This window comes from Cyclospora cayetanensis, unplaced genomic scaffold (assembly GCF_002999335.1).
Source record: "Cyclospora cayetanensis isolate NF1_C8 unplaced genomic scaffold, CcayRef3 CcayRef3_contig_4, whole genome shotgun sequence".
Classification (NCBI taxonomy): domain Eukaryota; phylum Apicomplexa; class Conoidasida; order Eucoccidiorida; family Eimeriidae; genus Cyclospora; species Cyclospora cayetanensis.
Window position 1 is genome coordinate 1 of NW_020312369.1, and position 130266 is coordinate 130266.

At 52.9% G+C, this 130266-nt stretch overlaps 21 protein-coding genes and 2 non-coding genes across 23 annotated transcripts in view; 13 read left to right on the forward strand and 10 right to left on the reverse strand.

Annotated features, from left to right (window-relative positions):
- Positions 1-698: 698 nt before the first annotated feature.
- Positions 699-5194, forward strand: LOC34622106 (the record flags this gene model as incomplete). The annotated part of the gene is made up of 7 exons (XM_026334349.1): positions 699-766; positions 1140-1195; positions 1874-1973; positions 2187-2324; positions 2723-3026; positions 3240-4131; positions 4438-5194. Coding segments are annotated over 7 exons (2315 nt in total), but the record flags the coding sequence as incomplete, so codon positions are not given.
- Positions 5195-8331: 3137 nt separating this feature from the next.
- Positions 8332-9499, forward strand: LOC34622107 (splicing factor U2af small subunit B). The gene is made up of 4 exons (XM_022735287.1): positions 8332-8530; positions 8705-8914; positions 9046-9289; positions 9394-9499. Exons 1-4 carry the CDS (start codon positions 8332-8334, stop codon positions 9497-9499), a joined length of 759 nt encoding a protein of 252 aa, XP_022588756.1.
- An 813-nt stretch (positions 9500-10312) lies between these two features.
- LOC34622108 lies at positions 10313-11525 on the forward strand. The gene is made up of 8 exons (XM_026334268.1): positions 10313-10477; positions 10531-10594; positions 10654-10719; positions 10772-10862; positions 10918-10949; positions 11013-11094; positions 11151-11262; positions 11322-11525. The coding sequence occupies exons 1-8, from the start codon at positions 10313-10315 to the stop codon at positions 11523-11525; spliced, it is 816 nt and encodes a 271-aa protein (XP_026190053.1).
- A 12258-nt stretch (positions 11526-23783) lies between these two features.
- LOC34618379 lies at positions 23784-26117 on the reverse strand. The gene is made up of 4 exons (XM_026334270.1): positions 25915-26117; positions 25674-25764; positions 24198-25517; positions 23784-24128 (listed from the first exon to the last, which is right to left on the reverse strand). The coding sequence occupies exons 1-4, from the start codon at positions 26115-26117 to the stop codon at positions 23784-23786; spliced, it is 1959 nt and encodes a 652-aa protein (XP_026190055.1).
- A 2251-nt stretch (positions 26118-28368) lies between these two features.
- Positions 28369-29720, forward strand: LOC34618378. Its single transcript, XM_026334271.1, has 4 exons — positions 28369-28516; positions 28742-28898; positions 29224-29343; positions 29447-29720. Exons 1-4 carry the CDS (start codon positions 28369-28371, stop codon positions 29718-29720), a joined length of 699 nt encoding a protein of 232 aa, XP_026190056.1.
- Positions 29721-30076: 356 nt separating this feature from the next.
- On the forward strand, positions 30077-30149 carry Trnar-ccu. The gene has a single exon. It is a non-coding gene; the product is annotated as a tRNA-Arg (tRNA).
- A 150-nt stretch (positions 30150-30299) lies between these two features.
- On the forward strand, positions 30300-30372 carry Trnar-ccu. Its single transcript has one exon. It is a non-coding gene; the product is annotated as a tRNA-Arg (tRNA).
- Positions 30373-31048: 676 nt separating this feature from the next.
- LOC34618377 lies at positions 31049-32272 on the forward strand. Its single transcript, XM_026334272.1, has 3 exons — positions 31049-31218; positions 31374-31550; positions 32020-32272. Exons 1-3 carry the CDS (start codon positions 31049-31051, stop codon positions 32270-32272), a joined length of 600 nt encoding a protein of 199 aa, XP_026190057.1.
- A 477-nt stretch (positions 32273-32749) lies between these two features.
- On the reverse strand, positions 32750-36515 carry LOC34618376 (bifunctional arginine demethylase and lysyl-hydroxylase PSR). Its single transcript, XM_022731710.2, has 9 exons — positions 36241-36515; positions 35778-35899; positions 35242-35411; positions 35035-35123; positions 34646-34726; positions 34343-34444; positions 34011-34158; positions 33389-33621; positions 32750-33173 (listed from the first exon to the last, which is right to left on the reverse strand). The coding sequence occupies exons 1-9, from the start codon at positions 36513-36515 to the stop codon at positions 32750-32752; spliced, it is 1644 nt and encodes a 547-aa protein (XP_022587109.2).
- A 1763-nt stretch (positions 36516-38278) lies between these two features.
- On the forward strand, positions 38279-42531 carry LOC113146556. Its single transcript, XM_026334274.1, has 12 exons — positions 38279-38398; positions 38464-39440; positions 39512-39548; positions 39604-39640; positions 39697-39881; positions 39937-40023; positions 40096-40150; positions 40757-40818; positions 40882-40913; positions 40979-41111; positions 41705-41911; positions 42157-42531. The coding sequence occupies exons 1-12, from the start codon at positions 38279-38281 to the stop codon at positions 42529-42531; spliced, it is 2307 nt and encodes a 768-aa protein (XP_026190059.1).
- A 350-nt stretch (positions 42532-42881) lies between these two features.
- On the forward strand, positions 42882-53735 carry LOC34618375. Its single transcript, XM_026334275.1, has 20 exons — positions 42882-43057; positions 43294-43561; positions 44083-44328; positions 44913-45551; positions 46432-46608; positions 47176-47487; positions 47626-47725; positions 48222-48346; positions 48723-48833; positions 49050-49179; positions 49303-49334; positions 49743-49821; positions 50151-50464; positions 51711-51925; positions 52283-52387; positions 52558-52607; positions 52810-52877; positions 53098-53198; positions 53354-53394; positions 53557-53735. Exons 1-20 carry the CDS (start codon positions 42882-42884, stop codon positions 53733-53735), a joined length of 3468 nt encoding a protein of 1155 aa, XP_026190060.1.
- Positions 53736-54044: 309 nt separating this feature from the next.
- Positions 54045-59670, reverse strand: LOC34618374. The gene is made up of 28 exons (XM_026334276.1): positions 59477-59670; positions 59333-59422; positions 59113-59272; positions 58979-59042; positions 58802-58924; positions 58507-58738; positions 58294-58442; positions 58150-58224; positions 58017-58085; positions 57904-57945; positions 57780-57846; positions 57665-57726; positions 57514-57606; positions 57188-57373; positions 57051-57133; positions 56890-56989; positions 56535-56799; positions 56421-56472; positions 56195-56357; positions 55903-56043; positions 55733-55840; positions 55524-55667; positions 55343-55452; positions 54744-55263; positions 54477-54539; positions 54369-54407; positions 54258-54313; positions 54045-54200 (listed from the first exon to the last, which is right to left on the reverse strand). The coding sequence occupies exons 1-28, from the start codon at positions 59668-59670 to the stop codon at positions 54045-54047; spliced, it is 3606 nt and encodes a 1201-aa protein (XP_026190061.1).
- A 421-nt stretch (positions 59671-60091) lies between these two features.
- LOC113146557 lies at positions 60092-62853 on the reverse strand. Its single transcript, XM_026334277.1, has 5 exons — positions 62218-62853; positions 61825-61967; positions 61318-61497; positions 61041-61131; positions 60092-60913 (listed from the first exon to the last, which is right to left on the reverse strand). The coding sequence occupies exons 1-5, from the start codon at positions 62851-62853 to the stop codon at positions 60092-60094; spliced, it is 1872 nt and encodes a 623-aa protein (XP_026190062.1).
- Positions 62854-68834: 5981 nt separating this feature from the next.
- LOC34618372 lies at positions 68835-78052 on the reverse strand. Its single transcript, XM_026334278.1, has 11 exons — positions 77922-78052; positions 76940-77388; positions 76676-76803; positions 76229-76310; positions 75497-75584; positions 74911-74995; positions 74491-74584; positions 73714-73841; positions 73303-73385; positions 69276-69393; positions 68835-69125 (listed from the first exon to the last, which is right to left on the reverse strand). The coding sequence occupies exons 1-11, from the start codon at positions 78050-78052 to the stop codon at positions 68835-68837; spliced, it is 1677 nt and encodes a 558-aa protein (XP_026190063.1).
- A 1171-nt stretch (positions 78053-79223) lies between these two features.
- On the forward strand, positions 79224-83048 carry LOC34619511 (WW domain-containing protein ZK1098.1). Its single transcript, XM_026334348.1, has 12 exons — positions 79224-79267; positions 79457-79556; positions 79663-79839; positions 80051-80119; positions 80327-80515; positions 80813-80877; positions 81005-81152; positions 81374-81423; positions 81584-81655; positions 81835-81962; positions 82209-82431; positions 82622-83048. Exons 2-12 carry the CDS (start codon positions 79458-79460, stop codon positions 83046-83048), a joined length of 1647 nt encoding a protein of 548 aa, XP_026190133.1. The 5' UTR covers positions 79224-79267; position 79457.
- A 2721-nt stretch (positions 83049-85769) lies between these two features.
- LOC113146558 (microfibrillar-associated protein 1-like) lies at positions 85770-89726 on the forward strand. The gene is made up of 9 exons (XM_026334279.1): positions 85770-85883; positions 86308-86506; positions 87361-87641; positions 87897-88169; positions 88353-88427; positions 88629-88760; positions 89052-89125; positions 89285-89466; positions 89665-89726. The coding sequence occupies exons 1-9, from the start codon at positions 85770-85772 to the stop codon at positions 89724-89726; spliced, it is 1392 nt and encodes a 463-aa protein (XP_026190064.1).
- Positions 89727-91391: 1665 nt separating this feature from the next.
- On the forward strand, positions 91392-95029 carry LOC113146559. Its single transcript, XM_026334280.1, has 7 exons — positions 91392-92177; positions 92351-92578; positions 92711-92765; positions 93972-94067; positions 94297-94361; positions 94683-94781; positions 94835-95029. Exons 1-7 carry the CDS (start codon positions 91392-91394, stop codon positions 95027-95029), a joined length of 1524 nt encoding a protein of 507 aa, XP_026190065.1.
- A 7176-nt stretch (positions 95030-102205) lies between these two features.
- LOC34619859 lies at positions 102206-106289 on the reverse strand. Its single transcript, XM_026334281.1, has 7 exons — positions 106211-106289; positions 106037-106145; positions 105819-105894; positions 104719-104898; positions 103847-104168; positions 103031-103320; positions 102206-102679 (listed from the first exon to the last, which is right to left on the reverse strand). The coding sequence occupies exons 1-7, from the start codon at positions 106287-106289 to the stop codon at positions 102206-102208; spliced, it is 1530 nt and encodes a 509-aa protein (XP_026190066.1).
- A 787-nt stretch (positions 106290-107076) lies between these two features.
- On the reverse strand, positions 107077-110278 carry LOC113146560. The gene is made up of 4 exons (XM_026334282.1): positions 110149-110278; positions 109763-110076; positions 108630-109468; positions 107077-107287 (listed from the first exon to the last, which is right to left on the reverse strand). Exons 1-4 carry the CDS (start codon positions 110276-110278, stop codon positions 107077-107079), a joined length of 1494 nt encoding a protein of 497 aa, XP_026190067.1.
- A 1621-nt stretch (positions 110279-111899) lies between these two features.
- LOC34619861 lies at positions 111900-112667 on the reverse strand. The gene has a single exon (XM_022733135.1). It carries the CDS (start codon positions 112665-112667, stop codon positions 111900-111902), a length of 768 nt encoding a protein of 255 aa, XP_022591509.1.
- Positions 112668-115613: 2946 nt separating this feature from the next.
- LOC34619862 lies at positions 115614-117803 on the reverse strand. The gene is made up of 5 exons (XM_026334284.1): positions 117656-117803; positions 116979-117192; positions 116751-116804; positions 116386-116533; positions 115614-116180 (listed from the first exon to the last, which is right to left on the reverse strand). The coding sequence occupies exons 1-5, from the start codon at positions 117801-117803 to the stop codon at positions 115614-115616; spliced, it is 1131 nt and encodes a 376-aa protein (XP_026190069.1).
- A 1134-nt stretch (positions 117804-118937) lies between these two features.
- Positions 118938-124725, reverse strand: LOC34619863 (ATP-binding cassette sub-family G member 8). Its single transcript, XM_026334285.1, has 14 exons — positions 124525-124725; positions 124098-124421; positions 123636-123779; positions 123341-123455; positions 122572-122772; positions 122176-122236; positions 121057-121404; positions 120778-120860; positions 120679-120713; positions 120378-120500; positions 119929-120159; positions 119612-119733; positions 119309-119414; positions 118938-119141 (listed from the first exon to the last, which is right to left on the reverse strand). The coding sequence occupies exons 1-14, from the start codon at positions 124723-124725 to the stop codon at positions 118938-118940; spliced, it is 2298 nt and encodes a 765-aa protein (XP_026190070.1).
- A 287-nt stretch (positions 124726-125012) lies between these two features.
- Positions 125013-130266, forward strand: part of LOC34623238 (putative elongation factor TypA-like SVR3, chloroplastic) — a 7198-nt gene continuing 1944 nt past the window's right edge. Inside the window, exons 1-10 of the mRNA XM_026334287.1 lie at positions 125013-125423; positions 125961-126281; positions 126553-126777; positions 127367-127470; positions 127711-127780; positions 128111-128417; positions 128787-129061; positions 129320-129468; positions 129825-129965; positions 130103-130198. Of these exons, the coding sequence (XP_026190072.1) occupies positions 125013-125423; positions 125961-126281; positions 126553-126777; positions 127367-127470; positions 127711-127780; positions 128111-128417; positions 128787-129061; positions 129320-129468; positions 129825-129965; positions 130103-130198 (2099 nt within the window). The remainder of the gene's footprint in view (positions 125424-125960; positions 126282-126552; positions 126778-127366; positions 127471-127710; positions 127781-128110; positions 128418-128786; positions 129062-129319; positions 129469-129824; positions 129966-130102; positions 130199-130266) is intronic.

Below are 130266 nucleotides of genomic sequence, written 5' to 3' on the forward strand. Positions count from 1 at the left end.
ACAGAGTGTATGGGTTTGTTGATACGGGTTAGGGTCAATTAGTGTTTTTGAAGTGTGTTTTTTTTCGAGGTGTGGACGGCATACGTGCTCCTCTTGTGGCTGGAGTTCTGATGTGTGCTTTTCCGATCTGTGTGTGTGTTTGTGTGTGTGTGTGTATCTGTGTGTCTGTCTGTGTATTTGTGTGTCTGTGTGTGTGTGTCTGTCGGTGTGTGTCTGTCGGTGTGTGTCTGTCTGTGTGTATGTGTATGTGTCTGTGTGTGTCTGTATGTGTCTGTGTGTCTGTATGTGTCTGTGTGTCTGTATGTCTGTGTGTCTGTGTATCTGTGTGTCTGTGTATCTGTGTTTATGTGTATCTGTGTGTCTGTGTGTGTTTCTGTGTCTGTGTGTTTCTGTGTCTGTGTGTATGTGTGTGTGTGTCTGTGTGTTTCTATGTATGTGTGTGTGTGTCTGTCTGTGTGTATGTGTATGTGTCTGTGTGTGTCTGTATGTGTCTGTGTGTCTGTCTGTGTCTGTGTGTCTGTGTATCTGTGTGTCTGTGTATCTGTGTGTCTGTGTGTGTTTTTGTGTCTGTGTGTTTCTGTGTGTGTCTGTCTGCCTGTGTATGTGTCTGTCTGTGTCGGTGTCTGTCTGTCTGTGTATGTGGATGTGTGTGTGTGTGTGTGCGTATGTATATGCTGCGAACTCTGCTGCTTCAGAAGTCAGCATAGAAGATACGGTGAAGGCTATTCAGGAGGCAGACCGATTTCCAGTAACTCAAATGCTGGAAGTGAGCGACTCAAAGGCTGTGCAGCGCACTGCAAGACTGAAGCGCACGACGGACGGCGCTCTCTCTGCTGCTTGCTCGCTGCTGCACTCCCTGCCTTCCCTGCGGCATTCCTGTGATGGATGGACACCTTTTTCGATCGCTGAAGTCTCTGAACTTGTGGCTGCTTATGCTCTCATAGGCTCTAGCGCTGCCTCTGAAAGCATGAGCAGCTACAAGTCCAGAGAATTACTCCTCACTTTTCTGCCCCTACGCGTTCCTCTCACAGCCGCCAACACGGGAAGAAACGCTCGTCTCTAGAGGCCTCTTGCTTGCCGCGCTAACTGCTCGTTGACTGCTCTTCTGTCGCTTTTCCGGTGTCTCTTTGCGGCTGCAGGTGAGGCCTCCCTGCGTCTACAGGAGGCAGTGCCACTTCCTCTATCAGCGCCTCAGGCAAGCATCGATCTCTGCTGCAGCTCCTCCCTATCGTCTCCCCAGCTTGGTCTCTCACACTGCGACCAGGCTGGCCCCTTTATACGCGCCGCAGCACACTTAGAAGGCACTGCCTCCTCCCGCAATGGCATTGTACACCTCTTCATGCCACACAGCTTCTGATTCTGCCGGTTTGTGTGGCTGTGTGTGTGTGTCTCTGTGTATGTCTGTCTGTATCTTTCTGTGTGTCTGTCTGTATCTTTCTGTGTGTCTGTCTGTATCTTTCTGTGTGTCTGTCTGTGTATCTATGTCTGTGTTTGTTTGTCTCTATTTTTTTGTATGTCTGGCTGTATCTTTCTGTGTGTCTATCTGTATCTTTCTGTGTGTCTGTCTGTATCTTTCTGTGTGTCTGTCTGTATCTTTCTGTGTGTCTGTCTGTATCTTTCTGTGTGTCTGTCTGTATCTTTCTGTGTGTCTGTCTGTGTATCTATGTCTGTGTTTGTTTGTCTGTATTTTTTTGTATGTCTGGCTGTGTATGCATGCATGGATGTGGGTGTATGCACCGAGTCGCACAGATGCATGAGGTTTAACCACCGCTTTCCACGTTGTCTACTCACACACAGCTGTGGATAAGCTCTGCAGAGACACAAAAGCCTTCTTCCACCACGGGAATGTCTGCGCGTGTGCTTCTCTCGACAGGGTTCGACTCTTTAAATCCTTGCTCGCACAGCTGCCAAAAAGCAGACATCGCCTCATGGAAGAGGCTTCCCAGGATGTTCCTCCCCTGCTCCGGCCTGAGGTTTGTCTGCTTTTCTGCCTCCACGCCTCTGTTCAGTAACCCCTTCCAAAGCGCTCGCCTTCCTGCCCCTTAGTGGATTGCCTACGCAGCAGCAGCCACATGGCGTGGAGGCCAGCTGTGTCTGCTGCTGCCTCTCCGTCAGCAATCAGGCATGCCTGCAAGAGCTGGCTCTGCCTCTGCTGCGTGTGTCGCTCTTCTTCAACTCGCAAACAGGTGTGGGCAGCCCTCATGGGCATCAACCTCGTCGGTGTGCTGCACACAACCAACGTGGCCTTTCAAGAAGCCGCTGCCTCGCTGGAATTCCTTGCTCTCGAAGCTCTGCAGTCCAGCGAATTCTCACAGTACCACGAAGTGAGCAGCACGCCGAGCGACACATCTGCTACTGCCACAGAGGCAACGCTGCTGCAGAGCCAACAGCTTCCGCTTTTGTATGTGTAGTGATCGCGGTAAAATCGGTATATGTATATATATATGTTTTCATACATGCGTTTATATGGCTGTGCATGCGTGTACCTGTGTGTGTATGTATTGTTACGTATTTGTATCTATATATCTATATATGTATATGGGTGTTGTGTATGTACATGTATACGGGTGTTGTGTATGTACATGTATGTGGGTGTTGTGTATGTATATGTATATGGGTGTTGTGTATGTATATGTATATGGGTGTTGGGTATGTATGTGTATGTATATGTAGGTGTGTGTTTGCATGCGCTGGTGTGTGGGTTTGCTTTTTATTTTTGCAGTACAACGATTTGCTGGGGAGCACTGAGGGCCGACGGCGTTTAGTTACGTTGGTTGGGGTTGCCTTGCAACGGAATCCTTTGTATGTTTCTGTGCGGGGGATGGACGCCTTGGCAGCTCCTCTGTTGTTGCTGTTTTATGAGCGGGAGAATGTGGCTCTGGCCTGCCTTGAGAAGCTGCTACAGGATTTCCAGCAGCACCTCTTCGCTGCTGACAGCGCCTCCTTCCTTCGCCGGCAGCTTGCCGCTTCCAACCGTTTGCTTGCCTTTGTAGATCCTACCCTGGCCCTCCATTTGTACAGACTAGGCGAGCGAAACACCCGCACTCCAGCACAGAAAAGGGGGAGAAAAATCGACTAGAAGGGGTCAAGCGGGTGTAAAAATCCTCCGCCCCAAGCGAGAAAAGAGGCCTCTAACGAGCGACTGCGTTAGAGAAACGCGTTGCAGCGGAAGGGGGGACGGCGTCTTGGTGAGGCATACTTTACGGACTGACTGCGTGCGGCTTCCGTGTGCCTTTCAGGGCTTCACTCCGACATGTATGCGTTGTCTTGGCACCTGACGCTGTTCTCTCACGTGTTGCCGCTGCAGCAGCTGCTGCTGCTGTGGGATACCTTGCTGTTGCAGCCTCCTACGTTCGTGCACTTCTTGACGCTCTGCATTCTGCATTTCTTGAGAGTGCCCCTCATGAGCTTCTCGCCGGGGGAGGAGTCGACGGCCATTCGCCTGTTGCAGACGTGTTTCGCGTTCATCAATATTCCTGCTCTCTGCGCTGCCGCTGTGGCACTGCAAAACGCAGTCCCCTGGTCCCTTGCCCTCCTGCCTTCGCCTCAAGAGGTTCGTGCAGACGCAGAAGCGGCGGAAAAGCCGTCATGCGGGGGCATTATTACTACCGACGCTCCAGCAGAAGGCGCGCAGACCGCACCCACCGCAGCAACAGACCGCGCTTCAAAGCCTCCAGCAGACTCGGGGAAGGCCGTTAAGAGGCTCGTCGTCGAGACAAGCAGCGGCGAGAAGCGGCTGGAAGCAGTGTCTACCGATGGTGCTCTCCACCCCCAACATGCACATGCGACGACGCTCGTTCGCGAAAAGGCTTCCGAAGCGCAGCAGTTCTTCATCGGTGACAAGGAACTCACCCGCACTCACACCTCCATCCAACAACAAGGCCAAACGCAAGACAACGAAGGCTTTCCCCACTGCAATGCGGAGAAACCCAGCGCAGTCCACGGGAGGGCATCCACCCCGTCGAGCTGCGAGGGAGACGCTCAAGGCGCTTCCCATAGGAAACATGCAAGCTGGAAAAGCAGAGCACTTATGCGCGTTGTCAAAGGGCCGGCGCTGATGCTTTTGGGGGCACCCCGGAAGACGACTGCTGCCAGAAATCTCCAGCGAGGCGGTCTAAACGAGGGCAAACGGTGAGCGAAAGCGGCTACGCGGGAGAGCCAGAAAGCTTCCCGTGCAGCCTTCTCAAATTAAGCCATTTAGAGCCCTCTCAGACCACCACTAGACACTGCGCTGCTGCCCAGTCCTGCACGCGCTCGAGGAAAGCGATTTTTCCTATGGCGCGTCCAGATGGCGCATGGCGCATGGCGCATGGCTGCTCCGTCGATGGGAGGCACGGCAAGGCAAGGATCAACTAGAAGACCTTCAAGCCATCGCTGCATTCTCCGTGAGTGGTGTGCTATGTCTCTCTGTGAGGCTGCGCTGCGTGTTCGCTGCAGATGTTGCGCTGATCCCATGGAAGCCCTGTACTCGAGCGAACCGCTTGTGTCTCGGTGGTGGGAAAAAATGACTGAAGCGGCATTCCTAGAGACGACTTCGCAGTCTTGGAATGCTGGCGGGACAGGCAGCACTCCTTCTCTCGCCAGTGAAGCCGGTGATTTCGAGGAAAAGGCGCTGCAGCCTCCCTGCATTGGAGTTGACGTCTTGCTGCAGTTCAGTGAGGAAAGCGTTGTCTTGGACATGCGCCCTCGAGCTCTCTTCGAGGTCTTGCACTTCAACAAGTCCATCCACATCACGCCAAAAGACGTGGGAGAGCTTATCTGCTTGCTGAAAGAAGGCCAAATGTCGCTACCAGACCCTAAGGGCGTGCATGTGCAAGTGCAGAAGCTCGGTAGTAGCAAGCCACTCATCGGGAAGATGACTCTTGCAGGGAACGCGTCACCCCTCGAACCGCTTCAGGCAGCCTCCGAAGCGAGTGCCGCTGTTGGTCTGCCCCATTCTGAGCCTTCAGAGGGTGCGCAATGGAAGTCTGGACTCTCGCCAGCCGCAAGCGGCGTCTTACAACCCTGGATTTCCCCCGTCATGCACCGCTTGCCGCTAATCGTCGTTGTTGGCGACAAGGAGGATTGCGGATCGGGACTTGCAAGGCGGCTGCTCATGGCTGGAATTGCCTGTGTCTGCGTGCTGCTTGGAGGCATCGACGCGCTACAGCTCGATGCTCCAAACGACTTCCTAGCACGGAAGTACCAAAACTGAGGCCCCCCGGGGAGCCCCTCTCCGGCTCATCGGCGATCCAACTTGTATATGCCGACGCACGCAACGTAGTTTTTTAGCGCTGCCATACTTTCTAAGTACTAGTCGTGCAGCCCTCTAGCGCAGACGGGTTGAAACACCCATGCTTCGATGGATGGGGAAAAGGACGGGGGGAAGGGTGTATGGGTAACCCGAGATCAACCGAAGGCAGCCCTAACATCTGGCACACACTGTGGCACTTGAAACCAGAATTTACGCCTCGCGACTACAAAGCATAAGCAATGATTAGTTGCAGCAAGAAGGCGCAGTTGCGAAATGGCAAGCAGGCACAGCAAGCCTCAATGCACGGGCCAGCAGGGGTACAGAGGAGGAGAAAGCAGGCATATTGACTTTGGTTGCCATTCAGAACGATACGATGATTTGCCATGGACGTCTTGCAAATGTGCGCATGCAATCGCACCTGCTCTTTCTTGCTTGCCCTTCTCTGACTTACGTGCAGCATTGAACCACGTAGGGGTAAGGATTTCAAACTTGGTGCTTGTGCAGACACGGATGCATCCATCTATGAAGCTGCAGCACCGCGCTATTCAGTAAACATTGCAGTGTGTGTGTGGGATAGGGTGCCCCGGAATACCTAAGAGCTGAACAAATCAAAGTGCCTCTTAATTCTTGAAGGCTTTGTTCGATGCAGTGAGCAACCTGTAACCGCGTTTGACGCCTGCAGTGGTCGAAGGCTCTCATGTGTCTGCTCTACACGAGCCATGGTAGGGGAAGAGGTGCATTAGGCTACCATGGCATGCGTTGCCGCGAATGGGTATTCCTACTGCCTTTTGAGATGGCTAAAGTCGACACAGTACAATGTAAAGGGTAATACTTGGTCGTAAAGTTGAATTGAGAGGCGTACTTTTATCATTCATGGCAGCAGCCTCCTCCATTCAAGCCTGATTTTGAGCGGCTCTGTGTAGCGGTCCGTATTTGTAGATCAATATGTGATGCCTAACGGGAATTCGTGAGTGCTGTCCGTACCCCTCCAGACAGCCTTCGTTGGATGAATTCGAAATACCCAGACCGCTACTGCTGTACTGCACACACGATCCCCTGAAAGCAGTAAACCAGCTGTGAAGCTGCAGTAGGGATCAGATCTCAATCTGAGGAGCCGCAAATAAACCGAATGTGATACTTCTCAGGTGCGCAATAGAGCCATACCACAATGCTTATAGAGTCTCGACATTATTAAACATTGTCTCGTGAAGGCAAAAATTGAGTGACACGAATCTTAAAAACGCTTTTTAGTCATGGAAACACCTCGTAGAAGCCATTGCCAGTTTAGAGTTCAAAAACCTCTATTGTACGCTTTGTCCTCTAACAACTCGACATTTTGGGAGCGCTTATATATATTTCCATATCTCCGTTAGTGCAGCCTGGTGCTGTAAGGCTGCAGTAACTTTTTTCTGGCTCTGCCGCAGATCGAAGGCGCCCATAGGCCACTTTCTAAAGGGCGGCGAGGACCAGGAACTCTTCCATAGCAGATGCTATGCGATAATCAGTTGCATTATCGCAGTTCCTTTTACAACAGTTACTCATGCTATAGGATGAGCTAAGCGCTGATTGCATGGTTAGATCCGTCTTGTTGAGCATGGATCGGGCGACGCTCCAATTAAGCATCGTCTGCCACATTTCTAAAATTCAACTAAAATCAGCAAGGAATTAACTAATCGGTTTACTTTCTCGTATATCTTGTACATTGTACAGTAGTGTTCCCTCACTGTAGGCAGACGCCAGTTATTCTGGTCTGCCCTAGATGATGATACACGCGATTAGCTGTGAATCTTCCAAGTGCTTCAAGGGTGCACCTGCGCACACCCTAGCTGTCCTCCCCTAACGTGGAAGCTCCGAGGGCCCCGGGTTGGGGAAGAAAGCAGCTTGTTTGAAGAACACACAACTCTTAACCGAGTTTGTATTCAGCCTGGACTGAAGCGTCTCTCTGCAGAAACATAACAAGGTACGTTACAGCTTTTCAGTTGCACAGCGGGCTGGCACTACAAAACACAAGTGCGCGTTGTATTCCTGTGTCACCATTTTCTGCGTGCACAACTGTGGGCAAATGCTCAAGGTAGGGCGCGGCTCCTTGCGCTTCGACTGCCCTCCCGTCCCTCATGTAGAAACCGTGTGGGCATACTCCAGAGAGCTCTTCAGAGACAGCACATAGTGACATCCCTTGTGCTTTAATAGGTGGAATTTGGAGCTGGGGCCTTCTTCATGCAGACACCAGGAGGATCGCATTAAAAGGTAAAAGTATCTACAACAGTTGAGCCCAACAGGCGTACGCATTCAAATAATCACGTTCGAGAAGGTACACGGATGCAGCACTACACAGTTCGCTCCTGCTCTAAAGTGTACCTTTATCCTAACAAAACGAGCGGGCAATGGTGAAGGTTTGTCGATTGACATGTCTCATATTGTAAGCGCAGTCCAGCCCTGCAGTGGTGGCAGTGCAAATCTCCACACCGAGGTGCAGATAGAAATAGTTCTTGTTATTTTTCCGATCCTTTTGAAATTAAATGCTAAACACGAAGCTTGCTAAGCAAAAGCAGTTTAAATGCAAATATATAAGGACTCACGCTCTATGTGGGGAGTAGCATGCACGTACGCAGCCACCAGGCATCCGTGCGCAATTAGATGGTGCGTGCTCGACCCTGGAAAATCAAGGCGAATCCTCGGTGCTGGATCACTCGTATTGGCTGTATTTTACCAGCTGTTCATGACCAGGGATTCAGAACATACTTTTGACCTCGTTTGGGCCTACGCCTCGTGGGTACGCAGCATAGCAGAGGCGCGGAATACACCGCCCTGTTGCCGTGGCATTCCTGGTAAAGCAGTTGCATTTTCGTCACGTTCGAGGAATATCACTGCTTATTCCCGTGCGACGTGCGTTCTGGAGCATATTTAATGGACGAAGCGACTTGTCGCGCCCTTGAACTCCTTGAAGACGGCCCCCCCCTGCAGTACTGTATTATATCTTCCCTACGTGGCCCAGCCAACTGCATTGTATACCGTTTCCTTCCTTACAGGCCGATCTGGTCATTGATCTGGGTTTCAGCTCGCTGTAGGCAGTCTTTGCGCGGCCGCCGCCAGTGACGATGGCGGAGCATTTGGCGCGGATTATTGGAACAGAGGAGGACAGAGTAAACTGTCCATTTTACTGGAAGATTGGGGCATGCCGTCACGGTGACCAGTGTTCAAGGTCTCATTATAAGCCCTCGTCGTCTCCAACTATTGTCCTTCGTCATATGTACCCCAACCCCCCCGTGGCGATTGCCATTGCAGAGGGTCAAAATGGTGAGCGCATACGAGAAGATAGCTTGTGCGCTGGTGAATAGACCCATGAACCAAGCACTGGAATAAGACTTGCTAGTGCTATTGAAATAGGGCAGGCTTTGTGGGGCAGCACAATCATTATTAACGACTTCGGGGCGTGTCAGTGGGCTGCCAGTACGTGGCATGTTTGTTCAGTCTCTGATGAACTCCTAGATGAAGCTGCTGATCACTTTGAGGCCTTTTTTTCGGAGGTTTTCGAAGAATTGTACAAGTACGGAGAGGTCGAGGATATGGTAGTGTGTGACAACATTGGAGATCATATTATCGGAAATGTGTATGTGAAGTACTCGGACGATGATGCTGCAAAGAAGGCTCTTTCTGCACTTCAGGGACGGTATTATGCTGGTGAGCGTTTTGCTTGTACCATCGGCTTCCTGTATCACGATTGTGGATCGCTTCATGAATGTATGGACCTTCAGATGTGTCTCCTCGACTTTTCCGGTACCCTTTTGAAGCTATGATCTGTTTTTTCGTAGGGAAGCCTATTCAAGCAGAATTCACGCCTGTAACTGACTTCCGAGAAGCCCGCTGTCGCCAGTTTGTTGATGGGCAGTGCCGCCGTGGAGGATACTGCAACTTCATGCATCTTAAGCACGTTCCACGATCGTTGAAGCGTAAGCTGTTCAATAAGATGTACGAAGAACATCCGGAGTATAGGGATAAGGTTCGGGGAGGACGGCGATCAAGGTCGCGTTCTGCTTCACCGCGCAAGAACAGACGGTAAGCTTGATTAGGCAGGCGATATGAATGAGGGTGGCCCCCTTCACAGTCGCCGTATGGCTCATAGTTCTGGGTTGGGCATGATTTTTACATGCGTTTCGCAGCTCGCCGAGCCCCCATAGGTCTGAAAGGCCGGAAAGGCGGACGAGTGAAGAGCGACGCGCCATGATTGCCCAGTGGAACCAGGAGCGCGATGCTGCCCAGAGCTGAAAAAGTCTAGACACTTACATACACCTTCGAACATGCATTGGTCCCTGCGAGAAAACCCTTGATCTCATCGTTGGATTCAGTGCAAGCTGCATGACGCGTTTACATGCGGCCATTGATGAATTTGCCGAGATACTTGCTGCTTCATAGGTGCTAGCTCATAGGAAGCAGCTAGCTGCAACAACGTTCCGGTGTTCATAGGCCGGATTACATACAGCTCGGTACATTAAGCGTGTCAAGGCGTACAATGTTGCACGGCCTCTACTTGCTTCTAGATACTTTTTTGTGTCACAGGGGCTTCTCGTTTGCCTTGCATGGACGACAATAGGCTGTGCCTTGTGGCAGAGCTGTGCCACATACTAGGGCAGGTCGATTCCGTTAAGGGAATAATGGTTGTTTCTTAGCTTTGCAATTTATATGGCAATAGCGTTCGAGCGCTGCTGTCGAGTCGCGTGGTGTTGGGCAGCTGCATTCCCATACTGTCTACGGAACATGGAAGCTAATCTAGGCATTATGCAACAGTATTATTATTTACGCTCTACATATAGGATCAACACTTTTTAATTAGCGAAAACCCATGAAATGTCGAAAGCAATGAGTAGTGACGCGCAGTGCCTTGCGGGAGGGCAGCTTCGTCGGCTGTACGTGCACGTGAGGGTCGAGGCTTCTCGCAATGCGCGAAGTGTCATGAAAGATTTATTCGGTTTGTCATGACACTGCTAGCGCCGTGGTGTGGAAGTTTTTTTGGCTCGGTGCCAACTGCTGGCCGTGGCGTGAGGTTGGGAGAATCCTTTTCCGGCTACAACAGCCGCAAGGATGTTGCACAGCATCTTACGATCGCTGCGCGGATCCCTTGTGGAGCTGACAAAATGCGAACCCGTATCAAACCAATCGGAAATTGCCCTGCGCAGTGGGCTTGAGAAGTCGGTGCTTTTCCTTCTGTGCTCATCGGCGATCATGGGCACTTCAGCACTCATCCTTGTAAGCATACATTTTTCTGCCGACCACGAAAGCGCATTAAAGTACATCAACAGGGCATGAGTCAGCAGCCTGTATACTGCGACAAGGGCCTGGCATTTTGGAATGGCCTCTTAGGAGGTATAGTTGCTTGAATTACATATGCAACTTTTGCACCAATACAGTTCGGCACTACTTAGCGATCTTGGTGATCACGGCTGTCGCGTGCTCCACCGCTTTATTTTTTGATACAGAAGCAATCAACCGTAAGACGGTCCAACTTTCGCATACCAACACCCTCTTATAGGCTCTGTGCAGTAATGGCCAAGCTGATATGGACGAACGGCGAATCAAGCTTCTTCGAATTCGGAACCACTGCCTTTAACATTTCAGCTTGCCTCGCAGGAGGGTATGCCTATCACTGTTCATGTGATTGTTGAATATTTAATGCACATTTTACGTAGTCCTCTACTGGCGCTCATATGGATCATGCGCGGTACGTGCACATTGGCTCCCTCTGTTCGAGACTTTTCTTCACGCCTGCGCCTATTCAACTTAGGGGCTATTGAACTTACGTCTTCCCCTACATGCCGCACCACCGCTCCCCTACTTTACGGTGGAAGTATTGCAAATATTACTTTGTCAGTCAATATTGCTACCGTCCTGATCCCAGCCGATTCACCTTGATGCCTATTAGGACGATTAGCGCGTTGACTTTCGCGTCATTGATGATCAGTTACTACATTGCATCTTCAAAACGATTCTATGACATTGCTATTCTCTCATGCGTTTGCGACCCGATCTCAGTTGTAAGCAGCCAGCTCTCACCTAACTTATCCCTAAGGGCCCATATGCAACTTTCTTCCAGATGGTCGAAGGGGTTGCTGAACACCTCCCAGAACCACCAAGAATCCGCCATCCTGAATTCGTACCTTCTTTCAACGGACGCGTGGCGAAGCTGCTTTCTTACGAGAGAATAGGGGCTTTTGTAAGGCGCATTTTGGATGCGTTAACCCCGGATTCTTCCCTCCCACAGAGATTCAATTCTTTAGTGGAGACACGGGTGTACTAATTACACCTGCATCAACAGGCCATAGGTGCTCAACTAATCTTTGCACTCTATGGCCAGTAAGGCTTTGCTTTTGTAATGTCTTTTCCCTGTATCAATCTACAAAGAACCTTATTGTGGGAGAAATTTGTAGCGGTAGTCTGCGACGCTGAAGAAAAGTTGGTTCACTACTTGGATCCCTGTGAGTGTCTTATTCTGACAGACACTTGAAGGTCCAATTTTCAAATCCGGTTTACAAATTGTTTATTATACAGCGAGAAGCCATCGATAGCTGATGTCGCATTGCAGTCGATGCCCTGTGAACAGACACCAAAAGATGCTCCAATTGTATCATTTTTGCAAGAGGCACCTATCAGCGCAAGAGAGTAGCGCCACCCATCAAAATAATCAAAATTCATGTTGTTGAATGCACACAACGAAGTCTTACAGCAACTTTAAACACAGTCCTTCCTGTCATTCTTAATTTGGACAAAGTTTTTTAGTGGGGCTGTGTAGCTCTAGAGAGATGTGAGACGACGCAGTATGAATAGCGCTGCACTTGCTTGCAGCACCTCCACTCTCTGTGGGTTGCGCTCAACACCATACAAGCGGCTTCTTGTGTCTAAAGGGATGCAACTTACCCTAATGTGAACTCTTCCACTGTTTCGATGTACGCGTCTGGGTGGCGTGAAGCTACCATGAGTTTTGCAACCTGCTGTTGAAGGGACGGCGAGTAAGAGGCAGGAGCGACACTTAGGCAGAGTACGTAGTCTGACAAGTAGCCTTCCAAGCTTGGGCATCGGCTGCCTGACATCTCTGGGCTGTCGCCCAAAGCGATTTCAGATGAACTGTCTGTGTTGGTTTGTTGAAAAGCAGCTTGTATTTCGGGACTTGGCTGGTACTGTGCTGGGCAGAGGGCAATGCTGGACACGTATTGGGAGATTTCCATAAACCTTGGCACAGCCATCGGCAGGATCTGATCACACACATTTGCATGCAGAAAAAGAAGCGATCATCTGCATGCAAACCGAGTGGTATGCGTGATCGCTGGGCAAGCTGACTAGTAGTATACTGCAGTTGTATGCTGCAATTCCGATCAAGATGCACGCGTGTTGCACAGAGAAGCCACTGTGAGTGTGTACTCACAGTGTTCTCGGATATCCTAAAAATCTTGACCGCGGAGTTCAAGTTGCCTTGCAGGCACAGTTGCAAGAAGAGGCCTCTCTGCAGCGTTACCCGTGTAGTCACTAAAAAGGGTACAAGGAAGGCTACCACCTGGAGCATGCAGATTTCGTTTGGTGTAAGGGCCTCCTCGAGAGCCCTGTTGGTTCGCATGGGCGCTTCAGGCGCTGCACCCGAACCTCGGATCCACCATTTGTGTAGGAAGGAGTGCGTGCGCGTGAGCCAGCAGTACGATTTGTTTTCTTGCCGGAGTGTGCCATCGAGGGCCTCCTTCGCCGCATACAAGTCTCTATAAGGACTGTCCTCCCATAGATCTTCACCCAAAAGCTCCATAATAAATGGAAAAAGGGGGGTCCCGACAAATGTCGAAGCATGCCCCGTCAAAAGCAGGAGGCTTGCAGCTGTAAATGCGTGGGCCAGCACGAGCAGCTCTGGGGGTGCTGGTGTGCCGACGCCGCCTCTGGCGAGGTGAAGCATCTGCCAGTGCACGTCTAGCACGTTTAGACTCTTAGTTGAATCTGAGCTGGTGCCTGTGCGTACGGCCGCAGCAGCTGCTGACAAAAGAAGCTCCTTGACAGCTTTCTCATGAAGTGTTGCATCGTGCGTCATCAGCAGAATACACGGTGACGGCCGCCCTTTGCAGACATGGTGGGCCTGCAAGAAATTTCACACACGCACAGCCCCCCCCCCGGAAACAGTACATTAGGCCTGAAACTCCGTGCGTCTAGCACGCAGCGCACCAAGCTGATAACCTTTTCCCGCTCACGTTGTCTGCAGCATGCCGTCCAGCAAGCAGTCGAACGATCATTAGCTCCTCGACGCTGTCGGCAGCATCAAGGAGCGCATGCCACGCCGCATGCTGCTTTGAACCCGACGCTTCCGGCTCTCCAAGGGGGCAGCAGTCTGGCAGGATTCCTGGAGGCAGTTTGACAAGCCTATCGCTCCAAAGAGGATGCCAGCTTAGGGTGTTGCAAGAGGCACTCCCCAAATCGTCCCTGTGTGGCAGTCTGTAACCCCGCCAAAGAAGAAGACGCGCGCAGCGCAGCCTTGTTGCGCTGGCAGCCGCGAAGAACTCCTGGCCCCTGATCGAGGTTTCTACGGCATTCAACACAAATTCTGCCACGCTGAACGCTTCAGGCTCCCCCGCAGCCTCCCCACCGACTGTACAGACACCCCGGCTGCAGCGCAGCAGCAGGCGATCTGCCTCCTGCGGGAAGAGCACGTAGATCGCCATGAGGTCGAGGTGCCTCTCTTGCGTGTCCAACAGTTCTTGGAGGCCCTCTGAGCAATGAGGCGCAATTTCTTCCAAATCACTACGCTGGGCTTCGTCGAAGACGGAGAGTTTCGCGCGTAGGGCTTTCGTGTGCCGCACAAGAACCTGGCAAAGCGCAGTTTCCGTCAAGAGCGCTCTCACGGGGATGCTCCCCCGCGGTGCACGCAGCGTTTCCTCAGAAGCCTTCAAGGTCTGTGTGAGTTGGCGCAAAGCGAAAAACGCGAAAGCGAGAGTCTCGGGGGGAGTTTTGAGTGCCACGCCCTCTGCGCGTGCAAGCAGCCGTTGGAGGGCACTCCCGAGAGCTCTGGGTATTTCGTCTGCTTCTGCTGCCTGCTGGCCAAGCGCAGGCTGCTTGCCAGAGCGCCAGTGTTCAATCCTCGCGGCTGCCCCCCTCGAAATGAAAGCGGCGAGGTCTAGGAGCACTGCCCCTCTTGGAGTGGCGAGCGGCGTGGGGGTGAAGGCGGCTTGCTGGGGGCGCGACAGCACGTGTCTGCATGCAAGCTGCCAAAACGTTCCGCTGAAAGCCTGGTACGAAGCCTCTTCTGCCGTCATGAGCAGCTCCGCACAGGCCGCATCGAGAGAAGAGTCGAGCGAAAAGAGAGCAGCCGAAACAGAGCACCCCTGCCCCGTTCGCTGCTCCCACGCGGCAGCGAACGGCAGAATTTCTGCGTGTCGTTCTAGCAGCGTCGAGAGCGCAGCTTCGGTGTCAGTGTCGGTGTCAGCACTGCCCCGCATGTCTGCAGTGCTTCGCAAGCTTGCGCCTTCGCGCGGCTTCCCCCTCTGCCGCTCACGCTGCCTGAGCTCCCCTTGCATGCGGAGAGCGACCAGGAGTTGAGCGGCAGCCCCCAGAGGTTGGAGGCTCTCTAGGAGAGCCTCCCACTGGCAAACAGGGAGGTTGAGGAGCACCAGCGATACGAGATCGCTTGCTTCGCCTGGAGGAGGTGTTTCGCCTGCGCCTCCTCCTGCACTCTCTGGGGGAGATGGCGAGGTCACTTGAGCGGCGTGACAGAATGCCTCCTGTTTGCTGCCGCTGGCGATCTGCGTTTGCCAGTCCTCGAAAACATCCCACGCGCCGCAGTCAAGGAGAACCCTTGCACCGTGCAGCATGTGCATTTTCAGTGCGGCAACGCAGAGGGGAAAAGCGTCCGTCCTACGCTGCAGGAGGGCGGAGCGCTGCCTCACCGCGAAAATCAGGCAGATGGTGCTGTCAGCTGCAGCGGCGACGAGACTTGTCGCGAAGCGGTCTGTCTTCGCCTCTTTTTCCCCTGGAGCGGCGTCCTCCTCGCTTTCTCCGTGCGGCTTTGAAGAGGCCCTTGCTGCACGCAGAGTCTCGCCGAGATCGTCTTCTTTTGCCGAGAGACAAGGAGGGAAAGGGGGCAGAAGGAGGGCTGCCACATCCAGAGATGGCGCAGCCAGCTGCAAGGCGTCTAGCGCGTCTTCTTCTGCCAGACTGCCTAGACCTGTCCACTCAACAACGCATCGAGCGGCCTGCAGTAGCGTCTCCTCCGTCGCATCGTGACGAAGGACTGCAGAGGAGGCGGCAGCTCCTGCTGTTGCTGTTGTTGGCATTGGTGCTGCTGTTGCTGTTGCATGTCGAAGAGCCGGCAAGAGCAGCCATGCCGCTTCGCACTTGCAGGAAGAGACGCAGCAGGCGAACAGCCTGCGAACCAACAAAACGCGTCGCTGCAGCTCCTCAAAAGGAAGGCGGCAGCATGCTGGTGCACCCAAAAGGGAGATTCGATGCCTTGCTGCTTCTGCTGCTGCTGATAGCGTTGCTGGTGTTGGGGAAGACAGCGATGCTTCTTGAGGCTCTTGAGGCTGCAGACGCATCTGCTGGCAGAGCTGGAACAAAGTTGAAGGGCTTAGGAGAGAGGGGGTGTTGGCGAAGTTGGAGCTCATGAGTGCCTCTAAGGATTCGATAAGAACGCCACCGAAAGCCACAGGCGCAGTTTTTAGCAGCAGACACACGGCAGAAGACGCGTCGGAGATGATGGCCTCTTGCGTTAAGGGCGACGCATTGAGCAGAAGCACCTTCCGCAGATGCTCGAGCCGAAGATTTAAGCCTTCCCCTTCCAGACTCTCATCTGGAAGCAGAAAAAGAGGCGTGCTGCCCGTGGTTCCTCGAGGCAGCGCACTAACCCCTGCTGGCGCACTAAAGGGGCCCCCCTTGGGGGCCCCTCCGCAACGCGTAGGATCCACCAGCGACTCGCTGTCTCGCTGCTGCTGCTGCTCGTGCTGCTGCTGCATCTGTGGCGGTCCAAAAGGAGCGGCACCGGTGTCTAGCAGCGCAGCTGGAGGGAGCGGAGATGCCGCGTGAGTTATATCGGAATCCTCGCGATCTTTTCCAACTTTTGGAGATGCCTTCGCAGCGTCTTGAGCTCCTGCGAAGGTGGGCGCTGCAGCACAAGACAGCAGTGCCTGCTGTGCTCCTGCAGCGCTACGTTGGACGCCGCAAAAAGCCTCGGAAGGTGACAGACTGGTGGTCGTAGAGTAAGTTTCGAGAGGGGCATGCAGCACACGCTTCGGCTGCAGCGGGGGCAGCTCTTTCAGCGGCTTGCTGAGTGGCATTGCAGCGCTGACAGCTGCTGCTGCAGCGTCAATCAGCGAGGCATCTTCTGCACCGATCTGCAACAACACCTCCCGCCTATATACACTGTCCGCAATGAGTCGAGCTCCCGGAAGCAGCAGGGGGGAGAGGCTGCTACTACTGCAGCTGCTGGTGCTGTTGCTGGTGCTGTTGCTGCTGCTGTTGCTGCTGCTGTTGCTGCTGTTGCTGCTGCTGCTGCTGCTGCTGCTGCTGCTGCTTCTCTTGCTCCTAGGGTATCGCTGGGGAACTTTGTGGAGGAAGCGCAGCAGCAGCAGCAGCGCATGCGCGAGGCGCTGGAGCCGCCCATCACGTGGGGATGGCTTCGAGAGCAGCAGCAGCGGCAGTGCATTCAGCAGCAGCAGCTGCTGAACGACTAAGGCTACGTCTGCTGCCGTAAGGCCCTTCGTTTGCAGCAGAGAATGCGCGAAAGCCGAGCAAACGTCGGCAGGGGGCAGGAGGCTACTCCCCGCTGCAGAAGAACGCTGTTCATTTGCAGAGCCTGCGGCGCATGCTGCCTCCTCTGTGGCTGGCAGCATCAACACTGCAACAGAACTGTCTCGCCATAGGAGAGCCTTACAGTCTGCGAAGCTGCGCGGCACAGGAGCAAGCCCCCAGCTCTCCGCATGCTGCAGCTGCAGCATCAGCTGCTCCTGCGACGTTCCCCAAGTGGGCGAAAAAAGAGCGGCAATCAACGCCGCCTCGTTGCTTCCTTCCATCACTTCGCGCAAGAGCAGCAGCTCCCTTGTGACGTGGCGAGCGAAGGCTTTCACTCGGGCAGAGGCCCCTGTTTCTTTTCTCGATGTTTCGGCAGCGGCGCGTGAGCGGTGCGGCAACGAGAGAGGCATGCCTTTCTGCTGTGGCTGCTGCTGTTGGTGCTGCTGTTGCTGTTGCTGCTGCTGCTGCTGTTGAATAGAATGCGAGTCTCCCGCATCTACGTCTTTTGCCGCTCTTGCGACAGAGTACAGTTGCTTCGCGCTAGCCGCGGCAGAAGCCACGGCTTCACCTGCGGCTTCGAAGGCAGAAACAAACAAAAACGAGGGATGCCCTTCTTGATCTCTGCCTGCACCTGCCGCTGCTGAGCCTTCTTTGCTGCCCAGCAGCTGCAAGACAGAGCGACCTAGCGCGAAGTAAGGGGAACTGCCGTTGCTGCTGCTGCAGCTGCCGCTGGAGTTCAACAGCGGGAGCTGGCGAGGCGCTGACAGCCAGACGGCAGATGCAGCAGAGGCGCGCAGCGCAGCGTCTGCCGCCTCTGCGCTGCGAGTCTCTCCTGCATCTGCCGTCTCTGGCGCAGATTTGAAGGGCCGCACTAAATCTGCTGCCGTCTCTGGAACCCAGTTGACACATGCTCTTCGAGGCGCACTCGCGACACTAGCAGCTGCAGTAGCAGTAGCTGCAGCAGCAGCAGCGCGTCGAGCAGCGGATTCTTCATGCACAAGTCGAGGGAGTTGACTGACGGCTGCCACGCAGGCTGCAGCCGCTAGGAGGCGGCATGCGAAATGAGGGGCTTCCTGCTGCATGCAATCTGCAGCAACAGACTCTCCTAGACACACCAAAAGAGGCTGTTCAGCAGCCTGCTGCTCCTCGACAAGCAGCGAATGCGCTGCCTCAACAGATCGGGAGGCCTCTCCTGCCGGCACAGCAGCAGCAGCTACTGCATCTGCTGTTGTTGCTGTTGCTGTTGCAGCAGCTACTGCATCTGCTGTTGTTGCTGTTGCTGTTGCAGCAGCTACTGCATCTGCTGTTGGTGCTGTTGCTGTTGCTGCTGCCGTAAAAGTACCGCCGAAAGTCTCCTCCTCTACGCCTCTATGGCGTTTATTTCGTGTAGGTTCGATGAAGCCTTGCTGCGACGTGTCTTTCCGCTTTGCGCTCTCCTCGCCTAACGCTCCAGCAGCAGCAGCAGCAGCTGCAGCGGCTGCTGCTGCTGCTGCTCGCTTGCGCTGCAGCTCAACAGCAAGGAGGGTTGCCGCTACGGTGACTGCCTCGCGTCTCCGATGCAAGGCGCTATATGCGCGGCCTCTTGCAGTGTCGAGCAGCAGCTGTGCCTCGCGTGCAGGAAGCGACAGCAATTGCACAAGGCTCTTCAGCAGGCTGCCGTGCTGCAGAGTCATGGACGGCTCTACTTCCAGCAGATCTCGGAGCAGCTTTTGCCTGCCCGAGAGAGTCTGCAGCTGGCGACGAAGCCGCGTAGGCTCCACCAGCCGCTCAAGGATGTTTGCTGCGACAGCAGCATCACCTGCAGTCGCTGCTGAAGCTGCTGCTACAGACTCATCGAAGTTTGGAGCTGGGGGCGAAACTTCTGCCTCTTGAGCAGCTCCTGCAGCAGCAGCGCCGAGGGCAGCAGCTGACAGCCGAGCCTCGTTCCCTCCAGACACGTCAGCAGCTGTCTCAGCTGTCTCAGCCTCAGATGACAGCAGCGCGTTGATAGCAGCGCCTCTTGCGCGGCTCAGTGCTGCGGCTACTGCGGCTGCCGATGCGGCACTTATAGCAGAAGGCAGGAAGGAGGAACGGTCCTGCTTCTCCTGCTGCTGCCGCTGCAGCAAGTCACTCAGCAAACATACAACTGCATGCAGCGTCTGCTCAGCGCCGACATCGGCTTTGAGACGCTGCAGCCGTCGCTCCAGCTGCCGGTGCTCTCGTGGATGCTGCTGCGCTGTCAGCGCAGCAGCATCCACAAGAACCGCTGCCTGCTGCAGCGCAGCATCCGCGAAAGCACTGGAAAAAGATGACAGACACGGAGATCCTTCATTCAACAGCCGACGGGCTGTTTGCAGCAGCACACGGCCGCTGCACTCTGCAAATTCCGCTGGAGCTGCAGCGCCAGAGAGGATCGCTGCCTCCCTCCAAATGGGGAGCAACAGCAGCAAAGGGTGCTGCTGCTGCTGCTGCTGCTTTGCCGTCTGCAGAGGCGGGAGTGAGGCTAGCAGCAGCGCAAGACGCTGGAAAAAATCCTGAGGCTGCAGAGCCATCGCCAACTTGCGGTGTAAACGAACCGCCAAAGAGAGCAGCGCCGTCCACTGGGCAGCATCCGCATCGCCTGCTGTATCGCCAGCTGCATCGCTGCTGCGGCTCCTGCTGCTGCTGCCGCTGCGCCACTGCTGCTGCTGCTTCCAGTTCTGCCAGATTGCCCGCTTCAACAGAGGGAGGAGCAGCATCTCTGCGGCTGCAGCGCTGAACGCAGCTGCGCGCAAGTCTAGCAGCGTTGCTCTCAAAGGCAAGCTGCTCAAAGACTCCTCTCCCCCAGCGCTGGATATCAGCTGCTGAGTCATCCCCACTGCATCCATGTGATGCAACAAAAGCGAGACATCCTCCTGCAGTTCCCCTTCAGATGCCAGAGACACGCCTGCTGCTGCTGCTGCTGCTGCTGCTGCTGCTTCTGTGGGATGGGTTGCCCAACAGTCTTTCGCCTTAGACTGCTGCGGAAACGCCTGCTGCTGCTCTTGTTGCTCTTGTTGCTGCTGCAATTTTCGCTGCTGGAGGAGAACTTCTAGCAGGACGGCTTTTGCGTAGGGAGCTACGAAGGCAGCAGGCAGAAGAGAGTCGCCTTTTCTGTATGCCGTGATACGCGCAAGCTGGAGCAGCAGCGAAGGCTGTGGGAAGAGGCGCTGTGCAGGAGGTATCGAGAAAGAGCTGCTTGCGGCAGCCAACATCAGCAGCGTCCAAGGCAGCAGCCGCAGAGCTGCATGCTCGGGGAGGGAGGCAGCGGCAGGGATGTTCGAGGCGGAGATTGCATCTGCTGCGGCTTGAAGGGCAGCGCGCGCAGAGCAGCGGGAGATGCGAAGCATCGCAGCGGCAAGAAGAGGATCTGCTGCATCCGTGGCAATGCAGAGGGAGAGCTCCTGAAGCAGATCCCCCCCGGAGAGACACGCATCCAAGGCAGTTAGCACCGCTTCCTCGTCGCACGCATCGTCGTGAGGCTGCTGCCTCGCTGCTGCTTCTTCTTCTGCAGAGGCGGCGACAGCAGCCTTGCTAGCCTTGCTAGTTGTCGTCGAAGCATGCGCTTCAGGATGGAGCTGGTGAACACGCTGCGGAAAGCATGCGCGCAAAGCCCTAAAAGGCTCTACAAGCAGAGGCACAACTGCAGCAGCAGCCCTATTGACACGCCGCTGCTGCATGCAATAGTTTTCTGGAATCCTGCTCGGAAGGCGAGCTGCTGCTGCTGCTGCCGCTGCTGCTGCTGCCGCTGCTGCTGCTGCTGCTGCTGTTGCCGGTTCCAGCTGTTGCTGCGCTCGGTGAGCGGCGAGGAGGTGCAGCAGCAGCAGCAGCATGCGAGTAGCATCTGGCAGTCTCGCGAAGCGGCAAAAATCCTCGACAGCTCCTTCTGCCAGCACGCGCTTTTGCTGCTGCCGCTGCAACTGCTGCCGGCATGGATGGCGTCTTGCAGCAGCTGCCACTCCCGTCCTCCTGAGCTGCTGCAAATGCGGCCAGCTCGCTACAGTGCTGCTGCTGCTGCACGGCAACTGCGGCTGTTGCTGCGGCTGCTTCGAAGGCTGCATGGCGTCTCGAAGGAACTGCCGCAACAGACAGAACTGCCGCATCAAGCCGTGCAAAGCGAAGAGCCGTCGCACGGGTGGCTGCGAATTCTCCTTGAGGGAAGTTGGAGAAAGCGTCTTTAGCAAGTCACTGTCTAGTCCCCACGGAGCTGTCTTCTGCTTCACGCATCCTGGAGAGACTGACTGCGTGGCAGGATTCACGGCTGCTGAGGGGGGTAAGCGTCTCGGGGATGTAGGTGAGGATGCTGCTGCCTCTCCTCCTGCTGCTGCTGCCTCTCCTCCTGCTGCTGCTCGTGAAGGCTTCGATCCAGCTGCAACGACAGCCGCGGCAAGCGAGGCTCCTGCAGCGACGGCAGCAGCCTTTTCCCGCTGCCGTTGCTGCTCTCGCAGCTCGCTCAGCTGGCGCTGCTGTGCCTGCTGCTGCAGCAGCGGAGACAGCCGCGCGAAGGCGAGGGCTTCCCTCGAGCGCTGCCGCTGCGCTGCTGCAGCGGCTGCAGAGGCAGCAACTGCAGCGGGCAGAGGCTCTTCGAGGATCAGGTGCAAGCAGGCAGTTGCAAGAGGCAGAGCGCAAGTCTGCAGCAGTCCAGTGCCGCGTATGATGGCGAGGCAGCGCCTTACTGCCCACACCGCAAGCTCCGCAGCTGAAGGCTTCTGCGCAGCACTGCCTCGCTCGCTGCAGGCGGGAGAACGCCTCAGCAAATGCAGCCAGTGGAAAGGCGGCAACGACTCGGGGAAGGCACTGAGGACTGCCTGCCAGGAGGCACGCAGCTCTTCAGGATGCTGCTGCAGCGTCACTTCGACTGCGAATGTCTGTGCGTGAGCGGCGAAGAGACAAGCGACTTCCAGCGCGAAAGAGGACTGCTTCTCTGCCCCGTCCAAGGAGGTGGCGCCTTCTGCGCGCTGCAGGAGATGCCACAAAGCCCTCTGCAAGTGCTGCAGCAGCAGATATTCGACTGGACGTGAAGCAGCAGCAGCAGCAGCGGCAGAGGCAGCCGCATCAGCACTTGCGAGCAAGCGAGAGTTGGGCTCCTCTTCCTTCTCCTGCTGCTGCTGCGAGAGCAGTCCATTCCCAGCAGCAAGCGGAGCAGCAGCCTCTGTTTCCTTTAGGCCGTCTGTGACACCAGGCACGCTGGCTGCCGCCTCCGAGAGACGCAGCAACATTTCGCAGCGTCGAAGCCTCGTAGTCGCAGCGGCAATCTGCAGCGCAGATTCTCACAAACGCAACGCAAGACTGAAGCTGCTCGCCAGACGAAACTCCCCACCTCCCACATACCAACAGCAGCCCCCTTTCTTTATTCCCTTCTAGCGAAAGTGCGTCTCAAAGGCAGGCCGACTTAAAGAAAGAAAACGAGCTCTCTCGGAACTGTAGCCTGCGACTGCCAGAGAGGTTGCGATGCACAGATGCATGCATGCATCCCTCAGCATGCCATGCCGCTTGCCTGAAGAGGAGCCGCTCCGTCAGCCTCCGCGACTTTTCGCTGCTCCTGCAGCTTCAGCGCATGCCGCAGAAGCAGCGCGAGACGTCGCAGAGGCAAAGGGTCAGAGCACCAGGCCCCCTCTGCAACAGCAGCAACAGCGGCAGCCGTGAGTTGCATGCGATTCTCGCTTTCGCCGTCCGTCGTAGCGAAGGGGTTGTAAGCGAGCGCCTCCGACAGCAGCCAGCAGTCCAGCGCGTCACCAGCAGCGGCATTCGTGGCGCGATGAATTTTGAAGACTGCCTGCAGCATCCAGCGCAGAACGAGCCACAAGGCGCGAAGCACAAGGCGCAGGCAGGCCTTAAAAGTGCACTCCTTCCAGCCTCCCCTGCATGCGGGGGAGGCAAGATGCAATAGTAGGCAGTACAACAAAACAGCTGCAGCCATTCTCCCCCCTAGCAGGAAGGAGAACTGCTGGGAGTCTCTCGTACGCTGGCTCTGTCTCTCAGCGACGGAATTTTCGAGGTGCCCCTCAGCGAGGGCACACGGCGCCTCGCTGCCAGGGAGAGGACATAAAACAACCGCAGTCGCAAAAGCTCGCATCCTTCCCACCCGCAAAGAACGAACGAACATCCCACCCAAGCAGGCAGAGCTCAAATTGCAGGAAAAATAGAGAGACGCAGACGGCAAGGCACACGTCAGAAAAGCAGAGCGGCAACGGCGCTTCTAAACAGCAACTAAAATGAGAAAAGGAGGCCAAAATGCGCACGCATGGGAAGATTTCGCGAAAGGCGTCGAAGGAAGAAAAAAACCAAGAAAGAATACAGACAGACACCGTGTGGATATATATATATATATGTATATGTATGTAGAGCCGCCAGGGACGGCAGCACATACGAAGGAAATCCAGGAAAAAGAATACTTGAGAGAAAAAAGGGCACACAGATGTATACATACACGCAGCAGGAACGGCTTCTATACGAGACAGACAACACAAGTGCAAGGCGCAGTGCCTGCAATCATGCAAGCAATCCATCAAGCAATCAAGCAGTCCATTATTCAATCGATCAGGCAGTCAAGCAGTCAGTCTGTCAATCAATCAATTGAATAGTAAGCCAATTAAACAATCAATCAAACAATCAATCCATAATTCAATCAATCAATTAACCAAGGAGTCCATGAATCCATCCAATAATCCATCAATTAATCCATCAATTAATCAAACGATCAATCAAAGCAGACATCAATCCATCAAACGATTGAACAAACGATCAATCAATCCATCCATCACGCAATTGATCAGTCGATCCATGAATCGATCGAGCAGTCAAGCAGTTACTCAATCACCTGAAAGTCTTCCTCCGAGGCGTGTGGGTGCCTGCCCTTCATGATCCAGCGTTCCTTTTGCAGCTGCGACAGAGCGACTTGCAGCCTTTCTTCTTCTTCTTCGATACGTCGAAGCAACTCCGCCTTCTCCCCACCGCTTGCTGCCGTTGCCGTTCCTGCGGCTGCTTCTCGACGCGTGCAACGAACTAGCGAGAGAGCTCCCTCCAGCAAACTTTCCGCCTCTTTCCAGCGACCCCCTGCTGCAGCGGCATCCGCAAACCATCCTACATCTGCACATCGAACAGAAGAGAGACAGAGCTCAAACCCAGCAGACGGCGGCTGTTGTTGCTCTTGCTGCTTTTGCTCTTGTTGCTGTTGCTCTTGCTGCTTTTGCTCTTGCTGCTTTTGCTCTTGTTGCTGCGCTTTCTTCGAGTATCTAGAGGGGGAGCTTTCGCGCTGGTGCCCAGAGGGTTCTAGGGAAAGCAGCAGGAATGTCTCCTCTGCATGCTTCTCCGATCCACTCACGCCTACACCAAACGGCTCTCTACCCCCCAGGGGAGGCAGCAAGGCGAGGGGGTATGCTGGAGAGTCTCTCGAGCTGTTGAATGCTGCTGCCCATCGCAAGAGAGAAGTCTTGCTGCTTCCACCCTCTCCGCGGCAGACGCTGGTTCCCTCGCGGGAAAAACGCTGCGGCGAAACCACCAAATTGTTTCTATCCAAGTCAAAGGGCAGAAGAAGGAAGCCATTCGCCTGAACTGGTGCGGCAGCACTAGTTCCAGCACATGCAACAGCTGCTGCTGCTGCTGTTGCAGCAGCAGTTTCAGTTTCAGCAGCTGCCTTTCTAGCATAGTGGCGGTGCTGGCGCTGCTCCTGGGAAGGCTGTCGTTCATCTTCGAGCTCGAGAGAACTCCATCTGTCATGAAACAGCAGCAGCAGCAGTTCGTCGGATTCTCCAGCGAAAGCAGACGCTGCGAGATGCATAGGGGGTGCCTTCCCGCGAACTTGCAGCAGCGCAACTTGCTGTGTCAGTGTGTCTGCCGCAGGCAGCTCCTCGCTGCTCCTCCTGCGCAGAGGCTGCATGCGCTGCTCGGGAGGAGCAGCTGCCCCCAAGAAGGCGAGAGGCTGCAAAGCTACTTGTTCTTTGCGCGGAAGACTACCGTGCAGCCGGAAGTGTTCAGCTCCCCGCGAGCGAAGGAGCCACAAGAAGGGGGCAGGCAAAAAGGCAAATGGCTCATAATACGCAGCCTCAACAGTGCCCCTATCACCACCCCTAGCGTCGAGGCTGGCAGCGCTGTTGGAAGCGCTGCTGTCTGTACACCCCGTCACCCCCTCGGAGGTAAGACGCAGCAGCAGCAGCTCGTCTGAGGAGAAAGACATGGCGAGAAGGCTGCCGCAGCTGCTGAGAGCAACGTGCTCAAGCTGGAGGGGGGAGTTTTCTAGCTGCTTCGCCGACTGCTGCCCCTCAAAGCGCACAGAAAGACGCCTCTGCAGCTCTGCAACAAGCAACTCCTCCTGATGAGCAACCTGCTGCGCTTGCGAGGCTTCTTCGTGTAAAGGCAACCCTTCCCCTTGCCGATTCTCACTCCGCTCAATCCACCGCTGCGTTTCCAATTGGAGATCTCTTGGCTTCAAAAACAATGGACCGTAAAACGATGCAGGGCAGTTTAATTGCCGCCAAGAAAGCAAAACACCTTCGCCTTGTGTGTGGTGTTGCTGCTGTTTTTGCTGCTCTTGCTGCTGCTGCTCTTCGCCTTTTTGCTGCTCTTGCTGCTGCTGCTCTTCGCCTTTTTGCTGCTCTTGCTGCTGCTGCTCTTCGCCTTTTTGCTGCTCTTGCTGCTGCTGCTCTCCACCCTTTTGCTGCTCGTGCTGCTGCTCTCCACCCTTTTGCTGCTGCCGTACATGTGCCTCCAGAGCGCGCAGTGCCTGCTGTGCGGAGAGGGAGCGGAGAAGATTTAGAGAAGGGAGGATGGCTAGAACCGGGGTAGGCGAGCTGAACCCCCTTTTTGTGCTTATTTTCTGTGGAGAAAAACTCGAAAGAGGCCATAGCGACCCTTTCTCCCCAGCCTCGCCTTCTGCGCGAATTTGCTCCTGCTGCTTCTGCTTATTTTGCTGCCTCCGCTTATTTTGCTGCTGCTTCTGCTTCTGCGCGCCTCTAGTTTCTAGGTTCTCTTCGTCCTCCGACGAACTCAGAGCACCCTCTTCGGCTTCGCTCTCCGTCAGCATAGCCTGGAGAGGAATACAGCAAGTCCAACCGCACTCACCTTCCTCCTCCGCCGAAAATCCAGAAACAACAACAACTGGCAAAGTGGAGTGCACCGTGACAGCCGAGGGGGGGCAAGGCATCGGTGGGAACCATGCCGAGAAAAACTCCCTAGCCGAGAGCCGTGACGAGGTGACATCACGCCTTCCCTTGACGGCTGCATTATTTTTCGAGTCGTCACAAGTGGCTGCCTCCTGCGAAGCCTCCCTCTTCGCCTCCTCCACTTTGCACTGCTGCTGCTGGCAGCGGATCGCCTCCGCATGCAGCAACATGAGAGCGCCCTCCTTGGTTTGTACGCAGTAGCAGAGGAAAAGAACACCCCACGGGCAGCTTCCTACCCACTGCAACACGACGTCATCGCGAGGAAGAAGAAGCCTCCGCAGCGGCACTAGCGGCTGCGGCGCAGTAGAGTTCTTCCCCTCTCTGCCACTGCTGCTGCTGCTTGTGCTTGGGCTGCTGCTATCGGCATGGCTGCTGCTGGTGCGGCGGCAATCCTCAGTCTTAGGATCGCTGCAATTCGTATTCTCAGGATTGCTGCAACCGCTGCTTTCGCTCCTCTCGAAGGAGGGCAGCAGCAGCAGCTCAGTTCGTGCCGGCGTCGTGGCGAAAGTAACAGCCAAAAGCGAAAAGTCTGCTACCAAGGCACACGACAAGACGCTTTGGTCAAAATCATAGAAATACGTTGCAGCAGCAGCATTCCCTTCGACTTTTTGCCCCTCCGAGGCTGCCGTTGATGCTGGAGTGCGCGAAGAGGAACACACAGGCCAGAGAATCCAGAAGAAGATGCGGCTGCCTTCCCAGGAGACAACAGACACGAAAGTTTTTCCGGAGTCGATGTGCAGTCTCCCCGCAGTGCCCCAGGCTTTGCAGATTCGCTTGGCTTGGGGAGTGCCGCAGATCGGCAGCTCGAAGCCAAGGCGGCAACTAGCGGTACGCTCGCCGTGTTGCTGCTCCTGAGCATGCGGCAAAAGAAGACGGAGCAGCCCGCTAAGCATCGAGCTGCCGCGCTCCTGCGACGTTTGGATAGCGGTTGGTGCGCCTTTGGAGGGGTGGTCGCTGTCATCGGCAGCTGAAGCGGTGCCATCTTGACTGCCCCCGCCGCTCGATGGCTTCTGCAAGGAGAGCAGCTGTTGCGGAGCACTCCCCGCATCAGACGCATGCCCTCGTGGGGGCAAGGAGAAGGGGGTAGAGAGGCAGCGCTTGACTTCGAGACAGCCGAATGAGGGGAAAGCGAGGGGCGGTACGTCCTCCGGGGGCAGAGCAAAAGACGCTCCCGTCTCGACTGGCCACATCGTTGGATTCTGCAGCAACTAATTGAGGTGGCTGCGCCTCTCCGCGTGCGTGGCTTCGGGGGAGGCGGCTGAGCGGAGTCGCCACTCGGCGTAGGCGGCTTTAGTGCCACAGCCCGTGCAGCTGCCGAGCCGCCTCCAAAGCATCGACTCTCCCCCCTCCCGAACACTTACTTCTGCTGTTAGAAGTTGAACAGATACACCCGCAGAGTGCGCGGAGAAGGAAGAATGCCGCGCTTGATGCGCTGCTTTTGCACTCAGCAGCCCTCTCGGGAGTTGAGGCGGCTGCTCTGCTCAGAGCTAGGCAGCAGCCTCTTGAAACCAGAAGGCCCAACTCATGATGTTTCCAGCCGAAATCGCTTACTTCGCTGAGAATTGGCGCTGAAGGCACATGCGCACCTTTATCCGCAGATGGTGGCCGAACTCGCTCTCTCGGGGGGGAGGGAGGGAGGGGCCCCCTGCAGTAGGAAGTGTGTCGGCAGCGGTGGAGGGTTCAGGCAGCTCTTGCCTTCGGGTAAAGAAGAGTATTTCTGCACTATTCATCTTTTCTGGAGCTCTTGAGCTGGTGCGGCGCAGCAAACAGACGCAGACCGCATCGCCCTGAGCCAGCTGGTGCCTACCGACAACGCCGTCTCGTTCGGGGATCCTACGGCTAAGCTCGAGCTTTGAGGCGCACAATGACCAACTACGCATGAAAATTAGAAATCGGCTCAGAAAACAGCAGATTACATGCATCTGGCCAGGAGGGGGCATGCTTTCCTCCCCCTGATATCGGTTTCACATTGTGCATCTCCCGAATGTTTACACCAAGCCATGCTGGGTGCTTGTCACCACGTTTCTTTTTGACTCTATTTCAAAGATCACGCTTCATTCTTAAAAGGTAACTGCCACTCCCGTCCTTAATCGCGTCACATTTCAATATATACGTCATTCCTAGGCAGATTGTCGCCACCCTAGCTGCCCTGTTTTTGAGTACTATTGTGCTAGTTCCTCCATCCGCTTGTTCGACCATAGACTAAGACCATCGTCGAAGAGTACAGCGAAAATGAAGCTCGTGAAATCCTTGGCGGGCGCCCTGCTGGTTTCCATGTGGCTCATTGTCCATGCAACTTTCATGGTGCATACAAATCCTTTGTCACAACACGACAAATATGGTACAAAGGGCATCCATCCGTCCATCCCCATCCGCCTTCGTGAGTAAATAAATGGAATGCCCATTGAACTAACCCTTAGGACTTGAGTTTGCTGAAGTTTGACTTACTGCCGTATCAATCCCTGGGAAATCGTACAGTGGGAAATCATTGAACAATGGATATTTTTTGCTTCATAATGAAGGCGAAGGCATAACACCAAGCCTTTTTACTCATGGGGGATGGAGTACGGTTTTCGATATGGCTGCATTGTGTGTCTGGCTGCAGCCTCGGTGTTTCAGCTATCTTGGTTTCACAAACTTGTCAAGCAGATCTTCACAGTTGACCAGCTGGCGATGCCCCGTGAAGTATGCGGAGATAGCTGCGTTGCATACTTGGCTTGGATTGTCTCTGTTCTCACTCTCGCGGAGTGGTTAGCCTTTACGTATGTCGTCACCGATGGTGCCTCGTCGCTAGACACGGTAGCTGAATGTAGGAGCGCGTTATTATGCATGGACATGGCGTGCAAGGCCCGAAACTATTTCATGAGCGATGCATAGGGCTGTGCTTCTGTGTCGCTTAAGAAGTGCGCTGTGAAGCTGCTCATCTGGATCAAGCTCGCACAGTGTTGCTACAGTAATGTGGCGTCGAGATCTATCAAAAGGGCAATGCCTGTAAAGGGAATACAGCAGTACTTTTGGAGTTGCAAGTCGGGGTCTGGCTGGGCATGCTGCTAAGAGCTGTTTGCCTGCTGAGCGTGTGCTCTTCAGAGTCTTGCTGTTGAAGGCTGTGTGGAACAAGCTGATTCGCCCGATTTTTTCAATTATTGGACTTGTTCTCTTGACCACCACGTTGTATGGCTGCCTCCGCTGCTCTGCCTTTATGCTTGTGTAAGGTTTCCCTCAACTTGCCTCAAAAGGTTCATCCTATCTGCTACCCTAAGAAGGGAAGGATGCACAAGGTGCCTCACTCTTTTCCTCTCTTTTCATGCAGGCCCCACCTGCCAGAAGATTCCGCCGAAGGGGTACTTCGCATGCTGGTTGCCGTAGATGGCGCGTTTCTCCATGTCTGGAATTCTGTTGTGAATGCCACATCATGGGCTTTGTGGCTCGTCGACGGTCTCCTGAGCTCCCTAACATGGCCATCGTTGGAAGCCATGAGGGATGATACGGCCCACGCTAGCCACTGGTCGCTGCTGAACAACCTGATTATCAAGGTGAAGGAAGTCACTAGCCATCTGCCCGACGCCGTGCATCCTGAGCTCTAACAACACAGCAGCTCCTTGTCTATCCCCTCTTGTTGTGATGCTCATTTTTTACAAAGGGTGCAGCGGGAAAATCCTCATTGTCTTGCAGCTGGTTGCCAATAAGGTAGCCCGGCATGAGAGCATCAGCTGTGATCAAATGAAAGCGGTGTGCTGCTCTTTGGCCCTCTCATTGAGTAACATCGAATCGAGCGCGGGCGACAAGTGCTCCGCCATGTACTATTTAAAGGTATTTTCCAGTTTCTCAAGGTGACCATAGCGTGAGGGCTCCATATTTTTCCCGTTTAACCAAGCATAATGCATCTTTCAGGGAGCATGCCTTCCAGATGCGGGAGCTCGGAGGGAATCTTCCGGGATAAGCACCAGTGGCGCAATGGATAGCGCGTAGCCCTCCTAAGGCTAAGGTTGTGGGTTCGAGTCCCATCTGGTGTGCTTTTCTTCTTTTTTCATGCATAAACAACGTTTATGGCTTACGGTTTGTCGTTAAAACGGATTGAATTTGCAACATTTCTTCTACACTGCTCGGCTGATGTTTTCTTTGCTGGGGAAGATGTGTATTACCAGAGAACGAGGGGGCCTCGAGCACCAGTGGCGCAATGGATAGCGCGTAGCCCTCCTAAGGCTAAGGTTGTGGGTTCGAGTCCCATCTGGTGTGCTTTTATGAACGTTTTCCATGTGGCACTTGAAGATGCTGGTTGTTTTTCATGATTATTTATTGTATGTCGACTACGAGATTCAGCAGTGTTATGGGCAGACATTCGCATGCGCCATTTCACAGCCACCACGTACTGGAGACACTAACGCCCTAGTTTTGCCCTGCGCAAAGCACACAGGTACACACTACAAACGAAGGAAACTTGGAGCAAACATTATACTTATTAATATGCTCTGTGGCGTGTCTCGCTGTAATAATCTGCATAGCCTCTGCCCTTCGAACTAGGGGCCCCGCAGTGACTTCACGTAGTTGCAAGTCCCCACCGCATGAGGGATCGTCCGTCATTTTCTTGAGTTTTCATTCATTAGTTTATTCGTTCCCACGAACCAACACCAGCTAAGCTCGGCTGCCGCTCTGGGAGTCCCCCGCCTCCCAAGGCCCTCGTGATTCAAAAGAAGCCACGGCTCGCATTACTCCCACTCTTGGCTCTCTCTTGATTATAAAGCCTGCGTATTACGCCTCTCTCCGGCTCCCGCCGCTCATTTATCTACTTAGAGCCTCTGCTGCCTCTGCTGCGGCCGAAACAGGCTGCCCTTGCTTGCCGGGCAGTCCCCCCCTCAGTTCAGATGACTGACCGAACTCTGAAGTCGGCATCGTCTAATACGAAACTTTAAAGATGCCACCAGTACGCTTCAAGCCGCCTCAACAGGTGCGAATCAAGTGTCCTAAGGGGCGCATTGTGCCGCTAAATGAGCCCGAGGTAAAACTTGGTAAAACGATTGTCGCCGCAGCTCCTCACAGGATAACTGCTGAGCAACTAGAACAAGCCAGAAGGACCCTCAGACGGTAAACACGACGCGTTTTCAAGCAGCAAGCAGACAACCGCACGGTTTCCGTGGTCGTTGCATCGCTCTCGCACCCCTAACGGCTGGTGGCGTGGATGTGGGCAACCGTGCCGTTACTTCGATTACTGTCCTGCTTCATGCCTCTCCTGCTTGAAGTATACAGCCTGACCCATTGAGCTGTATCCCAATCCTCCCTTCAGTCGTAGCTCTGTTATTGGCGTGTGCTGTATTGCTGAATAGGTATTTGGGCAGATCAAAAGAAATGCTGGCGAATGTTCATGCGACGTATCCTGTAACTCGGAAGGCGGAAGGCGTGAAGATGGGACAGGGTAAAGGAGCGATCGACCACTTTGTAGCCAGAGTTCCGGCTGGTAAGACACAATTTGCGAAGTGACTAACAAGATGGTTCTTTTCATCCGGGCATTGCAGGCGAACACAAGCGATACCTGTAGAGAATCCGGGCGCGCTCCCCTTTTCTTGTGACCATCGAAGTACCAGGGAGTCTTATTGGGTGCTTACTTTCATTTCTGTGCTGTTTCAACTTGGTACGTTTAATGCGTCATAGTCGCATATGCCAAGGCCCATGATGAAACGTTGCTTACGACGCTCCTCGGCAGAAGTGCTATACGTTTCAATTTTTCGCTAGCCTTCATGCCTCTTCCTTCCCCTTGTCTTGCTTCGTTTGCACTTGCCATGGGCTCTATGGGTATATGCAGCAGGGGTGTTGTTGCTTTCTCCGTTGGCGGAAGGATCTACAATTCGTTCGCTCTCTGTGCGTCTTTTGCGTGCCCCTGCTTCTCACAGGTCGGGTATTGTTTCACATCCCTCAAATAAATCCTTTCCATGCACTGCTCCCGCAGTCCCCCAACTACAGGGCTTTTAAAGCTGTGGCGGGTAAGCTGCCTTTCCCAGTGGTGTTCCGCGAGCAGAACAACTATTTCCCAATGGACAGCGTGCAGCGCCTCATAGATGCCAAGAAACGAATCGACGCCGAGGCACATACCCTAAAAGTCAGGAGTAAGCTTCTGGAGGCACTGCAGCAGAATCAGAAGTAAATTCGTGAAGCCCGCGAAAAAACTGCCGGGCAGTGGCCGTTCAAATATCAAAAAAACGGCCCCAGGTTTGAGAGACGCAGGGGAGCGCCTGATGCCAATGGGTTTTATTTTAAGCATCCCGAATTGATCATTAATTTTCGTACAAAATATTAATAAAATGGGGATCAGGTTAATGGCTACAGGGGCCTGTCAAATGCACCGGGGGCACACATACCCGAAATGCCCGCACTGACCCACGCACACCACCAGTGGTGCCTTAAGATCCATCAAACCGTAGTATCAATCAAGCGCGGCACGTTTACCAAAACAAAACAAATCTTACCCCTTTCAGAAATCCAGGCGGCGGATTGCAGGCGCAGTGCTGGGTACTCCCAAAGAGAGGTGGAGAAGACAGCTGCCATGGTGCGCACATTGATCCCACACCCAGCTCGCCACTCAGGATAGCCTCTCATTCGGATAGGGGTAAGGATCCTATATCTAGGACTGCGTCTTTTGTCTCTTGCCATCGGCACCTGAAACGTTTCCCTGATGTTCTGCAGAGGATGGCTCAGTAGTTACGCTCGAGGCAGGGCAACCCGAAAGCAGCAAAGTTCGTTTTTCCGTGAAATATCCTCTGTGTGGTTCCGTGAGTCGAGCAAGAGGTGTGGTGTCTTGGGGAAGCGTCCGGGGTGCGGCGGAGGGCTGCTCCTTAGCCGTCTGGAAGTAGGCCTGCCACGCCTCTCTGGAAATGCCAGCTCGCATACGCCGTACGTGTTCATCAATCTCAGACAGCTCGTCCTCGTCATCCGAAGAGGCGCTGCTGCTGCTGCTGCTGCTGCTATCGCTACTAACATCGGTTGCGAAACCACTTGATGCCCGCACGCGGCAGAACTTCCCCGAGCGAATCTCCCAGCCGTCCACTCTGCAGCAATCAGGCACACGCAAATAAACGAGCAATGCACATGGAAGAGGCTGTGGTGCTCACGAGCCCAGCCACCTAATCGCTCCATGTGTCCTCGTCATTTCAGATCCGGTGCCGTCACGGGCAAGCGTCGTACGAGCACTGCTAATTCTGCTAGGACCATCTAGCAAACAAGCTGTAGTATTGCATCCACGCGGTCCTAAGTAGCAGCTCACTTGTTCATAAGGTCAAGACGTCCGTAGACCTCCTTTTCAGGAAAATAACGTTTCAGTCGGGTGAACCAATGAGCCGCTAAACGGCGCCTGCCCTTGCGAAATTTGCGCCATCCAGCTTCCAAGAAGCCGAAAGAGAAATGATTTTGTGTGCAGGCTACACAATCCGACAGATTCAGCACCGCATGCCACCAATTCGGTGGCACGTATATCACCTCCCCAGGCCCTTGGATGCACTGCAAACAACAGATAGCAAAGTTGCAGGGGTCTTTTGGAAGAGTGCCATTTGCATGCTATGTGTGCAATCTACCTAAACGTCTATTCTGCATCCTACGTTCAATATAGACGTTTGCTTGTTTGATAGATCGCAGACACCTTGCTCTGTCTGCCATGGTGGCTGTGCCCACTAGTGACTCACGAGACAGCAGATAGCTAACAGGAAAGATCGCTGTTTCATTACCGGGTAGCTACCCATACTTTCGGTTGAAAGTCCAAGTTTGACAGGACCTCAAGCTGGATGATGCTTCTATTTTAACGCCTATGAGGGTTTCGTCTCGTGACAATACTGGTCTGTGTTATCTGCATTTCCGTGCAAAACCTTTTGTTTCGTTGCACGCTTGCTTACCTCGTATACCGGAATATCCGGATACTTCTCCTTTATGCGTGGCAAAATGTTCTGGAACCACATTATCGGCTCGTCGTCTTCGCCAGACTTCATGAGGTGCTTCCCCTTGACAATCTGCTTTGATACGTTTGGAGGGAACAGCGCCCAGCTGACAGAATAGCCCATGCACATAAAATATCTGTGGAAACGCCACGATCCGGTTAATAGCGAAAAGCAAGAGGTGAAAAAAGAGAATGCCAATAAACATCCTATGAAACAGCTTTGAAAGCCAACGGCAACCGTCTGCTGCATGCGCAGTGAAGACGAAGGAAAGTCGCGCCAACGTGGCTTACCGTTTATATCCCGAAGTAACCGCATTCCACGCAGCGGTGCCCAGAGGATCAATGTGGACAGTCGTTCCGCTTCGTTTAGGCCCGACACAGAACCACCGGTGTCTGCACCCAGCAGAAGGCAAGCCGACTGAATATTGGCGTCAGACAGAGAGGTAGCAAAGGTATATGCTACAAGAGAAGATCTGTTTCGATGATGGCCACGCGTTTTGTGCAGACCGCATTCGGAGTATGAGTCAAGTAATGTTACAAGATTGAAGCACATTCGTGCTATGAGTGAGAAAAGAACAGAAGAAGACTGCGTACGGGGGTCGTCGTTCATCCCCAACGATAGCATGCAGGTCCACGGGAAACAAATCGGGCACCTGCCAATCGTTGAGGAGGCCACTGCAGGAACAACACAAGGGCAGCAAAAATGTAAAGGTCGGAGCATGAGCTCCTTTCCCACGCCATGCGAAATAATAGAAAACAAATAAATACCGACCAGAATTACAGAGCACACAAGAGGGTGGTGGCCTCTTATGAGATGGTGATGGTGGCTTTTCCCACCTGAGGTTACACCACCTTGTCTTTCTATCGCTGTCATCATTAATACTTGTAGCTTCACGCGCACCGAACTGGCTCCTCTACCATAGGCCTTGCTACGCTGTTTTAGGTCTAAATTGTGCAAAACACTGGCAGTGGGTGCAACTTACCAAGTGTTTGCCTTGTCCTCGACCGCTGATTCAAACAAATAGAGCGGCGAATCATCTGTCTGATGCTTCAAATAATCCATAAAATATTTCTGAGCAGGCAGTCAAATACAAAGATGGCGGCATCTGCCTGTAGAACACAAAGTGCCCAAAAAACCCCAATCTGTTGAACCAGCCTGAACGCAACACAATGGAGAAGAACGCCCTCACCATGGAGAGCTTGATCTTGTCACCATTATCCTTTTCCCCAACTTTAAATTTGGCCAATCGGTAGTCGTGGAGGAGCGTCTCGAGGTCCCATTTCTTCATGGCAGGCCATTCGTCCATCCAGCCGCACAGTAGAACAGGGCGACCAGGAACCTCAAAGTTTCTTATAAAATCTGCAAAAAAACACAGGATGCTATCAAAAAGCAATTTACACAAGCAAAAGCACGAATGCCGATGCGGTGTGCATCACCCAAAATAAGAGCAGAAAGCGCGCAACTAGTAGGGAACGACGAAAATGAGGAGGAAAAGGCCTCGAGATCAAATGTTTTACACCGCCCCACTTATGACTTGTCCGCCCACAAGCAAAGCTGGGCTTCATGTGCAACAGAAAAAACAGAGGCAAAGTGTGCGGACGTTAAAGGCTCCGTAATTGAGTATTAACGCGTTCACAGCATGGAGAAACGTACGTCTGCGTAAAGCACAGAAGAGCGCATGCGCCTTGATAAAATTACAACACTTTGAAAAGTAGCAATACTAACCAGCATGAACCGTATCCTTCTTGTAGATCCGAGGAAGGTTCTCCTTTACTTGCAGGGAAACTTCGCAAAAGTCCGAGTTTGCGTATCCAAATTTGTCCCATTCGCTCCAATGCAAGTCGCCCCTAATATGCAAGAAAGAGTAAACAATTACTGGTTGCTTATGTTCTCGCGCTCTTACTATTCCTGCTGCATGCGGGTTCACATTCCTGCGGCAACTTGCCGAAATAAGGATGCAGCCAAATGGTAATTCTCCTGAGTGTTACGTCTAGCTGGAAAACGGGACAAGTGAAATTTGAGAGCAAGAAACATTTTGCCCGAGGCAAAGTGCTTTGAGACGATCGCTACTGTGATCCTTTGTGTAGAACTATACGCGCCATATATATGCAATTAAAAGCTCTGGAGCAGCTCCATTCAGCTATCGTGGCATTGTGGTAAAGTGGGCTAGGCCCGCAGCAAGGTTTACCTATGCTGCTTCTTTGCCCTGCGGACTTTGTCGCGCGTCTTGTGATGCAGAAAGGTTGATTCGGGAAAGAACACTGTTCGCTGTTCCTCAGAGAAAGTCGATGCACTCCCGTTAGCGCTGGTGTTCACCACCTTTCCATCTCCCCCTTTGGTTGCGGCACCAGCAGCTGCGGACGCTGCCTGTACATCAGAACGTGCTGTCGTGCCTCCTCCAAAAAAGTGCTGCCCAGAAGAGGGCGTGGAAACGCTTGACTCACGCTCGCCTTCGCAAGGCATTGTCGCCATGAGAAGGACTCAGAGACTGAAAAAAGAGTACCCGTTCAACAAAGGATACATTGCTTGACGACCGCCTCCGAGCAAGCTGGCCTCGAGCCGTGTCTCTCTACGAGGGGATGCAGGGCTCTAGTGAGATTAAAATAGAGGCTGGCGAACCGTGAACCACGCACGCATCCACGTGATGTGGCATAGTTATGTTAGAGTGCTTGGGCAGGCGGCTGAAGTCTCGTGGCTTCGGCGAAATGAGGGACACTGCTGTGGGAGTGAGGTGCATCTGAAAACGCAGGGATATCGAGATGCTCTGCGTAGAACTGCGGCCCCTGATGTGTTTTCGCCAAAGAAGGCCATGCAAATATGAGCCGAGGAACAACTTGAACTGCGCCGCGGAGCCACTGCCAGCGCTGCTGCGGGGGTGGCACTGCGAAACAAGATCCAGAGAAGCCAGAAATCCACCTCCCGTCGAGTTAACACGATAAATTCGGTCGGAATGCCCCGATAAATGCTCTAGCCGCGCGTAGAACCGCACTGTTCAAATCTTGTAAACCCGCAACAGGAGCTCAGACTGGTGCCCGAGCCAACGCAAGCCTCTACATACCTGAAGGTCTAGTAAGAAGGCTCCGTTAAAGCTTCCGCCACTGGAGCCAGGCCTCTTTAGGACACAAACGCACTAACGCACTCGCCGCATATGCGGAAAAGAAGGGCCTCGAAGCCATGGCTTCGCTCCGATCAAAGGCACACAGACCCGCGGGGCTTTCTATCCAACCTCGAAAGTTCCTTACTTAGACAGATGCGTCAAGCTATGTAATTTAAGGCATAAATTTCTACGAAATGCATTGCTTTACCCTCACATGAGTCGACTAATTCGCAGGCTACTTTTACGCCAAGGATTTAGTAGGGACAGCCAATGTATATTCTCTGCGCAATCACCCACGCTTAAACTGTGCTACACCGCTTCCCATGGTGGTATCCCTATGTAGGGCTAAAAGTATCTACAGTACTGCACCATTTCTGGGACAAGCGTCACGTGATAAACCTATTGAGCAAGCAACGCTTCAGATACATGGAAACGAAGGACATCCCTTTCTTGGTGTAACGGTTCACAGCGTACTCGAAGTATTGTATTTAGTGGGTAATGTGCGCTCAGAAGTGATGAACAGCACTAAATAGGAAATTGGCTGACTGCTTGCACCACACGCCTGCAGCATTCTGTCTTTGCCTCTACGACTCCCGGCGAAACAAAGGACAACATGCACGCTCAGGCTTCCGCATTCTGCTTAGATAAGAGGGGAGGGCACGTGCATGGCTTCCTCGACAAAGTATATAGTTTTAGAAAATGCGGGTGCTGTCATTCTAGAAAATATGAAGATTCATCCTACTGGATGCAAGTCCATGACTCTGCATCGAGTGAAGAGGAGCCAGCGTACCCTACAATCTACAACTGAAAATATGGCATTATCTAGCTTAGTGACTTTCTAGCGATTTCACCTGCCACTTTATTCCTGCATATTTTTGATTAACAGGGCAAAAACTTTGTCGAGGACACACTTGTGGCCAGCCATAACTGTGGAATTCAAGGAAGCTGAAGGCTTAACATGACGGAAACGCCATCGCAACCTGTCTCTACACTCAAAAACTGAAAATTCAAGTCACTGCGTGTGACTTTCTATAAGCGTTCCGTGCATGAGAGGGTGACCAGAGCGCCGCAAAAATTCGTGTTTCGTACTTTTGTGCATGCTTTCCTTATTTCTTCATGATCAACAGAAATGGGATGGCGATGCGACAGAGTCATTGCACTCGCGTGCGTGCAGCTGGCCTTTTGTCTTGGTGTCCACGCACACATGCAAGAGTCTGGATCAATTCGTTCACAGGGCCCGTTTCGTTTCGTCGGTGGAGGGGTACGTTCTATTTGACAAAGTGCGCCGCAAATCGCTGCATATGGGTCCATTAGGTGTTTGCTCAGCTCGAAGAAGCATCAAAGAAGGAAAGCCATGAAGAGTTCATCGAGAATTGGCTCCTCACTGGGCTTTTCATCGTCATTATCATCTCTTCTATCATATTCGAGGTGCTGGTTGAGTTGTTGCAGGAGTGCTTGCGGCATCGAGGGTTACACAAGCTTCAAGATATGCTGACTTGCGCATTCAAGGAGCTTACAATCCTAGGTTTTATCAGTTTGTTCCTCTATTGCGCCACTCGCCTAGGTGCTGTGCGAAAGTTGAACGACAAGTACTTGGGTGTTTCGAAAACGGAAGAGGTAGCGATACAGGAAGCAGAAGCACATGGCGAAGTCCCATATCCTCCAACCCATCTAACAGAGACCTTCGAGACCATTCATGTTTTAATTTTCATGATCATGGTGGCCTTTATCGTGCAAGTGGCTGTTCTCACCGCGGTTGGATACCGCACGATGAAGGAACTTGAATACCTGGATGCAAAAACCTCAGATGATTTAAGAAAGGACGTCACTTCTCTTCTTGAAGGCGGCTATGGTTACAAAGGCAGCGTCCGAAAAGCCTTGGAGCACTGGGGCATTAAACGTCGATTTATTTCGGCCACGAATCCTCTCATGCCAAAGCCTCGGCGCCCCGAACCTGGATTTCCAAAGTTCTCGTTCGCCGCCTACCTGATCCACTGCTTCGGGGAGAGTCTCTCTGTCATGATTGAACTTCCTCCCAGCATTCTCGTCCTTACGTTGCTCATAGTGGTACTTTTGAGGCCTGCTTTGTCACTCCCAGGGCGCGAAATTATAATCTTCATGGTCATCGCCGCATTTGGCCTGCTCTTGCTCACATGTCTTGCATATGCATTTCTCAAATTCGCGGATGCGAAAGTTAGACCGGATTCAGGAGCGCTGGTTCCTCTCTTCAGCTCACAGGCCGTTGATCCCGAAGCGTCGGACAAGGCATTCCATTGCCCAATAGATGACAGGTGAGGTCCATAGTATTCCAACACATAACATAAGACACATTTGCATGGTATCCACTTTTACGCCGCCCTAGACCACTGGCAACTATGAAGGATTGGCCCCGGAAACACGTAGGTGTTCTCGAAAACCCGTAAAATTTTGCCTGAGCTCATGAATTGATTGCAGGTCGTCAATCGTGCGGCAGCCCTGTTTCCTTTCGGCAGTAAGCACTTCTTTGGTGTCTTGAGTGGACAACCAGACTCATTAATAAGGGTTCAGATCCCCGCTACTACAGGCGGCTTTTGCAGCTTCTCCTTTTCTTCCACGCAGCGTACACCGCCATCTTGCTGATGTGTTTCTTCGCTCAGGAGCACGGTTCCCGATACATTTGGTGGAAGAATGCTTATTGGGCGTATCCGCTGACTCTTGTCCCCTTGTGTGTATCTTTCATTTTCTGGGCACGGGTAAGACTGTGGCAATTCGGTGGTTTGGTCATGGGTGCCACAAGTGCTTCTGTAGCTCCTAAAAACCTTCACAACCGTGTTTCACGTGGATTTCCTTGCAAATCCCACTACCATAAGAGAGGTAGAAGCTGAGCAAGACAAGGTAAGTGCACAAACTCGGCTAATCACGTACCGTCCAGAAGGGTGTTCACACTGTCTCTCATCGAACATGCAGGCTGTTGTGCAGCGTGATGCTCAGATCCTTGAATTTTTAATGCATCAAGTACATCTGTTTCCCTCTTTTCTGACTAAACACGGTGTATATTTGGCAAACCTGTTGCATTAGGGCGGGAAAATCGAGAACGCAACGACAGTGCAGATTCAGAGCCTCATGTCGTCGTACGCCCGACTACCGCGTATGGCTCAGCTTCACATCGAGAGCCTATTTAGATGCCTGGCGGATCATGCAGACCGCTTTCCGCATCCTGGTGAGACCGTGATGCGTTCCTAGATAAGGAGCTGCTTTCATGGATCCTTCAGAGGTACCGGGAGTGGTGTCAAGGCACGTAATTGCAGATATAATCCGGTGTACGAGAACGGAAACAGTAAGCGCACAGCGAACAAAAAAAGACCGGTCACCTTATAAAATGATACCGTACGCGTGGCCCTTCAGACAAGCGAACAAGATGCAAGGACCTTTGCGGAGGACTGGTTCCGCATCATTGACACTACCAGGAGGTTTGTTCATGATCCGACTTCCTTCTGCATCTGCCCATGATACAATGCTATACATGGCGTGTGGCCTGCTTATAGCGGATACTTGCAGTTTGACGATTTTAAGGCCTTTGTTGTGCTGCTGGGCTCTTTGGGAGTTGATCCGAAACAGTACCCCCAGTACCAAAAAATGCTCCTCGGCAAGCTGTTTGAATCACTTGACACTGATGGAAACCAGCGGATCGTAAGCTGCATGCCCCCTTTTGTTCTGGAAGACGGAAACTCATTGCCGATTTCCTTGTTGCAGTCTTTAGATGAATTGGAAAAAGCTCTCAGCGGGTAAGGCGAGCTGGCCATGCGTGTGCATCCATAAGTACCGTTAAATCATCTGCCCTTGTTTGAAGGATGAGACCGCCTATCAGTCAAAGCGAGATCTTGTCCTTGCAACAAAGAATATCGGCAGATGGGGTTAATATCACAGAGGATAGTTTATGTGCGTGGGCCAGAAGAACACGGATGAAATCACGCTCTTCCATCGTGGTCCAGCAGTAACTGCTAAATTCCTTGAAACTAACGCATTTCGCGTCACTTGTGCCAATCACTACCAGCCAGGGCATAAATAGGGCCCCATTTGGTAGGCTCAGGTCAGTCACCGTGTGCTTCTAGATCAAAGACAATCCAAGCAGCGGCCCCTCGTGTACTGTTGCTAAGCACAAGCGGCCGTATTTGCTTCGATTAGAGCATACTTCTATGTAGGGTGATGCCGTCGCTACTGGCACCGAATAATATACAGAGCTCGTTGTGCGCCATTACCGGGGCTTTGCAAAGGGCGCGCTCATTCTATGGAATTTGCTCTGTATTACCACTTTAGAAGCTTTTAGTTCACAGATATCTGGAGGCTGTACTCCTTCGCGTCACAGCACTTCTGTTCACTGTAGAGAACGGCGGGGAGCCAAAGAGTGTTGAGGGGCCTATTCTTACTATAAAAGCGCTGCGGCCTGCGACGGAGGCACTAAGCGACTCTACGTGATTCATGCTGGGGGCGTACGCCCTGGTAATTGTACCTAGCCCATTCTTAAAGGACGGCTTACAGTCCGCCTTTCATGCACTGAAAACGTCGTGTTTGCTAGTTCGGCGAAGAACGCCAAAACCACAGAAGGAGTTCCGCCTATACGCAGGCTTCCGTACAGTGTCGTCGGGGGAAATACTCTTTTAATTCACTGATTTCCACGTCCTGGATTACCTTGCAGGACGCGTTGGGTGCCTTGATGACCGACTTGCGTGCTTGCGCCGGCTCAACTGCATGTATGAAGGCTCTGAGAACTCTACATATGCAGGCTTACTACTGGCTCATCTTTGCGTTCAAAGATATCCCTGGCACTACTACTACCGTGTTGCTATCGAAATTCGATGGGAGTCAGAGTCGGTGGCACTCGCATCCTTTGCCATCATTTCACGTCCGGTTGCACCACACCGGCATGCACTTCTCAGTTATGGCAGTACTTCCATGGGGTAGGCACAACCAGCCTCAACGGGATTCACTTTCCCACCAATCTCCGGCGAAACGAGCCACAATTAATAGGTCTTCAGACTCAGCCCACCGCCCACCGGCCAGCCAGCTTCCCTAGAAGCTTGGAAGCACATTGACCACAAAGATTCTATGAAACAGTGCAACACCGATTCTTGCAACAAAAGACAGAGGGCCCTCCAGCCCCGTAGCGAGGCAGAAGACTGCCCCTGCTGCAGCCCCAAGCACGGTGGAATATCTGGAGCTTTGTTATCCGAGATCCTACATTTTATTCACTGGAAAGGAACATACAGACATGCATTGTGTCCTCCGCTCGCCTCCTCTCCATGCAATTCTTGCAAGTGCTTGCAGCCCCGTTCAGCTTTAGCAGCAGCAGCCCGTACTCCTCCCGCCGGGCCTGTATATAAATTGTTCTTGTCGAGGGAATAACCTTAATAAATTTGTGTTGCAATATCTTTAACAGAAGCAAGGCCAGCCACAGATTCCGGAAACGGACTCCATCGTTTCATGTACTCTTGCATCAGAGCAGCTTTTCAAGGAGCTCCGGTGGGGGCCAGTTGCGTCTGCGGGGTCTTTATGGGCCCCTCGGGCTTGACGAACCGCTTGCGGCAGCCGTAGACGACGGCTCTGCACAACCCGAAAGGGAGATACGCACAGCTTGGCTCGGCTGCCTTAGTAGTTGCGGCCGCTGTATCTCTATTCGTAGGATTACTGTGGAGCGGTTCGTAAGCTTTTGACAATTTGGGATACCTCCGACCTCCATCGAAATCTCCGCCGTCATGACAAGGCAGCCAGGAAGCGGCGATGGCGCCGCAGACTCGATTGTTTCGCAGTGCTCTGACCAGCTGCAGCAGCAGCGGCTGCTGGAGAATGGGGGACCGGATTTTCCCTTTCTGCATTTGTGGGAGATCTGGCAGAGAGGCAGCATGACGCCGCTCAGTCGGGGCGAAACTTGGTGCGTTTTCTGGGGTTTTAAGGGGCGCAGCGGTCCGTCTGAAGCACCGAGAAGGATTTACGGCAGCCTTTCTTCTGTGTAGGGGCAGAAAGGGGGAGAAGGAGGGAGCCTTTTCCCTCCTTTATTTAGCTTTTCCCATTGGGTGCTGCTACTGTGGATGTCGTGCTGGTTGCCTCTGCCCGTGCATCGGAGATGTTTTCGCTTCTGGGGTGTCTGCTGCTGCGGTGCGCTGCCAGGTACATTGTGAATGAGGGATTTCTTCAGAATCTACAGCAAGAAGCAAACAGACTGAAGAGCAGACTCTCCCCCGAGGCCGTCGCTCAGGCGCTGAGTGGGCTGGACAAGTTTGTGGAGCTGTCGAAACAACGGCTGGAGCAGCAGCGAAATAATCCTCCACAATCGCACCTGCGCATTGTGAACGCGCAACTGCTCTCCCCAGAAAGCGTCAGAAAGGGCTTTGCCACCAAACGAACGCGACTCGCCGCTGGTGTCGAGAAACAAATGGTAACTTACAGTCCCATCCCGCATTAACACGTTGCTCGTGTCTGTGCTCTTTCTGCGACAGCATTCATTCTGTAGTTCTCTCCCCGAAAGCCTTGCCTCAGGAGATTCTCGGTGTTTTGCACGTAGGCCTTGCGCTTTGCGTCTGTGCTCTCTCGCCCCTTTTCTCTGTGCACCACTTTTAAAAAGCACTCATGCAACCTTTCTGACAACAGCATGATCTAGTGGTGGCTGCAGTCCCCTGTGCATCTTCCGCCCCGCCTCCCTCTCTTAATAGACATGCACGCCTGCATGCACTTGCCGCCATTTCCCCATGATTGTCTTTCTTTCTTTGTCTTTCTCCCGACCATGCCGCCCTTAGACCTGTCTTCTGTTTGCTTGTCGAGTATATGTACATATGTATATACATATGTATAAATGTATATATACATATGTATATATGTATATGTATATATGTATTTGCGTGCGTGAGTGTATGATGAGGCGCTGCCTCCCCACTAGCCTGTCTACCTGCATGTGCGCAGGGCATAGCCTTTCAAGTCTGCGAGGCGTCTACGTGGACTGTTCTCTGCGCATGGGTGCCTCATGACATCGAAATTCCTCGTGGGGTGTACAAACAGTCCGGGCACTTTCATGTGGAGGTGCAGCCACTTTTGCTGCATGCGTTCAAAGCTCTCGGCAACTGCAGCAGCTGCAAGGAGACAGTTGCCGAACCAGTCAGTCAATTTGCTGCTGCCCGCGCAGATTCTCTGGATTTCACAATTCACAAGGTGCTTGCCTCCCCTACTCTACACGCTACACACTTCGTAGCCTCATTCCTTGAGTTTCCGTCGTGCCCTCCTGGCCTCTCGATTGCAGTGCTTCTAGCAAAGCCGAACGGGCAGTATCGCCCTGCGCGCATGCATTTTTTTCCCGGATTTATCTGCGTCGCCATATGTTCGGGGGGAAGAGGGAGTCCTCTTCTCTTTGTGCTCCTTGAGACAGCCAGGCGAAAAAGCTGCACCTGCTGCTGCTCTTTCGCCCTCTTTCTTAAGTGTTGCGGGCAGCTTCAGTTTGCATTTCTGGCTGGCCTTTTTTGGCGTATGCGTCTGTGCGCGCATTTCTCTCGGTAGCTCTATCCACATGTACCTCTATGTCCATATATGTATATCTATTCACATATCTACATATCTATCTCTGTATATAGATCTCAATGCTTAGTATGTACGTATGTATATGTATGTATGTATATGTATGTATACATATGTATGTATAAATATATATGTATATTCATGTGTAGGTGCGCGTGAATATGTATGTGTGTCTATGTGGGGTGGCGTGGTGTTTCTCTGGTTGTGTGTGTGTCTGTGTACAGCTGAAAGAGCTCGTGGCAGTGGAGGCGTATGACGCGAGTTTGCATTTTTCGCTGGAGCTGCGAGAGGTTCCTGGGGGGTCACTTGCAGCGCCTGCGAGCAGTTGGAATTGTGTGTGGGAGGCTTCGGAGACATTTTTGGAAGACACGGATGTGGAGGACGGTGCTGGGCTCGTGTTGTTACACCGGTCTGCATGTCGTTGCTCGCGGAAGGAAGCGGCCAGTGCAGAAGAAGACGAGTTCGATGATGCGATGTGGGAAGCAGAGAGGGGAGCTCCTTCCATGGGGGAGTCTTCTGCAGTGCAGCGGGGGGGGGGAGCAGTCATGGGTGTCGCGAGAGGCAGCCGTCCTCTCTGCGGTATACGCAGACCGACGCTCGTCGCTTCTGCCCCCTCAAGCTCTGAGAGCTCTGGAATATGTCATGCTCAGTCCTTGGTGGACGTGTGGCTAGCCACGGGTGGCTTAGTGGGGCTTGTGAATCTGGCAAACACGTGCTTCATGAATGCCGCAGTGCAGTGCTTGTCAGTGGTCCTTCCTTTCACGCGGTACTTCTTGAGCGGCGCTTACAAGGCGCATATCAACGAGCAAAACTGCATGGGAACGCAGGGGAGGCTCGCAAATGCGTATGCGAAGACGCTTAAGGTGAGGCAGGGGCGTGGAGATTCATACTATTACCACCACTAGTGTTTTTACTGGGGGAAGATGGCAGTGTCGGGAGAGATGCGCATGCAGACAGCGGAAGGCGAGGCGCAACGCTGGTGGTCTTATAGAGACAGACTTCTTCATGACGGGGTGCTGTCTGCACGGGGGCACACACAGAAAGAAAACGATAACGCCTCTCAAGAGGGAAAGGAGCTTTATTGCAAGCTTCTTCTTTCATCCGCCGCAAGGGTGTATAATCCCTAAAACTGCGCCGTCAGCCTCTCTCGGCTTACGTATTTCGCTTGAGCGCCTTCTGTCCCTGCTGCCTCCCACGTGCCTTTTTTGGCCTTTTTTTGACACTTAGCCGGAGAGGGAGGAGGGGGGGAGAGGGGGCAGGCGCTTCTCTCTTTGCTGAGGCTGGTGAAGCTACCACTTCTCGCTTCGTGGCGTGCATGCGCATGCAGTTTTATCAGCCTCTCTGAGCTGTGTGCTCTTAGCGTTGAATTTCCAGGCAGGGCCTCCGTGTTATAGGCCGCTGCTTGTCTCTAGAGACGATTTGTGTGCTTGCATGCATGCATATCTGTCTGTATGTCTGTCAATCTGTCACTCTGTCTGCCTCTATTGCCTGCCTGCCTGCATGTCCGTCTGTCTGTTTGTCTGTCAATCTGTCACTCTGTCTGCCTCTATTGCCTGCCTGCTTGCATGTTTGTATGTCAATCTGTCACTCTGTCTGCCCTTATTGGCTGCCTGCCTGCATATCTGTCTGTCTGTATGCATATCTGTCTGTACGTATGTCTGTATGTCAGTGTGTCTCTCTGCCTGTCTGCCGCTCTCATGTGCTTCTCGGCTCCTCACACCTCCTTCTGTCTGCTCGCTGCAGGCCCTGTGGGCGTCAGGAGACTCCGCGTTTGCCCCTCGAGAGTTGAAATGGGCTGTTGGCGAAGTGCGAGAGGAGTTTCTAGGATTTGCACAGCAAGATTCTCAGGAGCTCCTCGCCTTTCTGTTGGATGGCATTCATGAAGATCTCAACAGAGTACGAAAGAAGCCATATTATGAGGTGTGTCTCTCTTTCTCCCCAAAATTTCTCGTTCTAACGCCCCGCTTCATCATGGGGGAAGATGCAATGCCGATATTGCCTTGCGTTTGGGTTGCCTTGCACCTCGTTTTGTATTCATCCCACTTCCCTTGCGCTGTGTGCGACGGTCTGTCCATCTATGTCTACTACATATACTTAAGTCGTGTATCTCAACATATATATGTCTACATACGTAAATGTATATTCATGTGTATACCTTTATTTTATGCTATTGCATGACCTCTTCCGCTGCCTGCCTCAGCCTTTTTTTCCTTGTGCTTTCTGGCGCTTCTTGCATTTCGCGTCTGGGGCATGAGAGCAGATTTATATATATATATGTCTTCGTCTGTTTGTTTGTGTGTGTGTCTTTGTGTGTGTATGTATGTGTTTGTGTGTGTGCCTTTGTTTGTGTGTGTATGTATGTATTTGTTTGTGTGTCTTTGTTTGTTTGTATATGTATGTATTTGTTTGTATGTTTGCGTATGTATGCATGTGTTTGTGTGTATGGTTTTGATTGCCAAAAGCGTATTGATTGCGGGTGTGCCACAGGACAAGATAGAGGGTGCAGAGGGCGCGAGCGACAGCGTTACTGCGCTTCGCAGTTGGCAACGCCATAAGGAGATTCACGATTCGATGGTTGTTGATCTCTTTCAAGGGCAATACCGATCACAGCTCGTCTGTCCACAATGCCGTCGCTTGTCTGTTACGTTTGACCCTTTTCTGAATTTGTCACTCCCCCTTCCTAACGCAGCGCCACTGCGCTTCAACATTGCCGGGTGCTTCGAGACGTCTAAAGCGTTTGCGGCGGAAATGCAAGCGAAGCTGCCGCTTTCACAGGCGCAAACAAAGGAACTTGCGCTCGTACGGACTTCCTTTTCTTTTTTTAAAAGAAATGCTGCATCATGTCTCAGCCCCCAAACCCTCCTGACTTGAATTTCGCGCTGCATGCGGCAATTTTTTAAATTTAGACCCCCTCTGTGTCTCTCCTATGCGTTTCAGCAACTGCTCAACGCGGCTATGAAGGGCGATATGCCGCACGCGAATTTGATGGAGGAGGAAAAGGAGGAGCTCAGGCTTCAAATCTGCCACTGTCCGTCTGGTATCCGATCATGCAGATGCGGATTTGAACGAACATACGTGTGACTTGGCTCCATTTCGCACATGTCTCCTGCGACCCTTTTCGCGCTATTGACTCTTCGTCCTCTCTTCTGCGCCTTCCCCTTTCTGCTGTTGCTCACGTTTCGCGTCTCTGCGGTAGTGGGGTCGATTGAGGAAGCATCTTTGCATCGGCCTTCATCTCTGCATGCAACGACTCTGCTCGTCCGTGTATGGGAAGTAGAGTATTTTTTTCGAAGCTTCAAAGGGGCTTCCCTCCATGCGCCTTGCAGGCGTTGTTGGCTCTACCTATAGTACTGGGCGCAAGCGCCTTTTTGCCAGCTTGTCTTCTCGCGTTGGCAAGTCGTGTGCTTTCTGTGAGAGCTGTCTTTGCCGCATATAGCGGATGGCCTTCATCTCTTTGGAGTAAACGGCTGCTTGGCGCTTTGTGCTGTGCTGCCTTCTCCCGTGTGCTACTACGCTTCGAAACGCAGCGACAGGAGTCAAATCGCTGAACGGCTTGCGAGAGGATAACGTGCTCCTCATCTGCCGGCGCATCGGAGAAATGACTCCAGGCTCCCCCCTCCTCGCAAACGGTTTAAAACCTTTCTGTCCAGGAGAAGAGGTACCTCCTTTTCCCTTTTTGTTTCCTCCCCCTTGCTTCTCTTATTTCTTTTTTTTTCTCGCTGTCTATCTTTGAAAAAGCGGACTAGAGAGGCACAGCAGGAAAGGCTTGCTTTACACCATCGCGCGTGTGGCGGAACCGATCTATGAGGTATTTTTGCGTCATGTGTATATTTTAAGAAACGTTTTTTGCGGTGCTCGCTCCTCTTCGCGGTGGTTATGCCCGCATCATACGGCCTGTTGCGCATTTTTTGGAGGCGTGAGAGGTCATTGGGGGGAGAACTGCGGGAGGAAGGAAGGTGTTTCTAAGCGGTTTGCGAGGCAACCCCTGCGCTTACTTGGACGCCGCGCGTCAGATGTGTATGAATGCGCTTCAGCTGCGATCCAAGACGGAAAAGCGGCTAACCTCCATCTTCGTATGGTTCCTCCCTTCTCGCACCGTCCGAGTGCGTTCAAAGCCCCTTGAGCACGATGCCTCTAACGTCTTAGTTGGAAATTTTACGTCTTCCCGACTTGCGCATGCGGAGAGTGGCTGTCTCTTTTGCCGCTAAAAGGGTCTGCCTCGCCAGTTCGCACGCGGTGTGCGACCTCTTCTAAAGCGGGGGCACGAGCCCAGCGTGCGGGGGGAGGGGGGCGAAGAGAAAGACGAGAGAAAGCATTCAGGATGCTTATTAATCCCTAATCTGCCTTGCTACTGACTGCAGGAGCTGGAAGGTCAGGTTCCCCTTGACACCCCGACGGGTGCAACCAGCGGCTGCGTTTTGCCCTCCGAGAATTTGACGGCTGGCGGTCCGACTGCAGGCGCAGGAGATAGCGATGCCGATGAATTGACACGTTGCAACAGCAATAGCAACATCAACAACAGCAGTATTAGTGGGAATAATTGCAGCAATAGCAATAATAGCGGCGAGAGGAGCGCCCTATCCAACGGCACGCAAACACCCCGGAGCGAAACAGACGCACTGCAAGCCATGGCGAAGAAGCGCCGAGTAAGGGGGCAACGGCAGAAAGCTGCTGGTGTATTATCCTGAAGAAGGGAAAAAGCCGTTCAAATTCGGCTTTTAGCTGTCGCCTTCTTCCCTCCCATACCACGGAGGTAGCGATTGGCTTGTGGCAGGCAGACACGCATCGCTAGGGAGCAAAGCGCCTCGCAAGCTCGCGCGAAACGTTTTCCAACTTTTGATGGATCATCATTTTTTCATGACCTGCTCATGCTGGCATGTGATGAACGCGTCGCATTGCATGTTTCGCGCGAGTTTATATGTTTATTCCTGTGTTTGTTTATTTGTGTATATGTGTATGTTTGTGTACATGTATGTGAGTGTGTGTTTGTGTGTTTATTCCTTTTACATATATATGTGTGTGTGTGTCTGTGTGTTGGTGTTGCTTGCATGCAGTCTGTGGGGCTGCCCGTGAGTTTGGAGGCTTCGGATTCTTTTTTCGTGATGATCGTGCCGCTGGTGAAGTATCAAGCGGGTACGTTGCTGCTGGTTTGTGGGCAGCGAGCACAAGCACGACTTTTGAGGCGTAGATTTTTGTATGTGTTTCTTTGATGGGAAAGGAGTGAAGAAAGGGAAGGCGCAGGAGTAGGAAGGAGGCCTCACGGTGACTGCACGCCATGTGTTTTTAGCGAAAGAAAGAATATCTCGCTCGAGGTTGCATCTTTCGTATTGCCTCGTGCATGTGCTTCTCTTGCGTGTAAGGGATGCTCTGCGAGAACGAAGGCTCCTTGTAACCTGCTGAGAGTCTGTGGATGTGTTTTTTGTGCTTTTTCTTTTTTTCTCTGCGACTGGGTGCGTTCATAGATCCACGCGTCATTGGATCCTGGATGCCCGTGTTGCGGCTCGTGACAGCGTCCACGACTTGCAGCGATCTGTATGCAGCAGCGGAGAATGCTTTTTTTCTGCCGGGAGCTTCTCGGGCGGAAGAAGGCACCGAGGCTTCCAGTGGCGCTCTCGCCATTAGTCCTCGAACGAGCTTTTCGCCAGAGGAGGGATGCGTGCAGCAACAAAAATCCAAGATTAGCGGTGTGTTCACCCAAGCAGTAGAGGCCATCAACAAAACCTTCGGACCAGCAGCTCACGCAGAGGCGACGTCAAGGAAGTGGCGGCTGCAGGCGGTACGTCCCTTTCGCCGAGGATTAAGGGGGGTGACAACGTTGCTGATTATTACTACATGTAGCTGTGAATCTTTTTCTGTAGCGAGGCTTAGCTGTATCGAACGGAGGGGTGAAAGAAGGGTGTCAACATATGTGCGCTCGATGCTTTTCGTCAACAACCCCTGAGCCAGGAACAGACGACAGCGACTCTGTCTCAGGCTTACTTAGGGCCCTAAGCCTCTCTTTCCCTTTTGTGCATGCACGTCCTACACCTCTCTGAATTGATATAGGACGCGTGACTGCTGTGTTGTTTTGCCCCCACACTATGCGCCACGCGTGGCATCGAGAAAAAGAACAAAAAACTGTTCCCCCCTCCTCCCCCTCTACCTGCCCTTTCCTTCTGTCCTGCCGTGTTGTATGCCGGCATTTGTGTATGATGCATGCACTTGTGTATGATGCACGCATTTGTCTATGATGCCTGCATTTGTGTATGATGCGTGCACTTGTGTATGATGCCTGCATTTGTGTATGATGCATGCATTTTGTCTATGATGCATGCATTTGCCTATGATGCATGCACTTGTTTATGATGCATGCACTTGTGTATGATGCCTGCATATGTGTATGATGGGTGCATTTGTCTATGATGCATGCACTTGTGTATGATGCCTGCATTTGTCTATGATGCGTGCATTTGCCTATGATGCCTGCATTTGTGTATGATGCCTGCATTTGTGTATGATGCGTGCATTTTGTCTATGATGCCTGCATTTGTCTATGATGTATGCATTTGTCTATGATGCATGTGCAGGCGTACCCGTTTGCTGCGGATGACGTGGAGCGGAGTGTGCTTGGCCAAGGAGTTGCGTATATTCGAGACAAGTTGGGGGGCCAGCTGCGTGTAATCCCCAATGAGGGGAAGCCTTTGCTGCAGCACGTTAGACCCCTCAAGGGGCAGCTGGTGAGGCTTTCTGCTGACAGTCTCGCCCAGCAGGCGTGTGGCTGTGCATCTACGCTTGGTGGAGCTGGGGAAGCCTCAGCGAATCGGGGACTGAGGCTTTACGTGTGTCAGACGGCTACGCACAGGCAGCAGGGCAGGGGGAGGGGAAGGGAGGGAACGTCGTTTCAACTGCTTCCAGCCCCCTATTGCGGGCTGCTTTGCCCGAGCATTCTCCAGGCACAGCGCGATTCGACGCGAAAAGATGTGTTTTTTGAGCCACAGGGGGCATCTACTGCTGCCGGTGCATGGTCGTGTGCGATTGTGCAGATGGCGCTCGTGTATCTCGACGTATCGGCTGTAGATAATCTCACCAGCATCAGCAGCAGCAACAGCAGCAGCAACAGCAGTAGTGTGGAAACACAGGGCACCATGGTCAGCGGCATCCTCTCACTGGGAGTCGTTCGACAGTCGCACAAAATTCATCTCGCTGACTGCTTGCAGCTCTTTGCAGAGCGAGAAGTTCTCGATGAAGACAACATGTGGTACGCGTAGCGCCAGAGAAAGCAAAGCGCACGAGCAGAAATAGAAGCACCCAGAGTAGTCTTGCATGCGGGGTAGGCCTTTCTAGCAGCAGTCTCCGCGATGTGCAGCTGCATCCATCCATGGGGGAGGGGAACGAGTTACCACCCTCGAAGGGGTGGTGGTGTAGTGGTGGGCTCTGCAGCGTGTAAATAGCCTGCATGCACTTTTTCACCTCGTCTTACGACTGGAGGGGGGATTCTCTTGCAGCAAAGGTTTTCTTCGTGTGCTGCTATGTGTGTGTGTGTGTATTGATGTGTGTGTATATGTGTGTATATATGTGTGTGTATGTGTGTTTTTCGCCTGGGGGGACGCTGCAGGTACTGCGGAACCTGCCGGAAACATGTGCAAGCGCAGAAAAAGCTTGACCTCTGGCGCATGCCAAAAGTGCTGATTCTTCACCTCAAGCGATTTCACAACGTGAAGTAGGTCATCGCCGCTCACGCATGTTCTTTTTGCCACGTGGCGGCCCCGTGTATTGCGTGTTTCCTTGCGAGACGGTGCTGCGCATCGTCTTGGACGGGTTCCCGCAACTCTTTGAGCGGCGGTGTATGCGGCATGCACACTAGGAAGCTTTTTCTGTGTGCTTCTGCAGTCGATGGAGCCGATCAAAGATCACCACTCGCGTTTGCTTCCCCTACAAAAGTGCGTTGCGAGGCTGACTAAAAACTGCCCTTTTCGTTTTACGATTATTCCTCTCGCGTTTTGCCGCCTTGCCACCCGCGGAGGACCGGCACCTAAATTCCCCCCCTCTTGGCCCTTGCTTATGGTAGGGCTGTATGAGCACGCCAACGCATTTCTCACGCGAATGCTTTCCTCTGCGCATTATGAATTTGGACATGTTCAGATGGGGAGTACCTCGATATGAGCCAGTTCATTTTGCCTGGCGGTTTGCAGCAACTCCAGGAAGAAGATGTGCGCGGCACACAGCTCTCGCCCCCTCTTTACACGTGTCTCTCTCTAGAACCACAGTCTACCGCATGTTTTGCATGCGCGGCACTGTCCAGCGAAACACTGCGCATGGCCGCTTGTTTGCCTCGTGTCGGCGCAACGCCTCTGCATGACGGCGGTGGCTGGTCGTCTTCGAATTTCGGTCGACGTTTTCTGCGTTGTTTTGCTGCGTGTCTTTGTGCAGCCCTCTTTTTCACCGGAGTACGAACTCATCGGCGTTAATGTCCATTCGGGAGAACTGGGCGGAGGGCACTACTACGCATATACGAAGATTAGGGGGCAGTGGTAAGTTCGCAGTGCATGCGCCTGAACACTACGACGGCCTAGACAGGAAAACTGCTGATGCGGGCCCCCCGTAATGCTCCCCGCCGCCGTCTCTTTTTATAGCTATTGGTGACTCGCTACACTGCGACACAGGTGTTGTGAGGAGTTGCATGCAGGTATGAGTTCAATGACTCGTGTGTCACACCTGTACACGAGGGTAAGTGCAAAGGGCAGCCAGGAGGGGATTTTCTAATATATACCCATAGCCGAGGCATTTGGGCGCTGCTGCTTGAAAGCACGCTGATCAGGGCCCTTTACCTCTTGTGCTGCATTACGCGTCCCCGTGTTTGCAATGTGCCTCGTTTTCTGTTGCGTTCAGACAAGTGCCACTCCGCCGATGCATACATGCTAACATACGAGCTTCGATCTAGTCGGGAGAATTCAAAAAGCAGACTAGCAATAGTTGAAACGGCTAATCGACTGCAGCCAGTCGATCACCAGGTTAGGCAGCCGCTACCGCAGCACCACCAGCCGACTGTTAGCCCTTGGGTCATGTGATACAGCGGGAGGGAAACAGGTGTCCATTCTTGCTGGTTGCAAGAGGATAGCAGTGAAAACGTCTGTTTAGTTCCAATGGGAATGAATTGCTAAGGAGGGAGAATTGTCCCTCAATTTTTAAGTGCTTTGCCTCAGCAAGAGGCAGAGACCTAAGCACGAGCTGTTAACTGTTTTCTATGACTTTAAGCAGAGATGATAATAGTTTCTTTGGGGGGGAGGGGGTTTGCACTTAAGACAGGTACACGTTGAGTCAACAGCGTCAACGATGAAGAGTAGAGCAGGGTATCTATGAAGATAAATTTACAAGAACTAGTGATTTGAATGCCCAGCGTGTTTTGGCATTCTGAACTCGAAGGATCGGAGGTAACTGTCGCCTTTCAAGGAGACAACTCCGTTTTGTTCGCTTCCACTGAAAGTGTCATGTTTCGGCATAGCCCTAATCTCCACTTGCCCTCCATCCGCTCCCTTCAGTAGTTGTAATGAAATACACAAAAAAAAGACTCCTGCTGAAGAGCTGCTTACCAGTGCTCCGGCATGAATTGCTGCTCGGCAGACGGAAGATAGGGGACTGTATATTTCTATAGGCAGTTTGCATTTTGTGCCAAACGTTTGATGCGGCTAAGATGTTCTTACTTGTGCCGTATACGCGGGCATCCGAAGCCGCCAGGCATCCTGGAGATATCGAAAGGAGTAATTGTTTCCATGTAGCAGATGAACAATGGAGTAAAGAGCTAGACATACCAGGGGGACAGGATACCAGGATCAGCTCGTCGATCTTCATGTGCATTACCAGGGATCCATCATCTAAAACAGGATATCTTCGTGTAAGTACAAGTTGAACGAGAGTTCGCATTTGTTTACTGTAGCAGCCGAGCTTTCTGAACGGGGGTGCGTGGATAATGGAGAAAGATCGCATTTGGGGCTCATGTTCCGCATCGCTCATTATTCCTGTAAAGGTATGTGGATGTCGATTATTGAGCATTGCTCGTTCCGAGATGGTGTTCATACCGTGTTTCCCTTGGGCAGAAGCGTAGTTGTTGATGCCATTGTGCACCACAAGAACGGCCTCCCCGCCATGCAGATCCAAGACCCCAACGTGGATTGCAGCTTTGCAGACTGAAGAATCCGGGGTGTAAACTTTATTCCCCTTGAGAGGAGCTTTCGCCTTGTGGCAGTCCTCAGGACACGTGATGAGAAAGCGTGAATCAGTAAAACCGTTAAAAGCAGGCAGCCATCCGTTGTCTGTGCAGGATAACAGAACTGCCGGATTTGTAGGGTGAGGCCACTGATGCTCTCCTTCCAAAAAAGGCTCCTCCGGGGAGCACGGAGAGAGACACACACGGCCGTCTACAGTTCTTCTTTCACCCCCCGACAAAATGTCTGTCGTGGGAACAGCTTCGGGGACTTGCGTAGCAAGGAATTTGACTTGGTCAGGTGAAAGCACGTTGTTGAACACCTGCAGGCTAGAGATGGTGCCCACGAAATAGTCTGTGTCTGTGGACGCCGCACGGCCGATGATGATATTTTTCTGTGAAAGACAAGTGCGTCAACATACAACTTTGGCGTAGTAGATGCAGCACCAGATACATATACATGCATCCACTTGCCTTGATATTGAAGTCGAAGTCTGTCAGTTCAGAAACCACTTTCTCTCCATTGTAGTAGATCGAAACCCTCTTCTCTGGAGAGAAGAACGTCACTACCAGGTGAAATCTTTCTGCAACGGGCATCATGGTTTGCTCTTTCTCCCTCTCTCTCTTGTATTTTTTATAACGTGTTGTGTCCCACCGTCTACTGCTGGCACAATGCCGGTGCTAATGATGTGAGGATCGCAGTTGTGCTCCAAAACTATTTCTCCCGCTTCGTTTACCGCAAGCAGTAACCCGCCACATCCGCTGTGCGAAACCATTGTTCGCCAGTGGCCTTTCCCGCCTATCAGGAGGCAACGCGTTGAAATTTGTCCGCTTTGGAGCAGTAGTGATGCTTAGTTTGGGTACCTTTAATGCATGCGTGTACAGCAATAGTAAAATCGCTGAACCCGGCTATTTCAGTGGACCCCGGAAGTTCACTCAGGTCAACGAAATCGCCTCTTTTTCCTCTAAACCCTAAACAACCGCGCATAACCACGGAAGGCCTCGTACATAGGAGAATGTCTTGGGAAGCTTGCCTGCAAAGTCTTGTGGTGCACCCCACTCAAATTTGGGGGGTATCTCTATTGGCGTGCCCTGCTGCTCCATTTGTTGCAACCGGAAAGCTGTCCCTGAAGTCATTAGATGAGCCCCAACTCTATGCCTCCCCAAATGTTGCGCTCACGGGTTTACCTTTTAGCGCTGAATCCCCCGCATATTTCACCGTCGATTTCGGTTTTTCCTCCTTGTCAGTCCTGGCTTTTACGTCATTAACGAGGCGCGTTACCAAAACTGTAGGGTCCACGCATTAACGGAACGATGATTGCTAACGTCCACGCAACACCTTACATGATTTGGTTTGTGCTTCGCTGGTTTCGCTTGTTACTCCATTGCGTGTGGATCCCCAATAGGATTGCTGTCCATAGCCCAAAACTATTGCAATCTCGCCACCGTTGTGCCCAATAGCCCCTGCGTGGATAGCTGCTTTGCAAATCTGCATCGAAAAGTGCTTTAGTAAGGACAGGGCAAGGTTGTGCCAGCGTATTTGTCCTCTTACCGATGAATCATCAGTGTAAACAAAGGTGCCACGAATTTCTGCCGGCTCCTCGCTTTTGCAGTGCATGAGCATACGTATGTATGTGTGCGATAAAAGAGATTGGCGGAGGCATACCCGCATCCACTTGGACAGAATCCAAGAAACACAGCGCCAGGCTCTCCAATCATGCCCTTCTTGGAGACAGCTCTATCAGAGCAAGCCAGCTGCATGATAGGCCTGTACTTCCGTTTGACGACGTCAGGTAGATCCTCCTTCTTTCCAGCTCCGGTTCCAGTTGGGTCTCCATCACCGCGGCAAGACACCACAACATCTTCACTATGTGCGCAGTAAATATCAGACTTCGTTTCATGAGAGCAGCTTCGTAATACAGCTTCGTCGCCTGAGTTGTTCAATTCCATACGAGATTCATAGCAAGAGCCCATGCAACATATTATTCCGATTGAGAGTCAAAAATTGATGCGTTTCATACCCTCGCAAGCAACGTTAACCATATGTATCGGCTCTTCTTGTAAGCCGCAAAAGTTGAGTCCATTGATATCTTCGCAGCTTTTCCCAGAGAGACCGCCATTCTGTAAACGCATTCAACAGATGTTCCCTGATGGTGCTTCAACGAGCATGTTTCTCCCTTACTTTCATGCCAGTGTAACCCATTTGCATGCAGGCTACTCGCTCCGATTCTTTCGTCCATCCATCATCGCAAATGCTGCCCCACCCTGCAGGAATGCCTCCATAAGAGAAATGAGGAACTTGGTGTAATGAGCCCATACCGTTCTTATAAACCTGAAGGCGTCCTGTCCCATCAAGAGCAGGGGACCCGTCTTCATTTACAATCCTAAGCGCCCCATAAATGGGCTCGGCTGGCGGATTATTTGAGCATACTATTGCGACATCTTGTTTATGATTTGTGCACTCTTGCGTCGGCTCTTCAAACGTGCAATCGTAAAATGATTTTTCTGTCCCCAAACACTGGCGCGAAGTTTCCCCAGTGTCCATCGCAGCAAGTTTTATGCCAATCTCACCATTACTCCTGCGCAGATGTGAAAAAAGATTGAAATGATGATCTGTGCACTCACAGGAGAAACTGATGTCTCACCTGCTGCAGCGACTGGATATCGAGAACCAGCACAAACGTTGTGACCATACAGATTTAGGCAGCCATCTTCGTGGTACATTCCGTGTAAATATCCTGTAAAAGGTCACTCCCATGCTGGAATGCAATAGGCTGGAGGATTGAAGTGTGTTACCCATTTGATGGCACGCTTTACGTGCTGAGTCTTCAGTGAAGACCATAAAGGCGCCCTGCTTGCTAAGAAGCAATAGATGGCTCTATTTCGACAGGAGACGTCAATCTTCCCTTACCATACGGTTCCCCACACTCCATTTCGACGCAATTCGAGTCGTCCACTTGCGGAGAGCTTTCCGTGCGCTGAGCTCATGGGAATGCTGTTGCCAGGCTAATAGAAAGGTATAATGAATTGCCCACCGTCTACCACTCTGATGTCGCTGACGATGTCATCAATTGAGTCTGGTATACATCAAATGCCAATATGTTTCAAAGAGAAAATGACTGTAAAGAAGGGTCGCATGTGTGCTCACCGCTTCTGTAAAGGAAAAAGCTGAATGTATCACCCCTTGCCCCGGGAGAGAGCTCGAACGCGTGCTGCTCTGGTAAATCATAATAAATATAGTTGTTCAATCGATTTGAAACGTATGCTTTGTATGGACTCACCTTCTCCAGGCTTCAGGGGCTTAATGCCCGAATACTGGGGGAGTGGACCAACCACAGTAACGACGAGGACTCCGCCTGTGTATTCAACGCAGCACAGTATTAGATGGGTGGCCAGTGGTAGTCAATATTAATGACTCCTCCAACCTGATGCAGAAGTGACACCGTCGGATTCAGCAGCCGCACAGACCGAAGAGGATCCCGGATGGATCGATGCTCCCTCAGCGAGTCCAAATCCAGCCGCTGAGCAGTTCATTGGACACCGGACTTTGAAGGTTTCCAGGTGACTTGGGGCCCTGAATGCAGTGCATATATATTAGGCATAGAACATATGCATGCCACATTCAGAACCCTGCTTACATGCTGACGAGATCGGTGCCCCTTGTGTGGCACTGCACGTCTTGAGGCGACATGTCTGTGTCCAAAGACGGCCGAAGGGTCACCACAACGGACGACTGGAACGGACTGCCAATCCACCGTTTCACTGAAAACGAGGTGACGCTGCCACCATCTATTACTATCCTCAAGCTTTCGCAAAACCAGGGGTCATCAGCGGCTGAATTGTAGAGCAAAATAGACTGAATGTCGCCAACTGCAGCGCATTCGACTGGTACATGGAAACGCACGCAGTGACTATGTTAAGCAAAATTGTTACCATCAGAAGCCCGAAAAGCAACTTTCTGTTCTTCCCCAGGTTTTACTCCTTCCAATACAATTTTTGGACTGGCTTGGCGGAGTGTGCCCGTCATTGTTAGCTCAATGGATCCGATGGTTCCCGCTGTGTGCAGCAACTGAAATTCTGATCTTTAGAAACAAAAGTTGTAATGAATACCTTGTTCATCGTTTCCGGTCTGAATTATGGCTTCGTACATCTTATTACCCGACATTGTGAATGTCTGTGCGAACAGAATTATGAAGTCAAATTCATCGGGACTGTTTCATGGTGAGCAGCAGGTCCAAACTCACTGATTCGCGATGCTTGCTTGTTAGCGTGCCGATACAATCAAACATCCAGTATCTGAAGTCCTTCCACACAATCATCCTTTGGCATTTCCACGGCCGACTCCCTGTCAGCACAGCACGAATTTCCTCGGGGTCCCCAATGTCAAGGGACTCGGTAAATATGCTGCGGCAAGGTAACCGTAGAAACACGCTCTCTCTGCTTACTAATTTAAGTACTAATTACCGCTTGTGTGTCCCGGATTTCGTAGAGGCGATGGATATTAGAGGCGTCATTCTTCCCGTGCTTCCCACAATTTGAATGCTCACATCGTTTCTGCAACTCCAATGAGAATCTCATGAGTGTTCTGTACTGTTTCTTTCTACTTACGCAAGATCCACCCCTGAGCCGAATGAAGGGACGATCTCAATCATATAATTTGCTGTCCCAGCTCCATGAGGTGCACAAACCGCAAACTCCGGCTTGCCGTGTTCTGGTGCAGCTTGACACCATTCTGTATATTCTGCACTTGCGCTGGACAACACCCATGCCAAACCGGCACTAATTTTTGTTATTGTGTTCATTCTTGCAAAAACACAACCCTTGGCTCCCCAATGGACCTGTTTTGCATCCACTCCGCGCAAACCCACGTATCCGAAAGGTGTCGGCAAATCGAAGTGTACAGACAGTGGTCCACTATCGATGCGAGAACTCTTAACGTTGTTCCGTTACATTCTAAGCTGCTCAGTCTTAAGCAATAATGGTAGTCAACTAGATCTTGTACCAATTTGTGTCGGCAGTGACTAGGAAACACGCAAGTTTCTTCGTGAGTCAGTTGTTATAACTCCGAGATTGTTGGGGTAACCAAATTCAGCAATATGGCCTTACATCATTTTATGGGAGATCAGAAACGGTGCCAAGGAACCGCAAAATGTTTGGACGGATAACTACCGCCTTACTCAAAAAATGCACGTCAAAGCATGGCTGCGTCAAGTTTAGCATGATTCATCTCTCATAGCTAGCTACCTGAGGGGAAAAAGGCGGCGTAGAGCAAATCCCAAGTCGAGAAGCTGCTACTTGAAGCTGCTGAAGAACAGCTTTCGGTGGATTCGGCAATAGGCCCCTTTGGACAAGTGAAAGCAGTTCCTGCACAATTTCCGCTGCAACCGCCTTTGCGTTTGGAGCAGCTGGATTTGCAAGGGACACGAGCTGGCCGATCCGGTGCAAGGGCCCAGATGAAGAACAAGCAGTTCCTGACAAGTCTTTTTGGGTAGTGGGCTTCGCAGGTGCCTCCTGCGGGGCTTCACATGCGGGCAGTACACTCACTGGCTCCGCTACTCCATCAGCAGGTCCCTGGTTGTCGGTTACGCTTGCCACCGTTCCGACATCGTCTATATCTTTAGGTCTGTCATTCGTTTCCTTAAAACTACTTCCTTTGCAACCATTGACGGGAGCCAACGCTTGCAAACTAGCCGCCTCCCGAACTTTTCCAGCATGTGGATCACAGCGCACAGCGCTGACATCACACCTGAAAATACCGTTTAGTTGAGCATCCGCCGCTGTTTCAGGGCTTTCCAGATATTCCTGAGTGCGTCCCTTCTTCCCTGGGTGACCTTGTGAGGCATCCAGGCGCTCCCCGGTGCGACGCGTGCCTCGATGTCTCATAGTTTTCTGTGACGTCAGGCTGCGTTTGCGGTCTTCGTTATCCTGTTTTATCTCGACGACAAACTGCCACAAACCCAAAACCCATGCAATCGCCAACAGCTCCGCCACTGTCGCAAAACGCAGGCAGATGTTCTGTAGGCCGTGCTCGACCAGCAAAGCCATCTGAGGGCGCACATACCGCAGCGGATCAACCCGGGAAAATTCAATGAAATATGTGCGCGACAGTAGACACGGAGAGCCACTGGCCAAATACGTCAAGTCGACAAGAGCAAGTGTGACTACAGCTTACTGCCGTCTCAGGATTTGAGTCCATGCGCTTCGTAATAAGAAGTTTCAGTCTTGATCGTCCCTCCAACCCTATGTGCAAAGTTTTATGTGGGCTGCATCCAGGAGTCACAGGGAAAGCACGACCACCAAAGTACAGCAGCTGCAGTATCCCTCTGGCCCTTATGCCCGATGGGGGTCTCGTGCGATAACTCCACGTCTTTTAAAATTTATCAAGAACAATATCTCTATCACCTTCAACGGTAATATTAATCTCATGAATAAAGTCCTCGGCAGCTTACTCATAGATGATATTCAGGATCTTGCCCTCCCCGTTCCTGATAGCGTGCATAGAGACAGTGCAAGTGCGCCTCCGTCTGCGGCTTTGGGCCGCCTTAAAATTACAGAAAGCAAGATGCAAGCCCGTCAGTTTCCCTGCGAGTCGTTCAGCTCTGATGCGCTGAACTAGAGGCCACAGCTCTCTGCAAACAAACAGAGAGCGAAACGTCATTCAATGAGATGGGGGCAGACAACGATCTTGCTTCGGGGAGGCATATTGAACAGCCCCCAGAGAAGGCTCCCAGTCATCTGCGAGACGCAAATGCAAGTTCCTAGGCCGCCTCTAGGACCCAGACCACAACCATTAGTACTGAAGTGCTAAAGCACCAAATGCATTGGGGTGCCGTGTCAGAGTGCACGCCAGGTGTACGTCCAGCTGCTGCTGCACAGGGGCTCTGCACTTGGTCACATAGCCAATATAGCACATGCATCTTTCAATGTTCTCCCGAAAGGCTTGAAATCAGGCTTACGCAGCATGTGCAAGCTTCAAGAGCTGCGGCACACTGGCCCCTTGCAATGCGCGTCCATCAGTATGATGCAGGAGTGCGGCGCGCAGAAGCTCTCGCCCTCCCTCTCCAATGCAAAATGCAACGCCTTCAGCATAAGGCTCAGCCTGAGGCCACAGTGCCCAGCAAGAATCTTTTAGTTTACATATGCAAGAAAGATCCAGAAAAGCAGTGTCGAGATGCAGGGGTCTCCAACTGCCATCTCTGGAAAAGTGCGACGTTGTAAGGAATCTCACACCCACTTAACATGAATCCTGGCGATATTTTGTGCAACACTGTTTAAAATCAAGAGGCGAACACCAGAAAATAGGTTCAAGGTAGTCCTACCCCGAATATCCCTCCCCCCTCCTTGCTTACTGTTAGATTGTGCTGCTCCAAGTACAGCGCGAGGTCTCGCTCATTCATGTACTCGAGGATGTCGGAACTGGATGCATCGGGTCGCGTTACTTTATCTTCAGACTCGTCTACGCTCCCCTCTGCGACTGCAGCTGCAGCCTCATCAGCCCCAGCACGTGTGAGGTGCACGGACACCTGGGAATGGGCCTTAGTTACGGCGGCGCTCGCTTGTGACGCAGACTCGCAGACGGAAGAAGCATCTGAGTGCAAGGAGCTAACGAACGAATTAGCTGTAGTGGGGTAAAGAGGAGTGCCCTCGTCCGACACAGGAAACAACTCCCCTGTACACGTCAAGTCGAGCGCTTGTACACTTTGCTGGCGTGTGTTTTTCTGCGTCGAGCTCAAGCGATAATCAAGGGAAGCAGAGCAGGCTTGGTCTAGAACTGCCTCGGGGAGAGGATGGCTGCAGGGTCTGGTGAGGAGCAACACGGTGTCTGCCCTCTGTTTCTCGGGGGTAGTCGCCCCCAGCGTGCTGCTGCATGGGGTGCCTGAGGGCACCGCAGGTAAGGGCACCCTTGCTGCTGTTGCTGCTAAGTTGTCGATTTGAGTCCATAAAGTTGCATTGACACTTCCCTCATCAGTGCTCTCCTTGCCCATCTCCGCGGTGCAGAGCCTCTGGCTTGGGGCAAGCGAATATGCAAAGAAGCGGTTTTGGAGATGTTTACCTCAGTGACTCGCGGCAGCTGATGCGCATTATACTGGAGAATGAACGCTAATGCGTAAAAACGAAGGTAGCTAGGGCTGCCACTGGTGGAAACAAGAAGTGTAAACGTAGGAAAACCGAAAAGAGCAGAAAGCAGCTCTACATTACGGTCCCCGCTGGGAGGACTTCAGGCACGGCAGCGGCAGCTTTCGGGAAAAGGTGACTTCAAACACAATTTCCAAAGAAAATGGAGTGCTAGGAAAACGCGAAGGTGGAAGGAACAAGCAACAAAAGCATGCAGTACCCGGCAACTCTACTGCAGCAGGGAGGCCACGTCCTCCCCCTGGGAAATTTGGTACAAAGATGCCTCTTAACAACCTGTTTTAGTTTATTCATGCCAATTTAATCCGCAAGAATGCAGCGGGCACATGTATAGCAGCAAGATGAATGATAAAGAGAGGCCTTCTTCCATCTGCTACCTCTGGCTCCAAGCACTGGTCGCCGCGAGCAGTGGCGTTCCACAGGGGAATGGGCTGTAGTATGTAGTGGAATTCTGACCTGCCGACTCTCATTTTATTCCCATATAGACCGCTTTAACGCCATTGCATTGTATTAATTGCGGTTAACCTTATATTTTAAAGGGGACCGACAGACACGCCCTCCTAAGACTGCCGCGGTCGGCACACAAGGGCCCCCCCCGCTTCCCGGAGAGAACCTGTACGGTTTTTACGGAGCGTTGTTAGCTGCTCTTTGGCCAGCTAGACTTAGTAACCTCCCGCGCTTCAAGCGCATTTGTTCATAAGTGCGCAGCAAAATAGGGCTTTTATAAGCACTATTCACTTGCATGTTCGTCTAGCGTCGATATGGGGCACATCCGAGAGCACCCACCCTCCGTCGTGGGATACCCCTGTTTTTGCAGCTCGAGCGCAGCTTCTTCCTAACCGTTTGAAACGCGGCTTTTCTGAACTCTCTCGACTCCCCCGCAAGGTAGCTTCCATGCAGGATGAAGGCGCAAACGCCGTGCGAAACCCCTCCAGCCGTTGCAGCTGCTGCGAAGGTAACCGACAAAAAAAGGCCGGAAGCGTCGCTTGTCATCGAGGGACCAGGGCCCCCCATCCGTCGAGCCACGCGGCACTTTTGCGCCTTTCCAGAGCGTTCTCCTCTGTCAATCACTGCCCCTACAATCGAGGCTGACGGCGTGCCTGGGGAGTCGGCGCCAGTAGTTGCATCGGAGAGACTCCTGACCGTCATTCCACCCTACTGGAATCTTTACGTCACCAACTGCAAGCTTCGGTGGAGGGGCAAACGGTATGTGCGTCTCGGAATATCCTATTTGTACCTGCACATGTAGAGCTTGTGCAGGCACTAGTACACTACATTGCAGCAGCTGAACACCTACCCCATCTGTAAATCCTGCTCTTCCCTCCCCCTTCCGAAGCCCGCCCGTCACAAAGATGCATTTCGCTACCTTAGCGCAACAAAATTCCCCAAAGTAACACACCTCGACTGACGAGCAACCCTACGCAGGACGCAGCCATGCGCATCCATCTACGTACTGCAGTTCTTGCACGGTTGCTTCGATGACTAGATATGTGCACACATACACAAATATGCATATAGACGTTTGTTTGCAGATGTAAGTGTGTGTATGTATGTGTATGTATGTATGTGTATGTATGTATGTATGTGTATGCATGTATATTGATGTATGTATTTGTATGCATGCATATTGATGTATGCATTTGTATGCATGCATATTGATGTATGCATTTGTATGCATGCATATTGATGTATGCATTTGTATGCATGCATATTGATGTATGTATATGCATGCATGCATATAGGTGTATGTATATGTATGCATGCATAATTATGTATATATCCGTCCGTATGTACGGCAATATTTCGTACAAAGAACTGCATATCTTTTTGTGCGAACACCTTACTGGAGATCTGCATGCGGAGGGTAGTTCCGTAGGAGTATCCGCACACACCCATACAGCTGAAGTCTACTTGGGAGAGCCCTGTCTACAGAATGCATCTTGCGAAGGATCCTGCGTGTATGTGTCTATGTGTATGTGTGTGTTTATGTGTGTATGTGTCTATGTGTATGTGTTTATGTGCATGTGCTTATGTGTACGTGTATGTTTATGTGTCTATGTGTATGTGTTTATGTGCATGTGCTTACGTGTATGTGTGTATGTTTATGTGTCTATGTGTCTATATGTATGTGTTTATGTGTATGTGTGTATGTGTATGTGTCTGTTTGGCCTCCCCCCAATGTTCGCGCGTTTTTGCTGCAGGCTACTGGAGGCTTTCACTTCCGAATTCTCGTGGAAGACTCCCCAGTACTTTCTGAATGCAATTCATAGGGGAGCATCCCTGCAGGGGGACTTGCGAGAGAGGGAGAATCCTCACTCCGAGGCTTCCATGCAAGCGCTCGCGCTTTGCAAGAAACGCATGCAAGGAGAGGATTTCGCAGGAGGAGGATTTTCTGGCAGCCCCTCGCCTCGACTCTTCGAACTGCTTCTACTGGTCAACTGGCTGCCCTGCACCGCTGATCAAGTGCTGCAGAACGGAGATGTCATTGTACACAACACGCTTGTCATGGAGGTAACTACACACGCGGCGTGCATGCAGAGGCTTCTAGGAGCAGCAGGCACACGGGGGGTGCCTGCGCACACGTGTGCTGTGCTGTCGCTTTTTGATAAAAAATCTCCTTCCTCGTGGCATCCGAGCGAGGCATCGCTTTGCTGCTGGACGCCGCTGAGCTGTACGTTGGAGGGTGCCGCCTGCCACGTGCTAGCTGGAGAATGCGATGCAGACACAAATGAGGCAGCTAGCAGTGTCTCCCCCCCTTTTCGTCTCCTCCAGCCCTTAGAGCTTGCCGGAACGCCTGTCATTTCAAGCCCTTACAGAAGCGACGCGGCTGCAGCGAACAACGGTCTATATATATCTATATCTTGCATCTGTGCTGGTCATCTCCTTGTGGACGTCTCGCCTTCGCTGAACTCGCGCCTCAGCTGGCCTAGACGACCCTCTTGCTCGCCTACGCATTCTCTTTCCCGGCTGCGTTTTTCTTTCCTTTTTGTCTTCCGTCTGCTGCTGCTGCTGGCTCCATCTGTCTCTCTGTCTCTCTCTCTCTGCGGGAGGGGGAGAGAAGGGAGAGGGGAATTCGTGCCTTTTACCACTCTACAGGCCCGGTAGCACTTCTTCCATTTAAGCTTCTTTTTGGCTAGCTGCTACAACGTTCCCCCTCCACGCGCCGTCCATTCCGCTTACCCGCTGCGTCTATCGTCACAGCTGCTCTCACGCATCATTTGGTGCGCGCTGCTGCAGCTAGCCGCTCCGAGCACTCCCGTGCAGATCCTGCAGGAAACCCCCGAAATTCTCTGCGTCTGCAAGCCTTCGGGAATCCCGTAAGTGTCGGATCAACAAAGAAACACTGCCGAACGATTTAGGGGGCACCACTTTTCGGAGCTTCCGAAGGTTCCTAGAGGCGCGTCTTCTGCCTCTCCACCTCTCTAAACTTTTCTTCCGCAAAGGCAAGGCGACATCTCGCCTCCGCTTGCTCTAGGAAATACCCAGCATGCTTCCATGTAGGGGCCAAGTGATGAGGCCGCTAACGTGCTGTCTATGCCACGCGGGAGGAGATTCGGAGGGGGCGCCTCTCTTGCGCAGTGAAAGGTAGAAACAGTGCCTTCCTGCTTGCTTGTGTGCGTGCTGGCACCCCTAAGTATTTGCGTTTATTGAAGCAGCAATTTTCAATTTTAGTGTCAGAAGGACGTAGGCGCGAGGACTGGATCCAGTCTCTCCATGTGCCTGTGTATGTCTGTGAATATGTGTCTCTGTGTGTGCATATATGTGCCTGTGTATGTCTGTGAATATGTGTCTCTGTGTGTGCATATATGTGCCTGTGTATATGTGTCTGCGTATATATGTGTCTATTTTGTTGTGACATCTGTCTCTATGGGTATGTGTCTGTCTCTCTCTGTGTGTATCTGTGTGTTGCTCCCTTTCTCTCGCTCCGCATCTTCTTGCTATGGCCTGCTTCGTCGGTGAGGCTGCGCTGCACAGCTGAGCTCTTGCTGATAATGCGTCTCAGCGTCCACCCGCAGGGCTTGTACCGCGCGCAGTCACTCCTCCATCGGCTAAAGTCCTTCTATCTAAAGAATCCAGACGGTGAGAAGCTGCACACAGACACACACACACACAGACAGACACAGACAGACGCACAGACAGACACAGACAGAAACACACATACACAGACACACAGACATACACACACACACACACACCGCACTTGCAGTCCTGCAGGAGGCGTATCTGTGGACAGCCGGTGTCTGTCGGAGAGGACACCGTGGTAACGGTCAATGTTTGCCGCTGCACCTCGTCGCAGTGCCGCAGCTGCAGAGCTTCATCAATCCAAACGACTTTCTTGCAAGCCACACCCTAAAGAAACGCTTCTATAAGACAAACGAAGCAGCAGCAGGACGCCGACGCTTACAAGGGATCTGCATATTACTTCAGGAAGCTCTCTCTCTACATCTATGTGTATACATGTGTGTACATATCTGTATGTATGTGTATGGCTATGTGGATCACGTTTGCAGTGTACTTACATCCTATCAATCGGCTGGATCGCGTTACCTGCGGCCTCGTTATCTTCGCCAAGAATCGTAAGCGAACGCTTCTTTTCAGAGTTTTCCCCTTCGAGCAGCACGGCTGCACATGCTCACACGGCAGAGGCTTCCACGCGGTAGCACCCTTTATTCGTGAGAGAGGACATAGTAGACAAGGCATGTTGCTGTCTTTCCGAAAGCACCCTCTTCTCTGCATGCGGGGACGTTGGACGCAGCGGCAACGGCCCGTAGTCTGACCAAGGCTCTCGCGGAGGCGGGAAAAGTCTATCTCTGTAGGGTAGGTACAGCACAAGTTCTTCTCCCGTTGCCATCTCTCTGCGGCTTTTCTGAGGGGCAGTCGAAAAACCTCCGTTTGTCTCGTTCTATGCACGTATGCAATCCTACGTACGCGTCGAGATCTCCGCTTTTTTCTCTCGCTGCCCTCTCCGCCATATACCTCACGGACAGTTCTTCATGCAGCGATTCTCTGATTTTTTACCGATGCTCTCCACCACAGTATGCATTTCGCATTAAGCCCCTTTTCGCATGCTCTTTCCCTTCCAGACGACGCGTCCGTTGCGTGTAAATATATATACATATATATATATCTCCACGGACGGGTTCATGTTCGTCGGATTTTCTCGAATTTTCGAGGCGCCTAGCGCGCACTGGGCCGCTGGTTTTTTCTACAGCAGCTTCTTCATAAGACCCTCTTTCTCCTGCTTTCATATCTTCGTTTCCATATGCCTTTTCTAGGCTTTTTTACTCACGCATTCTTATGAGTCTCTCTTTTTTTGTACACCTCTGACGCGCTGCTTCAGCGGCTCTTTCGCCGTGCGGCCGGATGCCCCTGCGTATTGCAGACGCGCTGAGTTGCTGGCGGCGATGATCGGTGTGCTGTGAGCGCTACTTCATCTGCGCACGCAGGTGCACGGCCGCTTCGCAGACGTGTTTGACGCTGTACAGAAAGCTTATCAGCAGCAATCGCAAGAGCAAATGCAAGCGCAAGAGCAAGGGCAATTGCGAGAGCAAATGCAATTGCAAGAGCAAATGCAATTGCAAGAGCAAGGGCAAGAGCAAATGCAATTGCAGTTGCAAGAGGAGCAGCCGCCTCATGAGCCTGCTGTATGTGACCCCGGGTTAGGATGCAAAAGAAGGGCTACAGAAGGAATCGCAGAATCGCTAAGGTTGGTTGCTTTGGAGATCCTGCTGCATTTCTTGTTTTGTTTCTTTGGGGAGCTGCGTTTCTTGCAGCGGTTCTTGGTTGGTGCTGTGCTGGAATTGCTTGTTGGTAATTGTGCTGTCTCTTGCTGCTAGTGCCATGCCACGCGCGGTGATATATGTCGAGGGGGCATGTAGACTGCTGGTAGGCTGGTGTCTTCGGACGGGTGTGTTATTAGGCGGCCTCGCTTAGCGGCGTCTGTCGGCGAGCGAGGCTCCTGTTGCGACTCCCGTTGCGTGGCGACGAACCCCTTGACTGCGGAAGAGGCGTTTTTCCCGCAGTCAGCTGCTGCACAGCAAGAGCAGGAGAAGCAGCGCGAGGTCAGAGAAGCTCCTGGTCCTGCTGTCGCTGCGCCTGCGCATGCCGCACCAGCGACAGACTCCTCAGCGTGTCTCTCAGGGAGGGCGCAACGGCGAGCGATCAAGCAGAGACTGAAGCAGGAGAAGTTGTTGCTGAAGGCAGAGGAAGAGCGGCGGAGAGCGCGCCAGCGTGCTCTGAGACTTCAGTTCACAGAGCGCCCCTTCGAAATAACCGAAGCTGTTGCGAAAGGCCTCATAAGGCCTTTCGTCTTGGGAGGGGGTCCTCCAAATGACGCAGCCACGCCAGGCTCTCCCGCCGCGATCGCAGCAGCAGCAGCAGCAGCAGCAGAGCAGCAGCAGAAAGAGCAGCAGCAGCGGGAAGAAGGAAATGTAGCGGCATCGGCGGAGGCTCTGCTGAATGGACCAACGCCGTTCGTGATGATAAATGCCAAACTTCGGACTGTTCAGGCGGCAGCGATGCTTGCTGCACGGGAGACGGAGGCAGCGTCTTTCCCCCGTGTAGAAGCCTCTGGAGCTGCGGCTGCTTCCGTGGGTGCAGCATCCGAGGGAACGCAGGCAGTCGCTGTCGATGACACGCTGCGCGTTGCATGCGGGGCGAAGGAGGCGCAGCTGTTGCAGACGGCGTGGGACGAGGAGGAAGGGAAGACTGCGCAAACAGTCTTCACACAGATCGCCTTCTCCGGTGAGACGAACAGCACGCAGTCATATACGACAAGCTCATGTTTTTAATATCCTTGAAGCTTGCTTGCGCTTCTCGCAGCAGAAAGGCCCCCTCAGCAGCAGCGGGAGCGTTGGTTAGACCGCAGCCTGAGCGGGTTGCTCCCCATCTCTGTGCGTTTTCTGTGTGTTGCAGCTGAGAACAACAGCTCTTTGGTGTTGGCGATGCCCATCACGGGGAGAAGTCATCAAATACGAAAGCATCTAAAGCTGCTCGGAGTGAGTAAGGCCCTGGAGGGCGGGTAAAAAAAGGGAGCGGTGGGGAATAAAAAAGACTGCGCGTCACAGCATTAGACAGGTGGATTGATGGATGCGACATTTGCAACTCAGTACGCAGATATGCGCAAGGAGCAGCGAAGCGCACAGCCAGACACAAACCTCTTAAAGGCTATATGCACACCTCGATGTATCCCATTCAGGTTCTATGGCCGTCTAACTTATTGTTGAGCCTCATAAACACATTTTACAGCCGAAAATAGAAGCGCTTTAAAATTAAGGCTTATGTCTTGCATGCTGCGTTCCTTGGGCCTTTACGTTGCTGCAGCACTGCATCGTTGGTGATTCGCTGTATGCGAGGCAGCGGCAGCAAAAGCAGCAAAAAGAGAAGCAGCAGGAAGAGCAGAAAGAGATGCAGCAGAAAGAGCAACAGCAGGTGCAGGATACCAACATCGCGGAAGCTGAGAGTCTGGCCAGGGGGGAGCCTGCGGTGCAGGACGCGTATTACTCCTTCGAGCGTGGCGCTTTGAAGCCTCAAGGTACTTGTTCTATGCATTGGTAGTAGCGCTTTTAACCAGGAAAGAAAGCAACGGCAGAGGCTCAGGTAGCCGCAAAACTCAACTGTCTAGTGCGGGGAACGAACAAGGTGCAGTACAGAAGGCGTATAAGTTGGGATGTGTGTGCAAGTGCTTGTGCCTGCGTTGCCTGTTGGATTGCCTGTTTCCTTCTCTGCATGTATATATATATATACCGCCATAGCTTGCGTGCTGCTCACGTGAACGGCATTTGCGAGTGGTATGTCTGGCATGCGCATGCTTTTTCAGAGTGGAGGGTGCGCTTTTGTATAGACGAGGTGTTGCACTTGCTGCCGTGCTGCTGCAACCCCGCGGCAGCCGAACAAAACGCTACGAAGGGAGAAGCGAAAGCGGAAAATGCGACAGGGTGCGAGAGGAGCACCGAGTGGCATTTGAACTTCGTTGCGCAAGCTGTCCAGTCTGCTGGGGGCCAAGTCCAAGTGCACTTGACGGTTCCGCCGCAAATCGAGGTAAGGGGATGAAAAAAGGCATCGAGGCTCGCAGCAGTTGTGCAAGACATAAGCTAGCAGGAGAAGCCAGGTGTGCAGTCATGAAGGAAGCGAAATGTGACACAGAGCGACATCCTTAATTGCTAGAAACACAAGGAGAGAGAGCTGGAAAGTGACGCACGGGGAGCGGAAGTGCGAGTCGAGAAAATTGCAAAACAAGGCCTATGACGCTGCTGACTTGATGGGCTATGCCGCCTTGTTCGTGCTTGGGGGCTTCCATATTCGTGCAGTTATTTTGGAGTCTCTAAAGCGCATGCGCAGTTTGCATGCGTGTAGGCGGCTCCTCTGGGTATTAGTGTGCTGCCTTTCTCTCAGGTAGTGTACAGACTCGAGGAGCCGGATGCAATTTGCCTCTTCGCCTTGTTCTACACATTCTCGTTAGGAAAATCCACGGAGCAGGGGCAGCAAGACGAAGCCTCACAGCAAGGGGGCGAGGTGACCTTTAGCAGTCTCGAAGCGCCCCCTCCGTGGGCATGGGAACCGTTGCGGAGTCTGAAAGAACCGTTAAGAGAGGCGTTGCCAAAGCTGGCGCGAATCAAGGCTCATGTGTTGCAGCAGCACCAATCGCAGGGGGTTGGCCTTTAGGCCATGTTGGAAAAAAATGAAACGGAGGGCAGACAGGCAGGCAGGCAGACAGGCAAGCAGGCAGACAGGCAGGCAGACAGGCAGACAGGCAGGCAGGCAGACAGGCAAGCAGGCAGACAGGCAGACAGGCAGGCAGACAGGCAAGCAGGCAGACAGGCAGACAGGCAGGCAGACAGGCAGCCAGCTTCTCAAGTGCTTTCGAAGAAAGTGCCATAGTGACAGGAGGCCTGTAGCGGAGGCACTTCCCAGAATTTTCCTGTCGTTTCACCGTCAAAGCAGCGTGATTGTGGTCGTAATGGCGTCCTCCGCACAGGGGTCGCTGCGGGGTAGGCTTCTTCTGTCTACGGCTGAAAGGAGAAATTTCGACTGAATGACTTTTTTCTGCATGCTGTGTGTGGCCCATGAGACGTTCCTTCCCGCCTCTTCTTCCCACAGTAAAAACGTCTGCGCACTGAGAGACGTTGCAGTTGTAGGGGGCTGCCGTGAAACGGCAGCAGGCACTGCGGGAGTCTTTCAAAGGAGGACAGCGGCACACAAGGAAGGCCGTGAACTTTACGTGCAGCACGTCCTTAGTTGGCAGATGAGATGCATCTTGATCTGTGTAAATCTATTTGAATCGGGGGAGAACGGGGTTGCGTAAGACAGCCATCATCTTTGTGCTTGAATGCTCTGCACTGGCGCGTTCTCTGCAGCGGTAGATCCGCTTGCTCATGGGGTTCCCTACATGGCCCGGTTGGTTCTATTGCTTTTTTTCGCCAGTAGCTGCTAGATCAGAGGCTCACTAAGAGAGAGGGTGAGTCCCTAGAAAAACTGGCAAGGTGCTAACGCAGTTAAGACTGCCCGCCGTGTGTCGGCTCCCTTGCATGCCGTAGGACGCTCTACTGCCCTAAGCGTAGCCACCGAAAGTGCTCAAAAATATAAAACGATATAAAGATGCGCTTAAAAGGCCCTCAGGCAGCCTGTGCGCACAAAGAGCAGCTGCCGAGCTGTCGTCGGCTGTACGCAGGGGCGGGGGCGGCTCGCCTTGCGCAACATCCCTACAGAATAGATAGACGAGATAATACAAGCAACACGCGCGAGCGGCCTCTCCTAGTACTACAGCCAGTGGCAGGACGCTGACAGCCGTAGATGCAGACAGACAGAAGGAGTTGCACCGAAGGGAGGACGGGAGGAGGGGGCCTCTTGGAAGGCTGCCTCTCCCCCACAGCTCCCTTTCTCTCTCTCTCTCTCTCTACCAGGCTATCCAACCCCCTCTTCGCCTCCCCCGCCGACTTCCTGTGTTGAAGCATCACGTGTTTGTTGGTTCTGACTTCACAACAGTCCCCAAGAGCGCTGGATCTTGAACTTCCCCTTTAACACTCGTGGTCTCGACGCCTTCCCCCGTCGGTGTCGGTGAGAGCCCTGCATCCTGCTGCTCTTCAGCTGCATCGCCGTCCTCTTGCGCCTCACCCGTGAGTGGAGGCATCTCTTCTCTCTCGTGTAGAGGCACTTCCTCGCTATGCAGCTCCTTGCTACCCCCCTCAGCGATTCGCTCTTCTGCACGCGAATCTGCTGGAAACGACGCATCCGCGGCTCTCCCTGAACTGCCGTCCGCTTCCAGGGGAGACGGCTGTTGGGTTTCAGAGGGACTGGTGCCTTCCAAGACATAGCCGTGTTTCTCGAAGACGCGATTCCACAAAGCTTGCGAGGCCTCATAGGTGTCGATGTAGTCCTCATACGTCTGCATGCATGCACGCGAACGCAAAAGAACGACTTTCGCTACATCCACCAGGAAAAAAGGCACATGCATGTGCGTCTCGCCTTCTCCACAGCCCTTCCGCATGCAGTATCGGATCGATGCTGATGCGGCAAGCGCGCGAGTCTCACAGGGGGTTGCTTTGCTGCCCCTATAAACACAAGCCCTCCGAAAAGGCGCTTTAAACCGACAACGATCGCAAAACACACGTTTCGCGCACACCACGCTTGCTGAGACAAGGCCCTGCGGTGTGATCGGAACGCACAGTCTGTACATACACCGCAACACATCCATGCATTGGCGTGGCGCTCACCATTTCGGTGAGATCTACTGGGAAAACTCGCATTGCTGGATTATTACTGAGCGCTCGATGTCCGTCTCCTCCTGCGACGATTGAGGCAACCGCACAAAAACCAACGCACGCAGCAACGCGCCGCGCGGCTCACTTGAACGCCCTAGCAAAACATGAGTGGCTGCGAAACACAATTCTAAGGAAACTCATTTCGGATTGCAGAAGAAGCAATTTGAAATGAGGCTGCTGCAACTCCTGGATTTTTGCGTCCTCCCGCAGCAGATTTAAAAACGCGAAGACTCCCCATCAGACGCCACAGATGCAACCGACCGGCATTCTTTACCCCTCCCACACTCCTTCGCCCCCCCTTCCCCTCTCCCCAAGGCAGCAGCACTCTCTATCCAACACGCAAACTGGCTGCGCCGATGTGCATAGGACTCATTTTCCTCAAAAGCAAAAGGGCAGGAGCGCATAACTAGAACCTGCAGAGAGAGAAAGAGGCAGGGAGAGACAGAGACAGACACAGAGAGAGAGAGAGAGACAACATCTGCCGCGGGAGATGCTACCGACTGCTTGTGCTGCACCCACCTAGGGGGCCTTTGAGAGTGCCTGAGGATGGCGCTCTCTCTCCTGCAGGCTGCATGCGCTTGACCACCTGCTGCTTCTTCCGCTGAACAGACAGTGCTGCGCGCAGGAGCTGCGGCTGCTGCAGCGACTGCCGCTGCCTCAAAGCGGTGAGCTGCTGCTGTTGCTGCTGCTGCTGCACGGAGGGCGCAGGCTGGGGGGCAAGCGGAGAACTTTGGTAGGCTGGCGCGTAGGAAGGGAGTCGCGTGTTCGCTGCCATTTCGTCGAAGAGGAAAGCCAAAGCCTTCCCCGCTTCGGGATCTACGGGCTGTTGAATGCAGGCGTATTATTATACACACATACAAAAACCGACGTTCAAGACTTGCGCATGCGGCAAGCGCAGTCAGTACCCGCGAGACAGTCAGAAGTCTAAAAGGCTGCGATGGAGCAAAAGCTCCACTGCCTCCAAATTCGCAATAAAACGGTCTCTCCGCCATCCGCCGCGCGATTGCGCGCAAAAAAACTCAACTCGGCAAGAGTTCCCCCCCTGCCCCCCAAATAAAAGGGACGCAGACAACCCCAGTAGTATAATCCTAAAAAATCAACAGCCCTTAAGGCGCCTTTATTCCTCCCCCCAACTCTCGCCGTGCATACCTGTCCGTCCATAGCTCTGTTAACAGATTCCCCGTTGTTGAAGCGGTTAAGCAGATTACGTGTTTTCTCAATGCTGAGGGGAACCCTACAGGAAGCGCACATACACATATAAACATATATATATATATACACATATACACGCATACACTTATACACGCATACACATACACATGTACACATATACATATATACACATATACATATATACACATATACATATATACACATATACATATATACACATGTACACGTATACATACACGTATACACACACATATACACACACATCCAGCACATTAAGAAGTCGTGCGGCTGCTGCTGTCGCTGGGAGGGTTTCAAAGTGCTGTAAATATATTCGAACCCCCGTCCCTCCCCCTCCCTTTCCCCTCCTTTTTACTCCAATAAGAAGGCCTAGAGACAGGGGCGAATCAACCGAAAGAAGGAAGAAAGAGAAGCCGCGTGTGCCAAAAAAATATCACCAACAAATCAACCAAAGCGCCCACAACGCCAAGGGCACAGGAACGTATAAAGGAAGGAACATGCATGTCACACACAAAAAACGAGACAAAAACCATCACATGCTTACTGCCTTATCCACTGGATGTCAAACGTAAGACCAACAAAGGGTCGACCGCTCCGTCCACTGAAAACGCTAGAAGGATACGAGCCTTCCCCTGCAAAGCAGTCAAAAAAACAGGCACTCAGCACAGACCACCACAAAACATGAAGCCTTTCGCGCAAATCTAGGCAGCCATGTGTTTTCCCCCCAATGCAAATGCTTCATCGCCCCTACATCCGCATACAAACCAACACGCAGCTCCACGTACATCCCACCCCACCCCCCCAAAAAGCAAGCCTCGCACTCTTCATCTTGCTCTCTCTCTCTCCCTTGCTCTCTATGTCTATCCCTCTCTTTATCTATCGATACATCTCTCTATCTCTATCGATGCATGTCTATCTCGATACAGCAAGCGATCATGCGACGCGTTGCATGCGACCTATGTCTGCAGAGCCTCTCCTAAACTGTTTTCAAATCAACCCAGCCCTGCTGTACGGCAGACTCCATTTTAAATGCATGTCAAGATACGCACACGTCACGATGCCGGAGAAGGCCGCTTCCCTCTGCCACCGTCTCGGCGCTGGCCGCTTCCAAGCCCCAAAACAAATGGGGAAGAACGATGCGGCAGCTGCATGCGCGTGTATAATGCTGGCATCTCAGCTACTCAAACACACCAAGAACTACGGGATTCGCGCGGCAGACGACACCACTATCAGCAAACTCCCACCACAAAACACCTTCCACTAGCCTGCCTCTCACCCGGTGCGTTCTTCATGAGGGCATATCCTGCCCAACACTGAGAAGACTGGACGCGAAAGAATAAAATCACATGGCGGGCTTCCTACAAACGCCAACGCAGCCACCCCAAAATCACAATACACATATATATATATATATATATATATATATATATATATATATATATATATATATATATATATATTGACTTGTACTGATGTATGCCGTGGCATGCGATATCAAGAGTATAGCCTCAAGGCAATGAAAACGCATGCAGCCCTGGAGAGCCGATTAACACGCGAAGTTTGGGAGCCCTTCCTACAGGCTTCGTGCCATCAACACCGATGTCTACCGACACACCCAACGGCAATAAGAACAAGCGCAGCAGCAGCAGCAACCTCCTCATATTCCTTTCCTGCCCTTCCCCGTTTTTCTTTTAATGCGGCTTCAAATGGTTGTGGTGTTCACCTGTACGGCTTGTGCGAGCCTCGCTTCGTTCCGAGGTATAGTTGCCCAGACGCCTCTGCGCATAGAGACTTCGACATTGTGCTCCGTGGAAGAACGAATAATAAAGAACTGCGTCATTGGATCTTCTGCTGCAGCGAAAGGACAGCAGCGCGGCTCAGGGAGAGGCAGCATGGTGCAACTCGCTCATGCATGCGGCTGCCACACAGGCACGGCCGACATGCAAACGAGAAAATTGGCGAGTGCTGCATAAAGGCAGCCTGCTACTTGTCGCTCTACCCGCCCCCAATACCGGAAGAGGACTCAGCAGCGGCGGGGCATATTCAGCGGCAGTGGTGATGGCAGCTAAGAGCCATGGCAGGCAGGCAGCCATTGGGTGCAGCGGAGCGTTGCTGCGTTTTGTAGGGAAGGGGGCGGGGGGAAGGAAATACCTACCCGGGTGGGAAGGGAAACTTGAATGCTGCGAGGGGAGGTCGAAGTAGGGGGCAGGCGCGTTACCTTCCCAAGGGATTGCGCCTTGGGCACCCACCCCCCTAGGCATGACAATGCCGTCCATGTGCATCATTCCAGCCTGCTTGCGGTCTACTGGAAAGGGCTGCACGGCCCCCCCAAGTGCGACGTCTATGGAGTTGTAGCATTCATGGCTGCCGCATGCGAGGCCAAGAGCATCCAGCGTAGGTGCAGCGAAGCAGCGCCGTCGCTGGCTGAGCGTACAGCTGCCAAGGAGGGCCCTATGGCGCAGCTGATCGAGGACAGAGGCCGCTGCGCTCGGGAGAGGAGCTGCGGAGACAGGGGGAGGGCAGTAAGGAGCAGGAGATCGGAAAGAAATACACCCAAGTGGGAAGAAGGCGCACTTGCGGTAGCGGACAGCAGGTCCTGGCTAGATCAGGGAGTCTTCGCTGCTCTCTAATCACGCGAGTATGCGATGAGCACATTTGCTAAATACTAGCAGACAAGGAATTTGCATATGCGACCTGCACGCAGCTCTACGGAATTCCCAAAGAGTGGGGCCGGGGCTGCGGGAAGCTCATGCCGCCATATTCTTGCGGAGCCCAGGGAGCCTCTCGTGTGTTCCTTTTTCATCACTTGTTGCAAATTTACCTCTAGTTTTCTCCAAAGGGTTATTTACTCAGGGAAAGACCGAGTTATCCCTCGTTGCCGCCAATTCCTGGTGCGGGTCTCCCAGGGGTGGGAGGGCACTGCAGCAGTGAGGGAGCCGCCACGTGCCTTTGTGCAGCCACAAGTATACCAATTGGGAGCCAATCTAAATTGGAACTCTGTAGATTTGTGAACAAGCAAACAAGGAGCTGGGAATCCATGTTCAGGTGAGCTAGGGGCACCCCGTCCATCTGATTGCCACGTACATAACACCTCGGCCATCAGTTTTTGCACCCCGTTCAAGGTAGCATTCCTGATGCAGCATTCCTCCGTATTTTCGACGCTTTCCTCTGGGGATTTGCTACGTTGGACGCGCTGGTGATCTAATCAGTTCGTAAGCGACTGCCTCGCTGGTCTTCCTCCCGCCTCCTTCATGGGTGGTGTACTCTGAGCTGTAGCTAGGCCTATCCGTGCGGCTGGTGGCCCTTGATACACATACGTTGGCTGTTTATGTGTTGACATTGCTGGTCCATAGTGGCAGGGAAAATGCGCTCGCGCCATCGTAGTTCTCTTTGGCTTGTTTCACATCATGTCTGGGTGTCGGCTCTTTCTCACTGCAGTTTTGCGTTGGGATTGCACTCAAAGCAACCTTTTATTTGTCGTTTCTCTTGAGTTCTATAAGCTTTAATTATGGCGTGCACATTTTGGGTTGGTGGTGGTGTGTAGGGGTAGGAGGTCGGACAAGGGTGCGCCAAAACGAGGGGGCCATATGTATGCACATATCGATCTGGAGATGCTTCTTCTCGGCTCCTCGCAGTCAGTGTATGCGTATTGTCGCGACCATGCCACTTTAAGCCAGTATTCATTCGCTCAGTCCTCAACTTATTTGCAATTTTCGCCTTCATGACATCGGCGGATCAGTCCGCCTTTGGGGCGGTGGACTTCACTGTCGCAGTGGCAGATGTAATCCAGGAGTCCAACCAGAGCACATGTAGGCGCTTGTCTTCACTAGCTGAACTGTAGTTTTCTTTGTGGCAGCCTACGTGTTCGATGCACGGTTAGCAATCACTTAGACGCTCGCGCGTTGCGCTTTGTAGCTCCCAGTTGTTGACTACCCCGAGGAAGCTTCTCTACGGGATGGTAGATGGATATGTAGGCCAGTGGCTGCAGTATATACAACGCCTGCTGTCTGCGTCCTACCATCGTGCGTGGTGTCTCTCTTGATCTGCAAATCCACCTCTGTGTTCATGCTGAGCGGCGTAAACTGGAGGCAGCCTGCGAGTTATTATCTTGTCTCAGTTCTACAGAGGACTCAATGATGTCTTCTCTTTTAGATACAGCTCGGTGGTAGACGTTTGCTCGATGTTCTTGCTGTTGGTGCTCATTTGCTGCCTGCTGCCCCCCCTGCCCTCCCACTGCACCACAGTACTTTGTGGGCTGAGGGGTGCATGCATGGCTGCACTCGTGCGAGGTAGTGCTAGGGATCCTTCTTACCGTGTGTTTCGGTTTGCCTGGAATTCGTGTGTTTCTGTTGCTGACAAACTTCCCGCGGTACAGGCAGTGAGTAGTTACACCTCCTTCTCTGCGTGGTACGTTAGGCTTCAGGACAGAGCCCCCGGCTTCTTGTCGAGGGAGCTTGTTCTGAGAGCGCTTTGTTTCTTTTTTGACGCTGTTGTGCTTTTAGAGAATGGATCCTTTTTTCGCGAATCCCTCAATGATCACCAGCGGCGATGGCTGGACAGAGCATGTTTCCAAGGAGGGCAGGAAGTATTACTACAACACGCTGGTGCGCATCTTTCTTATTTCCTCCGGGATGCGCCTTTTGTTACCTTCACACGCATGCTTGAGAGTCAGCCCGCGTATGTGCGGCTTCGGTTCTCGCTGTGATGCAGACGCAAGAGAGTCAATGGGGGAAGCCGCTCTCCTTGCAAACCCCCGAAGAGGCACAAATTTTGCTGAAAACAGGCTGGCAGGAGTTCTCTAGCGCAGATGGAAAGAGTTACTGGTTCCACAGCGCCACCAAGAGAAGCGTATGGAGTACTCCGAAGGAAGTGGAGGAGATGCTCAAGGTTAGCGGCGCTGTCTCCCTTTTGTTACGGGGGGCAACTTGACACTCCCTAAATTGCTCTGCTTTCAAAGCACTGCCTGTACAAGGCGGTAGGGGCAGGGTGGAATTCGGGATGCTCATGAAACTGCCCGCATTCGCGCAATACACACAGCCGCCGCTCTGCGCGCCACTCAGATTTCTCGGCTCCGCTGCGTCTCGTTTGTGTCGTTCAGTCTCTGCAAGAGGAGCGAGAAGACTGGCCACAATTCAAGAGCAAGGATGAGGCTAAGACGTTTCTAGTGGTGCGTCCGGCAGTTCTGTTCGATGGCTCTGCAGGATCGGTGGCGAAAAGCGGCGCTTTCCCTAGAGCAGAGAGAGAGAGAGCAAGCTGATAGTGCTTCTTGATGCACGATGACTCTGCGAGCCTGCACGATGCGGGGCATGTCTGTCCGCGCGGGGGGCACTGAAGTCGGGAACCTTTTCTGGAGTGTCTCGGTGTGCGCATTCAGAAATTGTTCGAGTTGAAAAAGTTTCCTCCTCGAATCAGTTGGGAAAATGCTTCCAAAATCCTCGAGTCGGACAGGCGCTGGTCGTGCTTTTCCATCTTAACGCGTGGAGAACGCAAGCAGACGTTTGCAGAATATATGGGCTCAAGGGGGAAGCGGGCCGCTGAAGAAGAGCGCCAGAAGCGGAAACGCGTCAGTTCAAACTGTGGCACTGCATACGAGGCTTTGCAACTGCACAGGGCTGCAGTGCATCCATCATCGAGAGCACGTGCATGCATTCGACTTCGCGTGTCTTTACCTGCCTATAGATGCTATGGGGTCCAGTATATATGCATGCATGCGCTCATCAGTTCTGAAGGGGTATGATGCAGCGCAACTCTCGACAGATCGTGTGCATCATGCATGTTTCTGCGTGGACAGTGTGCAAGCAACTCGGATGCACACATATCGCCTCATGCGCTCATCATGGCTTGCGCTTTTTGGTTTCAGGCGAAGGATTTGATGGTGAAGAACCTTCTGGAATGGAAGGAACTCAGTTTCAAGACAACCTATATGTGCGTTTCTGCTCCATTTCTACGGATTTTGCATATTTGCAGCAGTTTCCACCCGTTTTGGCCGGTTCTGCTGGTTTGTTGATGAAGCGCCATCTGCGGCGTATGCGGTTTCGGCTTGCGGCTTCAGAGATGTGGCGGATCGGTTCCACTTTGAAGAATGGTGGACTTGGATGCAAGAAAGCGAGCGCGATGAATTTTTCCAGGAATGGATGTTTGATAATGAACAAATGTTTAAAAACAAAGTCAAGGAAAGACGACGTGCAGACGTGGCCATGGTAGGCCACCTTCTCACATAAACTCATTTTTCATCGAAGCGCGTGTGTTTCCTGGACCGTTGTAGGTGCATGCGCTTGCCTGGTGTACTTCGGCTCTCTTGTCCTCCCTTTGTGTATGCGAGTATAGTTTTGAGCACTCTGCTGGGCAGTTGCATGCGATAGGCGTCCAGCACACAAAACAGGTTTTTCTGTTGGTCGTTTGCGTTTTTGCTTGTGTGCAGCTCGAGGAAATTCTCGAGCAGAATCCTACGGAATACCCATTTCAGAAGAAGTAAGCGATTCGGGGTCTTACGGTGCAGATACGGGTGGTGGCCACACGAAAAGGATGTCGATGTGCAGCGGATCGCGTGCTTCACGCACCTCTGTATTAGACTTGTATCGGGTTGCGTTGTGCTACATGAATAATTTTGTTTGCCTTTGTGTCTTTCTAGATGGAGTGAAGTCAGGGACCAGCTTCTGTCGCATCCAAAGCTACAAAACATGATGAAGATTGATGTTTTGCAGTGAGTGAATGACCGCTGTACGCTGGGTGCTTTTCTCCATAGTGGGAAGGCGCGAGATTTGAACCGTGCGCTTTGCTTAGGCCTTTGAGCAGCAGAGTTGGATCTCAAGGCCGTGCGGCTGCTCGTGTTGAATGCTTTTTCTTGTCGGTTTCGACTGATTTTCGCATGGCTCCGTGCAGGGTGTGGGAGGAGTGGGTACGGCACGGCTATGACCAGGAGCGGAAGCAGCGGCAGGCGCAGAACTTTCGGAGGCAAAGAAAGCGAAGAGACGCTTTTAGAGAGCTTTTGCAAGATGCAGTCGACAAAGGTGTGCTACCTCCCGCAGGATGCCTTTCAATACTGCGTATCGGTTCATGCGGTCAAGTGTCTAGACACCGCACCCAGCGCGCATCTCTGTATGGTGTGCAAGTTGTTGAATCGACAAGCGCACGCTCGTATTTAGACGACTGGGGCTGCTTATTTTTGTACGCGCCTCCCTTTCAACAGTTTCTAGCGCAATATTTCGGTATTCAGTGTGGGCTTTCGCTTCTCCGTCTTTTGTTTGGTGTTCCAGGGGAAGTGAGCAGCCGGACGGAGTGGGCATCTTTTGTGCGACGCATCGAGAAGGATCCGCGCTACACTGCAATGGTTGGGCAAGGCGGAAGCACTCCACGGGAGTTGTTTTGTGATGCGGTTGAGCGGCTGCGCGAGCAACACGAGCAGCTGAAGCAGATTTTGAAGAGGAGCGCTGAACGGGCCGGACTCGACATCAGAGATCCTGCACTTTCGTTTAATCAGTGCGTTGTTTCTTTTCCTGTCAGTGTTCTTCGGGTTCTTTTGCGGCTGTAATCATGAGCCTTGCGTGCACGACGGTGCGCTGAAGGATTTTCTGCATTTTTTCGGGTGTCTCGGCAGCGCGTCGCTTATTTGGCGCAGGCATGCAATCCGCATGCATGGAGGGCTGTGCTGTTTCCGCTTGTTGCACAGATTTTACGAGGCCGTCAGGGGGCAGGAAGACGTGAAGAATTTGAACGTTCTGAACACCAAGATGGTTTTTGAGGCTTTGCGCCAGTCAGAAGGAAAGTCTAGTGCGTCTCACACGGACGCAAAGACTAGGAGCCGTAGCGGTCGAGGCGACACGGATGGCAGCAGCTACCGCAGCAGCAGACAAGAAGAAAGCAGCAGCAGCAGCAAAGCGCACAATGACAGCAGCTCCAGTGCGCGTGACAGAGAACGCAGCGAAAGGGAGCGTGATAGAGTGTCTTCTAAAGGAGATGATTCGAGGTCACGGAAAAACCACAGAAGTTACCATGATCGCAGCTCGAGTCGGCCTCGGGATGAGGGCAGGGATGGAGATGTTGATCAGATGCGCAAAAGGCGCAATGTTGAAGATGATCGTAGGCGGAGGCACTAGTCGTGCTCCACTGCAAATAGAGTGCCGGGGGTAGAAGTTGTGTTAGAAGTGGCATTCCGATAGCGTCAGAGGTCACACGGCTTCTCTTTTCCGTGCCCCCGCAAATGCCCGTCTCCTGCAGCGCCTGCACAGATGGTATTGCAGCGAACGCGGTGGGAAAGGCTGGAAAGAGGCTACTGCTGTTCTCCGCTTCTGGAAGCTCTGCAAGTTGCAGCTTTGTGTGGGCTGCCCTTCAGCGAAAGCTGACCACCGGCGGCTCACGGCAGTCTTCTGTCATTTGTTGGCATGTGAGTGACGGTGTGCAACTCCTCCGTCTGGCAATTTCGCCCCTCCGTTTTAAGTTTTGTTTCCCGCTGTGTGTCTGCTGGCTTTCCACAGCGCGCTGTGCAGCTACCTGAGGTCTCACACGGAAGACTGCAATTTTCTCTTGCCTTTTCCCATCGCGCCTAGAAGCGCTACAGTTCTGCAAAGTGCAAGCCGAGAGGGGCTAGCCTAGACATGTGGGCCTCTTGGCCACCTTAGTGAGAGATACGTAGAAATTCTCGCACTCGACATATTTGGAAGCTGCACTCTTTTAGCTAATGCAAGTGCTGCTGCGAAGGTTGGAAGAAGAGGTACAGATTTTCTGAAGTAGTCCACAGCACCATGGGCTACGGCAGCACTTGCTTCGAAAGGCCCCCCGCACACAATGAGAGATCACCGGAGCTCAACAGACACAAATAACACTCTTCTAGGCTTCACAAGGAGAAAACCTTGAGTGCGTTTCGCTTCAGGCTGCATTTGTAAACGAAATGCAGCGTACGGAACACCAGTGAGCTGCATTTGGCAGACGAACAGGATTTGCTCGAAAAGGATAAAGAAATGCTAATTGTTGAAGGAATGTAGGGAGGAAGTCTGACTACGAGAGATCCACTTCCCTCAAACTCGGCAAAGGCAGTGCGCGTTTTAGTCTTCATTCAGCATCCTAGATTTTCGGCAACACACGTGCCTAATTCCTTAATTCGCTTTAAAGGTTTCGTGCCCTCGGCGGCCAGACTGTTTTCTGTGAGTGTTGACGGCCTACGAAGTTTCGACCCTCGGGCCAAGTCGGGGTGTACGTGGCTGTACTCCGAAAGAAACCGGCGAATTCCCAAAAAGGCGCACCCAGGCAGCGATGTTGGAGAGAAGATCAGTGAGTTCGGAACTGAGATTCAGAAGAATATGCCTATTGTGGGGGAAGAAATTCAAGAAAAAATTCCTTTTCACAGTGCATCAAACGGGTGGGAGCCACACAATAGACACACCCAAACATCTACCTCAGAGTCATTCTCATAGGAATGTGTGGAAGTTGCGCTTATAGTTAGAACTTTCCTTCCCTACCCAGTCCTAGGGTGTGTTGCGCGATCGAGGCGCAACACACTTGTGTGTAACAGCCCTTTGAATATCCCGTTAGTAGGCTTGTCTTAAGCACAGCCTCTCTATCAATAACCGGTTAAGAGCCCTCGACGCACTTTGATAACTACTGAAACTTCGAATCTATCGTGGATGTGCCTGCCGAGAGGGGTGCACTACGGGAAAGACACCAATGCACTGCTTGGGAATGCCCATACTGAATACCGCAGGTATTGGGCGCACGATAAAAACACATTTCTGCGTACACAACCACATGTTGGGGATTTTATTTTATGGCAGCGTAAGGCCCACTGAACATATCACCAATTGGCGCGCAAGTCCTCGAATCTCAGCAAAATTTAGCGATCCGAACTGCTTAAGCTGTAAATTGGTGGACGCGTGCAAAGTTCAAGCGCCGTACAAGTGGTTGATCATGTGGAGGTGATGTACGCGGAGTCTACAAGGAGGCAAGCAAGGTTAGTGGCTCATTGCAGGTTCATGGCCACATGTGCATAAGATCCATTCTATTCGTTTTGTCTAGGCAAAAACCCATAACGGAATGCGAGATATCTCAAAAGCAAAGCAAACAAAAGGCAACTGCTAGGATTAGCATTTGCCTCCATGACTCGTGCGTCTTCGCTGGCGAAAGCCCCAAACCGCTGCATGCAGAGAATAGCGGGAAGAAAGAGCCCCGGAAGAAAGGGAGAAGTCACTTCTGCGAAAGCTGAGAATTGGGAGTATTCGGAATATTGCTTGAGGCCATAGGCGTTTGTCCTCTCTTCGCTAGGGGCCGAGCAACGCCGTTTCCCTCGTCCGTTGTTTTCGCGCCATCTCTACGGCTGCTTCGCTTTGATGTATTCCCAAGCGCTTGGCAGTGAAATAGGCCACCTCTCGAATGAGTGTTCGCTCGACTTATGCCTCTGTATGTTCCTTTTTCGCGGGGCTCTATCCCAACCGGCACTCCCTCTCTGCAGTTCCCACGCGCGCTAACTCGTAACCGCATTGCTCACTCCTGCACCGAGCTCTATCTCTCTCTCTCTCTCTCTTCACCGCTATTCTTTTTTTGAACTGTGTAGTCTTCTATTCACTTGACTTTTCTTTACTGTCAACTCCTGCTCCTCCCTTTGCCCTTCTGGATCAGTATTCCTCTGTATCGGCGTTCCTTCCTCCACGCTCTCTGCAGCGTCGTTTCTCTCTCTCTCTCGGCGTTGAACCTGCACGCCTCCCAGAGGAGAGGGATCTGTTTGAGGTGCTGCCACCGTAGACTTCACCGGGGGGAAAAGGCTGCAGGGAAAAGAGGAAACGTGTGGCGCGCTTGCTCATCCCTCGTTGCCGAGGCTCTGAGCTAAAATGTCGGCTGCAGATGTCCATAGCATTCTTTATCGCGGGGAGGACCCCTTGAAGAAAAAGTTCGTTCCAAAGAATGAAGAAAAGACACACGTGCCGCGCCACTGGCCCGGAAAGGTACCGCTCCTTGCACCAAACCGCCTTCGAGACTTGCATGGGAATTCAGTCCTTCAGTTTCCCTGAAAGGAGAATGCCTCCCAAGGCTAATCCTCCGTAGATTCAATATACGCCATACAGACGTCCACGCAGCACGCACATTGATGCATTTCTGCTTTCCTCTTTTTCTGTATCGCGCGCTCGCGTTCAGTTCATGTTCCTTAGTTTCTTGCACTTCCCGCCAAGGTCCCTTACACTGTCTTCCCCATTCCGTTCTCCTTTCCCCCCATCCCGTCCTCTCTCCCTCCTCACTGACTTTGCTGTACATACATATATGCCTTCCTGCTCCGCTCTCCGGCTCCGTATCTACATCAATCCCCTAGATCTGCCCTCTTTGTTCAGTCACTCCACCCCGCTGACTCTGCTTGTGCCGTCTTCTGCGCAGGCCCCAGAGGGCGCCGTGCTGCACTCTGGCTCGGAGTCAGAAGCGGCTTCGAACTCGGAAGGGGAAGGTGTCGAGGTGAAGCAGCTGCGGATGCGTCAAGTGCTCGCCGCAGACCGCCGGCTGCACCGTCTTGCCGCTGCTGCTGCAGCACAGGGAGAAAGAAGACGGAGAGAGGCGTTTGTCATTCAGTCCGAAAAGGGTATGTCACTGATTACTTCAGAGTCTGCAAGAGCTCAAAAATCGTTTCTCTCATAGGGACTAGGGAAGGCTCGTAGGGAGCTTGCCTCCCTGCCGCCTTTACTAACTGCCGCAGGACGGTTTCTGAAATATTCGACCTGATGAAATCTTCATGAACATACACTCCTTTCCTGTGCAAATGACTCATCTTCCGTATCTGGTTCGTCTGCATCTGATGAGTATAGGCCGCTTTCCGTTCCGTCGTGCACATACATACATCCATCCATGCATGCATCCTCTTTCTCGCCGAGACAGACATGCGCGCGTGTGTCTGCATGTCCTTTATAGATGTAGCACTTGGAGTCTTTATTCTTTTGCACCTGGCTTTAATATACATAGTGGTGTGTGCGCGCGCATTCGCACGGGGGGCGCCTGCTTGTGTGAATGTTCGCTGGTACACGCATGCATTTATCCACTCTTCCGTGAGCATCCATGAGTACGCACAGGTATCTTCTCTGGTACAGACGGTGAAGAAAAACATTACGGCGTGAATGCGTGTATGTCTGCGTATTATATGCGTGCTTTCTTCATCTTGGCTATTGCACTGCCTATGGGCGTGTGCTTTCAAGAGATTCTTTCATTAAACCACCACTCACTCTCTGCGGATAGGGTTATATGTGTATACACAGATAAATCCATTGGTATCTATATACAGCGGCAACTGCGGCGGGGCACAGGCGGCACGGTGTTCCTCTATGGGGTCGGGCAAGGGATTTTTATGCGACCAGTACACTTTACGGATATCGCTGCTCAGGTGTTTACGGTTTGTTTGTGTGTCTGTATGTACCCGTTTGACGCGGCTGCTTCTCCTTTCAGAGCGCCAGCGTCTTGAGAAGGGTATCGTGGAATCGGAGGGGGATGAGGGTCTCCCAGAAGACGAATGGGGGGGAGCGGGGACGGGAGTTGCAGCAGAAGAGACTGGTGTCAAGGATAGAGCGCAGCTGCGCGCTGCTGCATTGGAGAGGCGCCGCAGGGAAGAACGCCTCTTGCAGCAGCAGCAGCAGCAAGACGAGGAGACAGAGGAAAGTGAAGAATCAGACTATTCAGAGGCCTCTGATGACCAGCCAGACGAAACGAATGTCATTCTTCACAAGCCCGTAAGCTCTCTGCATATTTTGTTTGATGTCTTCTGCTAAGTGCTTCTGTGGAGATTGGAGAGGCCGCAGGAGCTGCCATTCTGAAGCAAAGCGGACAGGCTTGTTTGGCTGGGGGAGGCTTCTCCCTTTTTCCTATCCGGTCTGCGCATGCCGTGTGCTCTACCGCACTTTTTTTGCAGCAGCATGCAGTTATCGTGTGAATAATACTGTGTTGCTCGTTGGCCTTCTTTTTTCGGGCCTCCTTTTTCCTTTCAGACTTTTGTTCCCAAAGCAAATCGGCTGACGGTGCACGAGCGGGAGGAACAACAGCGCCGGGAGAAGGAAGAGCAGATGCGTCAACAGCACGAGGAGGAGCAACGCAAGTTAGAGACAAAGCACATGGTGTATGCAGCCCTAGCCCGGGAAGACGAAGCAGCAGCAGATGCCCCTGTCACCGCCGTGGAGCAGCAGCCACAACAGCATCAGCAAGAAGCGGAGCCGGGAGACGAGATGCCAGACGATACGGATGGCCTCGATGCAGCACAGGAGGTGCCCTTTTACTCCTACTTCCTGCAGCTCTCTCTTCTCCACGCATCCTTGCTTTCTCTCCTTGCCTCCTCTTTGTCTTATCAGAATATTCGCCATTCCTTACGCGGAGAGCGTCATTCAGTGCAGAGCGGCTTTTCCGTGGTGTCAGGTGTCCTCGCTCCTATGCGCTTTTTATGCGCTCAGTACGAAGACTGGAAGCTGCGGGAACTTGAGCGGATCCGGAGAGACAAGGACGAGCTGCTTGAAAGAGAAAAATTCGTAAGTCGTTAAAACAGGCTTCTGTGCTGATCCTGCTGCGTTCAGCCTGCTCCCTTCCTGTTGGTGCCATGCTCGCTGCCCCTGTCCAGACCATCGCCGAATGCGGTGCTGCCGCTGCTGCTGTGGCAGTTCTTCGCAAAATTTGCTGCTGTAGGGGTCGTCCTTCGGGGTTGTGTTGTTATCTGTTGCCTCTCCTTGCAGCTGGAGGCCGTCGAGCGCCGCCGCTTAATGACAGCAGAGGAGCGGCGTGAAGACGACAAGGAGCTCGACAAGATGCAGCCAAAAAGGGAAATTCGGCACAAGTACCACTTCATGCAGAAGTACTACCACAGAGTAAGAAGGAGTGTTCTTTCAGCTTTGCTCCTCATCGTACATTTGTTTATTTTACGGAGAACTGGAGGAGTCGGCAGCTGCTCTCAAACAAAGAAAGCCCACTGCATATATCAATGCCCCCCATCACCTCTTGAAAACTTTGTTTGGGCCATAGGGGGTTTGGTTGTTGTGTCATGATGTTCATTTACTGAAAACACTGCCACTCATGCCTGCATGCGCAGCCTGTCAGCTTTGTGCGCTTTGTTATTGCCTCTGCGCTTGTGTCTTTGTGCGTCTACCCGTCTTCTGTAGGGTGCTTTTTTCCAAGATCTGGCGCGCAGTGGAGAGGAGCCCCTTTATCTACGCGATTTCAATGCGCCTGTTGGGTACGCTTTGTGTTGCGGTAAAAGTTGTCACGAGTTTCTTACAGTCTTGCGCCGTGGCGCATCTGTTGCTCGTTGCAGGTTTTTTGCAAAAGTGCATCGTGCTTGTGTTTTGTTGTTACATATCCCTTCATCTGTTTGCTTTGGGTGCCTCGACCGCAGAGAAGACGCGGTGGACAAGAAGGCGCTGCCAAAAATACTGCAACTGCGTCGTGGGGAATTGGCACGGGGCGGCAGAACGAAGCACACGCACTTGGTGGATGTGGATACCTCCGATTTGTCACATCCGTGGGTACAGGCTACCAGAGATCTGCATGGCCAAAAGCTTCTCAAGAAAGCTGGAGGTAAACACGAATGATTGGAGTTATGCACGATGCAGGTTCCTGTGCAAGTCCATGGATAGTGCTAGGAGGGAAAGGGTTGAAACGAGTTTTTGAGCTAAAATTACCCTGCGTTTTGCAATTTGACGTGTTACGAATTTGTCGGAGTACATCCAGAACACCATCTTTTTGCCTCTGCCGTCCCTTTTTTTTGAACTGCAGGCCTCAAAGGTTCCCACGACTTCGAGCGGCCGTCATTGCGGAAGCCCAAACAAGATGGTTAAATCGTGTGTATTCCGTTCGCTTTTCTATTTGTTCTTGCCCTCCTTATTGCGTATTTCAGTTTTTTGCCTGGAGGTTTTTGCTCATAGGATTACGGAATATGTATAAGGGAATCGGTGACGGATGCAAATAGCATCTGAATCCGGATTGGAGCTAGCTTTGGCGCTATTTGGTGTAATGTTAGAACTTGAGACGAGGAGTCTAATCTTTCTCTAAGCGTAGCCCAGCAATATAACGTATTTTCTGCCCGATTCAGTTTGGGAACACAGGTCTATAGGAAACAGCATTCATTGGGTTTACACTGTGTGGGCTGCTAGCGGCTATTTTAATCAGCTGAGTCGTATCTAGTACTGGAACCCCCATATTCGGAAGTTCGTCGTTTTTGGTTAATTTCCTGCAGCATATCTACTCTTCAGCTCACTGTTTCCCTTCTGTGGGGTGTCTGTCAATCGGGATAGCTATCGCATGGCTATTGAGGTGCTGTAATTTATTTGCTATTACTGCAGTTCCATTTGCCATTACTGCAGTTCGTGAAGTGGGTCTGTAGAGTCTGTGCACCCAGTAACCAGACACAAGCAAGTGTCTTCCGGGAGGCGTTGTGGCCACTGGCCGCAGTGAATCGCCGCAAGCTTCAGTTATCAGATATTGTGGCATCCTTGAGATGACCATGTTTGGCTTGGATGCACAAGGCCGCACCACATGTTTTGCGAGTGCTACCCAATCTTCCGTGGCGTGCCGTCAGTTCGGGCTATTTCGTGCGGCGGGGCATGTGAATTCGATCGTGTGAATCATTAGCTGATCGTCCGGTAGCTTTCCTTTAAAAAATAGCGTTGCTGCTGCTGTTAACTGACAGGAGAACACTCAAGTCCGTCAGCCTTCTTCGTGCACGAAACATAGGACCACGCCTAAAAATTGGTTGGTCATGTCATGAAAATTTTCTCCGAACTCGCGAAAATTTCTCCGGTTTTCCACATTTAGCGCTGCCGCGGAGAGTCTGCTAATTGATTGATCGGCGCCGAACGACTTTGTGTAGCGCAATACACGCGAGTCCGTGTTCGGTGCTTGGCGCCGTCCACTCGGACGAGGGCAGGTAGGAGGGCGCAACTGAAATACCCATTAACGAGAACTCTCAGCACATCTGCTGTACATCCTTTACTTTTTAAATGAGGAAAACACAAGGAAGGCGGAAAAGTTGTTTTTGCTGCAGTCATGGAACCTTGGGCACTCCCCTCCTCACGCATGCTGCAGCCGGTGCCGGCGGTCCGCCATGGCTGGATGCACCGAAAGCGCTCAGACACCTTCTCTAAACCTCCGACTGCTGGCGCTTAATCTGAAACAAAGGCTCGAGAGCGCACTCAGCTCCCACAGGAGTGTCATCTGCGCGGCAAGAGCCGCAAGCCTCCCCATCACGATACTGGGGACCGTCGCTGCCTCCCTGCGTCATGCGTGCTCTGAGACTTCCAACCACCGACCTGCGAGTTTTTTAGCTGCGTCGCAGCCACCACGCAGCAGCGGAGCGTTCGCGGCTCCTTCCAGAGTCCTCTCGTCGCTAACGGCCCTTCCATCGCAGCAGCAGGGGGTCCCCGGAGGACCCCTTCAGACAGATTTCGTGAAGGGCCCCGCCTGGCCTTGCTGCCCTGCTTTGTCGAGCTGCTTTTGCACTCAAGATGCAGCTTTCCGCGAGCGATGTGTTTGGGGGCCTCCCCTACCCCGACTTCCCGCACATGCTGTTCGCGTGCTTTCCCCTGCTCGTGCTGGTGGTTTGTGTGCACGTGGTCGGAGGAGACTCCGGCGCTCCAGGGGTTTTCGGAGTGTGGATGGCTGCCGGCTCCGCCTTGCTGCAAAGCACGCTCAAGGGTATCGCCGCCCTATTCCGACAAGGCCCTTGGGGAACCTTTAGGGCCGTTAAAGAGACACCCGCGTTGCTGTTGCTGCTGGCTCCACTCATCGCCTTTTGCGGCTTTCGGCTGCTGCCCCTCCTGCTGTGGAAGGAAGCACTGTCAGCCGCGGACGCCTGTCTCTCCGGCTCGTATGCTTTCCGCCCCGTAGTTTTGAGGCACGCGTTGCCAGAGCTTGCAGGTGCGGGGGGGTTGGAGCTTGCCGTGGACTGGGCGTTCGCTGCTGCGCAGCAGCTGAACTGGCGCATCTTGCTGCACACCTACTATTTCAGCAGCAACAGCGGTGTTATCTGGCTGCTGGTGGCGCCTCTCGTCTTGTATTCTGCTGCCTTGCTGCTGCAGCAAGCGCAGCAGCAGCAGCAAAGGCGGCCTGGAGTGCAGGACGCCCCTGCAGCTGCTGCAGGCTTTGCGCTGCAGCTCCTGCTGCTGCTGCCCCTCTTGTCGGGTCTGTTGTTTGTTTTGCTGCTTCATTTGGCGGATTACGGGGACGTCTGCATTGCCGGCTTCTTGCCCCTTCTCTTCTCCCTGAACTTCCTAGTCTTCGCTGCCGATCCGGTGAGAGCCTCTCGTCGAGGCAAGCATGGCTCGCCAACCTGCCGCTTCCTTAGCAGCCATCCTGGGCAGAGAGGGGGCAGCGCAGAAGACTGTGCTGATTCCGATGGCGTGCTGCAGCGAGCCTCTCTGCACTCCCTTGCACCTGCTGCTTTCGCTTTCTGTGCGATCCACAGAAAATGTCAGTCGGGGGAGGCGCCGAAGGATGGGGCCCCCTGGCGTCCATCCGCTGGTTTCTATCGGTCGTTTGCTTTGGATTCTTCCTTTTCGAACCCGCAGTGTATGACATATTTCTTTTGACGGCTGCCGCCTGTGCCGCTGCGCTCATAGCCGCCGCTTCTCGCTGCTCGTGGCATTCTGCTGCCGCCGCCATTGCCCTTGCAGTTGCAGCTGGAGCCTCCGCAGCAGCAAACGCTACGGGGGGCCCCCTCCCCAGCGGGGGCCCCCTGTCCGAGGTGCTGCACACTCCCTCGGGCGTTATCCTGGCAGCGTTTGGTGCGGCAGCCACTATGGGGCTTATTTCAAATCACAAGGAGGCCGTCGTATGGCTAGTTGATGCTCAAAGGGTAGGTACACTCGACGCCTGCTGCAGCGAAACAGAGGCTCCCCTCGCCTCTTGTCCTCCTTGCCGACCCTTTTCCTACATGCACGATTGAACGGGAAGGGCAAAACCATAGCACTCGACAGAGAGCGATGCTCTCTCTCGTCAGATCGGAGGCAGCGGCAGCTTCGCTGTCTCACGGGATGCTTCCTCCGTCTCTCTTGTCATAACATCCTCGAGTTCCCATGCCTGTGCTGTCTTCGTCCTTTCGGTGCTGTGTTCATGAAAGACGCGAGCTGATGCATAGTCTCCTTAATTTGTCGCATCCATTCCATGCCTCCTTCTCCCGTCCACCAAAGCAGCGCCTTCTGCAGCGCCCCGTTACCCCTCCAGCTGCACTCTCCCTCTGTCTGTCCAGTCGTCGCTTTCCGTCGAAATTCATTCATCGGTACACTTCACTTCTTCCACTTGGTTGCGTCTGTGTGCGTGCTGCCTCCTTCGTGTGCTGCAGCGCCCCGAAGGCCTCTGGCGCCGCGTGTGTCTTGTTGCTGGCTGTTGCTCCTGCCTCTTCTGGCTACCCCTCTCCCTTCAATCCACCCCACGTTCCCTTTACGGCTTGTGCGTTGTACCTTCGCCTTCATTGAAAGGCGGCAAAGGGGGCGGAGCGAGGGAAGGGGATGCTGCTGCTTCACTTACTGTCTGCGTGACTTCTGTAACCTGCACACCCGATCGTGCTCCTCCCTCCAGTCTTCGTATCGTGCGATGACGGCCTTCTGTGTCATCCTCTTTCTTCCTCCTTGAGGCTGCTGCCAGATCTCTGAAAGATGGGAAACGCGCAGCGGGCATGAGGGAGGAGGGGTTGGCGGACGCTCACTACTGCTGACACAGAAACGGGGAAAGAGAGGCAGATAACGCATCGCAAGGAGACATCCAATGAGTGAGACAAGACACCAGATACGCCATCAATTTTTGCTGTCTTTTGGCTTGTTCCTGCAGCTTCTTTCAACCGCGCCCTGCCCTCTACACGCTGCTTCTCTCACACCAAGGTAACTTATCGAAGGGCGTCATCGAAAACGAAACTTCTTGCAAAAACTTTAAACTCACGGACTCTAAGTTTCGCTACCGACTCTTAGGCCCATGGATGCCTGCCTGCCTGCCTGCCTGCCTGCCTGCCTGCCTGCCTGCCTGCCTGCCTGCCTGCCTGCCTGCCTGCACCTGGGCAGGCTTTGCTCCTGCTGCCTCAACTTCTCCTTTAGGCTGCGTCTGCGTCTCTCTCTCAGACGTTGTGATCGGCGCGATTGCGGCTAAGTGCTGTTCCTTCTGGCTGCCCTTTTACCTCTTAGAACCCCACCGTAAGTTCATCGCAGCCATGGGGAGAAAGCGCATATTCTTCGCACCGCCTGATGCTGCGCACTTGTTGCAAGGCGTCACGCAATGTGTCGGTGTATCATGCCAAACACGCAGGCTAGTAGACATGTCATATCTGCGGGCATTTGGTGTGCACTATCCCAGTAATAGCTCTCCTTGTGCGAGGTGCTGCTCATTGACGCTGGCATTGTCGGGTGCGGCATTTCTTCGCAGCTCGCCTCAAGCAAGTTCTCGCTGTTTCCCTTGCAACCTCGCTGTTGGTAGCGATGGCCTCGAGTGTACGTCATTCCCTCCTGCTTCGTGCATCTCCCAATGCATCTCGATTTGGCAGGCTCAGTGCTGCCTGTACCACCCAGCGAAACTTGCCACTATTGGCATGTGTAGGGAGGAATAAGCCTGCATGCATGCATAGGCCACGCGGGATAGGGCTGCAGTTTGGCCCCTAAAGTTACTCTATAGGAGCTTCGTTTCCCGTCTCGGGTAGCTGCATGGCCTTCAAGCATCTAGGCGTGCCTTTGTTGTTCGAGCAGGAGTGGACAGGCATTGGTCCGGGGTTCCTTGGAAGCCTCATCTGCCTCTATTTCTTCATCCGCGGCTAGGCGACACAAAAAAAATCCTGGGATCTCACCGCCTCCCGAAAGAAGCTACACCAAGCTCAGGAGGCGGCTCAGGTGGACTATGCTGTAGCACCGCATAGAGTGGGAAAAGCACCTTAAGATAGGGAACACGGCCATGCGAAACGGCCTCTCAGGGATGCAAAGGTGTGCCTCTCGAAGCAGAGGAAGGTTGCCACACGTATTTGAGGACAAGAACTCCACCTGTCACGGCGAAAAGGCTTGCACACAAACGGACGGGGTTATCCTTCAGCGATCACAGGCACCCAGGACCTGCTGTTAGCGAAGGGGGGCCCCCTGTGTACAGACTGGGGAGAGGGGCTTTTGTATAAGACCTGTAGCTTTTGCAATGGCAGCGATGTCCGCCTTTATTCGGTGGTCAAAGATAAACAGGAAGAGACGATGTAGAGGGCCCTTTAGGGGCAAGGGTTGTAGGAGAAGGGGGAAAGCACCATCAGCGTGCAGGGCGGGGACCTGTACAGACAGTAGACCTCAATAAGATCAGAACAGGCGGCACAGTGACACACAGTTGCCTTTGTAGAGGCTCGGCGAGCCACCAGGGATAGGAGAAGATCCCGTTCGCTGACTGAATTCGGGATGCTCCCTGGACACGGCGGGTGCCTGTACCCAAGCCCTACCTCGCCTTACGCAATACTATGCCACAGGGCAGTCACTGGGAAGACGAGAGCGTTCGTACGAAAGGGGGCTAGAATACTTACCTTCCTCTTACCTCCTGCGGATTCAGTTGTTGTACTTTGTTCTTTTGGGCTTAGTCTTGCAGCGGCACTGCAGCAGTCTGCGCTCTCCCTGAATCGTCATTTGCATTTGTTGCTCGCTAAACTGGTGCTGCGTCACGTTTTGCTTCGTCAGAGAGGCGCTTCGTTTCGAGCTGTACAGTTCTCCGGCCGACGGCCTCACCAGTCGCTGATCTTGACATTAACGGCTCTCAATTAGCAAGCACTCCGGAGAACCCTCAGAAACTGCGAGGCCAGAGAGTCTACGTAGCGAAAGCAGTGTGGGCAGCAACAGGAGTAGCGGTACATTTAAAAGGTCAGAATCAACAATGTGGGGAAAACCTGTACGGTTACATCCCACCCCTACGCTTCCAATGACGCAACAGCGAACTTGAATCTATAAGTAGGAAGTGGATCCCTTACGAACACCGCAGGAAATACCCTGCATTTCCAAATCGAGCGCCCTCTCTGCTCGATCATTCTTTGAACACTCATGCGCATGATCGCGCACGCAAAGATTATGACGCCAAGACGCACAAACTCTGGACAGCCCTTTTGTTCATCGTTCAACATCTCGTGACAATCTGGTGTGGCCGTTGTGCGCGGGGAGGAATTCTGGAACCCACTGGCATCAGCAGCTTTTTGATCTTGAGGATTTCTCATTTTACTCCTGCTTTATGATGTGTACGTAAGGAGAGCTTCCCGAGGGAGTTGCTGTTTGAGAATTTCAAGTTTTAGGGTTCACTGAAATGTGGATGGAGACATTATTTCTCATGCACCAAAGTGGTATACGGGGGTGTATTCTTTTGAGAAAGATGTCCTTTTGCCACGCGACACGTTTGCACCTACGAGATATTTCCTACTTATTCAGCCCCCATTGTATGCCAAATCCAACGTACAGAAGTGCTGTTCTGTCTCTCGTGCGGAGGCCCTTCGTGGATTGTTCGCGGAAATTCAGTTTAGAGAGACCCTGTTCTGCTCCCCAGATGACTAGCCGAGGGGTCGGCTAATCCCTCTTTAAGCGCCGGGGTCTCATTAAACCTCTGCCAACTTACGGAGCGCACCTAGAGAGTCTGAGAGTCGTTGCAATTGTCTCTGGATTCTGACTGACTGACCTGGTATGCGATTCAGTGGGGGCCGGGGAGCCCTGTCTGCAGCTACTTTCACATAAGACCATCTAAAACGCTTTCTCTGGACGGTTATTTCAAGCTGGTAGATATTAAAACTTGTATTGATCTCTATCCTAGATTGTGGATAGTGGTTGGAAGCCCTGTCCGCCCGATCCCGTGGACAAAGGCACGCATAGTGCCTGCTTTTCCTCGCATTTCAAGTTTTCAGCTTTCATCAGAAGTACAGCTCGGTATTGGACACGGGGACTTCCTTAAGAGCAAGAATGGCGGGTGATCCCAAAAGGCCCTAAACAACTCCCCCCTGCGTAACAACGTTACTAGTCCTCAACCAACACCCTTTCAAGCCACAAGGAGATAGACCGATTCTGGTGTAGGAGCTTGCCTCAATGGCCCCTGGCAGGCATGTAAGAGGCACCCGATCCAAGCAGGATAACATGGGCCTTTGCATGAGAGAGTCCGCTTTAGGTCACATAGCCAATGGCAATAGGCAGCTAGAAGAACCCTCTGTACGCTTCTACCCTAAAGTTAGAGGTAGGACCTCACGTTGGCTTGAGAATGCAATCTTCCTCATAAGGTCTATGAGAAGCCTGTCACATGCTTTTCCAATCCATTCTGATTTCTCTTCGTCTCCCCCCCTTCCCTTTCCCTGCCCTCTCTTGTTGCATAAGGACTTCCGGGTATCCCACGAAATCCTCTCCCTCGGGAAGAACCTCGTCGCCATTCTGTATACGGTTTCTTATGTGCACACTGCTTTCTTCTCTCCCAACGGCCCCTTTGCACCTCGTGGAATGCACGTAAAAAGCGGTGAGCCAGTGGAGTGTGTACAGACTGCCTTTCTGTAGGTGCGGGAGCGGATGAGATTAGAGCATATGCCTGAAGACGCAGTGCTCTTCCGCCACTCTGCAGCGAGAGTTGGACAAGAAAGACTCTCGACCGTCTCCTCAATGTCTTTTTCTTGAGAGCTTAAGCCGTGTCATTTGCTTTGTCGAAGCACCCTATCGCGGTGCTTTTGTCTGCTAGAGGGTTACGCGTGTGTGCAACAAAATCGCTGTGATTCTGAACGGAGGACCTCCTATCGTGAAAGGCCTGTTAAAGGATGTACTACAGCGATTGACTATAGTTATCCAGCGCAATGGACTTCAGAGGCTCTCTCCCGGATTGTACCGGGGTATGCACCAACTTGACACATTCTCCTACAGTCGTTTCAAGTTAACTCTAAGAGTCGGCAAGGTTCTGACGAATCAAGCTGGCTGTTTCACACCTCATGTAAGGCATAGTGGTGTTAGCACGATGCAACAAGACTCTATGTTGTGTACATTTGCACTAGACGCTAGGCGCAATCACCTGGAAACGTTTGGACTGCTCTGACGCTGCAGCAACATGCACGCAATCCAGCTGTTTCTTTCCTCTCACGTCGAAGCCCCCAGGGTCGCTAGCTGAGAAGGAAAAGTAATTTTTGGCATGCAGCCAATGAGTTTATATGATGTTTGCGCTGAGTGAAAAAGTCAGTGTCCCCATGAGGAAACAGTAGATCAAGAGTTTCACGATTCGAGAAAATACCGGGGGGCCCCGATTAAACCGAAAAACGTGAGCTGGCTAATTATACAAACCCTCAGTGTGAAAATTGCGGGAAACCGTCAGCAACGTCAATCGGTACCATCCGCCCAGTTGACTCAACGTAGAATGAGTACCTTTTTGGCTGAGACTGCCTTGCCAGCTGCAGCTGTGAGTGCTGCTGATGGCGCTGATTATCATGAGTTGCTGTTCCCAGAGAGGTACACACAACGAGAGAATAATGTCTGAAACTTATGCGGGAAGCATCCAGTCTGCGTGTCCATGCAGGCATATGCCGCTTCGAGCTTGTCGGTAGTGTTGACATCCATTCTATCCGTAAAGCCTGATATGATGAATAAAAGTACTCGGCACCCGCATGCAAAAACCTTTCTATCGCCGCAAGTGTTGCAGTGTTGTCCTTGACGCTACACTTTAAGTGGCTGGCTTGGGGAGAAGGCACAGAGAAAGGCAACAATGAGGAAACGGGGAGGTGGCCAAGGCATGAGGCATGCAGCGGCGAAAGGCGCTTTAAGGTTCATGTGATTATATATAACGAATCAGATCTGTACTAGCAGCAACACCGAAGGCGCAACAGCGGCCAAACAGGAGAGACCTTTGTGATGTGTGAGACGATTGATGAAAAAGGGAGTCACGCGGGGAGTCAGCGAGCTAATGCAAAAACTGAGCAGCAACGCTGTGAGACAAGCGGGCAGTTGACGTCTTAGCAAACATTCAGCAAAGCCTAGGAGAAACGGGGAAGAGGAAAAGCCCGCATAAGGTCAATGGGCATGATTTCCGCTTCAATGCACCCGCCCGAATAGAGGTAGCTTGAAGCCGCTTTCTATAAGCAGCTAACCTTGCGCGACGTTAGTACAAACTGGAAACTATTGATATTATGCCACATGTGCGCAATAAACGAACGTCGAGTCCGTTATTTTGGGGAACTCCAGCAGCGGTTCGCCCACACAGCGTCTGCGCACCGACGTTACATGCTGCATGCCCCACACCAGCATTGCTGCTCAGAACCCCTCCTCTCCGAGAGGTAGCCGTTCAGCCACGCGAATTGGCGTCTTGCATTGATACAGGGTTTATGAGCCTTATTTGAATAAAGACTCGTGACAGGCCTCTGAGGCAAACGCCCCTACGTAAGAGGTGCTCCTGATGCGCCCTTGTAGGGCATGTGCATCGTAGGAGACAGCCTCTGAATTAGCCAGGCGGGCAACACCTTCCATTCAAAGAACTGCAGGAGAAAGGCGGCCGCCTCGCTAGTTTGGTGAGGCAGGAAGAAGATCTTGCTACGCGTCTCGGCGCTCAGGAAGGGCTGCAGGATCACATATGCAGAAGCACGCAGAAGAGGTACACATAAACAGGAACGAGGTGTCTCCGAATCGCCTGCTAGCTAGCTAGCTATTCGGACACATCCCTCCTCGAACAGCCTGCTTGGTTGGCAGACATGCTTATACATATATATATATATATCCATATGAAACACAGCCACGTAGCAAGGCACGTTGTTGGAGGGGTGGGCAGCTAATAAATCGTCTAAGAGTGTGAATGGCTCCCGTGGCGATCTGGCTGGATGCCCTCGAGAATTGAGGATGGCGAGCAGCACCCAGGTAATCAGTAGCTAGCTAAGAGTATAACGCCTCGCAGCACCCAGGTAATCAGTAGCTAGCTAAGAGTATAACGCCTCGCAGCACCCAGGTAATCAGTAGCTAGCTAAGAGTATAACGCCTCGCAGCACCCAGGTAATCAGTAGCTAGCTAAGAGTATAACGCCTCGCTGCATTAGAGGGATGCGCGGAACGGCATGAGTCGTACCTCGAGGGTTTTCCAGAAAAGAGCAGCATCGACGCCGCAGCTGACGACAATGGCCATGCCTATGAGGGCGAGATAGACAGACAGACAGCATGAATGAATGCACGCGAAAACGGAAGGAGAGGTTGAGGCAGGGCTGACTGAAGGACGTTGTGGTCTTTTTAAGAGCAAGTCGTCCAGGTACGGCGAAGGCAGTGGGGAAGGAAAACTGGCAGTCATGCCGAGAGAAAAAGGAGACGACAAGTACAAAAAGGGCGAGCCAAGAGTCAGGGAGTGGCGGCAATCCGACAGCGCAAATGAAGATCGGCCTGCCCACCTCAAAAGTGTGGTGAAAATGGTGAAGCCCCCACGTGCAAGATGTGTAGGGTGCATGGAGGGTAGGCAATGCGCCATACATATATATACATATATATATGTATATGTATATATATATATACCGCGTGCGAAGGATGGGAACGCACCTAGATATTGCGAATAACATGCTGAAAGCAGCGCAATAAGACTGAGCACTGCTTGGAAAGGCACGGCTTCTAGATGGAGGCCAGCTCCGTCGATGAGGAGGGTCAGTTGTTCTTCTGCGCTGTTGCGGCTGCCCTGCAGCGCCTCCTCGATGAGATACAGCACACACTGCCGCCAGTCCGTGGGGTAAGCCTCCCCAGGGGGCCCCCCGGGGGCCCCCTGCGCTGGGCAGATGTTCGCGGCGCGCAGTACAATGCAGGGTCGGGAGAGGCGGTCTTGGCAGTACACATAACCCCAATCTGAGACACACAGGGAGGCGCAAGAAGAGAGCACACAGAGGACGGAGGCTGGAGGGAAAGCAGGCAGAGAGAGAGGACAAGGCAGCCCAGCGGAGAGAGCTGAAAGAGAGCGAGGCGGGATATGTGCATGCGACGTCGTCGTACGCCTTGCCAAGTGAGCGGCCACATGTCGGGAGTCGATTTGCTTGACGAGGCTTTGTGCGCGCCAGCGCAAGAGACTCAACAAGCGTGCTTCAGCGTCAGCTTCCTGAGCCGCGGTCAGAGGCATGCATGCAGAAATACCAGTGAAGAAGTGAAAGAGGATGGAGCAGCAGGGGGTACAGGCGCAAACGGGGGGGATAGGCGCAGGTGTGCGAGAAACGATATGATCCGCAAGAAGACGATTCGCTGCGTGTCAGCAGAAGGCTGAAAGCCTCCAGCAGCAGCCCATAGGTACAGGCACAGACACACAGAGCGATGGCTGTATGCACGTCTAGGAGGAACCGTGAAAGATGCAGCGGCAGCAAAACAAAAAGCAGCTGGACCTTCCAGTCGGAGAGGAGTAACATTCGCACGATATCCCCTTTGCTGACTCCCAACGTCGCGAACCGTTGCAGCAGCGACTGTGTGACCTGCAGCGCCACGCGTAAAACGGCTGCAAAGAAACATGTTCAGTGCATGCACTGCACATGACACCGCCAACAGCAGCAGCAGCACCACAGCAGCAGTCGTAGTACAATAAGCACCACGGCAGCAGTCGTAGTACAATACGCACCACAGCAGCAGTCGTAGCACAATAAGCACCACGGCAGCAGTCGTAGTACAATAAGCACCACAGCAGCAGTCGTAGTACAATAAGCACCACAGCAGCAGTCGTAGTACAATAAGCACCACGGCAGCAGTCGTAGTACAATAAGCACCACGGCAGCAGCCAGGCCCGCAGGCGCAGAAGAGCAGCACACGCAGCGGCGGCAGAAGGCTTCCTCCGCGAGAGAAGGCAGCAGCAGCTGCAGCAGCAGCAGCTGGAGCAGCAGCAGCTGGAGCAGCAGCAGCAGTAGTGGCCTCATGTCGAACTTGCCCTCGCCTGACTTTCTGTGAGGCATCCTTCCTCTGCAGCAATAAGTCGTTGCAGCGAGAGCATCCGTATTTGCTGTTCTCGAAGAGCAACATCGCCACGCACAACACCCTGTAGATCACTGCAGTATGCCCACCCTTGAGGAGTGCACTTGAGTGTAGGGGCTGTTGCATCTTCCTGTGCAAATGCAGCTGCAGCTCCTTCTGCGTTGGCGTCTGCTGCCGCCGCTGCAGGCGAGGAGAGGCTGTTCGCAGCGGCAGCAGTGTCATGCCCTGCAATGCGAAATGCATAGCCGCATGCACAGCGGAGCAGCGAGAGTCTCCACCAAGCCGACCAGCTAGCTACCCCGCGCCAGCCAGCATGCTGCGCTGAAATCCCCTCGCGGCTACCGCTGGCAAGTGCTTTTGCGGTCTGCAAGGCGGGAAGGAGAAACTCGCAGAAGAGAGAGACGTGTCTGCTTGCTAGAAAGCCGCTGCATGCACACAAGTGCTGCCAGCGTGGCAGGCTTCCCAGAACATACGTTGAAGGGTCGATTGCTGGATTCTCCCCTGAGCAGACAAGACTTTGTTGAGGACGAAGAGATGCCGAACAAAGCTCAGACACACCGAGGCAGCAAGCGCTGTTCGTCGCGAAGCCGCCATCCCTGCCAGCATGAGCCACGGCAGAAAGCGCTGCCTAGGGGTTTCTGGCTGCCACAGTTCGAATGCGCCTGCTGTCAAGACACAAGCCACGGCAGATGCAGCGAAGCGCTTAGCAGCATCCGCAGCTTGGGGAGTCTTGCGACTCCCTTCGAAGAAGGGAGTGAGCGCAGCCGCTGCGTCTGCTGCAGCTCGTGCAGCTGCTGCCCTCACAAATTCCTTGGGGGGGGGAGACGCTACGGTGATAACACATGTGACAATGCAACGACCCGAGGGGTGCGAAACATCCCGAGATATCTGAGTGGACAGCAACAGCGGGAAGGGGAACACACAGAGATGCAGCCGCTCACATGAAGTAGGAGTTACGCATACAGCAGCATACAGAGCACAGCAGCATGCAGCAACCAGCAGCACACAGCAGCATATAGCAGCACACAGCAGCATATAGCATACAGCACACAGCAGCATGTAGCAACCAGCAGCACACAGCAGCATATAGCAGCACACAGCAGCACATAGCATACAGCACACAGCAGCACATAGCATACAGCACACAGCAGCATGTAGCAACCAGCAGCATGCAGAACACAGCAGCATATAGCATACAACACACAGCAGCATACAGCAGCACCAACAAAGACGACTGACCTGCCAGCCTACTGAGGGTACTGAGGGGCGGAGTGGCTCAAGAAGAGAGCAGCAAGATGCCGCAAGCAGCTGCGCTGTTTTTGCAATCACCGCTGCTACAACAACTGCTGCTGCTGCTGAACGCTCCAGTAAGGCCGAAAAACAAGAGGGGGATTCTGTCTTTACCCCACAACCTTCGACAGGGGCAGCCGCAGCAGGAGCAGTGGCAATGCAGCGCGATGCGTCTAGTCTCCCCGTCAAGCTGCACATGTCAGCGCTGCTCGCAATGATATACACCGTCCCGTCGGCATCTGCAAAATCGCAAACACACATACATACACACACACACACACACTCAGCGTCCTACGACTCTTTGCCAAGGAAGCTAAGAGAGGCTTCTTCTAAGCGGGGGGTGAGTGCGCAGTTATGTGACCTGCTCCCGCAACTGCGCCGACTGCCGTAGGAGGCGGGGGAAAGGTGCCTTGCTCTATGGATGGAATCCTGCTAATGCGGCTCTTAGTATATATATGTATACATATGTATATATATATGTATATATATATGTATATATATATATGTATATATATATGTATATATATATATGTATATATATATGTATATATATATATATATATCGCCGCTGCGAGAACTCACCAACAAAGCCAGACCGAATAAGCTGCATCTCGCAGCCTCGTGCCGCAGGGGAGAGCAGCAGCGCGATTGCGGCAGCAGCGCAGCAGCAAATGAGCAAGACATGCAACGGCAGCAGCAGGGCAGCAAGCAGCAGCAGCAGCAGCAGCGGCGCAGACAGCACCAGCCAGGTGGGGTAATGAAGGCCTGTGCCAGCGAAGCTTTCTGCATTGAAGCCAGCTCGCGTTGCTGAGGCTCCCTCTCCTGCGGCAGCACCAAACGCTGTCTTGACAGCTGCAGAATCCGCATGCCACCAGGGCAGCAGCGGCGGGGGTGTCTGTACACGAATAAAGTCCCCTTCAAGTGTTGGGGTGTCTATGACATCCCTCGTGCTCCAAGTGCCTAGCGTCAGCGGCAGTTGCAGCTGCTGCAGCAGCAGCTGCTGCTGTTTCTGCTCACTGCTGCACAGAGCGAAGCCACTGGGGCTGTACAGACACTCTGTGCACATCAGCAGACGCGCCACCACTTCCTGCGGAGGCACTCGCACACAACACAGGCAGGGATGCTGGTGCTCTACTTTAATCTTGAGAGCAGCACTACTAGCAGCGTTAGCATTAGCAGCATAAGCAGCACCAGCAGTAGCAGCACAGAAAAGGGCAGATACGCACGCGCTCCACACGCATGCAAAGACACACAGCGAGAGAGACCACAGGCTTGAGTTGCACTCTGGCGTGTGTTTCTACCATAGGGGCATTGATATGCGTCTGGGAGGCGAAGCGAAGGGGGCCCCTCAAGTCTCGCCAGAGAGAGCCGAGGCTGCTGCAATGCAGCTCTTGCCAGCTCCTAAACACCGCAGCGGCAAAAACACAGCAGCAAAGGGAGCAAGACTGCGCTCCGGGGGTGTGCATCAAAGCCTCTGAAACGTCCAGCCTACTACTCGGCACACCAAAATCGCACCTGGAATTGCATTTGAGGTCTTCAAAATCTCGAAAGAGCTGCGAAACAGTGCGTCTCAGCGGTAAGGGAAAGCGCAGCGTGCGCTGCTTAGCACCTCTCCACTGGTGGGGGTGTACGTACACCTGAAAGGGTGCGCTTCCGGGTTGGAGCCAAGCTTGGGCCCCTTCGTCGGCCACTGCAGCACCTGCAGCTGCGCCTGTAGCGGCTTCCTCAGGGAGTTGCGTTGCATTGAGCAGACGCAAGAGAGGCAGTGGAGTGTAGGGTAGTGGCACAAGACGTGACGGGAGGGGCAGGGGGGGAGGCTTTGCGTTGCAGGCAGCAACTGCAGCGCGAATGGCAGCCAGCCTTACAAAGCAACACGCAGCATGAGCGAAAAAGAAAGAGGCTGTGAACGCGCCACGTGGAGCGTCTCCCCCAACCGGGCAAGGCAGAGGCCTTAAAAAGAAGAGTGAGCGCTGAAGATGCCGAGGCATTAGGAGGAGACATCAACAGGAAAGTAAGAGAGCGGCAGCGCATACATAGACATAAACACACACACATACATATATATATATATACATGTATTCATACACACAGACATACATAGACATACACAGATACACATACATACATACACACAGACATACATAGACATACACAGATACACATACATACATACACACAGGCACTCACGCATACACACACACATACATACACACATATATACACACATACACATATATATATATATATACATACACACACACACATACACACATACACACACATACACGCGAAAGAAAGAAAGAAAAAGCGCACAAGCAGACTGTGCAGCGCGAAAAAGGCCGCAGACAAGGACGGCGCACGCTACCCACAGATAATGCAAGTGCACGCGGCGGTATCATGAGGAAAATGTGAGGAGATGCAACTAACAGTCAACAGAAGGAGGTGCTGTGCCACCCGCAGCGGCCCTGTCGGGTGTGTTACAGGCGGAGGTAATAGGTGTTGAGGGCGTACAATGACGCCTCACCAGACGACAGACGGAGAAAGCGCTGCTATGCAGCAACAAGAACGCACCAGTTTTCTGCTTCCTCTGCATCCTCTAGCCCTACATGCAGCAGCAGCCAGTCCTTTTCCTCCCCCTCTGCCTCACCCAAGGCCCCACCCTGCTGCTGCCAGCGAATAGAGAAGCTGTACATCTCACTGCCGCTTCGATTCATATTATCAGACGGCGAGAAGAGGCCTGTTGCGAGACAGCAGGAGCAGGAGCAGCCACGGCAGTCAGTGTAGGTGCAGCGCAGTGTAGATACGGCGAATGCCTGAGGAGCGATGACAAGAACAGGCGCCGTAGGGAGGCCACCCACCAACGAGGGAGCAGGAGGGGATAGCAAGTCTGAGCTTCCATCCTCTTCTTGCTACACTGGGCAGAGGGAGGTTGCTGCAGGTGCACTCGAGCCTCACCCTCCACAACCGCAGACTCTAGAGGAATCGTAGTCTTGGGTTTCAAAGAGTTGCAGCTGCTGAAGCACTTCAGCATGAAGCCATCCAGAAGCAGCCAACGCTCCAGCCACTGTACGTACACCCGACCTGGGGAGCACAGATACACCGCGCCGCTGCGGCGCAGCTGACGAGGGCCTCCAATAGTCAGTCGCATGGCGAGGCCCCCCAACGAGCCCCATGGGGCGTTGCCCGCTGCTTCCTCTTGTTGCTGCATCTTCCGAGTCGCGCGAACAGAAGCCTCCAGTGTCACCACAGGTCAGGGGCAATGCAAAGGAAAAAGGCACTTCTCGAGGCACGCTCCGGGGGAACATGGACAAGGGCTTGCGATAGGCGTCACCCAGACACGCGCGAAGCCCTAGTCTGCCAGAGCACCGGGGCGTGGGAGCTCCAGATTTGGAGTGTCTCTACGGTTGGGAGGCAAGAGGGCACATGGGACAATGAATGTGTCGCTTTAACACCACTGAGGGATAGAGCGGTCAAAATCAAGGGGAAAAGGCAGATTTCGGGAGCTGAAACGGAGTTTTCAGCGCAGATCACGGAGCGCGACCGCCTCCGAGCTGTCTGTACACCCAGAATGCATTGTCACCTCCTTTGGAAATCTCAAAAGTTGGCCCCATCACAGGCTCCAGAGACACGAATACACCGTCAAATGTTAAGCCTTCCACAATGCGGACTGCGAATCTGTGCATGGTGTGGCATCAGAGGCCTCAGTGCACCGAGTGGATTCAAAGGTGTCAACACTCCTCTTCTCGACAAAGGCAGCAGGAATCCGCCTTACTGCAAGGCTTTTTTTCCATCCTGCAAACAGTGGCAGACACTGCGTTTTCTACCTGTTTAACACCGAGAGCCGCTACCCCGACCGGGGGCCCTCCGCTACGTCCTCCGCCACACATGCAAAAGCGGCGAGCTGTGTACCGGATTCGAACACCCACAAAAAGAAATCGCATGCAAAATATTGAGTACTATCGTTACGTGTGTGCTCTCTGGGAATTTTGCCATTCTTATAATGTTCCTGTGTATGTGTCTCTGGTAATACCCCTGTCGGTGCCAGTGTTTGTGCAGGGGAGAGGAAGAATGTGCGCGTTTAAATGCTCACCTCTTGCCTTCTCAAAGCTTAGTGAATGTGAGGGTACGAATATGTGAGCCTGGATTACGTAGACGTGCGCCGAACCGAGGCTACTGGCGTTGGCAGAGCAGAATATTCGACTCCACCTACATTTCTGAGACAGACGCGAAAACCTTTGATTGATACACATTGAGACAGGTGCAAAAGCCTTAAATCATCTTTTGGAGTCTTGACGCGCATGCTTATACTTACTGCTGGACCGAACTGCCAAGCAACATACACGCTGAGCTCTCACCAATTTCAGAGCGATGTAAGCCTGAGCAACAATTTTCCTTCATCAGCAAGCTGCCTCCCTTCCACGAGCCAGGACTAGCCATATGGATGGAGAAGCATGCCTATGGATGGATCCAAAGTCGCATGGCCCCCTCATCCTTAATCGATTACACGCCCACCCAGTCAGTGTAACGGGATATGCTGCAGTCTAGCACATTCAACGTTACCAGATATACTTAGCTAACGAGTTTGCGAAAAAAGTCTCTGATTCATTTGCCTTTTGTCTACCGCTGAATTGCAGATTTGCATTGGCACACTACGGCAGAGTGTTTGGCATGTGCGCTAGATTCTAGTTGTAGCGGGCTAAGCTGCACTACGGCACTTTCCACCAAATGGTCATATTTGGATTAAAAGATTAGTAAAAAAGTGGCATTACCGGGAGACTGTTCAAACTTTATAATTTGTCGCAGAATGACGTCAGCGCGATACAACAAGACGCGATTTTGTGTGCGTGGGTGCAAGAAGCAACTCGCTGGGAACGCTCGGAGTCATTAGAGGCCGCCGCGCAGCTCTTGCACCGTAACTATTCCTCTCTCCTCGTGTCGAGAGCTTTGACCGGCGAGGCAGGGACTCCTCCGAGAAATATTCCTCAGAATCCTCTATGGATATTGTGTTGCGTTGGGAGTGTCAAGCGTCCCCCCGGTACAGAGAGCTTAGATTGCACAGCGTTACGGCCGTGGTTTTGCTGTGTAACGAGAGCCGCTTTTTTTCTGCCTGTTAGAGCGTCTTCATAGTGTGCCACTAGTGCGACAGGAGCACAAAAGACTGAGGCTTACTACTCACACAGTAGCCCACACACTACGAGAGGAGGGCATCGATCTGCTGCTGGAGTGCTGCTACCTGCCTCGTGCTGGAAAGAAACACATAGCCGGGAGAGGCGCTTCATTCTCCTAGTGCCACAAAAGGGTAAGCAGCCTACGCATTCACACGACATCTGCCGATACACCCCCTGCTACAGCTCCCTCCTATGGGGGCTTCCCTGCCTCCTCAAAGTCCCATGGATCGTGCCTCTGCACCATCATCCGCAAAAGCGGCTACCGCTTCCTTTCGAGTGCAGCGGCAGCAGCCGCATGCGCTGCATTCATCTGCAGCGTCCAACTGCCAGTAGACCCCTGCTGCGAAGAATGGTGCTGCAGCTGCTGCTTCAGATGCTGCTGGGCAGCTGCGGCTTCGACAGTAGCAGCCCCTATATCCCCCGCATGCCTGCCTCCGCACGGTGCGTCACTGTCGACCCCGCATGCGCTGCTGCTTGTACCAGTGTTGCTGCTGCTTGTACCAGTGTTGCTGCTGCTGGTACCAGTGTTGCTGCTGCTGGTACCAGTGTTGCTGCTGCTGGCACCGTTACTGCAGTGGACAGTGAGTGGAGGGGAATAGCAGACAAACATCACCAGTGGTGTTTCGGCAGAAGCGGCAAAGAGATGGGGAATGAGCGGAGGGATACAAAAGACGGATCCTCGGCTCAGTGTCACTTGTTCTTCCCTCTCCCCCTCGACAACTCGCAGGGAGCCACTCCCCCCAACTACGAAACCACACAAGCCAGAGTGTAGATGCAAGCGCCAGCCAGGGGCCCCCGCTGCTGCAACAGGGGGCCCCCAAACGGTCTCTATGCCGCAACTAGACTGGCGCAAGGACAAGAGGGGCGTTGCACTTGAACCTGCCCCCGTCTCCCCTTCCGGCGATAGCAAGGGTGGCAGTGGTGCTCCTGCTGCTACTCCACTCCTCTCTCCTGTGGGAGATGCGCGTTCGACAGAGCTCGAGTCGTCTCTCCTAGCAGCCGAGGAAGACGCGTCCGACGCATCTGACGCTGCAGCTGCTGCTGCGACTGCAGTCGGGAAATCAGCAGAGCCGATTGCATTCACCGCAGCAGGCAGCAGACGCTGCACCCATGCATCAGCACCGACGCAGAAGGCGAGCGCCTCCCTTGTAGTCGCCTGCACATACCGTGTCACAGCTGCCGCAAGAACCGGCTGCTGCTCGCCTGTTGTTGCTGCTGCTGCTGCCCTTTGTGGCTCCGCTGGTGCGCCGCGGTCGCTGCAAGTGCTGCCTGTGGGGGAGGGAAAAGGTGCTGTTGCTCCTTGAGAGAGGGAAAGCGGTGCAGCGACGCTGCTGCAGGCACTGCTACTGGCGAAGGCCAGTCTCGTGGATGCCAAGGCACCTACGGGGGCCCCTTCACTCGGGGCCCCCCTCCCTCGAGCGCGCTGACTCGCAGCGCCAGCAGCCGCGCGAAACGCATTCTGCTGCAGTTGCTGCTGCCACTGCTGCTGCTGCTGCTCTGGCCACAGCGCTGCCTGGGTGAACCGCATGCGTGGTTCCCACTGCGGGAGAGAGGCGGAACCTGGCACCCCCCCCCCAGAGGCGGCGGCTGCAAATGCAGCAGTTTGCCAGTCTCTGGGGTCGCCTCCAGGGAAAATGGGGCACACTTTTGCTTCGGGAGGTGGTGTATGGACACCTGAAGCTCCCGAAGAAGCAGGGCCCTCAGCGTCGACGCCGGTTGCCTCATCTGCTGCTTCACCGCCTGCTGACTCTGACACAGCCTCTACGCGCGTTGCTGCTGCAGACAGCTCAAGAGCAGCCGCCAGTACTCCCGAGGAAGCTCCTGAGTCTTGGGAAGGACGGCTGCCGCCCGTCTCCCTCGGGGAGAGGGAGGGGGAGGGGGCCTCTAAGGGCCGCCTGCTGCTCGGTTCTTCTGATGCGTCCTCACCGCAAGGAGCAAGAACGCCCTCGGAATCCCCTTGCAGCTCTTCGGCAGTTGAATCGGGCGAGCACGGGCTGCTGGAATCCGGGGGGGGGGTTGTGTGCCGCATCCTGTACAGAGGACGGAGTTTGCCTTGGGGGCCTTGCACGAGCCTATGCAGAAGCCCCTCTACAGGCTGGCAAGAGGCGTGGTCGGCAGACGCAAGAGAAAAAAAGCTTCCTGAGATCTGAAATGGAGGGAGAATTCACAGGAACTGCCTGAATCCTCCAAGGAAGACAGTCGAAGGTCGGGCGTACTTGAATACTACGTGCGGCGGCGATGAGCGTTGAGTCCCTAATTTCTCGCCATTAGAAAAGAAATGGGTAAATAATTCTAATTTTGCGCGAATCGTTTCCCCCTAACTTCCGGGAGAAGCCATTTAGAGCGATGCCCCCATGTCAGCAACTTCTGGCACATATGCCCCCAGGGTACTAGACTCTCTACCCGACACAAGCCCGCAAGCGGAAAGCCGCTTAAAGCCAGATGCTCTCAGGATATCTGCTAGAGACTTTTCACCAACTTTATGTCGAAGGAACTCGGCTCGCGTGGCATTATTGTTCCCGATACTGCTGTTGGGTGCTACACTGTGCACTTGCAAGAGCCCCGTGGACGACTTAGGGTCTCTTTTCGCATACAGTTTTGTTCTGGGAGGTCCATGCGCCGCTCCCACCATTTTCTCAAGTCTTCTTTGAATGCAGACAAACACTTTCACGCAAGGGGGCACACCCATCGTAGGCTCATTAGGCTTTATTTCTGCTTATCCTGTAACTGCATTTCCTCTTGGGTTTCTACCACTATCACCGTACGACCCCCTGGACTCCTAAAAAGTCGATGTGCGTCCACATGAGGGTTCACCCGTTCCCCAACGGTCTAGCGACAGGGTCTACAGCTTCAAACAAAATTAAAAAAGAGTGCCTGCTTCGTCCTGATACAATGTGCTTGCTGTGCACGCATCACGCGCCAGGGCTGCAGAGTCCGTCAAGTGCGCTTTCTCCACATATTTGCTCGCCTCCGCAGTGCCTGCTTTCCTGAGGGCACGAGGCATAAAATAGCGAAAAGATCAAGAAAGAGGCAAGCAGCTCTGTATGGGTATGCTGCTCCACTAGACTCACACCCCCAAATCCATCCTTTGCTCTCCTTCTGCCCGTTCGAGAGAAATCAAGTGCTCCATTGAGTTTTTGGCGACGTTCCACCTTGGAGCATTGATTAAGTGTCATGTTCTCCTGGGTGCTCCTTTTTTGCACGTCTCTGACTTGCGGCACCTCCTGTGGCGCTCTATCTACTGCTTCTTCCGCTACTGCGCGCATGCATTCCTTCGCTCTTCATGCCTTGCCCCTCTGCGGCCTCTTTCAAGGCAGAGGTACATGCCTTGTGCCTCAGAAAGAGGAACTCCAAGGGATACGCAGACAGCCACATGACTACAGAGGTGGAGAGCGGTCTACCGCCCCCTCGGGCTGAAAGAAGAACAAAGTAAAGACTCCAAGAGAGCACAAGGAGAAGTGTAGAGCAAAACAAAGCAGGAAGCCGTCTGTGGAAGGCTCTCTCTAGACACTCCTTTCATGGGATGGCCTTTCGTTCTCTCTACTTTCCCTCCGGCATGTCCTCCTTCTCCGCGGCGCTTTCGCCTACTACCTTTCCTCTTTCGACTGTTGTGGCCTCTGGCTCTTTTTGTGGCAGTGAGCGTGCACTTGTTACTTTTTCCTCTTGCCCTTTGTCATCTTCCACACGCATCCGCCGATAAGGCACAGCGCAACAAGGCCCACAATGACGCCAATCACGACACCAGTGACGTTATGAGAAGAGTCTGATGAGGTTTCCGAGGTGGCACCCATCTGCGCTGCTCCCAAACCCCCTGCACCACTTACATTGGCCGTTAGATTTGTTTGGGGTGTGTTCAAGGCGAAGGGTCCCGCCAGGTTCTGCTGTGCCCCCCCAATGATCGTTCCTGCAGCCGAACCTAACAAAGCTGATCCGATTCCCGCTAGGATTCCCTGATCTTTAACCTGCAATGCAGACGCAGCGGCAGAAACACCGCGAATGCTGGGGTGAGCGGCTGCCTTCGCCACACTCTCGGGCTGTAACACGAAGGCACGAGAGTGTCGCTGCCTGCTCGCCACGGTGTCTACGGCTCCCCCTTCGTCTCGCTGCTGTAGCAGTGCGGTAGGGGGGGCCCCCTCCCCGGATGCGGATGACTCCTGAGGGTCCTCGGAAAGCCCCTTCCTGGGAACTCCCACTGCTCTCTCCCCCCCCCAGCCGTCCTGTTCTGTGAGGGGAGGATTCAGGGAAGACAGCTCCGCCTCATCAGTCTCCAAAAACGAATCCAAATCCAGATTAATCGGAAATCCGCCGAAGGGGCCCTCCAGGGGAGCTCCCAGAGGGTCACCCTCCCCAAGGATATAGGCGTGAGCACTCGACGCAGAAAAGGCACAGGCCGCAGCCCAAGGGATGAGGGGCTTCATGGCCCTCTGCGTGCAGCTGCATGCACAATCGGGAGGGTGCGGTAGAGGAACGCCGCGGACGGAGGCTCTGCCGGTGTGGCAAAACTACGGCTGTCTGCGGGAGAGGTGGCGCGAATGAGGACGTGGATTTAGCGGCCCGTGTATTTGGTGGGCTATACGCGTTCTGACAACACGTGGCAGCGGATAGGGGAACGCAGAGGGGTATAAGCGGCAACAGTGGACGAGAGGCCTCTAGAGGGGACCTAGGGATCTCTCCCCTAACGCCTCGCAGGAGAACCTGCGAATTTTTGATGCTCTCTCACTGCCAAAAAGAAATCACGAAGACACATGTTTACGCACATTATAATTGAAAAGGACAAAGAGGCGGGAGAGAAAGAGGCGAAACGGAAGACTGTAGCACTGGCCGAGGCTCTGACGGCACAGCAGCCCGGCTCGTGTGTCGCAGGTGAACAGCGACACCGTCCACTGTTTGCATTAGAAACAAGCACTTCTTACGAAATACACGCTTTTCACCCATACTTGGAAAACATAAAGCACAATAAAGCGGCTGTGCCGAGGGTCTAGGCCTCTTGGCTCAACGAAGAGGAACATACACAGGTGAGGAGCATCCGATGGAAAGCGAGTCCACCAGACATTCCTTCCAGCAGCGCCACCACGCAGAGCTGCCAGTTGCAAAATGCAATTCAGTCGGAGTGCAGTCTTTTAGATAGACTTAAACTCCGAATCTCACAGGCCATAAGATTCAAAGAAGGTCAGGTGGTTAGTCCACATTTTGGTTTCCTCCTGGGGTCCTGCTGCCGACTGTAACACCCTGCGTGCGGGGGACGATACAGACCAATGGACAAACCGCAGATGTGGGCGAAATTTTCGTACACCTCCCAAATTCAAGCTAAACAAGGATATGCATGTGTGTTTTGGTCTCATGAAGCAGTCGTTGGCAACATATCTCGGCTCCCTTGAGCATTCCACCGCTACGGAGCCACTTCTACACGTGTAGACTGCTGGGCATTAGTACCCAAGAGGGGCCGCTATGGCACCAGATACTTAAGAACATATGCCTCTTCGAGCATGTGTCTGCAGATTTCATTCGATTTGCTTAAAAATGGACCTTTGGCAGACCCAGAGAACGGTCGCTGGATGCCGCAGCAGTGCTAAGCATTCCATTTTGATTCCATAAGGGGACTATCTAGCCCATAAACTCAGTAGCGAAGCTTCGTGTGAGGCTACTGAGCTCCCCCCTCACACTGCTCCTGCATTTCCCATGCCCCCGTGACTCACCGGCGTCCAGCGTTAGTTGAGAGGGCAAGGCTGCGGTGTGGTGGGCTGAGTTGCACGAACCCTTTCTGCTACACTGGTACCATTCAGCAAAGAGTTAGTAAACGATTGCCTGCTTGCTTTATGTGCTGATATACCCTACTTGAAGCAGTATTAGCTCGACAATAGAAGACTCAAAATTTGGTATGTGTGTGTGTGTGCGCGCGCTAGATGCTCCGTTCAAGTAGCTGTGAGTGCTCGGAGTCCGTTGAGGGTGCAGCTACGCTCACCCTAGCTGCCTCGTTCCTCTCATGTGGATGCTGCCAGAGGCTATTTCTGAAAATGGGGGTGGCGCCTTCGGAAAGCATTCCATAACTGTCTCTTTGTTTGTATTGATTCTGGAGTGAAGTGTTCGCTACCCTATAAAGACCTTGAATGTAGCCATACAAGGGGTAGGCGAGCCTCAGCCTCCCAATCACGCTTTTTCTTTGCACTAAGTTGCAGTCGAAATAAGAGTACACAGACAACAGCACTGAGTCGTATTGCGTGGAACTCGCACTGCATCAATTAGCCCATACCAGCTTCGAATGATTCAATCTACCCTTATCCACATTTCTCTCACGTTCAACTACTATACAATACACCCTGTGTGCGTAGCCTGAGTTCTTGAGGGGCTAGACAGGGGTACAGAGAGTGATGGGAAATTTTTGGCTAGCGGGGAGTTAGTTGTCCTTGTATATTCCCCCAAAGGATTAGGCTTCAGAGGCCGCGCTCCCCCAAGCATTCTGAACGGAAGGCTCGTGCTACACTTCCGGTTTAGATACGTGCCTCCGTCTTAAGGGTGTGCAGTCTGTATATTAACTATGCCACGAATTTAAACTGACATTAAGGGGTTGTAGAGGAGCTTTTCGGGGTAAGGGGCGATCGGACAGCCGAATCGAGTCCGCTCTCCCGGGATAGCTTGAATATTGATGCAATAAAAAACGCTACGCTGCATATAGCCTTCGGAGATCAGAAGCAGCCCAATAACCTTGTCTACACTTAGTTTTTGTGCCTGCCGCGACAGAAATCTAGCCCTCCCCCGAAGACGAACGACACGAAGGAAAAGGTTCCTACCGAAGTTCAGAACAGACTTTAGGAGTAAGCCAGAAGTCACTTATACAGCCGAGCCCTATGACTGATCCGGCCTGTCTGCAGCAGTACTGTGCAGCGGTGGTTTTTTGGAGAGTGCGAAAACCCAGCGTTCCTTGCACAGGCTTGCTGTGGCTCGGCTAGCTCGAGCTGCTTGGGTACAGCGCTGGATTAGCAGGCAGTACAAAGGGTATGCGTGTCTTCTGATCATGCAATGTTTTTCTGATAGCCAAGCAACTGAAGAAAAACAGCGCTAAGGTAGTCGCAGAATTCCACAGTCGTTGGTTGGCGATCCCCCCATACGACTTTATCACTCCGCAGTTTAATATCCTGTTGGAGAGCCATGGGGTAGCCCCAAGCGATATATAACATAAAGCCTAAACGTTGAAGCTATCTTGTGCGTTTGTTACAGTTCCGTTGTCATGCGCGACCTACTCCGCACACGTACATGGAAACACCCTCACACCCTAGATCCCTCAACATAGATCCTAGACCGCAGAATATAGCCACACTGGACGTCCATCCATGAGCCAGCAGAACACCTGTCGCTCTTCCACGGGCTTAGCGACCAATGTTACCTTTCGCGCTTGGGACCTTATGGCTGAAGAGCTGCGTGTTGCATACCTGTGCAGTATTGTTAAGCGTCGCGTCTTCGTATGCTTCAGTTGCAGACTTTCCCTGAGAAACTCTCGAACCCGTCAACCCCATTGCCGATGGCAAGAAAGAGAATTGTTTGATGTCTTTCCCTAGCCGACTAGGGCCGCCCCCTGGGGTGGCCAGGATATAATGACCCCCAAACGATTCTTTGGGCAGCACCATCACAGCGGAAGTTTCCATATGCCCCGCGGATGGCGCACCAACTCTGCTGCCCATAACGGAAAAACGCTTTAGTCCCGGCCCGCTGGACACTAGGGGTGCTTCCGAGATTCCCTGGGAGACGCCACCTCTTGACAGCGAGCCGCCTAAGGACGGGTTGTCATTTTCTTCCAGATCTCCACCTGCTGTGTTGTCGCTTTCAATAGCTTGCACAGGCATGGCTCCACCGGCATCCAGTAGGTGCTCCCTTACACTGACAGTGGGGTAAAAGTTGTACCAGTAGACTGCCCCTATCAGACAGCAACCCCCAACCTGAATCGGCACTCCAACGCATGTGCAAGGGCGCAAGGCACTCCAGGTACTGCCTTTCAGAAAGCTTGCGCACAATACTGCTTGCGTGCGAGGGACATTAGTGAAAGCTACATCTTCACGGAGGATCCTAATCCTCCAGTTGTTTTCTTGAGGGTCCAGCGCTTCGCTCTCAAGGAGCAGAAGCCACAATTGGGGGCCGTCTTGCCAGGTTGCCCAGAAGAGTAGGAATGAAGTTCTTAACGATGACGTCCCCCACAGAGACGGGAGCTCCCGCCATGAGGGCAGCTTGGAGAGTGTAGAAGTTTGCAATTATATGCTCATAGCCGCCAACGCAGAATGCCAAGATGGGAAACCTGGATACGCAAACTCCTGTGCCTAGACCGTAGACCCTTAGGCGTAGGCTCTTGTGTATGTGGCTTGTTCCTCTTTTCTAGCGTATCCTGCAAAAGTTGTTTCTGTATCCCTACCCGCCCAAAGACTTGAGGTGAACCTAAGCAAAGGTAGAGTTATGCACTGTAAACGTCGTTGTGCGTGACCCTAGGTTGATTGCGGGGTAGGGACATTTCTGACCACAGAGCTAAAATTTTTCCAGCTCCATCATCCGTTGCAATAACAAACCAAACTGCAAGGCAAACAAAGGCGTTGCATCCTACAGCCCTGAGGAAGCAGCTACCAAAAGAGTAGCTGGTTTTGTCCTTGGCTGCTGAGAAGAGGAAGTAGGACACGTGCTTGTCATCGAGGGCCCCCGTGAGATACGAGAGGAAATATGCCACAAACAGGGCTCCCAGCCAGTTTCCAAAAAGGCTGGCTAGCCAGTTTAGTAAAAGATTGTAAGCCTTGATCCTTTTCTCGAGAATACAAACCAACATGGTCATGGTATTCCCGGTAAACAGCTCAGCGCCAGTCCAAATGATAGCAATAAAGGCCACAGGGAAGAGCATCCCGTAAATCAACTTTTGCAGCGACTTCGGTACCGCCAGTGGGTCGCCGTCCTGAACCGAAAATCCCCCCGCTGTTGCACGGAACACAACACAGAGGGTTTGTTACTTTATTCTGTTGTGAATATTTTAAGTGACTGTGCAGGTAGGGCTTCTAACTGACACGTGAACTCGAACGCTGTTTCTCGACGTGAATTTGAGGATCTGTCACGATTGTCGAGGTTATTCACTCGCGAGAAAGGATAGGAAGACAGAACACAAATTGGGGCCAAAGAACCAAAGGAAAGACAATGTGACACTCCGAACACCGGCTTGAGATGTGAGGAGATTTGTATGAAAGGCCACAAAACTAAAAACTAGGGGAAGGTGCGTCGCGTGTCTGAGCAGGTCGAGAAACTTTTGAGGTCACCGCATCCAATCAGGCTTCAGTTAAAACCTGTTCGCGCTGTTCTTGAGACAAGGGATAGTGCAAACATGCTGAACAGAAGTGCCACGAGCTGACAAAAATATGTATACACAAATGAAAGTATTGCTTACCAATCGTGGTGCAACAGTGACCCGCCATACCCACATACACTCCGGCCATGAAGGACTGAAGCAAAAGTCGATCAGGACGGAGTCGCGTTTTTCTCATCCCATATTCGAGCAAATGATAATATGTGTCCGGACTTGCCGTCACCACCATTTTCTGCGCTTATTATTGTGACTTAGTAAGCAGGGTGCACAAGCGACTGCGACAAATGAAGTGATAACTCTAGCAATCTGATAGCTTAAAAAATACAAAAGAGAGAGCAATTTTATGTTTGGGGAGAATTTTTTTTGATCCACATTTCAGTTCTCTTGCAAATCCTCAGCGGTCGAAGCCTTACAAAACACAGAGCATGCTCTCAAAAAGACTGAAAAAAGATGAAATAATGGCGCATTGAAGTTGATAACTTTATAAAATATAATGTCCTGCCATATTTCAATGAAGGAGCATTAAACAGGAACAGACAATACAAACCTGGAGGGTGCACAGCAGCCAGGGCCGTGATGCCAGCTCCAGCATTTCGTAAGCCTCTATCCTACGCCTCCTCTCAGAAACGGCTTAAATTGGACACTAATCAAACGAACTGAAGAGCTACAGAACTATAATAGCGCTTTCTATACCATCCCATTACTACAACCACGACAAAACTTTCGAACTGGAGGCCCAAAAGTATCACAGCAAAGAAATGCACGCTACAGTTAGTTCTCTTACTATGAAGAGAGGGCTCACTAGTGTGGTCAACGAACACCGTGAATCGCTAGATGAAAATTTTCTTATTGAAGGCTTTTGCCATAGCATCTCCCAGTTAAAAAATAACGGTAGATAATCATTATTCACATCCGCTATCCTAAGGTGCTACGCAGCACCGATAAATGTACACCAGACATCTCACGCTGGTGACCACGTCGGCCTATGTGCCTGCCTGACGCTCATTCGGGGCGTATACCAATCGTGAATGGTGAGGATGCCTTACATAGTCCACATGCATCCTTTGCCCATTTTCCATAAGGCACTCGAGATGCTCACCTCATAGTCAGCAGTACGGTAAGAGGCAATATGCCCCTTCACTGCCACGCAGTTGCGCGGAGCAGCAAAACCATGTTCACGATATGAAAATGAGATAATTCCAATCAACAAGGCCGAAAAATAAACATGTGATTTAAAAGGGTATAGGCCTTGTAGGGTCTGCTGTCCGGAAACGCACCCCAATGAACTACCGAGCTTCCACAAATCGGCGCCCACAGTATCAATAGCTTCTGCCTTTACAGCAATACCAACGGATGCAGGAAATTACTTAGCAAGTCTCTTATTCATCCAGTAGAGGATGCAGGCGCCGTGCGCAGCCACTGTAGAGCCCGCCAGCGGCAGTATGTCGGCTAGCCACAGCCACTGCTTCGGAGTTAGTGATGAATCAGCAAATGTTCCAGCTAGTCCGAAGGCTTTGTACATTTCTTCGATTGTTGGATAGCCAAAAATCGCTCTCCGCTCCGGATCCTGAAAAACGCGTCAACCGCAAATGTATAACAGTTTGGGTTCTGAAAAATTGCACTCCTGCAAGCGAGCAGAGCATGCTGATGAGTCAATTACTTCAAATCTCAGACTAGGCAAAGCAGCGGAGAGAGTCCTCAACTTGCGGCGATAGCTAAGGGTTTACAGCTCACATTGAAGATGTCTTGGTCGTCGTTGTAAAGGACAATGGCCAAACCCTCAAAAAGATAAAAGTAAGGAGAAAGGAAAATGAGGAAACGCAGAGCAGTAGGTACCGACCTATGAAAAGACACCGCACGACCCCTATATTCCCAATCCATACATCACAAACACACAGGCCTGAATAGAACCCCAAAAGTGTAACAAAAAACTCATATCTGTATCTCCAGTTTCCAATGCCCCAGCTTCCAGACGGTCAGCCGCGCCCTCAAACCTTTCCTTTATGTTTCAAACGCAAACGCTCGTATTTTGCTTGCTTTGGGTTTGCATTGAGTCCGTTTAGGAGCGAGGTGAGGAAGAGCCAACCGCCTCCCACAGCGTTGACCCCCATAAAAGTAGAAAGAAGGGCAGAACAGAGCTGCATTATGGAATCCACGAACTGCCACAAACATCCACAGCAGCAGCACCAGCGCCATAATCGCAGAACATTGGGGAATATGGCCATTGCTAGCCAACGAGAGTACCCGTCAAGCACGCCAGCCGGCGGGGTAGTGGGCCCTTAACCGCCCCAGAACGAGAACGCCAGCAACAATAGCTATATCAACACGAAGAACCTTGAGGACTACGTTGCTGCAATCCCAACAGCAGCCAGATCTTCATCAGCCACACGAATAGCTGCCTCGCCATCAACCGCAGCAAAGGAAAGCAATCGGAAAACTCGGTGCGACTGTGTGCTTACAGCTTCGAAAATGAAGTATAGGAGCAAGACCATGGGCAATCTGCCGAAGGGAAAGCCGCAAAGGCCAAAGATGATGAGGAGAGAGGGTACCAGAGTCACCAGAATCAACAGAAAACTTGTACAAATCTAAACACACACAACTAGGCACACGCTCACACAGTCGTGAAGCCCAAATCCTGGCCCTTAACCCTTAGGCAACATGCATTAAGCCCAGTAGAGGCACACCGCGGTCTGCTCAGAGCGTAGCTGAGCAAAACCTTCGAAAAGGCAGATTCAACAGTACCGGCATCTGCTGCAAAAGTCCGTATATATCCTACAACCCACACCCGTTAAAGAAACGTTACCTCAGCAAGGAGGTAGGGGCCTGGGGAGTAGTATCCGTCTGAAGTCTCGTACAAGAGCTGCAGTTTTCTCTCCAAATAAATAACCGTGTTCACGAAGGGAATGATGCTCAGCGCAATGCACATCTGCACCGAAAAGCACGGACCTCTCAGCCCTGAACTTCAATGTGTCGGCGGCTCTGTCTTGTGGTTTCAGCTGCGTCATCGTTCTTAAAAATAAGCAGAGGGGGGCGAAGAGGAGAAGGGATGGGAAGGAGAAGGGGGCGTTTCTCTCTTGGGCTTGCGGTGCACGCGCAACACTGACCAGGACGTGCGCAGAGAGCTGGTAAAAGACAGCGCCTTTGTAGTATGCATTCAGGAAGAGGATACCGGTAAGAAGGGAGTATATGTAGACAGAGAGGACTGTCAGACACAGGGAGCGGCGGTCCCGCACCGTGCGGCGAATTGAGCGCTGCTGCAACACCCAATACTGTTTCAGCCAGGAAGCTTGATCTCTGCAAACAGGGGTGGAAAGAAAGTCACACCCGGATTAGGCAAGCACTAGGCAGGCAAAAAGAGAATAGAAGCTGAAGCAGGGTGGAGCAGGCAGACTGCTGCTGCTGCTCGCCACCACAGAGGGAAAAGATAGTGCAGCCTGTACATATTTCCATCCCTCTTAGCTGTCGTCTGCCATGGGCCTCACCTCCGTGAGCCTCCATCTCTTAAGAGCATATTTAAAGCAGAGCCAGGTCCTTCTTCCTCGGCTTCTGTGCTTCCAACATCCTTCGCAGACTCGTTCAGCGTCTCTTTTGAGCAGCCCTCTGTCACCTTGGTTGGGCCCGGAGGCGTGAAAGCCTGTGTCTCTCTCTCACAGCCTCCCTTAGCCCCTATTCGATCCTTTGCCTCTCCTTCCTCTTTCGACTTGCCAGTCCACCACTGCGCCTTCTGCGAATGTGGGGGTTCTGCAACATCAACAGACGCACTATTGACGCACAGCCCCTCTCCTGCAAAAGCAGCTTTTGGCGAATACCCACAAAAAAAAGCCTCATAGCTTCAAGGCGGGGTCTCTCTAGCTGCCAACCTCAGCATACACAACACATGTACACCGCGCTATGCACAAGCAAGCATGCATGCAAGCATGCATGCATGCTTGCACACGCGCCAGAGCCACGCAGATACGTGCAATAAGACTGCACATTTATCTGGATGTTTGGGAAACCTCTGGACAAGGCTGCCGCAATCGACATAAAGCCGACATGCACAAGCACAAGCACACCAGTGTACGACCAGCATGCACGTGTCAGCGACCCCCATAACGGCCCCCCCTCAACAGGAAGGGAGGAGATTTTCTTAGATTGAATATGCTGCGGCTGCGTAGCTTTCACTCAATCAACGCAGCCGGTGCGCAGACGAGCGAAGAGCACAGGCGGCAGGAAGAAAGGGAGCAAGGAAAAAAGGAGTAAAATAGGGTGCTCCTGTCTCTGTCAATCTGTCTGTCAGTCTGTCAGTCTTTCTGTCTTTCTGTCTGTCTCTTCTCGCGTTGCATTTGGCTGCCTTGCAACCCCATGCATGTCCAAAGAACGTGAGGACGCTTGAGAGACGGGAGGGGGGCGCAACAAGAGGATCAGCCTGTGGAGCCGCGATCCCGGATCCAGTGAAAGAGCACTAGGGAATTCCTTAAACGGCAAAGAGGATATTGATTTGCTTACTCTCTTTAACACGCTGCATATGCTGCAGGTGCTCCCAGACGCGGCTCTCTTGCTTTTTCTTCTCGGTTGCTTCGTAAGCATTCGCGAGAGTCTCTAAGCAGCAGGAGGGGCACCCGACGGTCACCAGTTCCAAGTAAAATTCCGCAGGATTCAAGTACAGCGGCAAGGGATGTTCTGCAGGCGGCATCACAGCGCACAAGCGGTACTTATGCCCATCGGCAGTTGCCATTATGCGTTTTTTTCACACGAAAGGGATTTCTAGCCAAGCGCAAGAAGGGGGCACAGACACACGCCGAGGTCCATGCTGCAATAGAGCAAGCGTGCAAAGCGAAGCGCTCGCCAGGAGTAGAGTGCCGCATCAAGCCGGCCCGTCATTTGCCCACGGTAAGTGCTTGCCCGGTAGTTAGCCTACGCATATTGGAGCCTACTGCACAGCTGGCAGGCATTCCACGCATCTGCCTGCCCTCAAGCGCTGAAGGAGACACACAATTCATGCTCAGCAGGCTGACCTAGTCTCGTGAAATAGGCTTCCATGTACTCCCTGGGTCCGTTATAGATGCAGCGGCCGGCAGCAAGCAGAATAACAGAGTCGAAGCACTCGAAGACCTCCGAGCGAGGCTGATGAATGGAAACAATGAAGGTGACACCACACTGAGAAGCGACGCGGCGCAAGCCAAGGACCAGTGAAGAGGCGTCTGTCGAGCTCAGGCCTGCAGGTGTATCGAGCAGAGCGCAGGGCATCAAGACTCAAACACAGAGGCGGAGTGGGTAAGAGCATGCGCGCATGAGGAAGGCGAACAGGCGGTTTGCTGACAATACGCGTTAGTTTGATCGCGGAGCACGAAGGCAAGCAGGCGATCGGCTATGCAGAGCAGAGAGCAAAGCCGGTAAAGGATCCAGGACAAAGGAATGGGAGGGGGAGGGAAGAGAGGAGAGGGGGTGAAGGGGGGTGTCGCCACGCCACAGAGAGACACAGAGCATACAAGACAGCAGTAGCCGAAGAAGGGCAAGAGAGGAGAAACCGAGAGGCCGATAGAGGGGGACACGCGGCGACTGAGGAAGAGAGAGACAGAGAGAGAGAGAGGCAGACAGAGAGAAACAGAGACAGAGAGACAGACAAAGAGAGAGACAGACAGAGAGAGCGAGAGAGACAGACAGAGAGACAGAGAAACAGACAGACAGAAAGAGAAACAGCAGACAGAGGCAGACAGACAGAGAGAAACAGAGACAGACAGAGAGACTGTATGCCACAAAGGTCGTGCAACAAGAGAGGCGCACCAGAAGTTGGCTCGTCACAAAAACATAGCTGCGCTAGCGACACGAGTGCTTGGCCAGCCATGAGCCGTTTCTTTTGTCCCCCCGAGATTCCGCGAACGCGTATGTTGCCTACGCGCTGTTATATAAAGCAGAACACAATACCGATTTCGATGCAAACACACGCATGCACGCAGAGCTACACAGCGGACCAATCTCGGGGTCCCTGGAGAGCCAAAGGGTACTGCGGGAGTGAGCAATGCACTTTAGGAATTTGCGCTCAAAGGGCTGCGTTTTGAGGCTTTAAGGAGGGATATACCTTATGTGCAACCTTGGAAAGGCCAAGGAACTCAATCGCACCATCCACAAGCTGGTGCCTCTCTTCCTTCGTATAATTCGTCTTTAGAGCTGCAGAAAACTCGAGAACCTCCTGAACGGTCTCTTGCCCCGTATATATCGCGTCCTGAGGCAAACAGAACCGCCAAAGTGGTCACAAAGCGCCTTCTAATGAATGAATCGAAAGCCTGTATATCTATAAACATCTCTCTAGACATAGACATGTATACACAGATATGTATATATATAAGTACACTTCTATATGGATATACGTCCATATATATGTATATATCAGTTAGGCAAGCAAGACAGATGCATCCTACTTTGGCCGTCTTTACGGTCCGCGTGTGGTACATGTATATATATATATATATATATATATATATATATATATATATATATATATATATTCGCCTCGAATAGATACCTGCCGGGAAACCCCTACCTGCGGCACATAGATTGCGACGCGCTTGAGGTCTCTGTATACTCGGGGGACGCCATTAAGGAAGACATCGCCATCGTGCTTCGCCTTTTTTCCGCTAAGGCAGTCCAGCAAGGTGGTTTTGCCGCTGCCTGAGGGGCCCATAAGGGCAACTACGCTGCCGGGCTTGATGACGCCTGAGCAGAGAGCAATCCAGCAATATGCGAACTGCATGCAGAAGCCTTGTACACCTCGTGTAGCGGCGCTCCCACCACTTTGACAAAAAATTGCATGCTGCAAATGCCGCAGGTAGCGGCAGCACTGGGAGCCACCGTTGAAGCAGCTTGCCTGAGATAGGATGCAGAATGGTAACCGTTTCCTCCCCTGAGAAGCTCCTTTTTTTGATGCTATAAGACACATCGCGGAAGGCCAAGTAACACCCGCGAAGAACCTCGCTGCCAGTCGCAGGCGATCCCCCTGTGAGGCCTTCCGGAGCTACTTTAGCACGCCTCGTAGACTCCCTCGTGAGCAAGGATGCAGTATGTAGGGATGTCGAGGGAGTGGCAGCTCGAATCCTCGAGGCTTCGCTCTGTGGTTCACCCCCTACCTCTCCAGCAGCCTTGCTGCTGTCATTCCAGAGGCCTAGGCGCATGGTATTCAAAGCCCTGATGACGGCAAGAAATCACAGGAGGGGCAGGCAGCGCTGGTAGGCGCTTGCTGCTGCGGTGTATCGCCACTCGGCGAAAGGCACAACGCTTCGAAGGACGGGTTTGGTGCTGCTTTGGCTGCCGTTGCTGCCCGTGCAGCAGCAGCGCGATCGCTTCAGCAATTCCAGCGGAAGCTACGGAGCTTCGTGCAAGGGGAGCTCCTGTAAACCGGTGTTGCTTGCTGGTGCTACTGCCTGCTGGTGCTACTGCTTGCTGGTGCTACTGCTTGCTGATGCTGCTAGCTGGAATCCTGGAGGCCCTTGCAGGAAACGCTGGCAAGGCAAGACCAAAAGCACCATATAAGAGGAGACGTGAGCAGGAAGTACTTACTCCCGCACAGGAAAATTCTCGTTTAAGGGAGAAAAAGCCGCAAACACGATATATGTGCACTCCAGCGACGCGGCGCCTTCATAGCGAGCAGCCCGCGATTTTCGGAGGGCCTCCCTCGAAAGCCCACGCGGCTGCTCCCGTTTATTCCCCTAGAACTTCGAAACAAGAACAATCGAAGAACAAAACAATGCCTGTTAGAGAGTGTAGGCATGCCAGAAATAGCGGGTTTACATACACACTTCGCGCTGAAGGGGGCCTACAGCATCCACGTCAGAGAAACCCGCGCACTGCAGCCGAAGTGTTTCACCCGATTGCGCGTAGGCACGCATGCCTCCATGAGGGCTTGCGCATAGAGACCTCTAATTCTGCCTTCCAGCCTCTAATATGTGTGTAAATTAAAGCCAGCTGTTGGGGGTACGAGCTTGAATCGACAGAGGCCGTGAGGGTGTGGGGTGTGTGTATGTGTATCTGCGTTTGTGTGTCTGTCTATGGATGTCTCGAGGCATTCATGCTCCGCGTGCCGATGATGCTCCCTGCTGCTGCTGCTCGCATCCTGGTCCCTCCTCGACCTCTGAATAGCATTATTAGTGGCGTTTTTCTCGTCACGCAGCGTAGCACAGACGGCAACGGCAGCGCGAAGTAGACAGCAGGAGAGGCGACGGCACTGGGCGTTCCCGAGTGGACTCGTCGCTGTGTAGCAGCCATGCTACGGCAGCAGCCTTTCTTTTCCTTCTTCTTGTTGTCGCTGCTGCTGCTGCTGTTTTTGCTGCCTCACTGGATCCCCGCCTTTAGGGTTGCTGCCTGGTGTCTTCAAGGCCAGCAGTACAGAGAGGCTCTCCCTCCCAGGCAGGGAAGGGGGGGCCCCTGGGGGCCCCCCCGCGCCTTCTTCTTACAGCAGATTCGCCAGACCAACAGTCCCAGCCACTCTATTCGGCGGCAGCTGCCTTTTCGCTCGGCAATAGCCTTCACGTGCTCTGCAGCCTCTCCACGAACGCCCCTGCCAGCGGCGGAAGCTGCACCACAGCGGGAAGCATCGCAGTGTAGCGAGGCAGCACCACTACGCAACATTGCCATCGTGGCTCATGTCGACCATGGGAAAACAACGCTTGTTGACGCGCTGCTGGCCTTCGCGGCAGAGCAGCAGCAAGGGCAGCAACAGCACAGGAAGCCCGTAAGCCACCACACGCACAGCGGGAAGCCCCTCCGCAGAGTGCTACACCTCAGTAAAACTGCCCTTCTACGAGGCAGCGATATTCAGATGGTGTAGCCATTCGCAGATCTTCATGCGCCAGACTGCTCGTATATAGCGACGGCGGGCTCATAGCGGGTCGAAGGGAAAGCAGGAAGACGATTTTTTAAAAATGTAACCTCGAATCTCTCTTCCTTGGTGTGGTGCTTTGGTGTGCTTTGGGCATCAACACGTTCCTTGATGCATGCATTAGACTATGGAGAGGCAGCTTGACAGGGAGGACCTCGAGCGCGAAAGAGGAATTACCATCAGAGCCAAAGTGGCGTCGCTCACTCTCCCTCTTGACGCCTCCAACCGCAGCAACACTATTGGAAGAATCAATATCATCGATACACCGGGTCATGCAGACTTTGGAGGCGAAGTGGAGCGCGTCATGCACCTCGCAGACGGCATCCTTCTGGTTGTAGACGCAAACGAGGTCTGCTGCTGCTATTGCTGCTGCTGTTTTGCTGTCGCTGTAGTTGTTGCTGTTACTGCGACTAATGAGAGTCATGCAACACGCGGTAAAGGAAGGGAGCTGCGCGGTCCCGTGTATGGTGGGTGTGTGTGTGTGTATGCATGTAAATGTGTGTGTACATGTTTGTGTGTAAGTGTGTGTAAGTGTGTGCAAGTGTGTGCACGTGTGTGTGTGTGCGTAAGTGTATGTGTTTATGTAAGTGTGTGCGTAAGTGTATGTGTTTGTGTAAGTGTGTGTAAGTGTATGTGTTTATGTATGTGTTTATGTAAGTGTGTGTGTAAGTGTATGTGTTTGTGTAAGTGTGTGTGTGTAAGTGTGTGTGTTTATGTAAGTGTGTGTTTGTATACATATATATATATATATATATACATATATATTATGTGCGTATGTATGTATATGTGTATAAATGTATCTATCTGAATAATTGCTTGTCTGTCTGTCTCTTGTTCTCTCTCTGTTTCCCCTCTGTTTGTGTGCGTTTGTTGTCTGGCCCGAAGCTCCTGGAACCGCTCCTTCTCTCTGTGTGTATCTGTGCGTTTGTCTTTTGCAGGGTCCCAAGCCGCAGACGCGTGTGGTCTTGCAGAAGGCACTTCAGGCAGGACTGCGAGCTGTCGTGGCTATCAACAAGGTGGACAGGTCGACGGCTAAGCCGGAGTAAACAGCTGCACTGCACCTGCTTGTGAATGCTGCCAAAAAGCGCGTTGTGTCTGCGTTTTTTCCTTGAAGCAGCAGGTCCCTGGTGTGGCGGCTCCGATGTTGCGTGTTGTCTGTTGAGTGTGCTGCCGCTTTCTGGACGTAACAGCACAGGTTGCAGGCTGTAATCGACTTGTTTTCTTGAAGCGTTTGATTGTGTTGCTGCTGCCGCGTGTATGCATGCATGCATGCTCCGCACAGGGAGGTGGCGTCGCGCGTATTCGACTTATTCCTGCAGCTCAACGCCTCGGACGACCAAGCGGACTTTGAGGTCACTCGCCATGCTCTGTTTACTAGTGCTGCTGCAGCTGGCGCTGCGCCTCCTCTTGTCGCTCGCTGCCTGCCCGACTGCATTTGCTGCTGGCGTTGGTGTCTCTACCTGTGTTGCTGCATGCTGCGGGTGCTGTCCCCAGAGAGGCCCTCTTTCTCTCTCTTTCTCTCTCTCTCGCTGTCCTCTCTTTTCCTCCAGCGTCTTCTTCGGGTAGCTCGACACGTGCGTTGAATACGGGGGCTGTTGTGCGTGTCTGTGGACGCTGTTTGTTTGGTTGCAATAACGCCTTTACACGTGGCGAGCGTCGCACCCCCTGTCGGATGTATGCAGGTTGTCTACACGTCAGCGCTGCAACGTCGGAGTGGCGACTCTCCGGGAGCTCTAAGGCCTTCCATGGAACCCCTCGTCTCTGCTCTTTTCCGCCTCAGTCCGCGTGCCTCACTTCCAGCAGACAACGCGGCTGTGGCGAAAGAAGCATCAGGCTCAGCAAGCAGCCTGCAGTTTCAGGTAGCACACGTTGAAGAAGACGCCTTTAGGGGTCGCTTGGCCCTCGGAAAACTCCAGGGGGGTGCCCTCCTCCCGGGAACACCCCTTGGCATCATCCGAGCGACAGCTCCCGAAGAGCCACCCAAAAAGGGTGCGCTCTGTTGTTTGGCATGCGTCTGCTGCTCATTTGCGACTTGAGATGCCTTCAGTGTTCCTGTCTGTCTGTGTGTCTGTCTCTCTGTCTGTGTCTCTGTCTCTGTCTCTCTGTCTGTGCGTGTCTGTGTGTCTGTCTGTCCCTCTGTGCGTGTCTGTCTGTCTGTCTCTCTGTCTGTGTGTGTGTGTGTGTGTCTGTCTGTCTCTCTCTGCCTCTCTGTGTATGTGTCTGTCTGTAGATACTGCTGCTGGCAGAAATGTTGCCTCTGCCGTGTTGCTGGCACTGTTTAGATTATGGGGCCTGCTGCTTCCGCGGGTTGCGCTCTCCTGCTTATTTCGAAGGGTTTCTTTCTTCCCGTGGCTGCAGTGGTGTCAGTGCCTGGACTGCTGCGGCAAGCTCGTGCAAAGAAAGTGCACGACGCGTGGTGGTGTTCTGTTGCCGCTGTTGCGAGTATTGCAGCAACATTCACTGCGGTATATCGTTACGAGGGGCTGGAGTTGACGCCTGTCGACCCTGCCCTGCTGCAACGACAACAGCAGCAGCAGCAGAAAGGGGCACCTGGTCCCCTTGACGGGGATCTGCTGATTGTGGGAGGCCTCTCGCAGGAGGTTCGGGTGGGCGACTCCCTTGTTGACCTTGCGGTACGCTGAGGCATCCGTCTGTGCGTTTACTTTAATTGCTGCTGCCAGTGCAGCTAGACGGGCGAAATTCCCGTCAACGTGCTTGCTCCGTTCCAGCTTGCTTTCGACCAGCGCCGTTCGTAGTTGCTGCCGGCTCTCCTGCTTGTGTTGCGACTCCGCGCATGCTGCGGCTCTCTGTGGGCCTTTCTTCTCCTGCGTCTCTGCCAAGCCTCTGCTTCTCGCAACCACCACTAGCCTACTGTGCCACTCTTGCCGCAGAACCCGCGTCCTCTATCCGCCATCAAGGCCGAATCCCCTACAGTGTCTGTCTTGCTATTGCCGAACGGCTCTCCCCTCGCAGGGAAAGACAGCGGTGCCCCCACGACCATCCTGGGTCTTAGAGACAGGCTCAGGACGCTTATCCGCAAGTACTACTTTTTCCAGTTCTCATGTGTAGCGCCCATCCTGAATGCCTTGTTTCCCTTGCTCCTGCTAACACGCCGCACGCACAAACAGGAGGGGCCCCCTTCTGCAGGGTCACCCTTCTCTCCTGTCCACACACGCGACCCTTCTGACCCGCTAGGCCCTTCCAACCAGCCACACACAAGGAATTTTCAGACAGAAAAAAAACGCTGCCGAGTCTTCCCCCACATGCTTCTGCGTGTGCAAGTAGTAGTAGCTCCTTTCGCCATAGGTACGGCCCCGTGTCAGGAGTTCCCCGGGTACGCGTGCGCAGCAGGCTGCCGAGCGGCATGTGGCATGTGGTGTGTGGTGTGTATACTAGCGACGTCTCAGCAAGGGTCTCAGTCGGCCCCGGAGGCCTCTGCCTGAGCGGCAGAGGCCCCCTGCACCTTGCAGTTCTCATCGAGAGCCTTAGGCGACAGGGCCTCGAGCTGGCAGTTGCAGCTCCAGACGTTCTTCCCAAGTGCGAAAAAATATACTCAGTCAAGGCTCGCTTGAGCCAGAAAAGCTGCTCGTTTTGCCGCTTGCGAAAGGGGCCTTAGCCGGAAGGGCGACCTGTATGTGTCTCTGTAGCGCTGACGTGTTGACGTGTGGCCTTAGGTGGGATGGCACACAATGGCTGGAGCCCTATGAGGATTTTGAACTGACTGTCGCCGCGGACGGCCTAGGGCCTGCCCTAAGGGAAATTCAGAATCGGTCAGTCAGTGAACGGCTTTGTAGCTCCCCTTGGCTTCTACGCCTTGATGCATACTGTTATCGCTCGC

Bases quoted from the DNA above. Each gene is read 5' to 3' on its own strand.
- LOC34619863 (XM_026334285.1), bottom strand. From the start codon at position 124,725: ATGCGCCTAGGCCTCTGGAATGACAGCAGCAAGGCTGCTGGAGAGGTA. The intron at 122,237-122,571 runs GTCAGCCTGCTG...TGCCGCCTGCAG, and splicing joins AGCCTATTTCACGAGACTAG to AACATCCCTTGCCGCTGTAC. The intron at 121,405-122,175 runs GTGCCCCTCCTG...CCCGCCTTGAAG, and splicing joins TTGGAACTGGTGACCGTCGG to CTATGAGGCTTTTTTTTGTG.
- LOC34618378 (XM_026334271.1), top strand. From the start codon at position 28,369: ATGAAGCTCGTGAAATCCTTGGCGGGCGCCCTGCTGGTTTCCATGTGG. The intron at 28,517-28,741 runs GTGAGTAAATAA...GTCTGGCTGCAG, and splicing joins GTCCATCCCCATCCGCCTTC to CCTCGGTGTTTCAGCTATCT. The intron at 28,899-29,223 runs GTATGTCGTCAC...TGTGCTCTTCAG, and splicing joins GCGGAGTGGTTAGCCTTTAC to AGTCTTGCTGTTGAAGGCTG.
- LOC34618376 (XM_022731710.2), bottom strand. From the start codon at position 36,515: ATGCCTTGCGAAGGCGAGCGTGAGTCAAGCGTTTCCACGCCCTCTTCT. The intron at 35,900-36,240 runs GTAAACCTTGCT...CTTGCATATTAG, and splicing joins AGGGCAAAGAAGCAGCATAG to GGGCGACTTGCATTGGAGCG. The intron at 35,412-35,777 runs GTTAGTATTGCT...GTTTTTTTGCAG, and splicing joins GAAGGATACGGTTCATGCTG to ATTTTATAAGAAACTTTGAG.
- LOC34618379 (XM_026334270.1), bottom strand. From the start codon at position 26,117: ATGCCTTGCCCCCCCTCGGCTGTCACGGTGCACTCCACTTTGCCAGTT. The intron at 25,518-25,673 runs GTACGGCAGCAG...AAAGGCGAAGAG, and splicing joins TGCGCGCTCTGGAGGCACAT to CAGCAGCAGCAAGAGCAGCA. The intron at 24,129-24,197 runs GCGCAGCAACAA...GAGCAAAAGCAG, and splicing joins CCTCTAGATACTCGAAGAAA to CAAGAGCAACAACAGCCGCC.
- LOC34622107 (XM_022735287.1), top strand. From the start codon at position 8,332: ATGGCGGAGCATTTGGCGCGGATTATTGGAACAGAGGAGGACAGAGTA. The intron at 8,531-8,704 runs GTGAGCGCATAC...ATGTTTGTTCAG, and splicing joins CATTGCAGAGGGTCAAAATG to TCTCTGATGAACTCCTAGAT. The intron at 8,915-9,045 runs GTGAGCGTTTTG...GTTTTTTCGTAG, and splicing joins TCAGGGACGGTATTATGCTG to GGAAGCCTATTCAAGCAGAA.
- LOC34619511 (XM_026334348.1), top strand. From the start codon at position 79,458: ATGGATCCTTTTTTCGCGAATCCCTCAATGATCACCAGCGGCGATGGC. The intron at 79,840-80,050 runs GTTAGCGGCGCT...TGTGTCGTTCAG, and splicing joins AAGTGGAGGAGATGCTCAAG to TCTCTGCAAGAGGAGCGAGA. The intron at 81,963-82,208 runs GTGTGCTACCTC...TTGGTGTTCCAG, and splicing joins GCAAGATGCAGTCGACAAAG to GGGAAGTGAGCAGCCGGACG.
- LOC34618375 (XM_026334275.1), top strand. From the start codon at position 42,882: ATGACAAGGCAGCCAGGAAGCGGCGATGGCGCCGCAGACTCGATTGTT. The intron at 47,488-47,625 runs GTACGGACTTCC...TATGCGTTTCAG, and splicing joins AAACAAAGGAACTTGCGCTC to CAACTGCTCAACGCGGCTAT. The intron at 49,180-49,302 runs GTTGCAACAGCA...GGAGCGAAACAG, and splicing joins CGATGCCGATGAATTGACAC to ACGCACTGCAAGCCATGGCG.
- LOC34619862 (XM_026334284.1), bottom strand. From the start codon at position 117,803: ATGGTGGTGACGGCAAGTCCGGACACATATTATCATTTGCTCGAATAT. The intron at 117,193-117,655 runs GTAAGCAATACT...TCCGTGCAACAG, and splicing joins TCACTGTTGCACCACGATTG to CGGGGGGATTTTCGGTTCAG. The intron at 116,181-116,385 runs GCAAGACGGCCC...GTGCCGATTCAG, and splicing joins CTACTCTTCTGGGCAACCTG to GTTGGGGGTTGCTGTCTGAT.
- LOC113146557 (XM_026334277.1), bottom strand. From the start codon at position 62,853: ATGGGCAAGGAGAGCACTGATGAGGGAAGTGTCAATGCAACTTTATGG. The intron at 61,498-61,824 runs GTAAGCCTGATT...GTTTGTTTGCAG, and splicing joins TTGAAGCTTGCACATGCTGC to AGAGCTGTGGCCTCTAGTTC. The intron at 60,914-61,040 runs GTAAGCTGTAGT...GTGCGCCCTCAG, and splicing joins ACTCAAATCCTGAGACGGCA to ATGGCTTTGCTGGTCGAGCA.
- LOC34619859 (XM_026334281.1), bottom strand. From the start codon at position 106,289: ATGCAGCAACAAGAGGAAGCAGCGGGCAACGCCCCATGGGGCTCGTTG. The intron at 106,146-106,210 runs GCCCTCGTCAGC...GTGTACGTACAG, and splicing joins CATGCGACTGACTATTGGAG to TGGCTGGAGCGTTGGCTGCT. The intron at 105,895-106,036 runs GTGAGGCTCGAG...ATCGCTCCTCAG, and splicing joins AGAGTCTGCGGTTGTGGAGG to GCATTCGCCGTATCTACACT.
- LOC113146560 (XM_026334282.1), bottom strand. From the start codon at position 110,278: ATGCGGCACACAACCCCCCCCCCGGATTCCAGCAGCCCGTGCTCGCCC. The intron at 109,469-109,762 runs GCAGCGCTGTGG...CAAAGGGCAGCA, and splicing joins CACGCATGCGGTTCACCCAG to GCAGCAGCAACAACAGGCGA. The intron at 107,288-108,629 runs GCAGCATCTGAA...TCAGAAATGTAG, and splicing joins GTCGAAGCCGCAGCTGCCCA to GTGGAGTCGAATATTCTGCT.
- LOC34618377 (XM_026334272.1), top strand. From the start codon at position 31,049: ATGCCACCAGTACGCTTCAAGCCGCCTCAACAGGTGCGAATCAAGTGT. The intron at 31,219-31,373 runs GTAAACACGACG...TCCTGCTTGAAG, and splicing joins GCCAGAAGGACCCTCAGACG to TATACAGCCTGACCCATTGA. The intron at 31,551-32,019 runs AGGAGCGATCGA...CCTGCTTCTCAC, and splicing joins GTGAAGATGGGACAGGGTAA to AGGTCGGGTATTGTTTCACA.
- LOC34619861 (XM_022733135.1), bottom strand. From the start codon at position 112,667: ATGAAGCCCCTCATCCCTTGGGCTGCGGCCTGTGCCTTTTCTGCGTCG.
- LOC113146556 (XM_026334274.1), top strand. From the start codon at position 38,279: ATGGGATGGCGATGCGACAGAGTCATTGCACTCGCGTGCGTGCAGCTG. The intron at 39,549-39,603 runs GTAGGTGTTCTC...AATTGATTGCAG, and splicing joins AGGATTGGCCCCGGAAACAC to GTCGTCAATCGTGCGGCAGC. The intron at 39,641-39,696 runs GTAAGCACTTCT...ATAAGGGTTCAG, and splicing joins AGCCCTGTTTCCTTTCGGCA to ATCCCCGCTACTACAGGCGG.
- LOC34622108 (XM_026334268.1), top strand. From the start codon at position 10,313: ATGTTGCACAGCATCTTACGATCGCTGCGCGGATCCCTTGTGGAGCTG. The intron at 10,595-10,653 runs GTATAGTTGCTT...GGCACTACTTAG, and splicing joins TTGGAATGGCCTCTTAGGAG to CGATCTTGGTGATCACGGCT. The intron at 10,950-11,012 runs GTACGTGCACAT...TATTCAACTTAG, and splicing joins GCTCATATGGATCATGCGCG to GGGCTATTGAACTTACGTCT.
- LOC113146559 (XM_026334280.1), top strand. From the start codon at position 91,392: ATGCAGCTTTCCGCGAGCGATGTGTTTGGGGGCCTCCCCTACCCCGAC. The intron at 92,579-92,710 runs GCAGCAAACGCT...AATCACAAGGAG, and splicing joins TTGCAGCTGGAGCCTCCGCA to GCCGTCGTATGGCTAGTTGA. The intron at 94,362-94,682 runs GTACGTCATTCC...ATCCGCGGCTAG, and splicing joins TGGTAGCGATGGCCTCGAGT to GCGACACAAAAAAAATCCTG.
- LOC34618372 (XM_026334278.1), bottom strand. From the start codon at position 78,052: ATGGCCGAGGTGTTATGTACGTGGCAATCAGATGGACGGGGTGCCCCT. The intron at 77,389-77,921 runs GTATACTTGTGG...CCTCCTTGGCAG, and splicing joins TTTAGATTGGCTCCCAATTG to CTGTACGCTCAGCCAGCGAC. The intron at 69,394-73,302 runs AGGCACCAGTCC...TTTCTGCTGCTG, and splicing joins AAACACGGCTATGTCTTGGA to CTCTGCTGCTGCTGCTGCTG.
- LOC34618374 (XM_026334276.1), bottom strand. From the start codon at position 59,670: ATGAACACAATAACAAAAATTAGTGCCGGTTTGGCATGGGTGTTGTCC. The intron at 57,374-57,513 runs GTGAGACATCAG...GTTTGGGGACAG, and splicing joins ATATCCAGTCGCTGCAGCAG to AAAAATCATTTTACGATTGC. The intron at 54,201-54,257 runs GTAAGCAGCTCT...CAACTACTGAAG, and splicing joins CAATTCATGCCGGAGCACTG to GGAGCGGATGGAGGGCAAGT.
- LOC113146558 (XM_026334279.1), top strand. From the start codon at position 85,770: ATGTCGGCTGCAGATGTCCATAGCATTCTTTATCGCGGGGAGGACCCC. The intron at 88,170-88,352 runs GTGCCCTTTTAC...TTATGCGCTCAG, and splicing joins GCCTCGATGCAGCACAGGAG to TACGAAGACTGGAAGCTGCG. The intron at 89,126-89,284 runs GTACGCTTTGTG...CCTCGACCGCAG, and splicing joins GATTTCAATGCGCCTGTTGG to AGAAGACGCGGTGGACAAGA.